Source organism: Melospiza melodia, chromosome Z (assembly GCF_035770615.1).
Source record: "Melospiza melodia melodia isolate bMelMel2 chromosome Z, bMelMel2.pri, whole genome shotgun sequence".
NCBI lineage: Eukaryota > Metazoa > Chordata > Aves > Passeriformes > Passerellidae > Melospiza > Melospiza melodia.
In genome coordinates this window covers 77,811,257-77,955,435 of record NC_086226.1, presented here as the reverse complement: position 1 = coordinate 77,955,435, position 144,179 = coordinate 77,811,257, and the positions used below count along the sequence as shown (strand labels likewise).

At 43.3% G+C, this 144,179-nt stretch overlaps 1 protein-coding gene across 5 annotated transcripts; it reads right to left on the bottom strand.

Annotated features, from left to right (window-relative positions):
- Positions 1 to 31,666: 31,666 nt before the first annotated feature.
- Positions 31,667 to 119,620, bottom strand: ZNF462 (zinc finger protein 462). Of its 5 annotated transcripts, none has more exons than XM_063181127.1 (13): positions 119,294 to 119,619; positions 80,148 to 80,398; positions 73,997 to 79,512; positions 72,961 to 73,125; positions 71,082 to 71,356; positions 67,871 to 67,989; positions 63,569 to 63,760; positions 48,360 to 48,624; positions 45,723 to 45,859; positions 40,172 to 40,395; positions 37,577 to 37,709; positions 33,303 to 33,417; positions 31,667 to 32,362 (listed from the first exon to the last, which is right to left on the bottom strand). In XM_063181127.1, exons 2-13 carry the CDS (start codon positions 80,365 to 80,367, stop codon positions 32,161 to 32,163), a joined length of 7,563 nt encoding a protein of 2,520 aa, XP_063037197.1. In that variant the 5' UTR covers positions 80,368 to 80,398; positions 119,294 to 119,619; the 3' UTR covers positions 31,667 to 32,160. The 5 variants fall into 5 exon arrangements, with proteins under 5 accessions (XP_063037197.1, XP_063037199.1, XP_063037201.1 ...); XM_063181129.1 differs by having other exon boundaries at positions 71,082 to 71,185; positions 119,294 to 119,618; XM_063181131.1 differs by having other exon boundaries at positions 71,082 to 71,185; positions 73,997 to 79,086; positions 119,294 to 119,618.
- Positions 119,621 to 144,179: the final 24,559 nt, after the last annotated feature.

Sequence of the window (144,179 nt, the reverse complement as noted above, 5' to 3'; positions counted from 1 at the left end):
ATCTGAGGCCTGACCCTGTTTCTATCCACTTTCTTCAGGCATGTTATAAGGAAATTATCAAAGAGGTCACCAAAATCCTGACAGAAAAATAGCCTGTTTCATGTCTGTTTGCTGATAGAAGTTTTCTGAACCCTCTGGTGTGTCAATAAGCTATTAAGACCATATTTACACTGTAATAATAATTAAAATATCACCAGTGGGAATCTGACCCTGTGTGTGTACAAATCCTTGTATGACAGTTAATGTAGTAGGGAGATGTGCTCCTAAAAACAATTAAGATATAATTGGATGAGTTGATCCAGAAAACATATGGTTTATTTGTAAGGAGACAGAGGTGGAAGAGGCAGCCACTTTCAAAATGGCACAAATTAGACCACAAGAAGAGACTACACTGTGGCACCCTAATTAACTGAACTATTTAATGTTATATTTAATTTAGTCTTTATCACAGGGAGAAAAACCACCTAATTACACAATTCCACAGCTTCATTTTCACCTTCGCAGCTCCTCATGTGGTCAGATGCTCTCACCCCCAGGTGGGTGGCAAAGCAACCCTTCACTTGCTGTCTTCAAGGATGCCACCACCCTGTCACAGACATCTTTTATGGAAAATCCTTTCCTTAGGAATTTTCCTCCTGAGAAGCTGGGAGGCCTCAGGAACAAAATGCAAACAATGATTATCTGCTGCTGGGGAATGCAACAGGTGCATCTGTGATTGGCTCATGTGGTTGTTTCTAATTAATGGCCAATCACAGTCAGCTGGCTCGGACATAGAGCCGAGCCACAAACCTTTGTTATTAATTCTTTCCTATTCTATTCTTAGCCAGCGTTCTGATGAAATCCTTTCTTCTATTCTTTTAGTATAGTTTTAATGTAATATATATCATAAAATAATAAATCAGCCTTCTGAAATATGGAGTCAGATCCTCGTCTCTTCCCTTATCTAAAAACCTCTGTGAACTCCATCACACCACCCTGTCCTTCCTCTTTGTGTGGCTTTGTTTGTATTTTTTTATTATTATTATTTTTGTGGGATGGTGTTCTCATGAAATAATTTAGCACCAGTGAGAGCTCATCACGTGGTGGCAGGGCATGGTTTGGCAGCACACAAGAGATGCTGGAGATCACACAAAAGATGCCTGGGGCACAGCCAGCTGCTGGATTACACACTGAGCCTTCCTGCCCTCTGCCTTGGCCAAAAGTTGTCTCCAAAAAACAGCTGGCAGGAGGAATAGCCTGAGGATTAACCTGTTCCTCAGGGGAGAACCCATCTCATCTCCTGTGCTCTGCCTAAACAGGCATCCCTCCTGTTTAGGGCTGGATCCCCTGCCTGCCTCTGCACTGCCTGTAGAGTGAGATGGCCATGAAACCCAGAGCTGGGCCAGCATCTGTCTCATCTCCTTATTTGTGAAATGGAAGGCAAAGCGTTTCCCTCTTCCAATCAGTTCCTGAGGTTTTTAAAAGAAATTTTTAAAAAAAGAAGGAAAAATTGAAAGCAAGCTCATAATGTGCACGAACTCCATCGTAAAAATGCAGTAAGAATACAGTAAATAAGGTCTCCAAGAGGCCTGAAATAATTTTTTTGAGGACTGAGTAAATCCTGGAGGAATGGGAAGGAGGTCCAATGGAAACCTCCCGTGGTTCTGCTGTAGCTGGGAGATGGCTGACATGGTGCAGAGGCAGTGCTAAAACAAGGCTGTAGAGTGACAAATACTTATCTTAAAAACCTCCCAGCTGTGTTTGGACCTCTTGGAGTTGAGAGCAGGATTATCCAGGGAGTTTGGGATTCTCCAAAACAGGGCAACACCATCAAGGCTGTAAGAGCCTTTGCAAGAGAACCAACAACAGAACAAAACCCAAATCCCACAGCAAACACTGGGCTGGACAGCGAAACCAGCACACTCTGAGAAGAACAGGATGACCCGACCACACCTGCAGAAACCATTGTGGCCACGATGGGCAGAAAAATTACTTATATTACAGATTAATAAGCCTGGAACTTTGCGAAAAATAGGTCTTTGCATTTAGTTCTACTGGCCATGTGACAATTTTTACAGGTTTTTTTTTTTACAGCTTTTTTTTAATTTTATTTATTTAAATTTTTCCCTTATTAAAAAAAAAAAAAAAAAAAAAAAAAAAAAAGTAGTGGGGGAAAAGTAGCTCCTTTAGAGTCAAGAAAATCTTTAGGCTTAAACACAAACATTTGCCTCCAGATAAGCCTGAGTTTTAAAAGTACTCACTTAAGAAGGAGGAGTTTTGGTAAGAGACATCAGATTGAAATGAGAAATGCGATGTTTAGGCAGTAATGGACCAGGAATAGGCTTCCTGTTGCTTGAGCTCTCTCTCTTCCTCCTAAAAAATTTATTCCCAAAGAAATCCCTCCCTCTTTGACATCCTCTCCCTAGCAGGAGAATGACCTGGATCCACACTGGTGTGGCGGCAGGCTATGTCAGAAATCCCTGGAAAGAGGCAAAGCTTCTCTCAGAACCTGCTGATTTTGGCTGCCTGGTGTCTCCTGACACCTGCCTGGATAACAGGAGAGCAGCCAGAGGTACGGACAGGGCTGGATTTTCCTGCTTCTCCTCGCTGCATCCCAGCCAGCTTTCCCTCTCAGGAGCAGCACATCCCGTCCCAGTCCTTGAGAAAACTTTGGGTTGCTGCAAACAAAACTTTAAACTTTAGATAGGGTCTTATTTGTTCCTTCCTGTGTTTTCCAGCCACTTCTTCCAGCTGCACTGGGTGTGGCATGAGGAAATTGTGCAGATTTAGTGGTGCTGGCAACAAACAAGTTCCCAAGAAACAACACAATGAAGTTTTTCCAGCCTGGGTTGCTATAAAGGACATGCCTTTCCAAAGGGGGGATGAATTTGTCCCAGAGGAGACAAATTCCAGAACACACCAAATCTGGGACTCTTGAAACACACCTGGATGCATGCAAAATTCACTTAATTGAGTCAGTATTCCTTTGGAAATCACTTAATTGCTCCAGGGGCTTAACTGCTGTTGCATGAGGGAGAAAATTCTAAAATGAAATATATATATATATATATAATTTTAATTATATATATATATATATAATTTATATATATAATTTATATATATAATATATATTATATATATTATATATATATTATATATAATTTATATATATATAATATAAATTAATATAATATATTAATTATATATATATAATTTTAATTTTATTTTATATATATTTTATATATATTTCATTTCATTTTAGAAGTTTCTTATATATATATCATATATATTTTCTTATATATATAATATATATGATATATAGTTATATATATATATAGTTATATATAAATATATATTTTATATACATAATATGTTTTTCTTATATATATCTTATATATTTATTCATATATTTCTTTTATATATCTTATATATAATATATATTATATATATTTATATATAAAATACACTTATATATAAATATATTATATTTTATATTTTTATATTTTTATATATTATATATATGATATATTATATATATGTTATATATGATATATATTATATAATATATTATATATGTATTATATTATATATATTATATATACATTGGAGCTGAATCAGCCGCACAATTTCAGATTGGCAGGGCAAGCTGTGCTTGCAGCTTGGTGCATTCCGTTAAAAAGGCGATCTAAAACTTCTTCACCACAGCTGAAGAAGTTCTGAACCTGAGCAAACTCATTTCAAGTCCCGAAAAAGTCGGGGTTTTCTTATATAACAAAGCAGCAGCTGGAAGAATCAGTAATAAATAGGTGTCTCAGCCCATATCTTTGGCTGGTAGAACACGCAGACACATCCATTATCACCTCTTCTCTTTTTATATGAGCCCTTCCACCCCTGGCTGTCGCAACAAGAATGGATTCAGGAATCAGAGGAATTCACAGGAGCTGCCGGGAGCACAGAGCCCTGCATTCTGCATATGAAATACCCGTGGAAAACAGAGAAACAGACAGCTTTGGGCAGCCTGTGTAATTGCTGGTGAGTGTTACAGGAAGTTTTGGACCGCTGTCAGGCAGTAAAAGCAAGTGAAGGAATGATACTTTTAGGAGTTTTGTCCCTTTTTCAGTGCCGAGGAGTGAGTCAGTGCAGTCTGGCAGCCTCTGAAAGTCACATTCCTGCTTATATTGCTTGGTGAGGAAGAGATTCCTGATGTCATTCCCAAGCTTGGTGAGACCCAAAGCCAGCCAGTGAAACCTTGGCCATAAACCAGGTCTGCCTCCAAATTCTGCCCCCAAATTCTGCCCCCAAATTCTGCCTCTTTTCCACGCACATATCTCTGATGTCTCAAATTGCATTTTCCTGCACGAGGCTTCCTCTGTGTGCCTCCTTTCAGGGAGACGCTGCTCAGTGAAGCAGAGATTACCTGGGCATAATAAAAAAGCCAATTTGCAGCAATATTCAGATAAAGGCTACGTTCGACATTTTTTTTATTCAATATTTTTATTGATTTGAGGGACTCGAAAGTCTGTTCATTAGTCTGCAGGTTGTGAGTGAGAGGGCCTGTGAGCTTTGAAAAACAGGGTGAGGAATTCAATCTGATCTTGACAGAGTAGGAAATTAACCTGGGAAAAGGGTGAAGAAAGTAAATTAACTGACTCAAAAAAAAAAAAACCAAAAAAAAAAATCTGGAAGGAATAATCAATTGTGCAAATACAGTATAAAAATAACTGGGGTTTTTAGGTGGTCAAAAATTACATGTGAGCCAAGAGTGATGCAGACAAATTTTGTCTGGATGCAGGAATACAGCAGTTATTGCCAACACATCTGAAGTCATCCCTCTGCTTCTTCAGACAAAGGTTTTGCATGTAATGTAAAACATTCCATTTTGTGGGCATCAGATTCCAAGGAAAATGAGTGCCCATTGCAGCAAATGCAAAGGAGAGCAACGGTGAGATGGACAGCCTGGAAATCCTGACCTGCAAGGACCGAGAAACCCTTTGGTGGTTGTCCAGCTCAGCGGGCAGCAAAGGGAGGTGTGGGAGGCGTCCTCAGCTGCTCTGAGGGAGAATGGAACAACCTGCCTCCCATTTCCATTGCAGATGGGACACAAAATTATGGAAAATGTCATTATCTCCAGCTTCAGGGAACAAAGCGTCCAGCCCCAGGGCACGGTGTCACACTTCCACCTCTGGAGGGGTTGAAGAAGAGATTACTCAAACATCCATAGCTCAAACCAGCCTTGGGGCATGGCCATGGAGCTCTTCCAGGCCTGTTCTCTGCTTTCCTGTTTGACTTTTTAAATAAAGCACTTCCACCAGGGGATTATTTTGCTTGAATGGGTTGCTGATGCTCAAATTCGCTGTCTCAGTTTTCCTCGGGCTCCTTTGTGGATCTGGCATGGCAGAGAGCCCCAGAGCAGGGTTTTCCTGGCTGTCTGAGCACTGTGAGCACCTCCCTTGTTTGTGCCTGAGTTGCCACAGGAGCCAGGTGTCTCCTCCAGCCATCTTCCCCAGCTCTGCTCACTGATAAGGAGCCCAAAAACCTTGGGGAAAATACATTTTTTTGGAAAGATCACACTCCTCTCAACCCCTTGGTGTTGAAGGTCTACATGGAAGCAGAATGCTTAATTACACTTGTATTAATTTCTAATTAATGAAACCTTATTTCCCTCGCTAAATACCCTCACACAATTCAAATTTTACTCCCAGCTTTTGTGAATTTAGTAACTGGGAGCGGCCAAGTTGGAAATCAGGGGTTTGCTGGCCAGCTGCAGGGAAATCAGTGTGAAATCAGGAGTTTGGAGCCCTGTGGTTTGTGCTCCTGCAGTGGATTGTTTCCTCAGATGCAAGACCACAAAAGCCAATTTAGATAAGAAGGAACTTTGCAGCAGTTGTGATAAAAGGATCCAGAAACCAGGGCTGGGGAGGCAGGAGCAGAGTCAGAAGGAGGAGGGGAAAGGGGGAATTTCCTGTTTTACACACACAGAGAACAAAACAACACGAAAACCCTATGTCTTACCCCAAAGCTGATAATCACTTTTCCTGCTCTTTGAGCAGCAGGAGGAGGCACAGACACATCATAGGGAGGGATGGCAAACCATCCCTCTGCCTGCTGTTAACAGAGTGACACCTGTCCACTTCAGCAGCAGCGGCGTTTTTAAGGAATTTATTGGAATTGTTGGGTAGGAAAACTCCTGTTCCATCCATCAGTCTGGGTGGATAAGGGCCCACATCCTCAGCTGCTGCCCAAAACCATGATTGCCCACGCAGATATGCCTCCCCAAAACAAAGCTTAGGTGCCTGCCAGCAAAGTTCCTTCACTCTAATTTGGGACTAGAGATAGGAGAAACATTCCCAGCAACGTTGCTGTGGCACTTGGATCAAAATCACTGTTGTCAGGGGGAGTGGAACAAGAAATCACACAGGGATTTTTTTTATTCCTGGTGTTTCTTCTTTTCCTTATCTCTCTGTGACTCACAGCCTGAAAAAGTTGTAGTTAGAATATCTTTGGGGTTTGGGATTTTTTAATAAAGAGATAGGCGTGGGGGGGGGGGGGGAAACTTTCAAGTGGGGAAAAAAAAAAACCAAAACAAAAAAAAAAAAAAACAAACACCAAAAAAGCCCCAAAAAACAAACAAACAAACAAAAACACACCAAAACCCCCCCAAAACACACACTAAAAACCACCAAAAAAAAGTCAACCAACAAAAAACCAGCCTGGAAAGTGCAGCAAACATTATGCTTTGGTATTTCTTTAGGAAAAAAAAAAAAAAGAAAAAAAAGATTTTTAGGAAGCCACCTTACTCAGTTCAGAAAATCAGGCAGCAGCTCCTGCTTCCCCTTCCACTACAGCATTTCTCATGGCCAAAGCAGCCACCAAGGACGACCCCAAAAGTGTTATTTTTTATTTTTATCCCCCTAAGGATTTCAAGTCTTTGAGTTTCTCCTTGCACCACTTTTGATGCCATCACTGTCACTTCCCTGCTCTGGCAGAAGCGCCCAGCAGCCCCAATCATTTTGGCAGACGTTGTGCAAACACACAGGTCCATTTGCTCCCCCCTGAGCTCTCCTGTTATTGCTGGGATTTATTTGCATTGCTGGTGAGTGTTTCTGTGCTACCTGCCTTTCCAACACCCTTGCCTCAGCCAGATCTCTCAGAGAGCTCCTCCAAGTGCAAGCAAGCCAAGACTTGGTGGAGGAATCTCTCTCTCCAAACTGTCACATTCCCAGAGAGAGTGTTGGGTTGGCTTTGTTTTGTTTTGTTTTGTTTTTTCCCCCTTTTCAAAAGTGGAGGCACCAAGGCAGAGGGATGAGGAGAGCTCAGCTCTTTCTGAGCACTTGCCCATCAGCATGTCTCGTTTATATTCCCCTCACTTTTAGAAACCCTTCTCAGGGCTTTGTTTGCTTTTCAACTGCTGCCAAACATTGTCCAGATGGTCTTAATGTCACATCACTGTGGGCCTTTTATTTTCTAGCCTGTGCCCTGTTTTGTCCTCCCTTCCAAGCCAATGTCTCTAAGACTATTTTGGGCCCCTTACTTCATTTCCCCTCCCTTCTGTCCATCAAGCTGGGTGAGTCACACTCATCTGTCCAGGAAACCTCATCTATTACCCCAATTGTTCTGGGCTGAAAGCAGGAGAGGAACAGTCATCTCCAGATGACATTGTTTATGCCACCCCAAAGCAGCTCACCAAGGGTTTAGGTGCTTAATACCAAGCAGTTGCTCCACACACACACAAAAGGCTGCCCTAGCAGCGCTGAGTGAACCTTCAGGAATGTGCCTTGGAGAGGGAGCATCCTGCCAGGAGCCTGCAGTTATCACATGCCAGTGAGTGTTTCTGAGCAGTACCAGGAGGTCCAGTTCTCACCTACACACAGGAGGATGCCGAAGGAGCCCACCAGTGCCAGCAGAGATGCCCAGGCACAAATTTTGGGCTGAAGTTCAGCTCCAACCCTCAGGGAGGGCTAGAAAGATGCACACAATGCTTGGGTCTTTAATTCAGACAAATGGGTGCATTTCCTCAGTGTTTTCCTCACCAACATGATCATTAGAAATCTTCATTTCTCTCCTGAGCTTTTCTCTTGCACTGTAAGTAACTGTCTGCCCTGAATTTAGCTCCATCACAAGGAACATTTCTGCATTCCTTCAGTCCCATTCTCAGGGAAGAAAGCTTTCCTGATTTCTGCCACTTCCTTCCAAATCCTGAGGACATTTTTCCAAGGCTACTGGTTTCATCATTGCCCTGAGTTTTTGATGCTCTCCTGCCTGCTCAGTCTTAAAATCTAATCCTGGCCAAACATTGTATTCCTCCAGAACAGGCAGCTCCTTCTCTGCAATGTAACCATCAATATCAGCAAACATGAAGGAAAATAAATTATCTAAGCCTCAAGGAACAGCTACTCCTTCCCTTCAGAGGCACAGCAGAGGAGACATTTGGATTTTGGAAACAAGGCTGTTCAGGGCGACACAATGTAAAGCTGTAGAGCCCTTGGCAACCTTTAGTTTAACACCACTCATTCCTGAAAGGAGTGGGAAGTTTTTCTGATTTTAAAAAGAAGGGGTGGGGGGTGGGGGGGGGGGAAGCCTAACCTCACCTGTGTCATAACAAGCTGTAACAATCAAGGGAGCTGAAAATTTTATAAATAAAGGACTTGACTGACAGCATCTTGGGAGCCCCCAGGTTGTGTTCAATCCATCAGACTTTGGGAGACATGCAGCCAAAATCTCACCTTGCTTAACCCCGCAGTGCAGGTAAAATCCCTTCTAGTGCCACAGAAATAACTCTGGAACCACACACTGGCATTTTCTAGCAGGTGAACTTGGTGTTTTCTCTCCCACCCAGTTCCAGGGTGATGAAAGCGCTGCAGAATTTCTCATGGGGGGACTTTGTGTGCTCACCAACCTGTGCAGCAAAAAGTGCTGCAACCAGCAAGTTAACAAGATAGAAAGATGCTGAGGGTCATAAGGTCTGCATGGAAATTAATTTTGGGAAGGAAGGAAGTTTTCTTTTTTTCCATGAGAAAAAAAAAGAAAGAAAAGAGAGGAAAAAAAAAAAAAAAAAAAAAAAAAGGAAGAAATCTAGTTCACAGAAACTTCAGGTTGACCTCATTTTTTTTCCTAAGAGCACACAATTTCAAAAAATCAAAAGCTCCTGCAATCATTCAACACCTCTGCGAAATCAGGGCAAATCTTGGGCTTTTCTTATTTTCCAGAGTAATATAATACAGCAAGTTCAGACCAGAAGATCCTTCCCAGCCTGCCTGGTAATCTCCTGAGAGCCATCCCATACATCCTAACACAATGCTGTCAGTTGGATGATGGGATTAAATAGCATCCAGGTTAAAGCCAATGCAATCCAGAGAACAATGATTTCAAACTCAGCAGTCCCTGGAAGTGGAATGTATGGTGTTCCTCCCTTTTTTTTTTTTTTTTTTTTTTTGTGCCTTCAGGAATATTCTTCCATCCACTGAGAAAATGAGAGTGAAACTCTCAAAAGCCACCCTGGCTGCCCACCAACAAGAAGATCTGGGTGGGATGTAGCAGCAATGGTGTCAGGAGCCATTTAGGACCATATTTAAAGCAGAGGTGTATTTTACAAGATGTTAATTAAAGGGAACATAATTTTTTTTAATAAATCTGTCCAATCTCCATTTCTCAGCAGGTTATAATGATAGAGGCTTGAGACTGCAAAAAGCAAAATACTCAGGCACAAAAATCTGGCTTTGGATTTTTCACTCCCTCAGTCTGTAACTCAGCTTTCATTTTTGGAAGACAGAGTCAATGACCCTGACTATTTTGGTAAAATCCTTAAACTCTGGAAATGGTACTGTGTTCTATTGTTGGGCACCTGCTTCAGGGTCCTGGATCCAACCAGGATCTGAGGCTTTGTGGCAGGGTTGCAGACAGCCTGTCCTGCATCAAGGGTCAATATCAGTGCAACAAAGGAGAGGCATTGTGGACAGGAGAGTGTACAGAAACAACAGAGACATTGGCCAACACAGGCCAGCCAGTGATCCTGGGACAGCAGCAGCAACCTGCAAGGGTTTTATGTGCATGGGTTGGTACAAAAATCTGATTTTTGACGTGTTATGCACGCACTGAATAAGCAAAGCTGAAGCGTGGCCTCAACAGACAAATCTGCTGAGAAACCCAAATCATAAATTCCTACGAGCAGCTTCCCGCCACCTCCACAACCCCATTATTACGGTTGTTACTGTAATTATTGCGGCTGTTGTTATTATTTCACCAGTTCTGATGTTTGCATTTAATCTCCATCTGCCAGGCAGCTGCTGCAGAGCAGGGGATCCTCTGCGAGCGCACGACTGCTTTGGTGACCCCAGTAATTACAGGAGCACTCCACAGCCTCTCCCTTCCCCAGACACCCTGGAGATGACATCCCTGAGGCAGCAGGAGACGGGTTTGCTCTGTGGATCATCACTAAATTGTTTCCTGAGCTCCTGTCACCACCCTGCAAGGATTGATGCGAGCAGAATGAAAAGCAGAGCTTTCCTCTCGGGCCCTTCCACTCCTGCTGCTCACAGAGGAGGGTGAGCACAGCCCCACGGGCTCTCAGCACTTGAGGCAGAGCTCTCAGGAGCCTGGCAGGTGGGGAGGAAGGGGTAGAGTGATGGTTGGGACAGATGGAGATGAGAGATCTCTGAAGCCCGATCGTGGAACTTGAGGTTTATTGCAAAGGGCCTGGGTGCAGGGCCCTGCTGGGAGCTGCCAGCCACAGCAGGCCCGAGAGGAGAAAGGGGTTGAGAGGATGAGAGGGTAAGAGCTTAAGAGAGTAAAAGGGGTAAGAGAGTGTTATAAATGATCAAATTGAGAACCAAACTTATGAGAAAATTTAGCAAAGATTTATTAATTTTTCCGCGAGACGGAAGTTTGGTAGTCAAAAACCACCACAGCCAAGGGCAGCGTCGAGCCCAGGATCAGCACTGGGTGAACACGGATCTGACCCCTGAATGTCAGAGTCTCCCCTGATCACAAATGCTGCTTCACACAGCGAGTGCTAATACAATTTATTCTGCCCAAGGCAGAGATGACCGAATGTTCTTTGTGTCTCTTCACATGCAGAACCGAGGCTTTACATGTGCAGAGGTGGACAAAGATCCAGTCCAGGTGTCCAGATGTTGTCAGAGAACTTCGGGGAAGTCAGCATTCACATGCATCAGGGTGGTAGATATAATCTTCGAGGTGATAATCACTCTTGAGTGGTCCCCTTGTCCGGGGAAACCAGCGATTATCATCCTGGAAGCTTCTATTCTTATATTAAAGAACCCGATTTTATCTCCACCTAGTCTGGGAACTATATGTGTATGAATAAGACACTGCTCCCAGCCAGGCTGGTCAAAAGACATAGTTTGGATCTTACAATATTTTATACATTAACAGCATGAATTATCTCTACCATATACTACAGAGTAAAAGGGGTAAGAGAGTAAAAGACAAGAGCTAAGAGGCAAGAGGGGCAAGAGCTAAGAGAGTATAAGCATAAGAGAGTAGAAGGGATATGAACTAAGATGGCAAAGTTCCCGCTACAATACAATAAATAATCTTCTGTGTTGAATATTCTAATTCTCACTAACCAATGTAGTACAAGATACAAATCCTATAGCATTTCCCTACAGCCCATAAGAATCACTACATTACCATACTGTGCTATATTTAAACAATAAAAACTCCTCTTTGGGCCCTTCTGCCAAGCTGGCAGGGACTGCTCGGACCCTTGGAGCTGTCTGCAAGCAGAGGGTGTTGTTTCATCAAAATGGGATTACCTTCAGCTGGCCACACCATTGCTTTCCAGTTGTTCAGTAACTGAGGAATCTCAAAGTTTGCTTTCATTTCAATCTCACTTATAGTTTCCATAGTCTCAAAATCATATTTATAAGGCTTTCCTGTTTCATCTTCCCCAACAGTAGAGGACGGTACACTGAGGCACGGAGGGTGGGGATGTCACCAGCAAATTGAGCCTGCACCTCTGCAGGCACTTCAAGCCTTGCTTAGAGGCAGCTCTTTGTCAAGAAATACACTTTTATTTTTTCTGAAGGAGGGCACCTTGCTCCTTGTTCCAGGTTGCAATGCAAGATATTTTCTATTACCATCTGTACGGCAGATTACCTTTGTCAAGTGGGCAGTTTGCCTTATCTCTCTCTCTCTGAGTGACCACAATCACTCCTCCCTCGGGAGGGGACATTGCTGATAACAGCTATTGAATGTCACTGCATGGCTGATAAGAACTATAACAGCCCATTGGGAGATGTGAGCCCAGAGGGAGGAGCCAAGCATTCCTACCTGGATATACTCTGGAGATTCTGGAACACCAGTATGGGTTCTCCACTGGATTCCCCAGAGGAACAGCAGCTGTCTCTTCTTCCACTGGATCTTCAGAGGAAGAATGTACCTTTTCTATAGGATCCCTGGTCCAGCAGAACCACCCTTGACGCTGCAGGAGGGCTGAGCCACAATTCCAATGGGACTGCCACCAACACCCTGACCCACAGGATATCAGGTTGGGTTCTGACTCTGTCAGTGTTGTTCTAGTGTACTGCATTGTTTATTTTATCCTTTTATTTTTTTCTTCCTTATAAAGAACTGTTATTTCCTGCTCCCATATTTTTGCCTGAGAGCCCCTTAATTTAAAATTCATAGCAGTTTGGAGGGATGGGGAGGGTTTACATTCTCCATTTCAGGGAAGGATCCTGCCTTCCTTAGCAGACTCCTGTCTTTCCAAACCAAGACACTTGCATTGATCCTGCCTTGTGCTGAGTCCCTTGGGCCAAGCAGGAGGCAGAGCTGGGGCACAGGGGAGCCCATGCTGCTCATCCTGCTCCTCTCATCCCTGCCAGGTGAGGCCACTCAGCTGAACAGCAGCTCCAGTGGTCAGCCATGCTTCTGAAATCATGTATGCACTGAGGTTCCTCAGGTTTTTTTGCTCTCCAGGCAGTAGCAGCAATAACTCCCATAAATCCTCACAAATTTATGAGGCACAGCTCATCGTCACTGCAACCATGGTTAGAAACACTGAGGAGCTGGAACCAGCTACCTATTTATAGAGAGACCTTCCAAATCACTGGAAGTGCTCCAGGCTGGCTTGTTTTTTCACTGGAACCAAAAGATGGGATTTCAAGATGGGATTTCAAAAAACCTAGTTGTGTAAATGTGCACCTCTGAGTACGCGACAGGGCAGCAAAGAGCTGTGGCCAGAGCCTCTGGTCAGATTTTTGGGGGGTACAAAGGGGGGTAAATCCATTAATCAGGGGAGGGGTGGTGATGTGTGCCAGTGGAAGAGCTGCTGCCTTGGGGGAAACCTCACAAACACTTCAGTTCCTGTTCATCAGGAAATTGCTCTTGCAGAGATGCATGTGTGTGCATGTGTGAAGCCAGTGAGATTTCCCTCTTTATTTATTTTTTTTCTCTGCAACTGGGTGGGAACAGCTTCATCCAAGTTCTCTATGGAATTGTGTGGCAACTACCCAAACACTAGATTTTCACACACCTTCTAGTTCCATGGTGTTCCCATCTTTCCACGTTCATGGTCCCCACCAAGTCTGTCCTTGCAGGGCCACCACTTTTCCCACTTCTTTTTGCCCTGTGCATCCCAACAACTTTGTGTCCTGCACCATCTTCCTGCCACAATTCTGTCAGGCAGCACTTGCCCTGGCATTGGAATCAAAATTTAGAGCCACAGCTGCCCCCACAAGGGATCAACACCTTTGCTGTCACTGCCATAGGTTGAGAAATATTCAGGAGCTCATTGTGTTATGTTTTTTTCTTTATGAAAAATATTTTTAATAGTCCTCAGAGTCTTACTGTATTTATTAAATCTTTCTGGGGGTAATGTCACAGAGTTCATAATCTTCTTTTTCTGCAGCAGCATGAAGTGCTGGAGGAAACAAGGGCTGACCAGTGTGGGTGAGGAAGGAGAAACTGACAAAGCTTCTGCGGTTTTGTTTTTGCAGTCCCCTTGACAGAGAGCAACAAGCCACAGATGTGCAGTTGAGCAAAATAGGTGCTTTTGTAAGAAAGGGAGCATTACAGCTCTGGGCATCATGTGAGAATCAACCTTTTCTAAACTGAGGTTCAGGAAAACCTGTAAAAAGACTTTGTGCAACAAGAAAGAATATTGAACCAGTGCAAGTCCACTGACAGTTGAAAACTCTTTTTATTTTTGCTGTGGTAATACCTCTGGAAAGGCTCAGAGAGGGGAAGATACTCCAATTTTCAGGCAGCAGCTGGTGGTAGGATACAACAGAGAAACAAAGCAGCTACTGTGGGATGCTTGCAAGTCTAAAGGCATGATCCAGCTCCCTGGCACAGGGGAATTTTTCACCAGGAGTGTGAGAAGTGCATGCCCTTCTTTAGGATCCTCAGTTAGTGAGTCTCCCTGGGCTTCAGGAGGTGAGAAACCAAGCCTGGTGAGGTCATGGAAAAACACCAGGGCAACGCTGGCTGACATGCTCTGCCTTTCCTCAGCCTGTGCTGTTTCTGTAATCCTGACCTCATCCTTTTCTCTGGTGTCCAGCCTGGATCCAGGGACGGTAACTGGAGCTTCTCCTCTCAGTTCCCTGCCTCTCTACCAAGCTCCAGGGAAGCTGTCACTAAAGGCATTGACTCCCTGGCACTTCTGCTGCCTGGCTGAGATGCTACCACTCTGTAGAGCCCCTTTCCTGTCGGAACTCAGTGCATTCCTCTGGGTGTCAAGAGTTGATGAGGACCCCACCGGGGGGCTCAGAGACCCTGGCACACAGCCCAGAGCACCTGGGGATTTGATTTTTGACCCCTGGAGCAAATTACCAGCTTTGTATGAGGACCTGAAAGTCGCAGAGGTTTGAATGGTGTAATAATAAAATGATCACAGGGTGAAAATGTAGATTTTAGGATTTTTGGTATGGGGACAAGATGGAGGAACTTGGGCGTGTCCAGCCTTTCTTCTTCTTCTTCTTGTTCTCCATTTTCTGCAGTGATGGTGGCACTTCTGGGTTGGTTTAGAGTAGAAGTGCACTGTCTAACATAGGTGATGGGTATTGGGAATTAAGTGTAAATATATTACACATAGTTTGCAGTGTAAAAAGACAACACCGCCTCAGGATTGGTCAGAGTGCCTGTGGCTGCCCTGCTGAGCAGATCTTGGCTGGACAGAGAGAAAATTTCATAGATAAGAATTAATAAACAACCTCAAAACTGAAAAGTGAAGAGTCCAGACTCGTTCTTCACCTGCACGGGCCGAAGCAGAGACATCCTGCACATCTTGGGGCAGCAAATATCAACAGCAACCCGAGACCTTCCCTCTGCATCTGTGCTCCACAGGGATGAGATAACCCAGCTTTAATCCCTCTTTGGTCACCGTGCCCTCATTTGACAGCCCAGCCTACAGCACTAGGTTTAAGAGGAATTGGAGAGCATGGATTCCTGCTTCAGAGTGTGTGTCCAATAAAGTGCCCAGGTGTTGAAGTCCTCTGGGATGGGTTTGTGGGACTTGGGGGAACAGGAATGCTGCAGGTTCCAATCAAAACTAAACCCTTCCCTCTCCTAACAGCACATTGTCCCTAAACAAAGGCAATTGCTTGAGCAAGTGGCACCCACTGGCTTTGATTTTCCAGGAGATTCCAGGCACAGCAAAGCTCCTGCATGGCAGGTTTTGCATCCATGGAATCAGCACCTCCCAGCAGAAAACCTCAGCCTCGCCTGTGGAAAGTTTCCAGCCATCATTGCTTTGGAAACAGCGCTTAGGGCAAATCACACTGCCACATCAACACTGAATCATACCTCAGATGCAGATAGAAGCCTACAGGGTGTCCAGAACAAGCTTTATTTTTTTTTTTTTTTTCACCACACCCTGAATTAAAAAAAAATCCTTTTCCCACTTCCAGTTCTTCCCAGGGCAATGAGCATTGTTAGAAGTGTTTACATTGCTGCTCTCTGCCAAATTAACATTATCACTCTCACCACCACAAGAGCTTCTAGGTGATGCTAGCTACTCACAGGCAGTTTCAGAAGCACCAAGAGCAAACAGGATATGTGACTACTTTAACTATCACTCTGCTTCAACAGGCAAGAATCTTAAATTCTAAGCTCTGTGGAAAAGCCAGAATATCAGATGCCTCCAAGCAACTTGCTTTAAACACATATTTTGTTGGTCTTTGCTCTTTCAGGTGTCTTTCCACAGCCACTGTTGCATCAGAAGGCAGGTAAAAGTGAAATTAAAAATGATCTAAAACACCAGTCCACGTTGTGAACCAGGTACACAGGGAATATTTCACACCCTCTTTGCCCACCTTGAACCTCCTGTGGAATTCACTTTCCCCACATTCCTGCTGCCTGTAGGGGTAGGACAGCACTGCCACAGCTGACTGAGGCAGGAGTCACTCTGTGGAGGAGAAAACTGAGGAGGATTCATCCCAACCTTACCCCCAAGCCTGACCTTTAAGATTGTTTTCCCTTTCCCAGCTGCATGTGCCAAGTCTCAATATATCATCATCAGAGGGGAACACTGCACTGGAGGAGGAAGAAAATAACTGGGAGACATGTGAGCAACTGAGACAACGCAGAGCTGCCGGGTCTCTGACAGCTGCTGAGGCCGGGCATTATGCACATCCAGGTAAATTAACGTTTTGATATGTGTTTTGCTGTGGGCAAGCACAAACACATGAGGGATTTTTCATTATTACCACGTTGTGAAGGGAGTATTGAAAGCTCCATTTTGCCCAGTGGCTGTTTTCTGGAATGGGGGAGAAGGCTGGTGGTGTCTGTCCCAAACACCCTGAAGTGGGTTAAATGAAGGCATTCCTTCAAAAATGCTAAATCTGCAACTCCTTAGCCCACCAGAACATATTTTAAATCAGCTTTTCCAAACTTTTCCGAAAGCTCTCAACAAAAATAACAGCAGCCTAAACACTGTCAGCAAAGTGTCTCTTCCATGCTGAACAATCTTAATAAAGAAGAAAAGTGAGAAAAAAAGACACAAAATCAGATAAGCTGTGGGATATCAAGGCTGTCCCTGTCTCTGTGGGGACAGCTCTGAGTTTCCTTGTAGCTTTTGCAAAACGTCTGGCCCAAGCCTTGAGCTTTGCCAGGCAGGCTCCTGGCTGATCTCAGCCCCTGGTGCTCTGCTGGGTCTCCATCACCCTGCAGGATAAACCACTTTTCCTGCTTTTTGCACTGAGTGAGTCCCTGCAGCTCTCTGTAGCCTCTGGTGAAATGCACAGCGCTGCCTGAGGCACTGAGCTTCCCCAGCCTGCTTGGAAAGCTTTGGCCAAGCTCTGTCAGTGAGATAGGATGAAATATACCATCTTGTGGTGGAAATATTAATTAGTTACTGTTTCTGAAGTGGATTAGATGTTATGGTGCCTCTGTCTCTTCTTATCTGCAATATGGGCTTTCTGGCCCTTCTCTCCACCCCAAACAATATTTTATATAAACCTGGAGTGCAGACTCTGAGCTGACACGTTACAGGATGAGCCAAGTGACTATCATTCAAATATTTATTTCATGAGGAGTAAGAACATTTTGCACTTTTCTCCAGAACTCTTTCAAAATCAGCTCATTTCTTCTTGTTGGAAGAGAGCCCATTGTTCATTTGACACTAAAGATAGAGCTTTGCTGTTTTCTTTTAAGTCAGCATTTGGAGGGTGGACAGCAGAGAGGGAGTTAAGCTTTATTATGCTGCCTTGTCAAAAGGATACAACATTATGCAAAAGGAATGAAGTGGAACAAAAAAAAAAAAAGAATTTTTGCCTTCTTTTCCACACACTCTCTCTCACTGGCATACAGTCTTCAGATTATTTCATTCCTCCTTTGCTTTGTCTGGTAGATTGGATTTCAGATGGCTGTGTCAATTAAGCAGCAACAGCACCTTGCTGCCTCAGGAAGCAGTTTCCTCCTGCCCACAGAATGTCTAAATTAATGGGGCAGAAGGGTGGTGCTGTTTGTCTGGTTTTAAATCTGCCTTAAATAAGCAATTTGAACAGCTCACTGCCAGGAGCCTGAAGCCCGGAATGAGCAATATTCCCAAGGAGTGAAGGCAGGCAGAGGGGCAGGAGGGGCACAGAGGGATCTGCCCGAGGTGACACCAAGCTCAGGAGAAGGGACCAGGGATCACAGCATCCCTGGCTTCATTCTGGAGGCAGACAGAGAAGGGACTGCCTGATCCACCCAGAGAAAAGGGGACAGATGGTTGTTTTCCTCTGTGGCTTTGCAGGATAAACTAGGAAACATGGAGTGATGCCCCTCCTGATTTGTTTTTCTAACAACGCGTCCCTGCATCCCAGCTGCTCTCAGGATGCTGAGCAGTGGAGAGCTGGAGCTCAGAGCTCATCAGGAGCAGCTGAGGGAGCTGGGAAGGGGCTCAGCCTGGAGCAAAGGAGGCTCAGGGGGCCCTTGTGGCTCTGCACAGCTCCTGCCAGGAGGGCACAGCCGGGGGGTGTCACCGTGATATTCCCTGAAAAATCCCCTCACCAGGATTTTTTTTCCTGAGAAGCTGGGAAGCTTCAGCTTCTCCATGTTTTGCTTCTCTGGAATGTGATTTTAAGAATTGTTTACCCAGCATGTGAATTGGTTTTAATTAATGGCCAATCCCAGTCCAACTGTGTCGGACTCTGAATCTGTCACAGGTTTTTATTATTCATTCTTTTCTAGCTTACTGATGTCTCCTTTCTCTTTCTTTAGTATAGTTTTAGTATATAATTTTCTTTTAACATAATATAACATCATTATATAATAAATCAGTCTTCTGAGAACGTGGAGTCAATTCTCATCCCTCACCTCGTCCTGGGGCCCTCACAACAGCACAAAGGGGGGTCGGGCTGTGCTCCAGGGAACAGGGACAGCAGCAGAGTTTGGAACGGCCTCAGGCTGAGGCAGAGGGGGGGTTAATTTGGATATTTGAAAGAATTTTTTCACAGAAATGGTGAAAAGCATTGGAACAGGCTGCCCAGGGAGGTGGTGGAGTCACCATCCTTGGAGGGATTTAAAGGATGTGCAGATGTGGCTCCTGGGGACACGGTTTAGTGCTGGGTGTCATGGTTTGACACTGGCACAATGTCAGTATGTCTGTGAAAATATATTTTTTCTGGTGTCTGCTGTGAGATGTGACCAGGAATAGAGCAAAGCAGGCTCCAACTTAGGAATGAAGAAGAAAAACTTTATTAACTTACAGCTATATATAGAAAGAAACACTCACAGAACTCAGAATGAAAACTTTCTAAAAACATTCCTCCTCCCTCTACTAAATTTCTGATACATCTGCCTCTCAGATCACTAACTCTCAGTCTATCACTACTCTTTAGATAATCAATTTTCAGTTTATCAAGGAGAGAGGAGTCTTTCTTGTACCATAGGCTTCCCTTGGAAACACAGTTGAGACTTGTTGTGTTTCCATGTCACACGTGGCACTGCTCGGAGATCATTTGCTATGGTGACATCTCCTTTCTATGCCCAGTGCTCTCACCACTGCACTACTGCACTTAAAGGTTGGACTCACTGATCTCAAAGGTCTTTTCCAACCTAAATGGGTCTATGATTCCCTGAAATTTCTCATGATTTCACCTAACTCCTGACTCTCGTGACTTTTAGTCACTGAGTCCTTGATACCCCAGTCAAATATAAAGAAGTTAGCAAGACAGGGTTTTCTCCCAGCACTGAAAGATGCAATTTGGAAGATTTGTGTTTCAGTGCACTAACATTATACACCTTGTTTCTCAGTCTGGGCAAGCCTTCAGCATTCCCACCACACCACCACAGAAATTCCATATTCCGAGGAGAAGAAAAGCTTGAGAAAGCTTCTCACCAACAGCCTCAGACTGTGCCAGGGGAGATTTAGTTTGGATATTAGGAAGAATTTCTTCATTTAAAGGGCTATTAGGCATTGGAACAGGCTGTCCAGGGAGGTGATGGAGTCACCATCCTTGGAGGGATTTAAAGGACATGTAGATGTGGCACCTCAGGCTCTGCAGAGCTGGGTTAGTGGTTGGGTTTGATGATATCAAGGGGATTTTTCAGCCCAAACAGCTCTGTGATAGCCAATAAAGTGTTCCCCTGTGTGTTTATCATCCTTGAAAGTGGAATCCCTCATGGCTGGGTGCACAGCAAGGTGCACAGAGAGGAACTTCCCAGTGAAATCCAGAGCTGGGTGTGATTAACTTCCCTGGCCCTCTGAGGAATTGCATCAGGAAATTGCCAGCATTGTAAATTGTCTCCAACATGCACTTACTGAAGCCCTTAAAGAGCAATTACTATATGTTAACTGAACACCCATCAACTGTAAAAACAGCAGTTATGTGGGTTTAATAGGTATATAAAGGAGGAAATCTCACCACCCTGCAATTAGTTCTAAATCACATTTAAAAAAAAATGTAACTTGTACACTTATTGCTTATTAATACATAAAACATGTACAGCATGTTAAAACATTTAATTAGCATGTACATAACAGGCTAAAAGTCAAGTACCAAATTATCACTAAAATATTGTTGAGCTCTTCATTAGCCATGTGAAACCACCCCTCAAGCATGCAGGGCTGGAATTGTCCTGGGAATTGGGTGATTTCAGCTGCTTCTCAGTGATTTTAGACTGGGGACAACAATGCACTGCCCATTTCCCCTGGCTCCAGAATATTCCTGTATATTCCTGAGGAAGCCAGAGGGCACGGGAGGGGCAGTGGGAAGAGATCTTCTGATCAAGTGTCCTGGGTTGACTATATGATGATTTTATCCCCAATAGTCTCGTTCTGTTTATGCTGAATAATAAGTTTTGCACCTTTAAGACTTGTTCCAAGAGTGAAAGGGGGGGGAGAAGAAGTATGGAGTTTCTTTTCAGACACTGCACTCACTCCTCCACATTCCTGCTCCTGGACTGTGATGTCTGCGGATGGACAAATAGCAGGACAGAGTTCTCCTTTGCTTTTAGTTAGTTTTAGCCAACTGAGGCAAAGAAGTTCTCTGGACCGTAGGGTTTTTTTCCCTTTTCTTTGGCCCTGTTCAGACCTGCTCTGGCCTGAACACCAGCAGAGCACCGGCAGCTGCACCTGAGGCCCACCAGGCCGGGCCTGGGCCGCGGCATTTCCAGCACCCCTGGGACTGACAGGAGACTGAGTGAGCTGAGCCACAGCCCACGGAGGGGACTTTGTGAGTTTGTCTCTCTTTTGGAGCAGCAAGGGGTTTTGTTGTTTAATATTGTTTAGGTTTTATTGTTTAAAAAACAGGTTTTTTCCACTTTGCTCCAAGGAGCTGGTTTCTCCCGGCCCAGTTGGGAGGAGGGCCCAATTGAATCTGCTTTCCTACAGGAGCCCCTTTGGGGGGTTCTCTCCCAAATTTGCTCTGAACCAGGACAGCAAGGTCTACAGCCCTCACCTCCATAAGGCTGTACTTTAAAAATATGGCCTTAAAATGAGGTGTGAACAGCAATTTACACTGTGCTGGCCTCCACCAGGACAGGAAAAAGGGTCCTGCACAAGGTCATGGTGGTGGAAGAGGAGATCAGAGGTGGAGAACATCAACAGGAGGGTTTTTGGCAGAGGCCAGGGGAGAGGGCAGCCAAAACTGGCGGGCTGGAGGCCCCCACGTCACCAGGAGGGAAGTGATGTGACTGGATATCACCATGGGAAATAGGAAAAAGCAGGAAAAAAAAGGTGAGGGCTGGCAGAGCAGGGGCCAGGGCCACAACCTGGACCTGCAGCCGGGATGGATTCTTGCTAGGGATGCCAGAGGGAGGAAAATAATACCTGATGTGTATTGCCACTGGGAACGCCACCCAACCACGCAGTGTGTTGACAGAAGGAAACCACAAGGCAGAATTACCCTTTGTTTAGTCTAAGTCAGCTGCCAGCCTGCATACACACACACACCACATGAAAGGCAAAGCCTGAGCATGTTCCCAGAACGTCTTCCTGAAAAAGCCATCTGCTGCTGCCCAAGCTAATGTTGCCCATCCTCCCCATCACAACCAGCTTTGGAAGCATAAAACTCAATTTTCCACGCCAAGTGGGGTTTCTCTGGTTCCACCATGAGGTGGTGAGGATGGGACACCCAAACAGAGCCCTGATTCCATGGGGTAGGTCTGGAAGTGGTTGGTCCAACAGGAGAGGGTCTTCTCCTGTGCCCCAGACACTCAGGTAGGTGGTTGTTTCTCCCCAAAATGGGTAGAAAACCTTTCTTTCCTCAAAAGTGTTTTTTTTTCTTTCCTCAAAAGTGTTTCCACCCCAAGGAGGTGTGGAAATTTGTTCTCTCTCAGAAAAAGGGTGTGCCCTCACTAAATTTGTTTATTTGACAGTATTTGATTTGATAATATTTGACAATATTTTAGTCATTACCCATCTAAATCCTAATATATGGTACCCCAAGAGATTCAAAGAAAAAAAATTAAAATAACCATTAAAAAATAAAAATCGTAATAAAAAATATGTGCCTTTCATGCAGAAAGGTATAACTTGGAGAAAATATTTAATTAAACATTTAAATAAAATATTTAATTATTTAATTTAAATATTTAGTTTAATATAAAATATTAATTATTAATTACATATTTTAATTAAAAATATTTCCTTTCCATTTCTAAATGTCCTCAGGCTTAGGCCATGGACAAGGACCCAACTCACCAGAATTAATTTTTGGGTTATGATAGAATTCCTCAAAACCACATTCTCTCTTCTACCAGTTCTCCATCTGGCAAAAAGGGATGTTAAACCCCTTTACTGCCCCAACAGCAAGACACAACTTGTTTGTCCTCTACATAGTAAGATTTTTTTGTGAAAGGTTTCTGCTCTCTTCCTACTACAGGAAGCACTACAGAAATATTTGTGTGGCATAATTTCTTTATGCCATTGTCATGCAAAATAGATTATTGTCTTATTCCATTTTTTTCATTGCATCCTCTAATTACTCTCTTTGAAAGCGCATCAGTGGCAGAGGATAAATACCAACAGACTTCTGCTCAAACTCTATCTACTGCTGGTGAAAAGAAACATTAGATTTAAAATAAATGAAATACTTCATGAACAACAAAAGCCTCTCTGGTGCAACTGATCCTCCTTGAAAGGGACCTTGAAATAGTGACAGGAGATATTTATACGTAGTTCTAAGCCCTTATCTCTTACTGGACTGTAAACAGGAATTAAAGTTTGGGGATTTTGAATGCAAGTTTGTACAACTCTTCCTGCTTTGAGAGACTCAAAGTTAAATATTATAGGTTTGGTGAGTGTTATTCCTGACACAGTGAAGTTAGTCAAGACTATCACTACCTTCAAAAGAAAAACATCCCAGCCTGAAATTGGAGGCAACCTCAACTAACCAAAGCTGTGCTGGAAACCTGCTACTGAAGAGGAAAACAAGATTTCCCACTGCGCAGAGTCAGCTGGAGGCAATCTGGAAAACTTGGAGCAGAGCAAAGCAGTCCAGCAATGAAACAGCTGCGCAGGCAGGTTGCTCAGGAACCATCAATTTAGATTTTCTAATTCTCTAGACATGGATCTGAACCACAAAGTTTTGATCAGGATTCAGACAGGCTACAGGTGTCTTCAGTCTGACCTACCATGGGACTGGGGCAGTGCTCACATCCTGATGTCTCCAAAGTCCTTGCAAAATTTGGACCTGAGGGGTTCAATTCACACCCAGCTGAAGTTCCCAAATCTCAGACTCATCCTCTGCTTTGAGGTTTGTGTGGAAAACCACTGTGTCAGCATGGGCAGGACGTACAGAAAACCCCAAAGACAGAAAGAAACCAAAGCAAGCTTACATCACCACTCTCTGCTTTTGTTTTTCCTTTTCCATCCTTAGCTTTCAGATTAGGCATAAAAAAAAAAAAAAAAAAAAAAAAAAAAAAAAAAAAAAAAAAAAGGAAAAAAGGGGAAAAAAAATGTATTGGCAAGTTTTGAGATACTTTAGCTTGATAAAAATGCAAACCACATTTGTGTGCATAATAACCACCCAGGGGATGGAGTTCCTGGTATTTGCAGAAAATATGAATGAACTCAGAATTAGTAATCTCCCACAAAGAAGAAACTCACCTGAGTGCTGGAGAACAGCCCAGCTGCACTGCACCCTTGATATTTCATTTACAGCATTTGCTGGTGCTCATTTCAGGATGGGAGCTCCCTGAAACTTCATCTGGACATTTTTAGCTGAGAAATCTTGGAAACTTGTCTTGCTCAAGGTTCCAGTTTTACATGGAAAATGAAGTGATCACCTCTTCCCTGGGCACTTCAACCACCTGTCAGCACAGCACTTTTCCACTGCTGTGGGAGGAGAGGCACCTGATCATGCCTCTATTTGAATTCAGTGTAAAATCACAAAGTTTGCTCTCAAGGATGACACTGAGGGGAAAGTCTGCCTTTTTTTTTTTTCTACAGGCAAAATCCAGGTGAATTCTCTCCTTTTACTGCTCTCCCAGAATGCAGAATGCTCCCAGAATGCAGAATACCACTGACTCAGTATCCCTTTTGATATAAATTAATGGGAGGGAGATAAACATATCCTTGTCAGCTTTCCCAATTAAATTATATGGAAAGAAATCTAGGTTACAGCAAGAGACCCTGCAGAATGAGGTCCTAATTGCTAAACATGAACATTTAAATGGATTAAATAACAACACACATTTAATCTGGTGTTAAGAATATAATTATACTCTTTTTTTCTGCTGTTCATTGACTCATTTACATGGGATAGGATACCAACACCTGACCACCAGTCCTTCCTGCCTTTGGTTAACAGCACAGAAGCACCACCAGCTCCTCAAGGAGGGGTCAGTCATTTTCAAAACTGTTGACCCCCAAAAATCTTTTTTCTGCCACTGGGATGAAGAAACACAAATCCTGTTGGAAGCACCCCAACCAACAACCGTAATAATGTCTCCTTAAACAGACCAACTCCTGCCAGCCCCATCCTCGCCAGCGTTTCCCACTTGGCCTCCAGAGTAATACCATGAGGTAAAAAGGAAAAGAGGAGCTTAAAGGAGCAGCTGAGGAACAGGGGGAGCAAACAGAATTTTCTAACTTGTTTTCCAGGAGGGTATTCCTGTAGTATTAGCAATAAATACTCTGCAGCAACAGCTCAAAGGCCTGGTGCAGTTCTGCAGGCAGCATGTTTTGAGTGCTGGATATTTATTTGGCTATGACAAACCAAACCCTTTCCACTTCTGAATTACCATTTTTACTCAGATCACGTGTCTTCAACAATCACGTGCCTGAAGTCCTGAGGAGTGTAAGCAGAGGAAAAGATGGGGATTTTTCCTAGAGAAAACACATCAAAGGCCTAGTGCTTTACAGAGCTTGCCTGCTAATTTTCTGTTGGTTCTTACAGACAAAAACTACCTGCAACAGCTTAAAATTCCTTTAACTGCAGCATCTCTGCTAGAAGCCTGCAGTGGCTTTGGTCTAAGTGATTCCACAAGGAATACTTGAAGCAATACTTGGCACAGCAGCTAAATACGGTTTTCTTCAGTGGCAGAGAAAACTTTAAATTTCATTCCAACGTTTTCAGCACGAGCTAAATTAATTTGAGGCATTGCTGGTGAATACCCGCCTCTCCCCAAATGCTGCTGAGAGCACAACAGAACAGCTGCAGGGAGACAGATTTCACTTAGATTTGGAAGTCATGCATGTACAGTTGTCTAGACTGAGCTAAGCTCTTCATTAACAGAAGTGTAAACTCCACAGAGAATTCAAGAATCGAGCTGAGGCGTATTTGCTGCTGCTACACCAAATATTCAAAGAGAGAAATTACTTGAGAAGGAAAGCGTGTCTCTTCTCATTCCAGCACCTGACTTCACCTTTTCCCAAAGCATCCTAGCTGAAATTAATCAATTGCAATTCCTGACTGATTATTTTATGAAAAATGCATTTTATGAACAATGTCAGGGTAATGCAGCTCACACAACAAACTTTTAGGAAACATTTCTTTTTGGGATATTGAAATATCAAAAATTTTTAACACATAAGTATTTTACTTCTCAGTTCTCATCTGAAAAACTAAGTGTACAGTCAAATCTAAAATTGAATTGGTAGCAAAAGTACTGTAACTTATATTATCAGAACACAAAATGAATGTGAAAGAGACAGGACTTCTTCTACTTCCATGGATAAAACTTTTGTCAGAGTGAATGAAGGTGAGACTTTCATTAGGGACAAATTATTCTCTTCTTGCTCACCATAGGATTTTCTTTTTTTCTCCTTCAGGAGTCAAGACATTGAGCCAGAGAGGGATCACACCTGATCTGATCAATTCCCACATTCAGCTGGAAGAGAACAGATCTCAAATGCAGCAGAAGGAAAGTCAATTGTGCTACCTGAGTCTTACTTGTCTGTTGTGGACAATACAGTGGATTGCATGAGAATTTATTATATTTTATTTATTTTTTGGGCCTTTTCCCCCATCTTTTTGTGAGCTGACAGAACTTTGCTCCAGCTATAAACAGGGAGAACATCAGCCCAACCACAAGAGCAAAGCAAACCCAGAATATCCCCACACTGGCACCATTTTGGGTGTTTTGCTAGATTTGCAGCATATTGTGTGGGTGGTGGAGAGAAGGGATTGCAGGACCCAAGCTGGAATGAATTAAATCTGAAATAGAGACCAACATCTCCTCCTCTGTGATGAAAATCTTCTACATGTTAAAGGCTCTTGTGTGCTGTCCCTTGGCAGTGATGCCTACACACCTAAAGAGAAAATCTGATAAAAATCCACTTTGATTCTGCTAAGAAATCACTATTTCTGTTACATGTTGTGCCACTGAGCATGCATTTGGATGCCCATTTTTTTGCTCCTACCTTTAGATGTGCCTTTTGGTCAGAAATAATGAGACACAGGAGAGGCAGAAACGCTGTTCAGAGTCAGTGAGCACGTCCTCAAAGCAGACATGGGCTTGCAAAAAGAGACAAAGCTGGAGAAGCCAAGGGTTTAGAGAAGTCAAGGGTTTAGAGAACACCAGATAAATAGGAATTGGGAAACAGGCTCAGGAGAGAGATCTGGAGATCAAGAGTTTCAGCCTCCTGCCAAAAGGAGGATTATTGCTGACACTAGACCAGGCCAGTGGTGTTTGTGATCTCTTTGCTTTGGGGCCAGACTCTCATGGAGGAAAAGTCCTGTGTGTTCTCAGAAAAACACTGAAGGAAGGCTTCAGGGTGAGGAAGAGAGCAGAAACTCGGGCCAGCCTCCACTGAACTGCCCACCAGCAGTTGTGCTGAGATGTTTCCTCATAGCCTGGAGACTTTTGCTGTGCAGGTTCACATGAAGATAAACGATCCAGGAGCACCAAAATTTCACACCCACTTCCCAAAGAGTGGCTTTTTCCTCTGGAAAATCCCACAGATCCAGCCTTGTAAGCGACTCTGCCAAGCTTCAGTGCTGTCCCTGAGCCACAGGGCAGCCTCAAAGGCTGAACTCTCCTCCAGGGAGGCTGGATGTTTGGAAGGGAGGGAGATATCAGCCTGATATTCCTATTCCCTTAGCAACTCCTGCAAAGCCTTTGCTCCGGAGTGGATACAAAGGCAAGAGCTCTGCATGGGGAGCATTCAGCCACTGCAGCTCCAGGCTGGAGGGAAATGCCAGCAGCCAGGGTAGCAATAATGAGGCAAACATTTACCCAGGCTCCATTAGCAAAGGGAGGACAATGAGCCTGGGAGCACAGTGTGTGCAAAATCCCACTTGTCCCACGGCACAAATGTCCCCAGGGCTCTCAGCCCAGAGAAAGGGACTTGCCCATGGAGGCAGAAGGGCAATAATGTGAGTAAAGGATCATTTTTAGTAGTCATTCCCTTTGCTTCTTCCCTCCCACTCCTGTGATTTTGGCTCAGCACAGGACCCTCAACACAGGTGATCATGAAGGGAGCTCAAGGAAAGACAGGGTGAAATTGTCACTGCAGTGATAGGACACGGTGGAGAGAAAAACTCCAAAGAGAATGGGTTTGGAAGAGATTTTAGGAAATGAGATTTTAGGAAAAAGTTCTTGGCTGTGAGGATGGTGAGGCACAGGTTTCCCAGAGAAAGTTGTGGCTGCCCCATCCCTCAAGGCCAGGTTGGACAGGGCTTGGAGCAACCTGGGATAGTGGAATGTGTCCCTGACCATGGCAGGGGATGGAACAAGAAGATCTTTTAGGGTTCCTTCCAACCAAAACCATTCTGTGATTTTATAATCCAGTCACATCCAGCCTGATACCTAAAGATGGGGATATCAAATTCTTTGTTTCAAACTCACACAATCCTGACACTAAGCTGGGTGGGAAAATGCAGCTGCAGGGATCTAGAACTCACCCCAAGGTCTTCCATTGTTACATCAGTGGTGTTATTATTATTAGTGATATATCACTGGGTAGCCCCCTCCTCTTTTAATTTGGTGAAAGTGCAGGTAGGCTCTGGGCTAGAACATATAATGTGCAAATTACTTGTAGTCCTTTCTGAATAAATGTTTCCAGAGATCCTTGAAAAATGTAGTGTCTATATCATCCCTATCTTTTTCCTGTAAACTCAGGTTAAGGAAATAAGCATCTTAACAGGGAAATATAGTATTTCTCTATTTTTTGACTCCAAGGAAAAAAGGCATGAGCAAGTAAAGCTATCAGGTGATCAAAGGCTTCATGCTTTTTCACAGCATACACATTCCTTTGAGATCCAACTCCAGAACAACCAAAAAGCTGCTTAAACTGAGGACAGGATCTGATTAAAACACAAGATGGTGAAAAAATACTCAAAACAAACCAACAACCTTCTGACATCTTATCAACATGCATTTAAAAATGTGCATTTAGCAAAAGAAGATTCTGTGACAATTCTGTGAGCGTCACTTTGGGTTTTTGGAGGAGAATGAGTAAACACACCCAGCTCCAGACCAAGAACAGCCTCAGTGCTGGATCCAGCAGGTCATCAGAAACTGGGGAATGCAACATTGCAGCAGCTCATGACAGGGCTGTGTTGGTAATCCAAACAACAGCCTGTCTCCATCTATTTTGATCTTTCTCATACAGCATGCAAAATTCCCTCATTTCTCTGTTTGGGTTCAGGAGGAGTCAGCAGAGCTTGGCAGGGTGCCCCTGACCTCTAAAGGATGTTGGGCTGGGGCACACTCGAGGCATTTTTGGGGGATGTTGTAGACCCTAGACCTGTGTGAGCTATGGCAAGCCACTCCCCACAACCTGCAAATCAAAAATTCCCAGTGAAGCACTGGGGGAAAGGCTGCGGGAGGGAAAAAAAGAGGATTTTGCTCTCCCCCCAGAGCTGCAGAACCAGTAACTTGTAGGGACCCACCTCCAGAGTAATATCAATATAAAAACCACGCAAGACGAGCAAGCACTCTTAAAAAGTTTTTATTAATTTTCATTGTTTTTTTTTTTTTAAAAAAAACAAACCCGTCAGTGCAACAGTTCAGTATCCCCTTCCTATCCCCCATCAGTAAGCAGTAATTTTAAAATCAGGAAATACCGAGTGCTGAAGCCAATGGGTTAGCATTTTGCTATTATTTCCTTCTGTCAAACTCTGAAAAAGTCCTCTGTATAAATTAAACAATGAAAAAAATGTTATTTTCAATTCTATGTCATTACAGTCAACAGAATCATAATAATGCACCTAAAATGTGTGTCCACAATATATCAGGTATACATTTTTGGGAAAAGAAAAAAAGGAAAAAAATATGACATTCTAAGCTTGTTAAAAGGATAATGGTCCCATATTTTTTTATTACAGGTTAGCAAAACAAAATCCAATGGATTACAATATTTACATGTTATTTGAAAAATTAAGTAGTGATAAAAGCATGTCACAATCATTGTTTCTTTTTTTTTTTTTTTTTTTTTTTTCTTTTTCCTTTTTGGTAACCATTACAAACACCCAATCCAGGTATGGAACTGTTTAAATATATTTGAAATGATGCCAATTAAAAAACAAATACAGACACAAAATGTGTACTTATACTTGTCCCTCCAATGTGTCTTTTTCTATGATGTTCCCTCCCTATTTAAAAAAAAAAAAAAGAAACCAAAACAAAACAAAAAGAAAGAAAAAACCAAAAACAAAACAACAGAAAAATTGAAAGAATCCCCCTAACACACAATTGATGAATCCCCAAAAGCAAAACACCATGCTTCTCAAGTAGCACTTATTCCACAAATGCAACATTTTTGCCATCGCTTTTAAGTGAAGCTCTCCAGGACACAATTTCCTGGAGAGCTTCCTATTTTCCCCCCCTCCCCCTCCCCCAGATCCCCCCCAAAAAACAAAAAAAACAAACGAAGACACATGCATTTCTAAAACTAGGTTTCAGTCAAGTACTTTCTACTTTTTGGAAAGAAACTTTTTTTTCAGTTTTTTTTTTCTTTTCTCGTTTTTCTTTTTTTTTTTTTTTTGTTGTTTTTTTTTGCTTTTTTTTTTTTCTGAAATAATTTTAATTCTTTTTTTTTTTCTTTTTTTTCTCCTCTTTTTTTTTTTTTTTTGTTCACAATCGGAACATACCGTGGGCACCAGATCCTGTGTTGGCCGCTCAGGCAAAATCCCCAAATTTGAGTTTAAATAGGCTTTCTACCCAGGGGGTAGTTGCAGGATCAGCCACTTAAGGTATGAAGGTTCCTATCCATTCTACACTGCTCCCCTCATGCTAAAAAGCTAAGGAGGAGGGGAAAAAAAACTCAGCAACTCCATCCACTGAATCGAGTTAAAAGTAGTTCTCCAGGCTCAATGTCATGTGTAACCAACTCACCTCCGCTTGCAAAAAAGATGTGTTAACAGACACCCCTCCCTCCCACCACACCAAAAAACAGCAAAAAAAAAAACCAAACCAAAACAAAACAGAAATACAAACAAAAAAAAGGAGAAACAACCAAAAACCCACGCACAAACCACAGACGGAATTTAAAAAAAAAAAAAAAAAGAGAAAAAAAAAAGGCAGCCAATCTCAACGAAAATTTACAGTTGTGAGACTGATAGATGTTAATATGACAAGCAACAGAATGGTTATGAGGACCCATGTGTTTGGCCCATGAGCTGCATAGCTGTGCTGTAAGTTTGGTTCTTTAGTTTTTTTTATTTTTAAAGTTAAAACTTCTTTGTTATCTCCATTATGTTTAAAATTAACGAGGACAACAACGACAACGACAGCGACAACAAAAAAAGGTTCTATTCACAAGATCTAGTCTCCTTTCCCTGTCCCCCACTCAAAAAGAAATACTCATTTTTACATGAGAAACTTAATTGTGCTGTATTTGTAACACCTCAGGCTGATAGAAAACAAAACGTGTGGCAAACAAAACCGCACAATCAGTCACATGAAATCTACCAAATACTAAAATTATAACTGAATACTAACAAACAGCTTACCTGGAATAAAGGATGACAATTCACAAACAGTTATCTAGGAATTAAAGTATCTCTCTCTTTTTTTTGTTTTTTTTTTTTACTAAAATAATTAAAAAAATCACAGTATTTTAAGAAATAAAACCCACACTGGGATTTTAAGCACAATTTGTTTTTCCTTTCTTTAAAACTTTTTTTTTTTCTTCCTCCATTCACCACCTTGCCCAGCAGTCTCTCTACATTTAACCACAACAACAACAGGTAGTACTGACAAATGCAGAGATCTCCCTTGGTTAATTCTGAGGTACTAGGAAACAGGTGACTGTTTTAAGCAAAGCAGTTTCTGTTTTGTTTTTTTTTAAATTTTTTTCTGTTTTCCATTTTTTTTTTGTTTTGTTTTCCCTGTGGTGGTTTTACGATTTTCCTTTTTTTTTCCTTTTTTTTTTTTTTTTTTAATTTTCTTTTCTAAAGCAATTGCTTTCAGTCTGGAAAAGCGTTATGTATTAAAACTAGAAAAACGCACACAAACTTGTGCGTCCAAAAGTTGTCCCCCTACCACTTCTTCCACGCTCACGACGCTTCCACTCATAAAACAATCGAAGTCTCCACTGCAAAGCACGATGTGAAATGTAGGAAAAACACGGGGAGTTTTGCTTCATTAGTCCAAAGATGAGCGTAAACTTCCCATCGTCAGATCCGGGAGGAAAACAAAGATGCAGTGATGTAATGGAGCCACTTATTCCATCACTTAAATAACTTTAATATACACACACTCACACAGGTACCAGTGCTTTGAAAATAGATCATTCAGTCCTAAAAGCAGCTTTATTTCTTCCTTCTGCCCGCCCTGCCCCGCCCCGCCCCGCTCATCACTGTTCAAGTACTGTCGATTAGAACCACACCAAACTCGCTGTTTTTCTTATTCGCTTTTGGCCTCCGGGGTGTCGAGGAGAGGTTGGTCAGCAGCCACCATGCTGACGGCTGTTTCCCCAGTGTGGGAGTAGTCCAGCACCATGGCCTCGATGCTTTCCTTCTCCTCTGGCAGCGTGCTGGCCGCGTCCTCCACGTCCTCCTTGGGCTGGCTGTCCTCGCTGCTCCGGAGCTTGCTCTCGTTCAGCGCCCTGCAGGAAACAGAAACAGTCAGGGCACACAGCAAAGCCAGCCCGTGCCTGTCACAGGAGGGACAGCAGCAGATCGCTCTCCAAAGAGGCAGCCACGCCACTGGCTCCAAAGGGAAGGAGGAGGAGGAGGAGGAGTGGAGTTGCTGGTGGGACATTCTAGCCCTGAAACGGAATCTTTGTTTGTTCTGCGCTGGGACAGGTTTGGGGTCAGAAGGAAGAACTCAAAATGTGACACCTGAAGTTTATTCCCATCTCCCAGGTTCCTTGTAAACAAGACTTAGCAGGCACCTAGCAAAGGCACAGAAAAAGAGTGTTTTTCCCAATGAGTTACTGAAATCCAATAAAACTTTTCACAGGTTGCAGGATTTCCAGTACTTATGCTCAGACTTACATTCTCTTAAGGGTAAGAGAAGTTATTGTTTCTCATTCCAACGCAGTTAACCCACAATGTTGTATTCAGATGCTTCCCACATGTCAGCAGGCTTGAATGAAATCTACTGTTTGAACGAACTCTGGCTAGAAAAGAGGTCTCTGCTACCAGTGAGATCTACATCAAAAGAAGGAAACAGATTGCTCCAGAGATTCCTATCTGCTATGTGTATCATCCCATAGTGTGCAAACTGCCTAGAGAGGAACAATTTTTTTAAAAAATCAACAGCACACTTTGGGGAAGTTAATCCTGGCCAAGAGGCATTCACCTGGGGACAATCTTAAGTTCTAGAATCACAGTTAAACCCTACAGTTTACAGCCACCCTGGGCAGCAGAGTTAAAAAGTACGCAGAGACATTCAATGACTATCCAACAACAAATTTTGGTCTTCACAGAAATATGTTGGCATTTATAGCAGTTTTTTGGGAGGGCAGGGATGGGTTTGGGGGGAACACAGAGAGATGTACTGGCACCTTTGGCTGCTTGGCAAGGGAACAGAACGCAACTCACATGCCATGCCTCAGCACGTGCCGCTCCCACTCGGAGCCCTCGGTGAAGGACCGGCCGCAGAACTCGCACGGGAAGCGTTTCTCTGGAGCGCTGCTGTCAGGAAACATCATGGGATCTGGGAAAAAGACAGCACAGCCCGTGAGCTCAGAACAGCCAGGGCAAGAAGGGAATTGCCACCACAGTGATCCTGCTCTGGTCCTCTCTGCTGCACCTCTCGCTCCAGAGAAGCAAAAGGACTTTCTTGTCAAATAACTGGGAAAATGGAGCTGCTGAAAAGAAAAGTGACACTGCAAGTGACAAATCCCACCCTAGGTCTTGAAGCATCTCTGCAAGTAAGGTTAACAAGTTACTAGACCCTGCTCCTCTATTTCAACAAATGAAGAGACTGTGGAATTTATATTCTGTACCAAAAACTGCAAAGCTTAGGAAAGCAAAATCAAAAATCCCCACTCAAGTCCATCTATAATTCTGGAAGCGGTAGTACAAATTTCAGGAAACACATGGATTTGGTACATTTAATATGTGATTCTTGTAATAGATCATAAAGCTTCATGGATTAGGTGCTGCATCTTAACTGCATAGGTGTTTTCATGCTCATCCTAATCTTTCACACAAAATGCTTGGGGCCTCATTTGCAGAAGTGTCAAGCACCTTGTAATATGAGTGAAGTCACTGGCAGCTCAGGGAATGACATTCCAGAAAGCCAAGCTCCATGAGAACACAGCCTGCTCTGACAAAAGATGAAACATTTTCTCACAAATTAAGAAGATCACCGCACAAGCCATTGAAAATAATTGCATGAACTATCTCACTTGATTCTTTTGCTGGAAATGAGACAGCACCATCTGCTCAGAGCATTAATTCCTTAGCAGGGATTATCTTAAGCAAGAAATCAACAGAATGTCTTTCTGTTGATTCTGTTCCTCCTGAACTACATAATAAAAGAAAAGGGATTTTGCTTAATTTTGGTTCTGATCTCTGCTCACTTGATTTCTTCACTCTCAGACTTATTCTGTTCAGGATCAGCCTGTGAACTCAAAATTGCTCACACATCCCCTATTACCCACACCTAAGTCCTGCAAATGCATTTTTGTGACACACTTCTCACTAGTTAACCTTTACTTCAGTTTTATATGGAATGGCTCTTGACACAATTTTTTGACCTCTTCCCATAAAAGGAAAAAAATCGACTTGCATTTCTTATTGTTGGGGGCTCATTTATTATGTGGTTAAACACCATAAAGCTGCTCTATTGGGGAGCACCAGAATGCAAGCAGCAAATGCCATCAGCTCAGTTTACATCTGGATTTTTAACATCTTGAGCATGGCACAAATGTATAAACACACTGCAACACACAGACTAGTCATGACACTGGGATAAATATTTTTGGTGGGTAACAGTTTTGGAAGCAAATGCTGCTGATGAGCATACATTAGAGCATAGCTATGGATGGGGCTTGGAGCAACCTGGGATGGTGGAAGGAGACCCTGAGCATGGCAGGGGTGGGACTGGATGCTCTTTAAAGGGCTCTTCCAGCCCAAGCAAGCCCATAATTTATACCTGCAAAATCCCCATTAAGTTAAGCAAGTGTTACTGTGGTAAATCCACCACCCCTTCAGACAACACCATCTTGTTCATCCTACTCCCCAGTAACTTTTGCCTATAGGGATGTGAATTTGGGCTGCTTCCCTGGAGGATTATCAGAAGCTGCTCTTCCCTGGGTCCTGCAGAGGGGAAGTAACACATTGCACACATGCCTGACCTCTCTGTGGTTTTGCTGTCACTCATGGACACTTAATTTTTGCCCATTATGGAAAAACACCTCTTGATCTGCTGAGACCAAGACATAAAGGTCAGTAACAGCCTCTCTGAGGCACAGTTCTGCCTAGAAAGCTGTTCTTGGCATGGTCTTTTATTCTCCTTTTATTCTATATCCTTTACCACCCCTTCCTTTCCCATCCAAGAGTGCTGCCCAGCTCTGCCTGCCCACATGGACAATGGCCTTTGCTTGGTCCAGCAGCCCATCTGAAGGAGCCACAAATTCTTATTTGCACCCTCAGTAGTGCACAGAGCAGCTCGAGTCAAAGTGGTGAATCCAGGGAAGAAGAAATCTTGATTCTCCCAAGGTCACAGACCTCAGACAGACACTTGGAGCACTCTCAGCAAATCCCACTTCCCTGCTAACACCACAAACCTGGAATTGCCAGATGCACCCCAGCAGCACCCAGGATTGCCCGGTGTGAAGCCGTTTGGAGGCTGTGACAGCATCAGCCACTGTGGCAGGCTCTGTTTGAAACCACAGGTCTGGCTCTCTGCTCCCAGGGTAAACCATTTCTGGGTCAGAAGGATCTTCTGAAAATGCCCAGGGAGATGCCAGCATGCATCCTTCAGTTCCTGTCTCACTGGGACATTTTTCAAAAATCTTGCACCTTATGAGTGGTAATTCACACAACTTACCTAGAAAAATGCAATCAATACAACTGGATCTTTTCTAATATCCTTGTTGTAGTAGGCATAAGTGGTTTTTGCATTTTCTACCTATTTTACTATAATGTATCACAAATGGTTAAGAGGTTGAAAAGGACAAAAAAAAAAAAAAAACCCTGAAAAAAAGAAGGGTGAAACATCAACCCTACAGGCCAGAGAAAAAAGAAATGCTGCAAAGCAAACCTGAAAACACACCTGATTTTTTTTAGGCTGGTCATCCAAACAAGCATGCAGAAATCATTTTAGCCAGCCACAGATTAAAGAAAACAGAGACAGAGGTGAAAATAAAAAAAAAGTACAGCATCATCAAAATGCTGCCTTGTTTAACTCTGAAACATGAGGACAGCACATCTATTAACCCTTGCACATGTAATACTCCAGCATGGAAGGTGATGGTTTTTATACTTCCAGGGTGTAACCTAAAGCCAATTTAAACAATGAACTTCACCTTGGGCTGCCCCCCCTGCACATGTGGCACACGCACAGGGATTTGTGAGGCTTGGCAGAGAGCACTTTCTTCTCCTTGGTGCCTCCAAGGTGACCTCAGCACCTGTGCCTGTGTGTAATGCTCAGGTAATCCTCGCAAGGACAGCTTGACTCCTCACCCCCTGCTACCCGTGGGTCCACACAGGACATTAATCAGCCTGCTGCATCTGCAGCTGAGGTGAGCTGGTGCTTTAGTCAAATCATGGCACAATCACTGCTCCAGACACACGGGAAGCCCAGAGAGTTGGAGCTGTCCCTGAGGAATGCTGAATTCTGAGATGCACAAGTGGAACTGACATCCCTCCTCTGAGTTTTCTACCTTCCAAGACCTTGTGCAGGGTATTTTTTCTCTAAAACATAAATGGTTTCCTATCCAATTGGCGTGCACTCCCATTCAAGTTAAAAGCCATCACTAACTGCTCCTGAAGCGCTGCTGATGAGCACAAACTGAATTTGTGCTGCAGGGACACAAAGTAAAATCCAAGATGCTGGGGTCTTGCTGTTATAAGGCAAGAAGCATGATCTTAACCCCCTAGTTCTGTAAAATACCTGCGAATCCAGAAATGGGAATTTTTCAATGCCTGAAAGCATGAAAACATGTACAGAGATGCCTTTTTTTTGTCAAAAGCTCTTGAGTGAGTTTGAAAGCTAAAAAATCAGGAGAAAAATGTTTACTGAAAATGGTGGTGTACCTTTAGCTGAAGTACACAGACCTTGGCTAAGTGGAGCTGTCAGCATCAAGAATTGGGTGGCCTGTCCTTCAAACCATGAGGGGACTAAAGATTTTAAAAGGTTATTGCATTATATGATGCATTGTTGCACCAGAACAAAACACAGTTCCACCTGATATTGGAATAACTTGCCTTTCATGGGAGAAGGTTGTTGGAAAGGAAACCCTTCATTTAACTATCAAAGAACTTTCATCCCCCACTTGGGCAATGCCAAGTGAAAGCTGGAAACTGGTTACCAAAACGAGAAAATCTGACAGGCCACTAAAATACACTTACATAGTTTTCCAAGCCCTTATAGATGGTATCTGAACAGGCAGATTAGTCACAGATGCTATCTCATAGTATGTATTCTCTCTGAACAGACAAAAAACTTGTAAGGAGGATTAGAAACACAAGATTCCCACCGGAGCTGTGTCTTCAGGAAATTCAGTAAGATTCTGTTAGTATTTCTGCAGAATATGTGCTGTCCACTCAACAGCTGACCTGGCATGGTTAGATTGGTGAGGGAGGTTGCAGTGCCCAAAAAAATCCAACAAAACCCCCCCAACACATCAAAGAGCTGCACTGACCTCTCTCTTGAGGCTTGGGGCTTAACTCTTCTTCTTTTTCCTCTTCATCACTGCTAGAGCTCTCTGTTTTCCCTTTCATTTGCTCCAACTGGTCCAAGTTAACCCGTCCAACCAGCTCAAAATTACGACTCACCTTTGAAAGAAACACTTCTGTTAGCACTCAGCACAATCACCAACCAGCCAGAAAAGTGGCCACAAATGCAGAATAAAACAAGGTACACCCCAAAGCCTGCTCAGCTCGAGGTGACATGCAGCCCCCATAATCAAATTAACACTCTTTTATTTCCAGGGGCAGTGATTCTTCCATTGCTGTTTATTCTGCATTTCTCATTTCTGTTTTTTTGGCAATTAATGAGATTGGGTAAACCCCCTTCATTTCTTCATCCAAGAGATGTAAAACATCCAGTCATATCCTCATTTTTATGGCATTATTCAACTGCTGTGATCAAACACTGCTACCACACATCCACGCTGAAGGGGAACTCTCTGTGACGGGTTCATTCAGCTTTATTCATGAAAGGATGGTTCTTTTTTTTTTCCACTGAGCACATGGCTGCTGTGTGGCACATACACTCTCACTCATTAATAACAGATTAATTTTCATTACGCCCGGGCTGCGAAGTGCTTTGCAAACTGATACAGCAGCCTATAATGGGAACACTTCACCCAGCAGTCAAATTCAGCTAACCCTGGGGTGAAATGCACCCAGCTACTTAACAGCTCACAGCAGCAGTATGACAGGAGCAGCTCAGGGCACGGGAGTCAGGAACTGCTCCACATCCAAGAGGAGCAGCAGCCCAGATTTACAGCGGAGGCGGAGAGCGTGGAGCGTGACCAGGACACCGAGGCTAATACTTGCTGCATGACAAGCGCCCCCTGAGCTCATTGATCACTGCTGGGAAGGGTTTTGGATTCATCCCTCATGCAGAGAGACAGCCCTCCAGCAGCAGCAGCAGCAGCAGCAGCACAGGCACTGAGCCAGGCGGGCAGAGGGGATGGAGAGGGAGCAGCGAGCATCCTGCAAGGGGCTGAATGAAATGGCAACACCCACTGGCTGCTCTTTGCCCCTCTGTGGGAAAGGAAATGAGAATGAGCCCAAGGAGGATGTGGAGCGGGCTGCAGGACACATCCAAACAGCAAAGGATCCTGAACGTGGAGGTGTGAGGATTCCTGGTTCTGGGTTACAGACAGTTGTGATCAGGTTCTCGAACTTAACACATCACCCACAGAGGTTTAAACAAACAAACAATGCAAGGCACTTGATTCGACTCAGCTCATGTAAAGGAAACTCTTTTTAAGGTGCACTGTACAGCCTGGCTAGTATCTGAGCCCCGAACTTAAGACACAAATTGCAGAGGGATAATTTACCCCCCAAAAAAGGGGAAATGATACCTTAAACTACCAGCACCACTACTGCAGATCCAGATCAGAAGGGAGAGCTAAGTTAAGGGAATAGCAATCCCTTGATGAACTGTGTCAAAAAACCCCAAGCAATAGTTCCTCCTGGACACAGCAGGCACCAGGAGGTGTGGAACTCCTTCTGTACCATTTGAATCACAGAAGATTCTCCAGAAGTAATAAAGGTGGCAGAGGAGCCTAGCATGCCAACATAAATTAACAAAGTTTGGTTTTATAAGATGGCCAAATATTTTTTTTGAGCATGAAAATGGTTGTTTTTTGTTTTTTTTTTTTTTTTTTTTTCCTGGGATTCTGCTGCTAATACCTTCCATATATATTTGTCTTTAAGGAAAAGTCATTCAGTCAATGAAGCTTTTAGTGAGGACCTTTAGTGGTCAGCTAAGCTCCAGGAGGGGAAGGCATATAGCTGCCTCCCCTGGCAACCTGCCAAGGAAGCACTCCAGGAAATATTCCAAAACACATCTCAGTTCTAGAACTTAAACATTTCTCAGCTACAGAAATTCAAAGCTAGCAGTCTGTGGAGAGCCTTTAATGACTTCTCAAAGACTGGACCTGATATGTTCTCAGGTAATCCACAAAAACTCCAAAGCAGCCTTAGCTGAGGACCTGGTTAGACTTGCTGTTTATCTTTCCCTTGTTAAAGGTAAAAGGGGATGTATAGACCTCTTTGTCATTAAAATATGCGTGGCATGTCATGCTGCTGAAGTTACCAGAGCAATCCTGTGTTTGGAATCTCCTGCCTTTCACAGGGGCTGAATCACACTGCCCTGGTATTGTTCCACAACTCTTTCCCCACTCCCCTGTAGATAAAACCAGCACACACAAGGGCCTTCTCCAGATAATCACACGCTGCATGCAGCAGCAATTTGCCAATTCTGATCAATCTGAACAGCTTCAGAAACTATTATTGTTCAGTTTCTGAAGAAACAACAACAACAAAAAAGATAAATAAAGAGAAAAATGAGAAAGGGGGGCACAACATGGGATTAGTTCTCAGACATGGGGAGGGAGAAGAAAAATAACCCAAAGGGAAGCATAACATGGGATTTGCTTTCAGATCTGGGGAGGGATAAAAAAATAACCCCAGTGTCAAGCTGGCTAGTCAGACATGCAAATAAACCAATTCACTATTTGCAAAGACTAGATCGCCACAAATTAAAGCCAACGGGGTCCTACCTTGTGCTCATCTCGAAGGTGAGCGTCCAGCTCCTCTGTGTGTTTGGTCTCATAGTAGCAGAGTTGGCATTTGTAGGGTTTCAGTTCATTGTGCTTCTCTATGTGCTGCTGCAAGCTCTCGTCACTGGAGCAGGTGAAGGTACACTTGTCGCAGCGGAAAACGACTCCCTGCAGGTACTTGGACAGCTTGGAACGGCACACCTCGATGGGAACCACCCTCTCCTCTGTGGGGACAGCACAACACTCACTCAGCAACACCAGGAAAATCATCCTCTTAATCCCCAAGAGCCACAAGTGCAGGTGTCCTCTGTGACGGGGCGGGGGGAGTGAAGAGGATGAGTATGAAAGGTTTTGGGCCAAGCGAGACTCCATCTACGAGTCAGAGGAGCAGAGCCCAGGAACACGAAACCCAGCCATAAATCAGCCCAGACCAAAAGTTTGTTTTTGTTCAGTACTTGATAGCAGCTGGGAGCTGCTTCTATAAAAGCAATAAACAGGGGAGCTGCAGGGTGTGCTTCCCAAAGCATCACACCCTGCTGGCTCTGCACAAATTGGAGCTGGTGTCCTCACCACCACACCCAAACCTGCCCTCAGGGGATTGAGAAGGTGAGCAAGGCAGCAGTTCTCCCTGGAAAAAGGCTGCGCAACTTCAGCCAGCAGCAGAACTTCCTGATTTACCCAAAGCCCAGGCTCTGCATGCATGATGTACTGAAAATGCCCTTGCTGAGTTTTTAAACTCTGCACTCCCTCTAACAAAGCAGTGATGTTTAACAGAGCAGCAATTAATTTCGGTCATTTGACACAGCCAGAATCTGATGTGCCTCAACACTCATCCACTGTGGTTCCCTCCACGCTGTGCACACCAGAGAAACCCCAAATCTCACCCTTCAGCTGAAGGTCACCAGCAGATCCTCATTAAGGCCTTTGTTACCCAAACTGGCATTTTGAACTAGAACACTCAAAACTTAGCACTGCTCCTCCTTTGCACTGCATACTAAAGGAGGGTTTTTTGATCCTCCTCATCCAGGCTCATCCCCAAGGACAGGAGAAAAAAAAAAAAAAAAGAGGCCTGAATCTCTTATGGTAGACATGAAGGCTGAAGGAATGTGAGACGTGGCAGTGCACACATGGATCTGAGCCAAAGGGCCCTTTCTTCTAGTGAGGAGGGTAAAATTACATCCAAAGACAACTACAGAAACACACACTCCCTTTACAGCAAGGCCTTTCTTTTTCTGCAGCTCAACAAAATATTCCATCCTGCCTAGCTTCTCCCTGAGCACCAAACTTATCTATCTCCTGACTTCCTCTTTTTGAAGTTTTCCCCAAGGCTATGCCTTAACCCCCCAAAAAACCCGAAAAAACAAACACCCAGAGACTTAGGATTCTTTTCTACACCAACAGCAGCTTCTCTAACTATAAAGAAACCAAACAGTGGCCATTCAGGGTGGAAACAGGGGAGGGGAGAATAGGGTTTAAGACACAGCAGAATTCAAAGCTGTGCTGCTGAGATCACCAGAGAAACTTTTTACAAGGTTGTTGCAGCTGCGTGCTTTCGGGCTCTCAGAAATTAGTGACACAGCTGGTTTCAGAAGTGAAAAAGCCAAGGGAAGTTTTCAAAGACAGAAATATTGATTAAAATATTTTAACGTTCACCTTTCCTCTAACAGCTGGCACGGATTAAAAAGGCTAAAGCATGCCATGGTATAAAACTTTAAATCTATCAGCCTGAAGTAAAGCAGCATTCTCTTATTCATGTGAACAAAAGCTATTACCTCACAACCACACACAGAGAGCCCCCAAATCAAAGGCAACACAGTAAGATAAGGGCAAAACAGACACAAATATCAACTCTAGATTGAAAGATTTCTATTTCAGGGAATGATTTATAATTTTTACATGATGTGTTCATGTCAGTGAGCTTCCTCCAAGGTACCATTTTGGAACTTGCAGGGCTACCTGGACCTGGAATGCTACATTTCTTAAGGTGATGCTCTCACCTCCAGCTTGCCCCTGCAAAGCTCTGTTTATTTAATCACTCATTTAGAATGCACTCTGTTTATTTAATCACTCATTTAGAATGGTTGTCATGTCTGGACAACCAACAAAATTGCAGCAAACCATAAACCCCACACAAAAATTGAAGAGGTAGCTTCTTTACCCCCCATGAGATTTCTTCAAAGTTCCATCTGTGTCTAATCAAAGGCTACTGCAGAAACCTCACAAAAAGATGTCCCAACTTGTGGAACAATTTTGCAAGAGCGGTAATTAAAAAATTAACAACAAAATAAACACCTAACAAAAGCATCATCTTGGTTCAAGAAATCCAATCCTTCCACTAGGCTGGAATATTCAGGCTAATTGTACCAGGGAGTGAACTGAAAGGACATTAATGACTAACTATTCTCAGTACTGTAACTCAAAGCAGACATACATTTTTTGGCTCAAGGCTAAGGATTCTATTAGTCCTTAGTTGTAAGGAGAGATCTTTGTTCAGCAGCACATCAAAGCATATATAACTCAATTCCTTCCCTCAAAGGTAAACAAAAAAAAATAAAAAGGCAGTCCTACTATCCAGACACAGACCAATTACATGGTCATCCTGGGTTTTGAAAATACACATTTTTGCCTGGAAATCCAAACTGCACCCACAGAACAAGTAATATTTGGATTCTAGTAGTCAAAAGCAAGCACTGCATAAGGATTCTGAGTGTATCTGTGAAGTTGCATGTACAATGGAAAATGCCAGAAAAAAAGCATGCATAAGGAACCAGGATCTGTAGCAAGGAAGCCTTTGGGGAGATGGGTAAATCTGAAAATTTACCTTAAAGGTAATTAAAGGTATTTAAACATATGGGTGGTATTCTCTTATATGGAATAAGAAAATCACGAGGTTCTTTAAAGGAAGGATAAGAAACAAAAATGCCCAAGGATTTAAAAGCATAGCCAACAGTGAACTTGGTACGTGGGATTCAGCCCTGAAAAAACACCAATATACTTCAAAATTAACAAGGGGAATGCTGCTGGAAAGGATAACATCAGGAGAAAAGGTGGTCAGGCATGGGCAGGGGCTGCCCAGGGAGGTTTGGGGTCCCCATCCCTGGAGGTGTCCCAGGAGCACCTGGAGGTGGCACCTGGAGCTTTGGGCTGGGCACAAGGTGGGCACTGCCCACAGGTTGGGCTCGATGGTCTCAGAGCTCTTTTCCAACCTGATTCTGTGACACACTAATTGTGTTGTGCAGCATAAATTAAAGGCTAACGGGCTGCTAGGTCAGGAATCCCCTGTCTCCCCTTGCCTGTAATAAAGACCAGGAAGAACTGGAGAGCCAGACTTCTCCTCAGTGACCTGCAGCACCCTCTGTACCCACAGGAGCGAGGATGAACTGCCCTGGCACTGCTCAGGGGCAGGTGGGGCATGAGAGAAGCTCTTGGAACTTCTCCTTCTTCATGGAAAGCAAATTCCTTGCCTTATATATATATTTCTTTTTCTCACTAGGCATTCAAGCTTCTAGCTGATACTGCTTTCACCCTGTGAAATTCAGCCTCTGTAGCCACTCATCAGGAGGCAAATAAATTCTCCATTTCAAGCACATGCTGCTTCACCAAGGATTAGGGGTGCAGCAACTTGGAAGTAATGTAAGAGTCATGCATCTGTAAACATGCCTTTTGCACAAAAGGAACATTAACTGTGAGTGGATCAAATCCTTCACTCCTGATTTTACATACTGCACCACTCCATCTACCTCAAAACTAATTTTCTTGGGCTGCAGCTCAGGGTTATGCCCTTGCTTTGCCAATGCAATGGCCATAAAACAGGATGGCTATCTCAGACTACATTGACTACCCCTCAGTCTCTTTTCCAGTGCACATTAAATCTTGTCAAAACCATCTGCTTCAGCTGCCACACAATTAAGCACAACAGTAGAAGGCTGTTTTTTAGCTGGATGTGTGCACAAGAAATCACTCTAAGTATGAACCCTGGATACGTGATGTCAAAGAAAACCCTTTTGTGGCCTCTTGAGACTCTTCATCAGCTATAATCCCATTTGCATTAAAACTTCCTTTACTCTGATTTTTCCTCCCCCCAGCACTGTGGTGTGTAGACCATTACGTCCTTTTGGCATAAGGTTTCTTTCAGCAGCAAAAACTATTTGAGGTTGGTTTGTGCAACTGAAGGAAGTCCTACAGAAGAAAAGATTCACAGTTTCACTCACCCAGGAGGTGACAACCTCCTTTCAACTGGTCAGAAACAGCTCTGCACAAGCAGTAGAGCTGCTTGATGAAGTGCTCTTCCACTTCTGCAACTGGACATTCCCCACACCCAACCTATGCATGATGGAAAATACCCTAAACCCATCCAGTTCCCTCTGTTTTAAAGGCCTGGCATTGTCTGCTGGAGCCCTGGCATGGCCACAAAATGGAGAAAACCAGGCAAAATCTGACACAGCAACACGTTCAAGGGCAGGAAGTAAAAGCCAAAGCATTGGCCAAACCCTTGCAACCAAATATGTCAGCTTTGTATTGTGCTTTCAGGTCATTTCCCCAGATGTTCCCTCACAGAAGCCCTGCTACACCTGCCAGATTTCTTTCTAGCCCTGCTAGAAAGAAATCTGAATTCTGCCAAGCTCACTGAGCTGGTACAAGAAGGACTTCAAGCTACCAGCACTGAGAAGTGGTATGCTACATGGAATTACGACAGCACTTGTCACACCAGAATCTCCTCCAGGAAAAAGATGGCATGCAAAACCTGTGTTTGCTCACCAGCAGTACCCCACTGTGAATCTCTGCCCAACCTGCACGCAGGCAGAGTGCCATCCCAACACATGGGTTTGGGTTTCAGCAGCCAACAGACCATCCACAAGCATCAAGTGTGATAGCTGTGGGCAGAAATCCCAGCCCAGAGAGCCCCAACTGCTGTCTCTTCTGAGCCACCAAGCCCACAGTTAATAGAATATAGAAATCCCCTACTCCCACTTGTAGCAGGCTGAAAAAAAAAAAAAAAAGTATTTAAAAATGGAGAGGTGTAGACAGAAAAGGAGCCTTACAGTAAAGCGAAAATTGAGATAATTATTTTGTTCCTAGGAACACGGAGGAGAAAATATTCAAGGAATTTATCAAGGGATATTTTGAGGCCTCTAGGGTTAGCTGATAAACCTTTTGGGTGACTTTATGATAGCAAAGCCTTTAAGATAACAAGGACATGGTCAGGGCACAACTCTGGCCTAGATCGAAGTTGCAAATTAGGGCAACTCTTTCTAAACAGCTGTTTGATAGCTTTTCACCTCCCTAGAGGAAAACCTTAAAAACTATCCCAAATCTGCCCTGTTTCAGCATTGGCAAACTTTGGAATTTACAGGAGATAAATCAGTTGCATCTTATAGAAATGAAACAAAAAGACAATCAAGCGCTAGTGACTCCTTCGACGTATTTGTCCTCATGTACAGAGAGAGGAAAAATTTAATGAAACCAGACTGAAATATTGAATGAAACCAGAACCAGGGCCCTGTCCAGCACTCCCCTCACTGGACACAGACACGGACATGGATGTTTTTACCTCTGTGCAGAACTATGTGGTCGATCATGTTGCGTTTGTATTTGGTGTGGTAGAGACAGAGAGGGCAGCGAAGGTCTTTGGGTCCTTCCTCGGGGACTGCCGAATGCCCGGCCTCCACGTGCATAGTAAAAGCAGATCTGTGGGAGAGGAGGGAGACAATGGCAGCAGTCAGGAGGGCAGCAGCGAGGCGCCACAGCTCTCTAAAAGGGACGTGTGGGGCAAAGAGGTGCAGGTGCCGCTCAGCCCTGTCCGCGCGGCCCCGCAGAGGGGCTGCTCACACGGGAGACACGTGAGCGGAGCAATCTGCAGGCTCCTGCCCTCAAAGCAGGTGCTCCTGGTGACAGGACAGATATTCTGCTGCATGGGCCGCTCCACATAGTCACACTGCTATAGCCAAGATAGCAAAAGAATTCCCATCCTTTCATGCTCACTATCTGTCTTTGGGCTGAAACATCCAGCGCGCTTTCTCCGGTGAAGGTTGAATTTTTAGCAAGTTGAACAAAATCTGTCAGCTGTTCCGGGCTTGCAGAGGGGAGGACAAACTTATTTCAGGCAGAAAACATCCTTAACCATCTTGATCTAACCAGCTACACAGTTTAGACTGTGGGTACCAAAGGGATTTGTGCTCACAGCAAGTTTGGCACCGAGTTGTTTAACTTTCAAAGCATCAGCTGTAATGATCTGAAAACCCAAGACTTAGAATATTGTACTTATTAGTGTGGAAGAATGAATGAATACTTCACAGTACTTCTGAACCAAAAATTTCATGCTGGCATTACACTGGCTGCATGCTTAGAAGTTGCAAGAGATACGCACAACAGAAGAAATTAACTGTACATCCATTTAACCACAAGCCCAACTACTGAAATCAAGAGCTGTCTCTAAACTTGGGGCACTTGGTTATTTTTTCCTAAAATAGTGATAAACTTTGCAAAAGCTAAGGGGCTTGACACATTGAACTAGAGTAAAAAGTGGCTTTGGACCCAATATCACTGAATTCTGCAGGTAAATTTCTGCCAACTTTGGTCACTGCTCTCATGCTTTTAAGTTTTTAGGATAGCTTGAAGAGGGGATTGGCATGTTTTTGGGGGGGTTTTTTGCCTCTTCCCTTTCTTAAGACAGAAAATACGCTGCTATGAACGTGTTTAAATGCTGCCTGATTTATTTCATAATATCAAGGTGAAAGAAAATGGCACGTGAAAGACACAGACAGATTGGACCTGTAAATTTCTGATAGTATTTAAAAGAGCAATCAGGATACTAAACATAAGCAGGAAATTTTAACATGGGGAGAGCAAAGATGAAGCAACAAAGGGAAGACCCAGTGGATTCTCTCAGGTTCGTGCTCAACATTTTCTTCAACAGAACTCCTCCCTTGATCCAGTCCTACTGTTTACTGTCACTCTTAACAAGTTTAAGACCTCAAATGTCAGCTCAGGGTGTTATGCTTAAGGGCTCAGCACATCAGGAGGAAATGATGAACTGCACATGTGCCTTTTTCTCTTTTCTTACAGAACAGCAGCTAAAAACCCACACACAAACAAACACACAAGGCACCGAGCCTTTAAATTTAAATAATTGGATTTTCTGAAATGTCTCTGTATGCTACCAGATGTGCAAGACAATAGCATCTTTCTATCATTTAAGCTAGAAAGACTGGGGAGAAAAATAAAATTACATGAGAAGGGTTTCTTCAGGAAGGTGAAATAAATTCTCCTGTCACCGCTGAACACTTGATTGTCCCACGTCTCATGCTGGCTGCATGTGGAAATTACATTATTTCTGCAGAGAAAATTTTCACACTTAAGGACAAAGGGATTATGATATGATAGTTTTTGATTCTCAGAGAATCTCAGAGAAGTAAGGAGGGGTGCAGCAGACTGCCACACTAGATTTCCAGAGGGCCGACTTTGGCATGGTTAAAGGATTTGCTGAGAAAGTCCCCTGGGAGGGCATCCTGGAGGACAAAGGAATCCAGGAACACTGGATGTTCCCCAAGGAGAAAATCCTAAAGGTGCAAGAGCACACTGACTCCATGTGCCAGAAGATGAGACTGGCATGGCTGGACAGAGGGATGTGTCTGAAACTCAGGGAAAAATGAAGAGTTTATGAGTTTTGCAAGAAGGATTGTGCCAAGTGGACAACGGGGATGTTGTGAACCTGTCGGCCTCAAGTTGCACCAGAGGAGATTTGGATTGGATCTAAGGAAAAATTTCTTCTCAGGAAGGGTTGTCAGGCACGGGAACAGGCAGCCCAAAGAAGAGGCTGAGTCACCACCCCTGAAGGGATTTAGAAGATGTGCAGATGTGTCACTGAGATTTAACACTGGGCTCGGCAGTGCTGGGTTAATGGTTAACTCCATGATCTGAAGGGTCTTTCCCATCCTAAACAATTCCATGATTCTGAAACCCTCTGCAACTGTGCTGCTGTCTGCAGCAGATGGTCCCGGCTGTTGCAGGAGAGGAGAAAACGGATTACATGGATGCTGCTGTGATCTGGCATGGCATTTCCTACGCTCCTCTCCTTGGTCAGCAGTGCCCATGTTCCTGTTGGCCATCAAAGACCTCAGAAGTCTTTTAAAGCGCTGAAAAAAAAACCCCTCACCAGTTCAGTTCACCTGTTCAGCAGAGTACTTACTTAAAGCCTGTGTAAAAGGAACAATCTTTGCACTTGAAGAGCTTCTTCCCTCCGTGCTTGTCGCGGTAGTGGCGCCGGATGCTCTGAATGTACCCCGAGGAGAACTCGCAAAATTCACAGTTAAGGATGGCTTCCGCTTTTTCCACTCCTGCAGCACCCCCAGAAAGTGGGATTGGGCTGATGTTGTTGTTGTTCCTGGCCAAAGCTGCGGACTGGTAGTGGTTCAACTGCTGCTGAACATCGGGAGGCTCCGAGTATGAAGAGTCTGCAGGGAAACAGAGCGGAGTTGTTATTCCAGGTGGATCAACAAATCTAAAAAAGGTTTGATGATGCCTGCTCAACAACCCACTGGCTTTTGGAGGGGGTTGACCAAGCTATTGGTTATGAAACTAATCCTGCTTTCTGAAGGGATTAAGAGGTGCAGCACTTCTTAATCTAATTTAATGGGTATTCTACAATTTATAAGGTGAGAAATAGAAATGACGCTTTTTTAGATCTGATTCGGGGAGAAAATGAATGACACATTTAAATTAAAGTAGTCTAAAAAAGAAGCCTGATTTTAAGACACTTAATTTTTGAAGGTAAAGCCCTTTAATCATACTGCCAAATGTTTTATGTGTTTGGCACATAAAATCAGAGCAGATCCTCTCAAATATCTTATGCCGGTTCACACAAGGTGAAGATCTGGAACAGAGTACATGTAAATAATCTATCTATATGGGGAAAAAAAAAGAAGAAAAAATTGTAATCCACTTTCTATCTTATGCCAGTTCACACAAGGTGAAGAGTACATGTAAATAATCTATCTATATGGAAAAATAAAAGAAGAAAAAAAAAGAAGAAAAAGAAATGGATACTTTTCCCTGCTCATGCTGATGATGTTAGAAATTAAATCATCATTGGAAAATAAAGATGCTTAATCATAAATTCCAGTAAAGCAAACTTTCAAACTGCTGCTTTGCCATACTGAGAAAAGAGATCTCCAAAGACACATCCCTTCTACAAGGCAGCAGAACTCTGCCACACCATTTTTAATGGCATGTGGAGGAAACAGAGATGTCTCAGTAGTGAAACTGAAAGCTGTAATATGTAGGCTGGATACCCCCAAAAAGGAGTGTGGGGGGAGGGAGGGTGGTGTTGAACCTTTCCCAACACACTGCTTGAATGTGGAGGTTAGGAATTCATCTGCTTTGTTCTACATAACCCACAGCTGCCCATGAATGGCACAAATCAAAGCAGATGAATAAAGCACAGATGAATTTCAGCGCAATTTTCCTGAATAGAAGACAAAGGGCTCTTTTCCTAAGCTTTCCAGAAGGGGGAAGAAAAGCCAGGGGAGGGGGGAAGTGGGAGGGAAGTCAGGACACAAACTGTACCAGCCACCTCCTGCTTTGATGTGCTCTTCATTTTCCAAAGCTGAATTCCCCAAGGCCAGATATATAAGAATTCCATCACAGACACACATTTGTGGGAACTTAACACCATCCAATCCAACCAATTAGTATGGGGAAACAAAAGGCAAACAGGCCTATACAACACTGAGTGTGGGGACTTCCCCACCTGTCTTCAAAAGAGCAAAATGCTTGCTTTCTTTTCCCACTACCACAGGCAGGGGGTTACACATGCCCAAGAAACGAGTAACAAATAATGACAATTAAAAAAACCAAACCAGACCATGAAACAAAACAGACACAGCAGGTAAATGTCTCCAGGCTCCCCTGGCTTCACCACCAGGCGTACACAGCAAAGAGGAAGGCGGAGACATGAAAGATTCTGGTAAAACAAATGAAAATTGGGTTTGTTTTTCTTATCCAAGCCCCATCAGCTGAGTGAGGCTGGATTACAAGGCTGCATTTATCATCTCTTGCTTCCACCACTTCCACAGCACGTTTGTTCACCCAGAGGGCTCACAGTGAGCTCCACCTGTTTAAATGTCAAGGCTTTCCTTCCCCCTGTGTTTGAAGCAGGCTCCCCACATCCTTTACTTTGGCACAGGACAGCCCTGAGGAGCTGCACAGCCACTGCAGAAGCTCTCTTCCCTCAAAGGCAGCAACAGTGTGCTCACCCCTCCTTTGGAACAGGACCTTGAGGGCTCAGATGGGATTTGCTGACTCACTTCTCTGGGCTACCAGGTTCAGCGATTCTAAAAGCTCAAAACACTGTTAAGACAGATCTCCTGGCAAGGGCAAGGCAGCCTAAAAGGAAAGTTCATACCATTTGAAACAGGGTTTGGTAGTTTTGTTTGTTTCTTTTTTCTCTTTTTTTTCCTTTTTTTTTGTTTTAATGTGTTCTAGTCAAACTAATCTTAGTATATTGAAGTCTACTTTGTCGCTCACTTGTTCCCCTCCTCAGGAAGAAAAAGATCAAAAATTTCCACCACATCACCAATGTTCCTGGCCACAGTCCCAGAGATATCCATGGCTAAGAAAGCTACAGGTCTAAAAAAACCATTCTTTCCAGGAGAAGGAAGTTCTGCTGTTGTCTGCAAGATCTACTGTGCTTCAGATGTTTTTACTCCCCCTATCATCTGGTGTCTATTATTCCAGCTTTCGGACTTTCCATCGGTTATTTACACAGCCTGTGCAATCTGGTATGTGAAAACTGCAGAAGTAGACTGTTCCATGTCAATTCCCCACACACAAAACAAAACAAAAAAAATAAATAAATAAAAGGCACATCAAGTAGCATTTTCCCTGTCATCATCAACAGCCAGAAGAGAATTGTACCTTTCACACAGGCCACTCCACAGTTTTTAGTATGTTGCTTCATTACACTTGAAAGAGTCATGACATTTAAAGGAATTTTAAAAAGCCATCTGAAGAGCTTTTCCAGCGAGTTGCACCCTTGAACAATGGCAGCATGCAGGACCTGGTGTACTCCTTGCCTTTCCCCTCGCCAAATTCCCTCACTACACTTGCTGCAGCGCAGGATTTAGCGCTTCCCGAAGGAAAACACTCGGGATTAGCACACGTGCACAGGGCTCCTGATGGTGTCTGAGGACCAGCTTGCCAGACAGCTCCCCGGGCACGAAGGGGCAGCCCAGCTCCAGCAGGAACACCCTGGGCAGAGCCCAAAGCTGGCTGAAGGCACGGGAAGAAGTTTTCCACTGGGTTTCAGCGAGCCCCACCTTCACTGTGCCCACTCCAAAACCAGCAGCAGCTGCTGACCACAGCCTGCCTCCAAAGATGCATTCTGGCACACAGAATGCAAACTGCCAGCAAATGAGAAACAGTGGATGGAGGGCAGCTTTGGGATTTTTTTTTTTTTTATTTATTTTTTTAAAAGCAGTGTCTTAGAGAAGGGCCAGGGGATGCATATCCACAGTCACAGAGCAAAACTGAATTTTTCTTTGCTCTACTCCTGCTGGAAGAGTGGGCTGATGTTCCAGACACTTTTTGGAGGTGCTGCCCCAACAAAGCAGCTTTTCCTCCAGGAGCAGAGCTTTTCCTCCAGAACTGACCCAAAAACTGAGTCATGGATGTACACAATACAAGTTCCACCTCCTCTTTTTCCTGCATCCCAAGCAAAAAGGGCTGGGTGCACTCTGATAAAGTGTTAACAGCCTTGGCCTAGAACAGGAAGGGGGTTTAGGCATCCCTGTCTGAAAAAAGTAAGAAAAAAAAAAAAGCCCTAAAAGCCTACAAAATCAGAAATCAGAAAACATTTAAAATAAGCAAAAGGAAGATTCAAGAAAATTTGTATTAAGTACATGTAAAACTCAACAGCAGTGAATAAACACGAATGGAAGGGAAATTAAGAAAAATTAAACACCAGGAAATACCATTTACATTTTAAGGAAAACAGGCACTTTTTTTTCCACTCAACAGCCTTGAGGCAGCGCAAGAAAATAAAGCACATTCATATATGCAATGAAAGGGAAGAAAATGGAACACTTAGCCCTGACTCATTTGAAACAATCAAACAAACAAAAAAAGCCCACACCCAAAATGCTGAGGCTCCTTTTTAAAGACCAATTTTATTCCAAACAAATGGAAGGACTTCACTGTGCAACTCCAAAAACAAGATAACAGCATAGGACGATCTGAGATAAAATGAAGGACACCTACAGTCGTGTCAAGAGGCAAAAATTAACAGTGATTGCTGCAGTTAAAAATGAAAAAAACAGTGGCAATGCTGCGAATCTCAATTTTGAGATTTTACATATGGACATACCTACAAATTATCTGCACAGGACAAATAACAAGGCCAACAAATAATGTAACCCCTGCCAGCACCTATGCATCTAAAAGGCATTATCTTTCCTTAGCACAGAAGAGCGTTTTTATACCCAAAGTTCCAGAAGTTGAAAGGAAAGCAGAAGAAATGACTGTCCATGGGGTGATTTATCAACACAGCTGTATCTAAATTACTGCTGCATTCTGGTTAAGAACACATAAGCAAGTCTCATTGTGTCCCTCCAGGGGCATTTCCAGAATGCTTAGAACACTAAAATCCGTTGTCTGGAATGCTATCACTCCAAAAACTTCATCCAGAGTACAGTCCCAAATACTGGGACAAATCTGAGTCCGCCAATAAATCCGGAAGTTACTACCTCAGCCAAAAGAGCAAGTCATGAAAATTCAGCTTGATTCCCTGCATACCCCAGGGTCACACACTGGGGAAAATATGTACAAAGAAAATACACAGTGAAAACCGACCACAGAAGCAAAATGAAAACCCAAAGTTTCCTTGGATCCTGTGTGGCATATAACATGTTTGAGATACCTAAACGAAAACAAAACTTTGGGATCCCTTCAAGGAGGGAAAAAAAAAAAAATGCAGTTTCAGATCTCGAACTGAAAACATAAATTTACACAGAAATTCAGTGATATTTCAGCTGTTTGTAGGTATTTTCAGAGGTATCAATGAACACCATATGTAACAGCAAAACACGTCCACAAGATTCCTAAACCCAACAACAAGAGGCCAGAAATTCACCCAGACACGACAAAGTAAGAGCAACAGCTGAGAAACAAGAGGGAAAAGGACTTTTTGGAGGGAGGAAATAAAAGCTCTGCTCCATCCTTTTAGGATGGACAGAACCAGACATATGTAATATAAACACTTTCATGCCTGCAGAGTGATGGATAGGGGTGGAGGGAGGAACCCTGCTCAGGAAAAGCAGCTGTTGGAGTGCACTGGGAAGTGATGCTGTTGACTTTACAGAATTTTAATAATTTAATAGCTCAACGACCAGGAGGAGCCACTGGGAGATAAAAGTGAAGACACCATGCCCTCCTGGTATATTCACACAGAAACATCAACCAGTCAAAAGAGACCAGTATTTGTAAGAACAGAAATTAGGGACAGAGATGTTTGGCTCATGAGATAAGGAAAAAAACCCAGAGGGAATGTATAAATAAAATAAAGTGCTTAGTAACACTTTGGGAGAGAAAAAAAAGGAAATTAAACATTAATATAGGCCCAGGACATTCTGGATCTGCGAGGAAATGTTCTAGAGAGACTAAGAGGAAAATATTTGGAGTGCTATTTAATTTTATTCGCATTCATTCATAAAAATAAAATTTCTGCGAATAACGACAGAAAAAAAATCCAAGGATTTCAGAAAAGCAGCAGTCTCCTCTGGATAAAAAATTTGTAAAACCAAGTAAAGATGCAATGCTGCACCAAAGAACACCAACAGACAACATAAGGCAAATTGCTATTTTGAAATGCTTAAGGAATAAGCGCAAGGGTGGAATTTAGGAGATTTAGGAACACAATCCCTTCCAAAATTCAACGGGGCTCAAAACCACCAGCTGACTGAGTGGCAGGATTGCACATAGCCATGAATGGCAACAGCTTGAAAAGTGGGAAGGTGGCGAAGCAGGGAGCCACACAAAGACTGTGAAGACGGCACACATTTGTTCACTTTATGCCACGCAGCACTGACCTGGAAGGAAGAGTATGTGGGAGGGTGAAATGTTCTGGCAATAAATTAAGCTGAGGGGAGGGGAAGATAGAAGAGACTCAGGCTCAGAGAGATGCAACTAAACATTCATGAGGAAGCTCAGGGAAACAGACAGTGCAAGTTGTGTTCACTGAATGCTCAAAAACAGAGTGTGAGCCTAGTCCTCCACCTAAATTCTGATTTCTGCTTAAGAACTTTTACATTGCCAGAATGTTACGAGTGGGAGATAACAGACAAAAGTTTTGTGTCCCTGCTTGCACACTCCCAAAGAAAAAAGCAAAGAATAATCACAAAGCAAAGAAAATAAAGCCCTGGAATAAAATCGTCATTTAAGCGATTTATACACCACTACTACCCCCCAAAAAAAACCCACAAAAAAAACCAACAAGCCCAAACCAAAACAACAAAAACAACACCCAACCAAAAAAAAAAAAAACAAAACCCAAACAAAACAAAACAAAACCCAAACAAAACAAAACAAAACAAAACCTTGTTGGTGGAATTTATTTCAGCTTTATCCCTAAAGACCACTTCTTGGATCATGACACACCAGCTTTTGTGAGAAGGATATTTCATGTATTTCCGAAGAGAGCAATGCAAAAGGCATATGAAGAATGCAATCTTGTTTATTCAGAAGAGGTGAGAGAAGCTATATCCATACTTCTCTATGACTTTGAATTTCCTCTGAATTTGTGTGCATACCACAGCTCTGATTGGGACTGAGACAGCACAGAGGCTACGCAGCTTCTTGTGCCAATATCCAAGAAACTTCCAAGGGACACAAATTTCACCTCTTAAGACAAAAATAATAAATAATTTTTATCTTCTGAAGCACTTCCACAGAGGGACTCTCACCCTGCTGCCTGTACAAGAATTTTGGCGTTTCATAGTTGAGATCAAGAGTGCCTACAACAGTCTGTAAAAGATGATGCATTTGAAAGCAGCAGGAACTAATTAAGATCTAAGGAGAAGCAATATAATTGATGAAAAAAGTTATACCACAGTATTTCTGTAAGAAGAAAAAGATCAGTCCAGGAAATCTCCAGGCTCCTCTGTTTAAGAGTATTCAACACCACCAGAAATTCCCATTTGCTTGAGCTTTCAAGGCAGGCACCACCCCGTTCTGCTGATGCTGTGATTTGGGAGGGTCAGTTTAGTGCTCAGGAAATGCTTCACCATAACTTCCAGTTATCCCTTGTTTTCATCTCTTCTCCCCACAATAATATTTATTTCCTGCCCTCAAATCAATCAAACTTTCCTGTTCTTTAGGTGACTTGGCTGCTTACTGGTCACATTTAGGCTGCACACAACCCTCTCACTGTCAACAGAATTAAATTCCATTGCCTAAATACAGGATTGCACTTAAAACCAGGATTTCTGCTACATATCAAACACTGGGACCTGTTTCCATAAAACGCATAAAATAAAAAGTTTTTCCTTATTCCTTATTCTGTTGAACCAAACTCAAACTTCATAAATGGAAGTGCATTTGCAGAAGAGGGGGACACAAACAGAACTGGAGATAGTTTTAGCAAGACACTGATGTAACCAATCTGCTAAAAGGACTTACTGGTAACAGGCTCTTTTTGGAATTTACAAAGTTCTACTTCAACTGATTCTTCACTCAAGACAATAATCTACCAATCAACTTTTTGCTTTTTCCTTAGTAGCCATTTGATCCTCATGCTGTTGTGTTCCACGATTTCCTTCTCATTTTTAAGGACAATTCATCAGGTAATTTTCACATTTCCTTCCCTATGTGATGCTCTACATATTCATATTAATACAAACACAGTGCCACAAACACTCATGTTTCTGTCACCTAAATGCTCACTCTCCTCTAAGGCTTGAAATGAAGAGGGGGAGAAAAAAAATCAATTTATCAAGCAATTCTTATTGGCATTCTGCTTTAAAACTGGCCCTAAAAATTAAAGTGGCAGTATGTGGGCACCTAGGATTCATTCTAACCACAGAGCTCAGGAACCTGAACTTGTGTCATTTGTTCTGGAGACCTCCAGCACACACCTTGACATTATTTTTATTGCCAACAGAAAGTCCTCATCTCTATCACCAGCTCCGAGCCCAGAACACTCCGGGCAGTGTTTCCAAGCACTTGTAGCAACAATGCTCCTTAAAGAAGAAATAAAACCAGCTACTTAAATGTCAAATCTCAAATGTTATCATCTCAAATGTGGTGATAACACACATCCACTTCAACAGAGCTAAAATGAGCAAAGAAGTTTTTACCTCTCTGCCAAGCACCAGACCCCTGCAGCATGTTTTAAATCAATGGGATGAAGTGGAGTCCCAGGTGACAGGGAGGATATCAGTGAGGCTGACAGAGAGGGCTGTGATGTGTGGGCACGATGCTCAGCAGAAATGCCCTCTCGCACACCCTGCACCCCTTCCATGCCAGCAGCATCCTTTTCACTCTGTGTTGAGTGATCACAAACTCCCTGGGCACACAAGAGATCAGCATCTACCACTCTGCCCTTTATCCTGAACATAAAAACCAGAGCCAAAAGAAACCAAAAACCTCAGGAAGAAAAAAAAAAAGCCAACAACAAAATCCCAACCCACAACAGGAGTCAGGATTTGCTTCCTTCTTTCTCTGTGGGTGCTATCAGGTAACTTCTTTCTGCATCAGATGTTTCTTCTTTCATTAATTTCTTGACCTGCCCAAACATTTTGTCTTCTCCCAAGTCTAGGCAAGACTTCCAGGGCCACAGCAACTCCACAACAGCAGGATGGCCAACTCCACACAAGGCTGACACCAACCTTCTCCCGCCTCAGCTCTGCCTTTACCCGTTCAGCTCAAGCACAAAAAACAGCACCAGGAAAAAAAAATTAAAAAAAAAAAAAATAAAAAGCACAAAGAACAGCGAGCTGACACTCCCCTCAGCACAGCCAATGACATCTCCCTCTGTTCCACCAGCCACAAAACAGCTCTCAACATGCTGCAGGAAAAGGCCAGAAGCCAAACAACTATACCCCAGTGGAAGAGAGCTTCAGAGAACAAGGTCATCCCCCCAGCGCCTCAGGACCTTGGAACAGTGAGGAGTTTGTTCAGTAAAAGTGGAGGTGAACAAGCCCTGTGCTTGTTCCACCAGTCCCTGCCAATCTGATGGAGGAGGAAAGTCCTATCTGATCCAGCATCTGATGTTTGGCTTAATGCTGACCACAAGGAGTGAGACAAACCAACAATTACCACAGAGCTTTAAAAGCACTGTCAGGCAGCGTGGCCAATGTGGGAAGAAGAGCAAGGGCTGAGGGGAAAAGCAGGAACTTGCTCTAGGTTAGAGAAAGAAGGAGCACAGCTGGGGAAAACAAAAAAAAAGCAGCCTGCAGGTAACACAGGTTAATCTGATAGCTGGGAGTGAGCAGGAGGCATCACTCCTGTGGGGCACAAAAGCAGGGAAACAAGCAGAACAAGCAACTGCTCCTTGCAGCCCAAGTGTAACTACAAAAGCAAAAACATCATCTGCTCTGCAGTATGCAGATCACCACCCTGCATCCTTAGCGTGGATGCAATCCTTCCATCTCACCTGGCAATTAAAGCAATTAGCTGTGGAAGCTCTGCCTGGATCTGCCCTGCAGTCACTACTGGCTCTCTGCCCTTCCAGCCAAACTGCAGCAAAACAAAAAGGGCCTGAAACTTCAAAAGAGGCTTTGTCCAAGCCCTCCTCCCAAAAAAACCCCAAACCCAGAACTAAACCACACTGGGCTCTAACACCAAGTTCTCTGGCTGTGAGGAATGACCACTGTGATTTTCCCCAGACAGCAGCAGCCATAAAACACAAAGACACACAAGCAACAATAACAGAGAAACAGCACCAAAGGGGAAGGGACCATCTTAGGAATTTTCTGACCTGACTGCAAGGTTAGAAAAATATCCCTTATCAAGAGTAACAGTGCACGTGAATAAAAATAAGCAAGTCAGCCACAATCCATTATATGGATTTAAAAGACACAACAACAACAAAAAACAGGAGAACCCAAAAATCAGGGCAGTATGTCTGGCCACATGGGAAGCCTGCCACTCTCATCTGAAAGGTGGAAGGCAGAATCATGACTCACTGGCACCAGATTTGTGGATTTTTCTTGAAATGGTGCCTTGCTGCCCATAGCTCTCCCCTTGTTCTGGTATTACATGAAATTGCTTCAGCCAAACCTGCCAAAGGCCCTCTGCACCCTTCAGGAGCTCAGCTGTGAGGCAGCACAGAAGAAGACATCCAGTCTGATTGTGCACTATCTGCTTTGGAAAAGTGTGCAGAAATGGGAAGGGATTTAGAGCTCTGGAACACCACTCCAAGAAACAAGACTCAGTCAAGCAGTTCTGCGACCAGCCGAGCCCTGGCAAAGCAAGCAGATGTATTTATATTTCAGCCTCTAGATGAGGCAAAGTTATTTTCCACTGGCAAAGGCTAAAGTTCAGGGAAAAAAACCTGGAACAGGGCACTGGATGTTTCACTTAGCAGTTTTCAATGCATTTGCTGCTACAATTAATTAAATTTAATTAAGATGTTGACATGCCATGTACTGGGAGACTCAAGAAATCTAGTCCTGACCTTACTTACACGTGTTTTGTGATGTGTGCTGGTATTAATTATAAGTCCTGTTTGGTTTGCACAGCAGTGAAAAGCACTATTATTGAACTTCATCTGCACACAAATAGTGTGCTACTTTCTATAGATCAAGAACTGGTGGCCAGTAAAAAGAAATGGACTTATACCACAGCAGCATGACTGAGGAGACATTAGAAATCACATCCAGGTCTGTTTAGCCTGGCACGTTGCTGTTTCATTTTGACAGCTCAATATTCTCAAACACTAAAATTTTAAAAAGCTGTAATCTTGAATTACTGCACACAGCCATGGCACAAGGAAATTTATGAGGCTCCAAATCTGCCAGCCATATGAACAAAGAGCAGGGCTTTGCTCTCTACAACATGCCCAGGCCCAAGGGGTTATTTTCAAAAAAATAAAGGGCTACTCCAAAAATTAGTAATAGCAGCCAGGGCAATTTAGGACAGGTATTTCACATGCTCTCAAGAAGCCTCTGCTGTGTTTGAAGGCACAAGATGAAACTGTTCATCAGCCTGTTACATCACTCTGCTTTAAATTATGGCAAAGAGTTGAGCTTGTGTGTCTCTGCAGTTTGTGAGAGGAGGGCAGATCACCATCCCCTGACCACAAGCACACTGATTTTAAATTTGCAGGCAGTGTCTGTGGCCACGTGCTCTGCCCTCAGCTGAAGATCCCTCTGCACACAGCTCCTGCTGCTGCGCCGCGTTTTCTCACGCTCAGACACACAATTTCTGTGCGTCTGCTCTGTGTCTCTGCAGCTCTTTCTTATGGAAAGAGATGGGAGCATTCCAGCATGGTGCCTTGGAAATGCAGATTTATTTATTTATTTTTAATTTAATTTTTTTTTTTTTTGGATTCCATTGTCTTGCCCTCAACAGGAGCAGAGCTGGCAACACTTACCTGTGACACACAGAGCCCCACACGATGACACCACCATCAAAAAAAAAAAACCCAAAACCCCTTTCTGGGCAGAGATTAACATGAATGCAAGCTCTTGTTCTCACAAAGGATGAAAGAACATGGAAGCAGATCCTGTCAGGAGATCCATCCCATCCTCCTAGCAGTTTGCAGTATTTCCATTTACAACTAACTTTTGCTGCTCATGCTCTCAGAACTATTAATGAACATTTTAGTGTGAATTGAAAATAGGTACATTCAAACAAACAAGACAAAACACTCATGCAACTATATAGCAAACACCCACCATTTCCTTCTTGCAAGACAAAAAATACCTGTGAACTATCAGGAGAGCCAAAGAACATTTTACCACAACGGCAAGTTCGTTGTGTACATGAGCTGGACACTACAAACCACTATGTATAGTGCCCCTATACCATGAAAATCAGAAAAATAGCACTCATGACCAGTATTTTCTGGGAATTTTTTGTGTATGTCTGTAAGAAGAACACCCACAAACCAAAATATCATCACTCCACACGCCCCCAAGAAAACCCAAGAGCGCTTTACTTTTGGTTAGAAAAAAGAGACAGTGAAAACAGGTTTTTTTATGTATTAAAATACTGCCCAGCAGCAAAGACGGGTAGGGTAAAAAAGGCAGGATCTTTGAATGATGCATGTGTAAAAAAGCCTTCTCTGCTGACCCATCAAGAGTGGCACCAGCACCTTCTTACACTACTGCCCTGAGAGGAGCACACACGCTCTGAATGATTGTTATTAATTGCACTGAAGATGTTGTTATGCTTTCTGATGACACCAGAATTACAGCTGGCAAGGATGTGTCTGCCCAAAACATTCAGCACCTACTCCAGTTCCACTCCAGTTCTATGAAAAGCCTACCAGGCACCCCAAAAACACCTCTGGGATGTGCAGCTGAGTACTCCAGGCTAGGTCTGAAAGAGATGAGCCAGAGAAATCTGAATTCATTCACCTCTTTCAAGAATGGATGGATCCAGAAGAACAAAAGGAATGTTCTAAGGAAAGCCCATCAGGGAACAATTTTTTGCAGGGAAAAGAAGCATCACAGAGGTTCCACTGGGTTGCTGTTGCAGAGCAGCTCTGTTCATGCACTTTGCTGTTACAATCCAGCACCCTTCTCCCTCTTCCACATTTTCACAGAGCTCAACAATCCACAAGATGAGTCCTGCCAGCTCCCCAAACCACCCTGCTGTATTCCCTACTCCAACCACAGCATCCATTCACGGGCAGGAGCAGCTCCTTTCTGCAACCACTCCAATTACAAAGCCTGCTGCACACCCATCAGCCTACAAAACAAGCTCCCTAACAATGGGATGCAGCTTTTTGTCTGCCTCTCACCCCAGCCCAGGTTCAGTGCTGCCTCCCTGGAGAACTGGCTTTGATCATGGCTCATGCTGCAGGTTATTCACACACTCCAACAGACAAAATCCAGCTACTCCACACCACGTGAGCCCTTCCTAATACTCCAGTGCCTGCATTTCCTATTATTTCCTATTATTCCTATTATCATTGACCAGTTGTTTCATCTGGTCTTGCACACCACCTGCGACTCACAGGCCTGGGCCACGGAGGCAATGATTTATTGCCTTCTAAAAACCCAAAAAACCATGTGATGCCACAAGAGCAGCCACCATTAACCTGATCTGCAGCCAACTGTAGAATGTGAAAAAACTACTCAAAGCAGGTTATTCCTTCCTCAAGCAATGCTGAAAATGCTAACACTATTATTGTAACACCTGTACTTGTCTGATGAGCTCCCCAGTGGGTGGCTTCTATTATTGTCAAAGTGACTTAACCATTAACCCCATTTAAAGATGATCTAGCTAATTGGGACAAATTCGGCCTTGGTCTCAGGCTGTAATACAGGTCTAGGTAACAAAGTCAACCCAGTGAAATGCTGTTGTTAACAGAGACATCGTTTTAACTATTTCTAGGAAGAGTTCTTAAAGGCTGCAAAATTATCCTCTACAGGATGCAGCAGGTTTTCCTGAATTTTAACTCCACTAAACAAGAGTTTGAGCTCCTGGGATAAGGAAAATAATAAAAAAAAAAAAAAAAAGGTAACTGAACCATCCTTCCCAAAACTGAGTATTGTCCACACACCAACAACAAAAGACGGCCAGCACACAGGAAAGGCTTGGAGAGCCACTGAAAATTATTCTCCACTTTTTAAGTCAGCAGTGGAACATTTTATTTTAAAAGCAGAAAAAAAATAAAGCAGCAGAACACATTTCAAGATGTACTCAGCTTGCTGGATTAGCTTAAGCTAGCATTAGCGAAAAAACTCAGTAGTTGCACTGTTCCAGACAGCCCACTGACAAATAGGTTGTCTGGGAGCAGCTGGTCAAAATCTCGTGTTAAGATTCTGACTCTGACCCAAAAAGTGACTTGCTAAATCACAAAAATATTTTGCCTTTTCTTTTTTTCCTTCAATAAGGTATTTTTATGCTGATTTACTTATTTCAATTATTTTTAGCCGTTTTCTGAACTTCTTTTCTTCCACTCTTTCTGATTTCACTTTCGGTTTTTTTGCTGGGTTTTTTTTGGTAAGAAAGAAAGGAAGATAGGAGACCAAAAATGCTACAAAACGATTACACATAACATCTACCTCCCATCCTTAGTTCACCAGCTTCCCAAGAAAAACAGCAAACAACAAAATTCCTGCTGTTTAGCAGCTAGAACCACTCAAGCTTCTGGAAAATAAAAAAGTGTTTTCCCCTCTTCTAACACACCTTCCATACATTCCAGTTCTTTGAACATCTGCAAACATTCTCCTTCCATGTCAATGAACCTCATCCAGGAATTAAGGTTTGTTTCTTCCAAAGAAGAGCTCTCCTCTTAACTGGTAGGAAGTGACACCAGAAGATGCCTCATAGGTTGCCACTCAAAAAGCCTTAAAGCTTAATGTGATACCTCACACCACCTCTTCTATTTTCTCTGTTTAAGCATTGTCCCTCCCTCTGCTGCTTTCCAAGCATCTTCTACACACCCCTCCAGCACAAGGGGATCAACAGTTTTCAAAAGGAAAAGGAAACAGTGCTCAGGTTCTCCTTCCTGCAGCTGAATATCTGAAGGCACTTTTGGTATCCTCTGTACAACAGACAGCAACAGTAATTACTCTTCCTACTATTACTGGTTCACATTTTAAGCTTTATCATGCGGTTTCAAAAAAGTGCTCTACTCATGAAATTAGGAAAAAATTGTTCCCTGTGAGGATGGTGAGGCCCTGGCAGAGGTTTCCCAGAGAAGCTCAGGCTGCCCCATCCCTGGAAGACTCCAAGGTGAGGTTGGATGGGGCTTGAAGCAACCTGGGATAATGGAAAGTGTCCCTGGTCATGGTACAGGAGTGAAAGGAGATGATCATCAAGGTGCCCCTTCCAACCCAAACCACTCTATGATTCTGTGAACATAAAAGAAAATCAGGAGCATGGATGGGATTTGAACACCCCTTTCCTATGACTACAAATGGAAATTATGAGTCTGAAATATTTTCTACAATGTAAATCTCTGCTAGCAAAGCCAGCAGTGACATGTTCCAAAGTCAGCTGGTGCAGTGAGGGGACAAATAACTGTAGTATGAACTGGTGAGGACCTAAAGCAGATCACCTCCTACAACACCACGTTTAACTCTTGGGTTCTGATGCAACTTCTGGTTTCCTCTTAATGACAAAAGGAAGATGCTTTCGGTGCAAAGCTGCCTGCTGCCATTTGGTTTGCAATAAAAATATTAAGCGGCACCTTAGACAATTAAATTCTCGCTCTGAGGCACCTCTTACCATTAGAGTCCTCCACTTCTTCAGCAGGAGTGTGGTTCTTGGAGGTGTGGTGGGCGTGTGAGGCTGCAAGGTTGACAATGCGGGGTCTTGGTAGTGTCAGTGCTTTCCCATGCACTTTCAAGGAGTGCTCTTTCAGCTGGCTGATTGTCATGGTGGAAAATGAGCAGGAGGAACATTTGTAGGCATGTTCACCTGGGTGAGCGAAATACAGGCAAGTCATCAGCTCACAAAAGAAACAAAATGGGGCCCTCACACTTCTCTTACTGAACTTGGCAGTAAAATTCCCATGGACTCTTCAGAGAAAAGACTGATCCCAAAGGACACAAGCTGTGCATGTCTCCTTGTTGGAGCAGTCTGGAGTCTGTGGGTGTAGACACCTGCTTTGGACCAAAGTATCACTTTCTGGCAACTGCAGATCCTTGCACAGCGGCTGATGTCAAGAAAAACAGAGACCAGACTTTCAGCATGCCTGTGTTGCATGGTATGGGAAGAAAACAGACTCTGGGATGAAAATGGAGCAACTTAACCACAGCACTTCCAAACTGGTTTGGGAGCACAGCAACTAGAGATGGCGAGGTCGTTTGTTTCTGCATGCAGCACATCCAGCGTCATAATTAATGAAGCAAGAAGGACACTACAAAACTCTTAACAGAGGGCCCTCCACAAACAAAAAAGAAAGAAAGGGGGAAAAAATTTAAAAATAAAAGCATGTGGTGTAATTGCATTTGGGAAAGGTTACAGTTTTCCTTAAGAAAAACCTGCCATAAGGCAGCATCAATCTTCAAAGAAGCGGCAACCAAGTCAAGGCTGGTGAACACGGCAATGCCAAGTACAAAAGTGTCATCTACCAGGCTGTGTGGAAGTGTGTTATGAGAAACCACTAAAAGAAGAGAAAGAACAGAAGTAATGCGCAGTAGTGGGTTTAATTTTGAATACATTCCAAGCCACAGAGACAGCAAACAAGGGGAAACAAATCCTGATACAAGATTTGTTTTGCACGGAGGCATGGAGGCAACTGGAACACAAAGTGAAACTGTCCCAACACAAACAATGTGATATTATATACAGGTGCCAAGTTATTATTTTGGAAGTGCCACTTCCAGGTACAAGATTAACACTGGCCACATATGAGTTGTACAAAAGGTGCCAAAACTAATACAGAAGCAAAATATTCATGAACAGCAACAGAAGAACGAGAATTTTGGTAATGGATGAAGCAGAAAATGTTTTCCACCTCTTGACAAATCCAGCAAAGAAGGTTCTCAAGCAGCACCTTTTCCCACACCAGAAATAAGTGAACCAAATTAGAACATAAAAACACAGCAGCCATTCAGAGTAAGCACACCTGAAATGATTAGCAACCATCCTTCACAAAACTTCCACCCCTGTCCTCCAGAAAAACCATGCTAACCATCAGGACAAAATACAAACTCTTAGAACGCCCTATTTTGGTGCATCTGAAAAAGAACAGATCACTCAAAGAGTCTGAAGTGGTGAAACAAAAAACTCCCCTTTGTGTTTTTTCAAGTGACATTCCTGACCCGTGCATTGTACAAGTTACACATTTCCTTTTTGCAAACAGAAATACAACATTTCTTGAGTGGCACACACAACGAGTTGCTCAGTGGAACACAATAATTTAAGGACAAAAGATATTGCAAGGTGACAAGATACCAGTGGGATACAGATTTAGACCTCCATGGCTTTGTCAGTGTAAAGAGATTCCTGGATGACAACGTGCACCAAGCATGAACTTAAAAGCACCACAAGACATTAAAGCAAATAAAAGATGATTACATACCAAGCAGCCTGGACACACTAATAAATATGCCCACTATTCATTTCCAATGGACATCAAAGCATGAAAGGATGAGCCTGATTGCAGAGGAAAAGCTACAGTTTGGCCCAACAGAAGTCTTCTGCACTTTTTTTTGACTGCTAGTTTTGCATCTCACCAAGTGATCATATTAATACACATGCAAATAAATAAATGCAAGCATTTATGTAGTGGGTCTCAACACTTGATATGTACTCAAAGCACTGTGTTCCAGAATACACAGAAACTGAACAGGACCAATGCTCTCATCTTACAATCACCCATTTCTGCATTTCCAGAGTAATTGCTGATTAAGAAACTGGTAACAAGGATTCCTCAAAAACACAAGCAAAAACAAAAAAAAAAGGGAAAAAAAAGATAAAAGAACAGGTGAAAAAGTTCAGATGAAAACAACAGAGAGCCCGTTTAGAGCAACTGTAAACTGTTTTGCTCCATGCCAAAGGAGATGGCACACACACTGGATGAAAAACAAATGCCAGAAACACTGGTACCAGCTGTCACACAAGAACGGATTTTGTAGTTCACTGAATTTTGATCCACACCCAGAAAATGAGGCAGAGAGGCAGACTGAGTAAAACACTTCGGGATTCCGGATTTTATGGACTTTTAAAGATCTCCAGGAGAGTTCAGGGAAAATTCAGGAGGACTGAAGTTTTAAATTCTGAATAAATGCATAATGAGACGATTGACAATTGAAAAAAAAAAAAAAAAAGATAACATAAGAGAGGTTAGAGAGGTTCAGAGAACCACAGTGCCATTGAAAAACTGGGGAGTCTGAGGAAGCCAGACATGCTTGTTCAGTAACACATATTTCTGAATGACTGAGTCAAAACACACCAAAGCAAAGTTCTGACTGAAAAACATACAAGCAACTTTTCTGTGACGTGACCATCCACTTGGTAGAAATGGGACTGAGGCAGAAACATCCATAAGCCTTTGGAAACCCTATTACCCAAGTCACTGTGCAAGCACTATCTAGGCAACCATGAAATTGTGTTCTTGTAGAATGCAAAATATGGCCCTTCAAAGGGTGTCTGTCCACTAAACAAAGCTCAGAAGCATGAATTCCTAATAAATAAATCAATGAATTACATGAAGAGAACTGTGAAGATAATATTAGTTGCATGGTAACTTTGGGTCTGGCAGGTTCAAGCAAGGAGCCCAGCTGTGTAATAGCATAAAGAAAACATTACTTAATGGTTGGTGAAAATAAAGAACCATGGCTCCTCCACACAGGACGTGGGATTCTGTGAGCTGGAACTGCTGCATACAGTTGGATTTCCTAGAAGGGACAGAATGCCACGGTCCTCCCATACAAAAGGAAGGTGGTAAAAGTTAAGCTAATCTGTTTTATCCATCCAAGTACAGAGACTGGCACAAGCTCTCTGAAATCCAAAAAAATATACAGGAAACAAAGTACACAAGACCATCCACCCCTCCTGTATTTCTGTAGATGAAAAATGCCTTTGGATCAATGGCAACAATTTTTTATTGCATCAGCAGACAGCTACAAATTTCTTATGCCTTTTCTCCCCATCTGTCCACCTTCCTCCTCCATCACAGAGTAAGCAAATAATAAAAGGAGCATACTTGTGGGTCCTTTTTATCAGAAACCCCTGTTCAAGGAGTTTCTACTCACAACTTTTAAACAGCTGGGCTAGTTCTCACGTTTTCAGAGTGGTCACTATCCTATTATTTGCACCAGAGTGCATGTTTGGACTGCAAACCAAAAGATAACCTGTCAATGCAGGATGTGTGACGGTGCCAAGAGTCTACAGCCAGTCTAAGGAATAAAGATGAGGAAATCCTGAGTCTCACTTTTTAATAATCAAAGGTGCAACAATTTCAGGTGACCTACTCTGGGTGACACATCACCTTCCCAATTCCCTGTTCCTCAGAAGCATGTCTTGCCTGCTTGCTAGTATGGATTCCATACTAAAATACAGAGATTTGCAAGACAAATTTCCATGTTTTGTAACGCAATTTTGACATTCTCAGTCTGTTGCACGCAGGCTTGACTCCCAGGGTTTGCAGGGTTTGGTTTTAACAGAAAAGCCAACATTAGACTCTACCAAAAACCAAGATGCTGTTCACAGTCCCCAGAGTCACCTAAAGCATAAACAAAAATGCAAAGAGCAGAGCAACGCTCCCTGCCAGTTATGTTATGGCATCTCTGGTATAAGCGATGAAATCCACTTGGAGAGAAGCAGAAATAAGGAAAAAAAATATCATTCATGTAAGAGAAAAGAGAAGAAAAAACTTCTTGAAGTACCCATCAACTTCCCACTACCCAAACTCCCACTTAGCCCCACAGATTCCGTCGGCTGTCCAGCCACACATGCGGCCCTCGGAAAAAACCTTACCCAGCTCTGGTGACAAAACACGTGGTTCAACCCAGCACCTGTGACCAGCCACAAGAGCACAGTGGGCCATTTCAGCTGCAGGACTGAGAGGGCAGGACTTACCAGCGTGAGCCTTGAGGATATGGGTTTTCAGGCGGCTGTTGTAGGAGGACTTGAAGGGGCAGAGCTTGCAGCGGAACGGCTTGTGGTGCCCGTGGTGGGTCTGCATGTGGCGGTCCAGGCTTGAGGGGAGACAGAAAAAGGGAGACAGAAAAGGGTCAATTTTGTTTCAGCTGCGCCTTCAGAGGCAGAGCAAAGCGCTCTGCAGCAACAGCAGTGCAAGTAAAGGTCCTTTCTCACACTCTCTCTTCAGCAAATTCAACAGGTCTGCTCGCACAATGAGTCAAATCGAGTGTCAAGGAAAGGAGGAGAGCTGACACCAATTCTGTGTATGCAGAGAGCAAGCCAGCTAAATAAACTTATAGGGCAAGATTAGTATAAATTGAGTTATGCATGATCCAGACTGAGAGGACCAGCTGAAGAAACATGAAACAGGCAAGAAATTATTTTCTTATTAAATTGTCATTAACACAATTTTTCTCCTGCCAAACATTTTTTTTTTTTTTTGTGAAAATATGTATGTCCCCTCTCGTCCTGGTGATCAAGAGTAAAAAAAAAAAAAAAAAAATTTTTTTTGTTGACCAGCTTTACAGAGGAAGCCTTCTTTTGGTTAGAGCAGCAAAAGCAGATTAGAGATCCTGCTCTGGGGAGGGTGCCAGCAGGCTACAGTTGATGAGTTCCAGGATTAAAAGGCAGCAGAGTTTCAGAAGCAGCAGTGTAGGAGATTCTACATGAAGCTCAGCAGGAGAAGAAGGGGTGGCAAAGACCAGCCTCTACTTTCTTCAGGGAAAATGGAACTACCAACAGCCTGAATACTGTGAAGTGATCAAAAACTGCTCTCGACACAATTTGTCCTAGCAGCTCAGTAAAGTTTGGAGGAGAAAAAAGGATGCTTCCCACATCTTCTAACAGAAGATCAAATTCATTCTAACTGAGTGAATCCTGCAGAGCTCTGCAGTTCCTATGCTGCGGCTGACAGACATGAATTCACTGTCTCTGGGTGGCAGGCAGGTAGTCTGAGCCCAAGCTGTAAATATTTCCAGTACAGCCCTCTACTTTGGACACATTTATGCTTTGTGATCTGGTCTCAGCTTGAGTCATCTCATGCACAGTGATGGAACAACAACGGGGCAGAGACACTGCAGGAGCTGGAATTCGCCAAAACTGCCCTCCACCCCCACCTCAGTCCTAGATGTATTTCAGGCGTAGCTCTTTTCATTTGTCCCAAATTGTCCTGCTCTTTCACAGAGTATCAACATGTAGCTCAAATAGCAGTTGTTCCAGCCCTGTCACACTACACAAGATTTCACGTGATCTTCAGTCCCACACTGACAAGAGCCCGAGCCAGAAAATCCCTGTTTACGAGAGCTAACACTGAAGCCTGTGTATTCAAACATCTGATAACAGCAAAAAAATAGAAAATGAACTTGCATCTCCTCTCAGGGTCACTTCATACAAATGCAACCTAGCAGAAATCCAGGATGGAGTTTGGGACAAGACAACATACACAGCTTTTCCAGAGAAATGGGGGAAAACGTCTCCTAAATGAGTAAGGCTTTGAAGACTCGCAGTGAATACTTCATAAAACAAAACTTGTTTTAAACAGCCTCCAGGGCATGAGATTACTTAACAATTAAAGCAGACTGCCAAAGAGGTATGTAATACATATTAAGCTATTATAAATATACATACCTTAAGGTATTCAACATGGCAGTAATTAAAACTGTATTCACAACCACACAGTTTGCCAGCTGCACTCTGGCAGAAGGAGATTTTATAGTTTTGGTCAGATTTAGGAGAATTGTGGGCTGTTTAAACATTTGGCTTGGATTCCTTCACCGACCTAATCTCCCAGGGGAATAATTGCATCAGAAACAAAAATAAAAAGAAGCAAACAACTTCAACAACAGAGACCACACCTATCATCGCGTTAGGTGGTGAGCTCTTCCCAGCCATCCACCACTTTTTGATTCAACCATCCTGCAGCTTCTGGGACGTGACTTATACTCAGCGGGAAACAGAGTGACCAGGCACCAAACTCAACAAAAGTCTGATTGTTGAAGCAAGTTTACCAGGCAAACAGCAAGCCCTGCAGGGGCTCCCCTCACTTGCCAGCCTTGCCAAGGCAGGGTGGGATACACCCAGCACGCACATCCTTCCCCCAGGTCCCTCTCCTAGCCTTGGCTGCTCAACCCTGTGGACCTTCCCAACTGTGGCATCAATTTGCAATGCTGTGACACCAGCAAAAACTTTGCTTTTTAACACAAGGAACTAAAAAATGTCTTTTCTTCCACCTGCATTTGATTGCAAAACGGTGACATCATCACCAAATTCAAGACTGCTGCATCAAATGAGCACCTGGATCTGCCTCCTTTTGTCAAAACAGTGAACAAGCAGCTCTCTCCCCAGAAATTAAGAGGAAACACAGACCTGTCAATCAGATCCAGGGCGCCACTGGAAAAATGTATCACAAAACTCATTTTTTGGGGGGGACATATATATTTTTATTATTAAAATAATTTTTATAACTATCAAACTTTAAGCTAAGTCAAATCTCAGGGAAACAAATGATAAGAAATGTGACTGTTATTATGACCATATATCAGACAAGGAAGCAGGATGAGGAAGTCACTCATTCCACACACTGTTATGAATTTGAATTATTTGACTGAAATTGCATGCCATAATTTAGAAAAAAAGCCTGATTTAAGGTAAATTTATGACACTGTTTCAACACTAGAAAATGAAAACAGCCCACAAAAAAAGGAGCAATTACAAACAAGGTAGCAGAAGTTTCTTAAATGTGCAAGATTAACTTTTCTCTTTTTGGCTTGTTAATTCTCATGCATTTTGACAAAGGTTGCATAAGTGGTGGGGCTGCACTGTTTGCATACTGAAATAATCCTTATTCTTTGGCTTGCATGCAAAAAGAAGGCTGACACAAATTCAGGAGCATATAAAGCTTCAATCTTTTACAAACAGCCAATCATAACGGCCAAATACTTTGCAGCGTGGAAAATAACGTAAACACCACGAGAAAAGTGTGGCTCAACATCAATTCAAGTGAGCCCTCCTTCAGCGTCAGCCCACAAACCAGCACCGCTAACTGGCGATTCTTTAGGAAACCAAAAAATAATTTAAAAATTTAAAAAAAGAAAAAAAAAAAAAAAAAAGAAAAAGGAAAAAAAAAAAAAGAGCAAAAGCCACAACTTACTTGTGCCTGAAAGCAGAGACAAAGGAGCAATACTGGCAGCTGTACTTGTCTTCCCGGGCAAACATGGCCAGAGCCAAGTGACTCCTCTCGTGGGACCGCAGACCCTGCATAGACATCAAAACCCGGTCACACTGGCTGCAGTAGTAGCCCCCAGGCCTGGCTTCATCTTCCAGGGATGCTCCATATTCAGCTTCTGTAAATTCCACCATGCCAGGGTCTTTGGCTCCCTCAAAACCCTCCATCAAAGTTGTGTTTGAAGGATCTTCAGCTTCCTGCTAAAAAAGACATATCCCCCCAGAGCCATCAATTCTCTCTCTCCCTTCTGCCCCTCAGTCTTTCCCCTGTGTTCACCAGAACGTCCAGGCTTCCCACTGCTTTATTTCTCTAAACATATCCCTACACAAGCTCCACATCAGTGGCTTTCTGGAAAAAAATGACCTATTCTTTGGAGAGAAAAACATAATTACATCTATTATGTACATGCATGCATATGTAAAAAAAAAAAATCTCATTCCTCGAGCAAGTTTGTGTCAGATCATGCAAAAAGCCAAGAAACCTATGTTTCCATAGTCTTGGTGTGAATCTTCTAAACTTGATCAGATAATAATTAGTAAGTTACAGAGAAGTTAATTTTAGTTTATTTTGCTCTAGCTGACTGTAGCTACCCTGCAGACTAACACAGCTGTCTACTCTTTAGCAGACTCTGTTCATCAAACTCTCAAGAAACAAGCTGGTAGACTAAGACTCTAGAACCCTCTAAAAATATAGAGCAAACAGAAAGAGTCCTTTTTTTAATTCTCTTTCATAACCTTCCTTTCCCATTTCTAACCAGAGCATGCATTTGTGCAGCTACTTAAATACCCTGTAAGAGGCATTTCCAGCACATTCTTTAGGCCATGGCTTTCAGCTTTTGTTCCCTGATGCAAGATTTTATTTACTCAAAGGAAAGCAGTGACCCTACACAAGCATCACTTGAGAACTGAGAAGAGGGAAAGGACTCTTAGGAGAGAAGCATCTGAATCTGTCAGGAGCACCAGGTGAGAAGGCAAGGAAAGGTCAGTGGTAGGGCAATGAAAGCTCTCTTAGGTGGGGAGAGTTAGGCTGTGGAGGACAGGGCTTCATCACAAAAAGCAGATTATGTCACCAAAAAAAGGCCTTTCACTCATGCAGCAGGAGCCTCTGACAAGAGCTAATTCCCGCAGCCCTGCTTCACTTTCACTTCCCCTGCCAATAAACATCCTGGAAATCGGACTTTGGAACACCACCTGTCCTTGGAGATGTCGCAGGAGGCACCCCCTTTCCATGGGGAGAAAGGAACAACACGTTTTCACCTAATCACCTGGAGGGGATCACTGGCTCAGCTGGCCATTGAATGCTTTGTCTGGAGCCAGCGTGCAAATTCCATGTGGAAAAGTGCACCACAAGCAGCTTCACACATTTGTATGTGCACACTTCCTCTTCCTAAAATAAAAATCATACACATACAGAAAAAAAAAAAAAAAAAAAGGAAACAAACTACTCTTTTTGAGCTTAACTAAGTAGAAATGTAGCCCATAAAGCAACTGAGAGAAAGATTCCCACTCATAAACCATCTTTAGGTCATCAAGGACACCAACTCCTTTGTGGCTGGGAAGAAATGAGAATTAAAGAGTCTTCGTGCCCCTGGATCGAGAGTGAAAAGAAGTTAAAAAACATCTTGAAACGAACCAAACGCACTTCAGAAACTCAGTGTTAGATTAAACCATCATGCTGAACTGGAATGCCCAGTTCAAAACCCATCCAGCTTCACAAGAGCCCTCCACAGGTTATCAACGAGGCCTTTATTTTAAACAATACAAGTAGTTTCAGTGCCTTTCAGTCACCTTTCAGGAATTCTTACCTTTACAGTGGCCGACACAGAGGAGACATTCCCGTACTGGACGTGCTTGCGGAGGTGATTACAGATGGCTCTGAGTGTTGGATGGACTTCCACGCAAAACTTGCACTTGTAGCCAACCACCTTCCTCTCCTTGAGCTTTGAAACATCCTCCAAGTGTCCAAAAGCCTGTTTGAGCACACAAGCACAAGCCACTGAAGCAGGTTTTGCCACCTCATTTTTCAGGAGCACAGACCAGACTTTGGACCTGATGTTACACTTGATGTCCAGTCTTGCAGAACTGCAATGTTAATTTCTGCTGAGATCATTAATTTCTACAAAGTACGTGGACAAGACATCCATGCAGAAGAAACATTCATTTTATGGCTAACAGTGGTCCTCTAGACCATTCTGGTTTGGCCTGAAACTGTGCCTCCTCCTCCTCCTCCACGACACCAGAACTTCCCCAACTTCTGTGCAAAGCTTTTCCTGCGCAAGTGCATTTTTTCAAACTGAAGCAGAAGGAAGGGGGTAAGTGGGCAAGAAATGGAGAAACAATTTGGTCCTCTCCTTATGAGGCACCTGCCCAAAGCTCCTGTCACCAGACAGATCCGTGTCAGGCTAACCCCGAGTGCTCAATGAGACAAAGGACTGAGAGAGAGAAGGCTGAGAAGAAAACTGGTGCGTTATTCAGAGGGACATGGAAGAAGGGGATGGGACATTTTATAGAGAATCTGAAAGTACATGGCAGCCTTGCCACAAAAGAACAAGCGAGTGTCAGACACAGATGGCCCTCCAGAAGCGTGGGAGGGAGGAAAGAAGATAAAGAAAATACTGAAGGAAGCGGTAGGAAGGAACAAGGTTTCCTACAGAACCTAGGGAGGATGGATGAGGAAATTAAAGCAGGATGTGTAATTGACTTATGGAGCTCACTGGCACTCTGAGTCATTCATTAGCCTGTGGTCATTTGGCTGTCAAAGAGAACATGCAAGTGGGCATTGGTGGGCTCCCTGGTGGGGAGCAGGGGGCAGAGAAAGAGACCAGACACACAAATCCTTACCCTCTCTTGTTTGAAATCTGCAAAAGCACCATCTGCATATTTCTGCTTGCTCAAAAGCTGCTTCCTCCTCTCCTGACGTTTGGCACGCTTCTGGAATTCCTCATTGTGACCATTCAAGTGTGCAGTCAGCTCTGCCGTGCTATGCAATTTTGTATCACAGTGCTTGCACTGGTAGACGGGGCTCTGAGAGCGGGTGCCGCTTCCAAGTATGGAAAAGTCCCTCTTCAAATCCTTGCTGTGGTGGTCAGTGTAATGCATGCACAGCAGCTCCGCCGTGCTGAAGGACAGCTTGAAACATTTAATGCACCTGAAGGGAAGCCACTCGATCTCCTGAGCCTCAGCCTCCACCTCAGGCTTTTCAAAGTCGTTCCTCTCCTCGGCTGGGGCCGGTTTCTCGTGCTCATCAGCGTACACGGCAGTGAAATATCCCCCCAGCTTGCTGGCGTGCTGCTTCTTGGGGAAAACACCGGGGTGACGCTTCATGTAGTGGGACACGATGCCCTTCTTGCTGAAGGACTGGAAGGAACAGAGCGAGCACTTCTTCTTCTCCACAGCCCTCCTCAGCTCCTCGCTGAGCTGAGGAGTGTCGTCCTTGGGAGGAGATGGAATGATCACTTTATTGGGTTTGTCGCTTACTGTCCTGGAGGCTGCCAGGCAGTGGGTGTAGTAAGCATCAATGTCATGTCTTTTCTGGTAGTGTGCCGCGAGCCCTTTGCGGATGGGGTTGGTGTAGGAGCACAGGGCGCACTTGAAGAGGTTGTTCTTGCCCTCCGGCTGCGCCCGGACGTTGTTGTGTTTGATGCGGTAGTGTCTTGCTATCCCCTTCCGGGTGGAGCAGAAATATTTACAGAGCTGACACCGGAAAACTGTGTGAGACACTAGGTGAGAACTGGAGAAATGAGGCGCCGGCATGGAGACCTCCCCAACGTCCTCAGCAGCAATTTCTGGGGAGGCCTTGATTTCGGTCACCATGTCTGGCTCCACTGAGGCAGACACCTTTGGCGGTGACTGGGCAAAAACGTCGAACTCGGGCTGGTTGTGGTACTTCTCATAGTGGATTTTCAGCTTCTCGAGGGTTCCGTGCGTGTAGGGGCAGAGTTTGCAGCGGTAAGCACCATAGCCCTGCTTGAAAATCCTGCTCGTCTCTTCCACGTCGTTCTGAGCTATGTCAGTCGACTGCTCCACGTCGTGCACAAAGTCCTCAGCAGTGACTTTCACTGATGGGTGACGCTTCTGGTAGTGTGTGAGGACACCATGAATGCGTGTGTTAATGTAGGGGCAGTGCCTGCACTTGTACACAGCCCCTGGGTTAATGTCTATATCCTGAGCAAAGTCTGCTGCCTTCACTTTCATGCCAGGATGCTTTTTGCCGTAATGTGTCAGGAGGCCGTGCAGGTTGTTGTACTCAGACTGGCACACTGTACACTGGTATGGAGTGGAGGAGATGGCAGGATTTGCAGAAGCCAGCTGGACAGTTTTCTCATGGGAAAGGCTGGGATCCTCTGCACACTCTGCATCCTGATCCATCTGTGGTGTTGCTAGCTGGTCTTCAGATTCCATCCTGACCCCACCTTCATCGGGCTGTGGCATGGTTTTCTCAACAGTATCTTTCTCCTTGATGATATCTAACAACACAGATTCATCTCCATTCATGGCCCAAGGGTGAAATGCTTGGTAGTGATTGGTAATATCCCAAATAGAAGATGCTTCAAAAATGCAGTCTCTGCATTTGTAGGTCTTCATTTCTGTTGGCATCACTAGGGCAGGAGGGGAAGGATCGGGACCCGCCCAGAGTTTGGTGGCCATGTAGGTATAATCAACATAATGCTCGGGATGCCTCCTTTGGTAATGCACAAGCAAGCCACTCGGCTCTGTGTGTGAATAAATGCACCATTCACAGTGATAACCAGCTTCTATCAAGCCATCCAGAAACGCCCACCTCAGGATGGATGTCACCGTGGCCTTCAGACTTGGGTGGTCCTTCTTGATATGCTTCCTCAATGCATAGAAGTAAGGGGAGGTGTAGCTGCACTGCCTGCACTTGAGGGCTCTCAGCTTGGACTTGTCCCGCTCGGCGCCGGCGGCGTGGGCGGGCAGGCTGCCAGCCGATTTCTTCTGCCCGCGGTCACAGAGGCTCCTGATGGTGGCCGTGTGCTGCCTGATCACGTCGGCGTTGGCCTTGAAGTCGCGGTGCTTCTTCTGGTAGTGGATGAGCACGCCCTTCACCGTCCTGTTCCCGTAGTCGCAGTGCTGGCAGAAGAACATCTCGTTCTCCGGAGGGTTCACGGAGCCCTCGCGGCCCAGCTGCTGCATGGACACCGGCGGCCTCTGCATGCCCGGGGGCAGCTCCCCTGCCCTCATCATGGCTGCGGTCGGCGGCGCCTGCCTGATGTACTTGGCCGTGACCTTGATCTCGGGGTGCCTCTTCTGGTAGTGGACGAGCACCCCCACGACGGAGCGGTTGCTGTAGGAGCAGTGCTTGCAGTAGTAGAGCTCCGTAGAGAGGTCCGGCGGTGGTGGAGGGGGTGGTGGAGGCTGAGAGCCCAAGCTGGAGAGTTTCGGGGAGATGGGAGCCCCCAGCTCAAAGGACATTTGGGCCAGGGCAGAGCCCCTGTCAACAGAGACTACGCGCATGGTCTTCTGGATCCTGAAATACGAGGCCTTTTCTTCGGGGTGCTTTTTCTGGTAGTGCACCAGAACTGAATGCATGTTAGGGCTTGCAAATGAGCACACGTCACAGTCATAAACAACCACAGTGTTGACTGAAGGTTCCTTCTGATTTTCACATTCAGGACTGAAACTCTTGGTGGCACTTTTGTTAAAACCAGCTGGCACACCAGTCCCGCGAGCCACGGGGGTGGAGGTTGCCATAGTTTTTGGAGCAGAATTCAAGATCTCTCTCAGTGTCTGAGACTCTGTGTTCAGCCCTTCTTGCTGCTCGACAACATAGCTCGAAAATATCATTGCATTGTTAATTTTCACTGTGGGATGCATTCTTTGGTAATGTGGCATCAGGCTTCTAACATTTGGGCTTGTGTAAGAGCAGAAGCGGCAGCGGTAAATCAGATCAGAATGATCAAAGTTCAGTACATTCATAGCTTCAGGATGATGCTCCCCATAATGCTGCTGCAGGTCTTCAAAATTTGTGTAGTCGATGTAGCACTCGAGACACCGGTACACTGCGCTGTGATCATTGGGATCCAGGATGTACCTAAAGCTGAATTTGATGTAGGGGTGCATGCGCTGGTAGTGGGTGCTAACACTCCTGGCAGATTTGTTGCTGAAATCACAGTGTTTGCAATAGTAAAGCCTGCCAGAGTCGCTGAACTCAGAGTTCTCGTTGTTCTGGTCGGTACCGTACATGTTGGACTGGCTGCCCAGAACAGAGGCATTAGGGCTCTGATGGTCCTTCATGCTGACAGCAGAGTAGTAGTCCTCCTCATCCTCAGACAAAGTGAGCTCAATCTCCGCCCCATTGGTGGAATTGTAGTCGTGCTGCATGCTCCTGAAGCTCGCCTCCTTCTGGGAATCATTAGCCTCCCTGCCCCACATTTGCTGGGGTGCGTAAGAACTGGAAACCTCCATCATTGGTTCTGTTTGTTCTTCTTCTCTGTCCAACTCCACCTCTATCTCCACCTCATTGTCCTCCTCCTCCTCCTCATCATCCTCCACGTTAATCACAGCATCCTCCTGCTGTTTGTTTTGGCTGATCTTGCTCTGCAGGTTGCTCGCTATTTCGTCAATCCTAGTTCTCTTTTTCACGGGAGAGAGATCCAAAGGGAAGTCATTTGAGACCTTCCTGGGGGCTTTTGCAACAAAGTTATTTTTAGATGAGAGCCCAAGGATGGAGGTCTGGCTCTTCTTCACCGTGCTGGCAGAGGGGTGAGCATCTGCCTCGCTCTCCTGCGGTGCGTTTGACGGCGGCCCATCGTATTTTGGCAAGTTGTCACAGAAGGAATGCTTGTGCTGCTGATGAACTCGGAGGCCCTTCAAAGTGGTGGTGGAATAGTTGCACAACGTGCACTTGTATGGATGCTGTGAATGGGGCTGGGGCGACTGCTGCTGCTGCTGCTGCTGCTGCTGCGGTTGCGGCTGCGGCGGCTGCGGCTGCACGGGTTCCATCATCCCGGCCGACTTCCTGCCGTTGATGTTCCCGCCCTCGTAGGACACCGTGCTGTCGTTCAGGGACGAGGCAATGCTCTCAGCCTGGGAGTTCATGGTGTCCCAGTCGGATGTTGCTCCCGTGTGGCACTGCTTGTGGGCACCGAGCTTCAGGGAGCTCTTGCAGGTGAAGGGGCACTCGTCACACTTGTAGACAGCCGTCTTCCCAGACAGGTGGATGTTCTCGATGTGACGGGAAATACTTCGGCGGTGCATCGTCAGGAAAGGGCAGAAAGGACACTGGAACCTGTTCATGTATCTCCTGAAAGGAATCCCCTTTGTTTCCAAGAGTTTGTTGCCATCAGATCCCATCAGCTGCTCTGCAGACATTCCTGAGGTCTGGTGATCCATGGAGTTTAAGCCATTCTCGCTGTCCATTTCATTTAGCTCTTCATCTGAGCTGGAGTCATTTAGCATACTGCTTGTTTCCAGGTCAGCAGAAGAATTCGTCATATCAGCAATTCCATAGCGGGATCTGTCAGACAAATTAACCATGCCCGAGTTGTGAGGTGACTTAGGCTTCATTTGAGGGTAAGACACAGAAGAAAACTTCGAAGATGTAGAAGAGTTGGGCCTGATGAGTGAATTGCCCATAGATCCCCTGAAGTTTGAGACATTAGCACTCGACATCTCACGTCCTGTAGTGTTCATGGACATGTAATTCGAGTTTGGAGAGGCACTCTGGGCACTCTTACTCTGCACCTCGGGTGCGCTGGTTCCATCCTGCTGCTGCCTCAGGCTCGACAGGATTTTCACCATGCTGCGGTGCTTCTTCATCATGTGGTCACACCAGCGCTCCCTCCGAGGTGTCTGGTAGCTGCACCACTCACAGCAAAAGTTGCCCCTAGACTTGGTCAGGGGCTTGACCATCGACTCCAAAATGCTCCGCTCCACCACCTCTGCCGGCAGCTCCTTGCAGGGTTCCTGCACTGGCACAGAAGCAGACGTTGATTCAGACACAGCAGCAGCAGCAGCAGCAGCAGCAGCAGGAGCTGAACTCTCTTTCAGGTTGTTTTTGTGATACATTTTCTGGTGCTTAATAATCCTCGCACGCCTGGGTGACTTGTAGGTGCAGAACTGGCAACTGAAAACTTTACCAAACCCTTCATGCATCATGATGTTGTAATTTAGGGAACTAGAAGCTGGTGGCCCCACTGAGCTCCCCCCAGCCTGTGCTCCATGAACCTTCCGTGTGTGCTCTATGAGGAGGTTTTTGGAACGGAAGTAACGCACACAGAACTTGCACTGGAAAAACTTGCTGGTTGGTTTAGGGTTTGGAGCCATATGCTGGCCATAGAAAGTCTGGCTCTGGCTATAGTAACTTCCAGTCCCCATCTGACTTGTTGCATTTTGCCCTAAAATGAAAATTAAGGTGTATATGTAAATTTGTAAATAAAATATAATTTAAAAAAGGCTTTTCCTTCACCCACCCTGTATGCTTAAGAATGTAACCACACCCTGAACTGACAACAACCATTACAGTATTCCCTCAGTTGCTTATGGTAATATCTACAGACCTGGCAATGGTCAGAAAAGTGACCATTATGCATAATTTCTACATATACATGACTGTGGTGTATAGTTTTGGGTGGATAGTTTCCAAAATGACCTTCTTGGGGGGGAAAAAATAAAACTAGTTTCAGTTTGAAAACTAACTAAAGTTGTAATTTTGAGGTGGTTCATGGTAGTGAAGAACAACCATGAAAAGCTGAAAATGAAAAATCTGTATGAAGAACCCCATGAAAAGAAGCTGGGAAATAAAACCATCCTCCATGCTTGCATTTGCAGGGAAAAAAAAAAAAAGCCATGGTCAGAGCCAGTATGGCTGATGCCAGATATCTGCTTTGCTGACACAGCCATAAAGATAATGCAGATTTTTAAGCCACAATTAAGGCAGAAATCAAAACACACTGAAATAAGACACATGTAAAATAGGGGGGTAAGAGCTGAGATCTTAAGAGCTGAGATCAGTCTTGGAGTTGAGATTTACCTGCTATGTCATCTGCAATTGCGAATTCATCCTTTACAGAAGAAAATTCAACCTCGGTCTGGTTGCTGGCGTTGATGGAACCAGACCTTGGCTGGGTAGGGCTCTCCTCAGAGACATCAGTTGGCTGCAGGAAAGCAGTATGAACATCCTGAATGTGAGCTTTTAGGTCTTCGTAGGATGGAGCTCGAAAATCGCAGCCATCACACTGCAGGACCTCCATGGTTCAGGATGATCTTTTACATTAGAAAAATCTGCAGGAGAAACACGAGAAGGAGAAGAACGATATGAGTTTACAGCAGCTTTTGGAACAAATCCTGGGAACACCAAGGTAACACCAAGCTTTTGATGACTCAGTCACTTGCAGAGATTCCACAAACACAGCGGCGTGGAACTCAACCTTTCCTTGCCCTATTAAGAAGCGTCTGCTCAGATTCACAAGAAGTCCTATCTAGGTAGCTCACAAGCTGCTGACTCAACTCTCTGACAAGTGACTACTCATCCACTGGACTTTGTCCTCTTGGCTTTTCCATCGGGCTGTTTTTTCAGAATTTGGTCTTGTTCAAAGACCACAGCCCATGTGCAGAGAAATGCACTGGAATTTACAATCAGAAGACACCAGCTTCTGCCTTCAGGAGACACACTCTAAGCTTCCTGGAAGTTGCCAATTCCTGCTGCACTCAGTACCATGCATCAAAAACTTCCATAGGGAGAAATTGGTCTTTCTTCACAGCATACTACTATCTGTCCTGATATTGAAAACCTAGAGCTAACAGCAAGGTTAGATACACTTACACGTACCCAAGGCACAATATTTTGCTCTGCCCTACTTCCACCAAGCTTCTAAGGACACCTCCACTCTTTGTTAAAATGTTTATAGTTCCATCAGTCTATTCTAGGGACAAGACCTTTGTGCCTTAGCAGTCTGGGGGATGGAGACAGCCCGAGGAAGAAAAGGACAGCAACGGGAATAACCACGCTGAAAAAGTACAATGGAAACATGAGTTACAAAGACTCAAGAGCCATTATGACTTCCCTGATTTATCAAAAAACCCTGCATACCTGCAAGTAGAAAGCAACACAAGACACAGTGAAGAACAGTGGTTCAGTTGTGACAATTAATCCTGCGACAGAGGGCTGCACTGCCATGAAGGACAGGAGACACAAAGCACAAGCCAAACAAAAGACTTAGACCCTCCTACCCTGTGCAGTGCTCAGACACAAGATCCACCTTCCTATGCTAATGCAGCAATTCCCTCTTTAAACTTCCTTGCATCTGCTGGAAAAGGATGAGCATTTCAGAGGTCCAAGACACAACAGCAGCCCACAGCAATTTAAATCCCATGTGTTTGTTGTGTGTGGAGTATGAAGGAAGCAACCTAACAAAGTGAGGAGAAAGCTCCAAAACATTAAGGCACAGAAACAAGAGAGGGTACTGCACCAGGATTTTAGATGAAAGAATGCTTCTCCTGATAGCCTGCTAAAATAAACTTCTAGCTGGTCAAATTCCGGACAGTCTGAGCACAGAGGCTCTCCTCACATTCACCTACACTACTCTGCAGGCTGCACGGTGTCCTTTCTCTCCCCCCACTCCCTCTCACCACCAATAAAGAAAATGAACGCTGCACCAGCTTCTTTTCAGCTAACAAAGTTACAATAATCGAGATACTCAAGCTTTTATGTGCAAGCACCAGACCAAATTGTGTGGAAGAGGTTGCTATCTGCTCTGGATCAAATTACAGCAGTGAGTGAAGCCCCACCCCACGTCTCCTTTAGCACAGTCCATTAGACCTGAAAACAAATTTTTCCATGGAGCAGACGACTCCTGCATTTAGAGCACTTCACAGAAAAGCAGATCATCCAGTTTTCACTACCCATCCCCCAAGCTTAGTCCTTTCATCTCAGCCAAACAAGCCACAGCTCCACTGAATGTGTTTATCACACTTTCAAGAGATATGAGCCCCTGCGTCACTGAAGCTTTAAGACTCACTAAGCTGCCCTAGTCCTCTGAGCTTTGGGAGCAGCCATTTTAGCTCAGACAACTCCTGCACTCAGAGCCTCGGAGCTCCTTGCCTGTGCACAACATGGCCTCACTTATCTCAGCTTCAGCTCAAGCACACCAGCCTTTATTTCTTTTCTTTTTTTTTTCCTCTTTTTTTCCCCCTTCCTTCTTTGAACTCCTCCTCCTCAAGGTGATGCTTTAAAAACCACCACCCCTCAGAATCACATCTCCCTCACATTTCTCCTGCATGGCTTGCCCTCCAAAATAGTGTCCCTGCTGTCCTCCCCCTGCGCCTTTCCCTCAGAGCTGCACCTTCTCTCCTTCAGCAGAAGGTTTCCCCAAAACATCTCCTCAGGCAGGGTTGGGTTCCCCTGTCCCATGGATGACAAAACGTGGCTCCACAAAACGCTGCAATCACAGCGTCAACACACTGGTCCAAGCTGTCCTACAGGCAGAGGCGACATGCAGCTGAGCCTCCCAGGAGCAGCAGCAGCAGGAGGAGGAGGAGGAGGAGGCGCGGGGGAGTGAGGGGGGACAGCAGGCGGGAAGGCTCCAGCCGGGCCTGTCCCTGGGGAGCTCTCCTGCTTGGCGCAGAAGACACACCACCCCACTGCCCTGCCAGATTCCAAAGTCTAATGACCTTTGTTAATCACCACCCAGCCTGTCTGCATCAGCAAACCCTGCCAGCAGACACACCCTTCACACAAAGGCTGTAGCTGTGCCTTTTAAGAGAGGTTCTCTGAAAGCTCCATTGTGTGGAAGAGATGAAAAACAACGGCGCGCACACACAAAAATCTCACTCTTCCCCCCGCCCTCCCCTCAGCCTTCGCCCCCCTCAGCCCCCCGAAAACTTCAGACCCTTGAGAAACATCACCACAAAACGCTCTGAGCTCTGTCTCTTTTGGAAAACCTCAGGCCAGCTTATGAAATAGAAAACCAGAAGGGAGACCAACGTTTTTATGGAAAAAAAAAGGACAATCCTGGTAGCTCCAAGAGCTGAAAACCACCACCATTTTCATTCATCTCCAGCAAGCATTGCTGCTTGGAGAATGTATCCTTGAGGATGCTGGTTGCTCTCTACACAAGCTTGAACCAACCATTGTGTTGAGAGATATCATTAATAGCTGCTGATTACACAACTGATGGAGACTCTCCAATGGGTTCCAGCTCCAATCTCAGCAGGGTCTGCACCACAAAGGCAGCACCAAGCCCAAGAAAGGTAAATCTTGCTGTTCTTCCCGTGAGGAACAAACTCTACCTCAGCTCATGTAGAGCTGAGTGGACTTCAGTGTGGTGTTTCCACCACCCATCACCTGCTGAGAGCAGGATGGAGCCTTCCATAAGGGATTCTGCTCCACCATTTCCATGTTCTTTAAAATCCCTCCATTGCACAAGGGCTAAAAACACATACTGCCAGTTTGAGCTCATATATCAGAAGAAAATGTAACACAAGTGCATCTTTCTTCTTTTTTGTCCACATGGGAGATGACACCAGGAGAGACTCACCCAGTGAAAAGAGCAAAGAGCATTTTCAAGGGCAGATGTTAAAATTCTGTCAAACCACATCCTAAGCCATGTAGACAAAGCAAGGTTCACATGTCTCCATCATGGTCAGCTAAGCTAACTCATTCCATAACCCTTTAGATTTTCAGTAAAAAAAACTTAGAGGGGGAATGGAGGTGGAGTGAGACAGGAGTTACCAAATCTAGTAACTCAGCAGCAGAAGTGTGGGAAGAAAAACCTGAAACAACCAAACAAAACCACCATTAAATGAATCCATAAATCCCAGAAGCCCTTGAACATATTCACAGGCAATCTCTTGAGACCAAATTGTGTATAAATAATATGCGACTTCTAAAATATCCTTACTAATGCAATGCTAACCTCACAAAACATTATTAAAATGCCATTGTCTGGCTAATTTGCATTTACAACATCTTCTTAAATATGGAGGTATTCTCCTTTTTCTTATGAGCAAAAAGCTTTCAAAACATTGAGCAGCAGAGATTCTCAAAGCCACAGTTTTAAAGATATGAGGTGGTCTCAAATTGTCTACAGCATCCTCCTCTACACTCAGAAATGCTTGAGAACATCTGAGACACAGTTGCATTAGATTTTGAGGTTTTTAAAAATCCAAAACAAAAGATAATTGTGCTTGTTGAACAACAGTAATTACAGAATTTGGCAGCAGCCAAAGTAGTACAAATCATTATGTTTAAGTTTGGTTTTAAAGCTTCAAAATACAAAATTAATTGTGAAGCCCAAGGCACTGACCTCAAAATTGAGCTTCTGTGGTTTGACTACCCATCCGTTATATTTTGAGATGGAGTCAGCAGAGCTTCTCCAAGTTAAGAATATGCACATGCACAACCACAACTAAAAAGGTCAATCAGACCACACAACACTCCACCAGCTTCCAGCTCAGCATTAGTAACACTGCATGTGAAACAAAGGCATTTCCAGCTCCTCCAGCCGTTCCTCTGGTCAGATAATCAGAGCCCTCTCCATCCCTACAACTGCAGGTTGCACTCAGAGCACTCATTTTACTCAGAAAAAGGTGGAGCTGAAGTGAAAAATCTCTTCCCCCCTGGACCTTGGAGCGGGGAAGTGGTTGAGTCACCCTCCTCGGAGGTATTTAAAGATGCGTGGATGTGTACCTTGGGGGCACGGTTTAGTGGGTGAACATGAGGACTCCATGGTCCTCGAGGTTTTTCCAGTCTTCTCCACCCATCCAGAAATTAACTATCAAACACCACAACAAAATTTGCTGGCGTATAATTACAGATAAGACAAGTTTTCAGAATTCCCATGAGTAGCACCTCAGGCATTTTTCCTTGCTAGAGAAGCCTGGGTTTTATACCAGTGCCTACAGCTGGGCTCCCGGCCAGGTTCAGCCCATGTACAGTGGAGCTGCAGCTCTCATCTTTGGATTTGGGGTTTTGGGCTTTTTTTTTGCCCCCATTTTTTTCTTCTTAAACACTTTTTATAGTGCAACAACAGTGAAAATGAGGACTAAACAAAGAAAATAATAGGAGTAATGCAAAATCTGACACATTTGAGAAGCTGGAAACCTGATGTCTATTCCAACTGGAGGAAGCCAGCCTCTGCTTTCATTTATGAAAGGAAACCCCATAATTAATTAAGAATTCAGAGAATCAATTCAACTATCAACTACAGTCAGGTAAACCTACTCAACTCGTGGGTCTTTTTCAATGACTGAATTCCAGTCAAGCTGTTGGAATTTTTGGTCCTCCGAGGTCTTTGGAGTTACTTCTCTGAGCTGGTAACAATATAAACTAAACTGAAACACCATTTCTTTTTTTCACTATTTTTTTTTCTTTTTTATTTGATACAACCAGATTTTGATAGAACTCCCTGAGTTGGGTTGCAACTCCATAATATACACATACTTTGTGGATCATATTTTCTTGTGAAGGAATTAATAATAAAACTGTATCACTGGTTACAGCTTAAATTCTCTATATATCCAGTTTTGGGTTGTTTATTCCATTCTGAAACTCAACAGTTAAGGACATAAGAGAGCTGATGCTTGTGATTCCAATCTTCCAGTAAAAATTTCCCTTGATTTACATGGAAAGGTATATCAAAATGTAAGGTATTTTCAGGAAGAACTTTACTATTGAAGATTCAGTACAAATCAATAATAAAAACAGTGTAAACTGAGAAGACACAAACTCATTTTCTTCCCAAAATGTCCTTATCCAGCTACCTGAAAGACTGTTTGAACCTGAAGTGGGTTTCAGATCTGACTTCACAAAAGGAAGACTTCTACACATGCTTTGCACATTATTTTTCAAACTTTTCAGAAATCTCCCTGTCTTGGAAAATAGGATGGCTAACCCATACAATAAATATTTATTTATGTCCCTGAATCCAGACACCAATACCACACTAAATCTATCACAGCTTGCAAAATCTTCTGCATTAAAAAAAATTATATAAATCACATTATTCTTAAAGCTCATGGAAGAGATGATTCTCGTTGCTACCAGCAGCACGGTTCGGTTTTCTTTTTCTTTTTTTTTTTTTTTTCAGTTCAAGAAAGCAAGGATTCATAGAACCTTTCACATAAATGAGATTAAAAGGGTCCAAATGATTGATATACTGGTTTCAACTCAACTGGCTCCCCACGACTATGACTTCTCAAAAATGGGGGTGGAAAAAAGGCAAAACAAATAAACAGAAAATCCAAAACCCCAGAAAAATGTAGTTATTGAATATTAATACCTATTAACCATCTCACTGAAAGACCATGGATTTTAGAAGATGAAAGGAGAATCACAGATAGTGGCACCTATCTGTCTGCTTCTGCCAGAGCTTTACTGATTCAAGCTACCTAAGTGCTGATGACTCCTTCTTTTCTCACAAATAATGTTTCTTCTCTTTCTTTCTCACCTGGGGTCTACATATACACCTGATCTGTTAAAAAAAAATACATTAAGAGGCCACCTGAATGCCTGAAGGGTACTTTCAAACTTCAAACTTCTGAAATAAAAGCAGATTGCAAATAAAATGCCACAGTCTTATTAAATGACAAACTTGGACTGTCATACAAATTACAATTCTGGCCTTTTTTGTCCCTTTCCTTTGGGTTAGCTGTGAGGCAGTACATGATACAGAGCACAGGCAACAGAGTCTGAGGATAAAGAACTTCCCTGATGAGAAAGCCTCTCAAACATTAAATGCTCTTGCTCCAAGCAAGGCTAGAGGATGGGTTCTTCTGATCTTCTGAATTACTTTCATGGCAAGTTATTAATCCCTACAGAATTCTGAAAGACACTAAATATATATATGAGAATCTGAACAACTGGGTGGTCAGAGTAGGACCTTTTCCCTTATTAAGCATGACACTTAATTTGCTGCACAAAAGTAGTTTAAAAGGGAGGTGAAGCAGGATGGGGCAAAAATTCAGAGCAGAAGTGTGGTTTTGCCACTTGGTTCCTGTACTAACAGGACACAAGCCAAGTCATTCACCTCCCCAACACAACCCACAGCCCCTCAGTGCCCTTCTCCGCAGACACAAGGGGCAAGAGGGCTGGCCCAGGCGAGGAAAACAGACACCAGAGCCAAGCAGCTTGGCTTTTGTACCCTGCTCATTAGTGCTCCCCATATGGCACAATGGAATTGAATGCACTGGGGTCCGGGGTTTCTAATTTCCAGCCAAGGGTGTATTGTTAATTACCTCGTGTAAGAAAGAGGTGCGAACCCCCGGTGTGTGCGCTGAGTTTGAGAGGGAGAGGAAGAAGATGTCAGTAGGTGGTGCTGAAGAACACGGCAGCACCGGTGCCCGGGTACTCCAGAAAACAACCTAATTCCTTCTCATGCATTTGCAAATACCTTCCAGGAGCTTTCACACAAAGGATGCATTACCAGCCTCACCCTGGAAGGAGCAGGGGAGGAGCAGGCTCCTCAGCTTGGCACAGCCCCAGCAAAGACCTCGTCCTTGCCAGGAAAAGCTGTTTAAAAGGGGGTCCTGCCAGTGGCAAAGCAGGTATGACAAACTCCATGTGGGACCGTGGAGTGAAAGAACAGCCACAAAGTCTGAGGAGAGAAGAGATTATCTCCTGATAGCCATCTGCCCTTAAAACACCCTGCAGTGCCTTCAGAGGTAATCTTGCCATTCACCCTGAACTCCCATGCTCCGTTCCATGGTCACTGGCAGTGCTGCGAGCTTTAAAGGGGACCAAATCTCAGTTTGCAAGAAGCACAGTATTTTTACAGAGGCTAAATACAGCTTTATGAACTGGTGACAGGGCTAAACCATGGGAACACAGAAACTGCTGGATTATTTTAGGGGCCACAGAATTTTAATCTTAAGAGATCTGAGATTAGACCAGCCAACACAGCTGGTTCAAAACACATGCAGGCACTCTGAGTGTAGTCACAGAGGTGAAAACCAAGTCACTAGCACTCAGAAACCACAAATACAAAAGGGCAAAGCTCTGCTTTGGCCCTCCAACTAAAAAAATGTGATGCCAAATAAAGCCAGAATAACACTAACTTGAAAGATGTATGTCAAAAGTTGTTTCTCTGGACTCATGTTCCTCCTTCAGGTGCAGAAACTGAACTGGACCTCTTGTAGCCGTGGTGACAAAGACTGAACTTGGCTGGTGAGAGGAGTAATCTTCCAGCCAGAGATCACTTCCCTAATTTGGCACCCTGTTACCCTGTTTGGTCACTCAAGACTCGCTAAGAGAAGTTCACAGGGCAGCTGGGAACCAAAGGAACATTGCCTGGATCAGATCCAAGTGAGCCATAGCCCTCTGCCTGTCTGTCACACCCATCAGAGCTCAGCTTCCTAAGGACCCTGGGGAGTAAGAAGCCCTCTCCCTCAGTCCATCCAGAGATCTTATGTGCTCCAGAAGTACTTTAAAAGTACAAGAGAGCTTGGGGAGAGGGTGGAAAAGGACTTTCAGTGGAATGTTTTTAACCCCACAAAACCAAAGCACCAGAACTGGTGTTCTGTACCAGCCAGCAAAGCTGAGTGCAGCCGCACAACACCTCATGCAAGCCCACTTCATGCATGACTCCAATTATAAAGCAAAATCCACTGCAGAAACCCTGCTGGAGGGTGAGAAAATGCTGATTAACAAAGTCTAAAGATTGTTCAGCTCTCTCAGCTCACCCTTCAGAAGCACATGTTTGTTTGAGGAGCTCCTCTGACACCCTGGCTATTTTAACACTGCCTTTGTCTCCAGCTATCCCTCCCCTTCCCCCAAGCTTTCTGCTATATTTGACATTTGCAGGGCAGCAAGCAGAAGCTTCTCTGTCCGCCAGTTCATTTCCTCAGGTAATACAAATCCATCACTGACCCATTTATAATACCAGACAGAATACACAGTTTTATTTGCCCACTGACTCGCACGCAGCATGGCAGCCAGCATCTCTGCCCCAGGTAAAAGAACATATACTTTTCCAGCACTTGACAGATCTCAGACCAGTGATTACCATTAGGCTGACACCTTTTCTCCCTGACAACCCCTCCCAAGAGTTCTTTTCCACCTGGGCAAGTGAAGGTCCCCTGTTTGTTTGGTGGTGGTGGCAGCAAGATGCTGGTCCTGCCTGCTGAGGAGGGATGCTGCAGAAAAGGAGGAGCAAGTTGCTGGTAACACATTGCCCAAAATAACCACTTGTTTGTCCCAAACACCCTCAGATATAGATATAATCCTTTGGATTGCATGCTGAGGTGCGATATCCTGGGTCCAAATGAGAACCTTGCTCCTTTTACTCCCCATTTTCACTCCCTTACTCCTTCCAGGAATCAGATTTTTGCAGTTGGCGTAATAATACAAAGCTCAAGTCTTAAAATAGCACTCTGGCTCATAATCATAATCATTAATGTGATACATAGATGGCAGACAGGCTCTAGAAGAAACCAAGTGGAACATCTACAGTGCACTTCAGGGTTGGAGGAAAGGGAATTCCGAGTGATCCTGCAATTATGGATCACAACATTTGCGAATCGACCAGGGTTAATGACAGTTCTCCAGCCAGAAAGTGGTTAAATCAAACAGGGATTTGAAACTATGACATTAAAACAAGGAAAAAGCTGTTAGTCCCTGTCTGTAAAAAACAATATACTTCATTATGCAGGTAATAATTAAGAACAATCTCCCACACAAAAAAAAAAAAAAAAAGAAAAAAAAAAAAAAAGAAACCACAACCAACCTCTTGTTAACCTTATTTCATGTCTTTCCAGTAATAAACATCTTGTGTCCCTGACTACTATGAATGCATTCAAATTAAGGAGAAATCTAGTACTATGGCTCAGTTGTATCAAAAATGGTAAGAAGTTGAAGCTCCTAATGGAGTTCTTCTGTCCTAGTTTAATTTTCTTTGCTTTAAATAAGCTGTTTGAGGGTCAACCACTGACACCTAATTTCTTTTTCTTTCTCCTAAGAAATACTCAAATAGGAAATGGATCATAAAGAGTAAAGAAACCCTGATTTTCTTTGTAATAAGGGCTTAGATTATAAGCAACTGCATCCTTCAAAAGCTACAATCCTTGCAAATAGTGGACATTACAGAACTCTTGAGAGTTTTTTTCTCTTCTGCAAGTCCATTACACAACACCTTATTTTTTTCAGCTGTTGCAAATGCTCTGCACTTAATGATTTAAAACTCAGCAATCTTCGAGCATTTAAATTTATATAGGAAGGTAACAAAATCTAATTTTAGAACAAAATAATCAGTCTCCATTGTCATAAGACAACTCTCATTTCTGAAGAACCATTCTCACGTGGCCTCAAAGATACAGGATGACACCTCATAAAAGAAAAAGTGAAGCAAAAACTTCACTCCAGAATATGTAAACAATTGCCAAACCACATATTTAACCCCCAGTGTCTTATTGCCACAAGGAAAGTTCTGTTCAAGACTAGGTTGTCAAGATAAAAAGTATCTCTTGAGGTAAAAAAAAACCAAACTAAACTAAATCATCATTACAACAACTGAGTAACCTGGAATCTGCACCCAAATCTTTATTTTTGTAACAGAGGAGAGTGGAAGAAATTTTTAGTTTTCCTGGTCTAAAAGAAGAGAATTCTTGAGGAAATTCATTTTAAAAAAAAACAATTATGTGTGCTTATTAAAAATTTGAACAGTCTCCAGTTAGGAGAAGACAAAATGCACTTAAAACCCCACCAAGATTCTTAGACAAATATAAGGAAATGCAGCCCAGTGGCAACTCAGGCTTTGTCAGGATTTTGGTTTTGTGTATAATAAGAAGCAATAAAGACAAGCCTCAGGAGAACTGTTAAATAAATGGCCAATAAATGGTCTTCTAATAAGACCTGGCCTCAGAAAAACCCTTATTTTGTTGCATTATTGAAAATTGGTGAGACAGTGGCTCTTCAGGACAGGTATTCTGCTTTTGGCTACGTGCTTTGGGACCCAAAAAGGCTGTTTGGAACTGCAGAGCCTCTGTCTAAATAACTCCATGTCTAGGCAAACCTTGACATTTACTCTGCATGCAAAAGTGGACAGGAATGGGTAAGATGTTTTTAAGATGAGAAAGATTGAAAAAAAAATTCAAAATATGCAAAAGAAACACAGAAGACTGAAGCCCTGTGGTGGTTTAAAATCCATCTGGAAACCAAAGAGAACCTTCAGCCTGATGAGATACAAACAGAATTATGGATTTTAGCTTGCCTTTTAATCTGGGGAAGTTCAGAAGTAATGTTCTGAAAGCAAAGGAAGGGTTTTCTGGCTCTGGTAAATTCACCTGTGATAATGACAAAGGCACATGTGCTGCATTCCACAGTTCGAAAGCAAATGGGTACATAATTCCTATCATCTTTACTGATTATTGTAGAATCATTAAAAAGGGACTAAATTTGACTTAAAGGGAAGGCACTTAGAACCTTCCCAACTTGCTGCTTTTCCAAATACATCTAAGTACTTTCAGTAGATCAAGTGTCTTTGAATCCTCCAGCTCAAGCAAATTTTAAAATAAAGCAGGATTGAGTTCAAAGCAGAACCACGTAAAGAATTTTATCTTGTTCCTACTAAAGGAATAAAGATGGAAACAAGCAAAAGGAAAAAAAGGAAACAAACAAGCAAAGAAAACCAGAAAGCAACACCTGAAGCGCAAAGGCCTATGTTAGACTCAACTGTTGAAAAAATAAAAAGATGTATGGTGGTTGAAAGGAACAGGGTGCATCTTTTCATTTACAAATGGAAGGGATACAAGGACAATCACATATATAAACAACATATTCTCCTTGCACTAAGAGTCCAGCTAAGTGAACAGCTCTTCAGACACAGCATTCAGCAGCACCACTTGCCAGCCAGGTGGATGTCCTCCCTGTTTCTTTCATCCCAAAAGAGGCATACATGACACCAGAATTCATACAAAGAGTGTTCTGAGACATTTGATTTGTTTTTAGCCAACGTCCTTGAACGGTATGGAAGGGAAAAAAAAAACAAAAAAACCATAATGTGGTTTGCAGTCCACACTAGACTTTTTTCCCTTTTAAAAGTCATTTGAATAAGAGGTATTTGCGCTTTTTTTTAAATTCACTTCAAGCAACAAGCATTCATTCAGGCGTGGGTTCTTGTTTGCAGGAATGCAGGCAGAGTCAAAGTTCCACATTAATTTATGACCTCATTGACAAAGTGTCTATGGGAGAAGTGTACAATCAGTTCTGCGCAAATTTCATTTTCCCTTCTGCTGTTTATGGAACACTGGAGCATGACAAAAGACAGGATCATATGTTTCAGGTTTCCATTCATTTATCACAGACAAGTCATTAAGGCCAGCAGAAGTGACTTGTGCTCTCAAAGACAGCAAAGGCTGAAGTATCTCCCTGGCTTTCAAATGGCTGGCTTTCAAAATTCAAAATGAAATCTGAAGGCTCATGGTTTCAAATTGCAAATAAGAAACAAAAAGTCAGATATCTGTAAACATTTCAGGCAGCAATACCGACAGTCTGCTCCATCCAATCACAACCTGTTTATTTGACTCACTAAGTTCAGGCCACACTTGTTGGTGGGCTCTGTCTGTGTGAAAAGCAAGTTGGGTGAGTCTGCACCACAAAAAAAGCCTTGCTCCCTTCCCTGGCAGTGGAGAGCCACAAAGAAGTGAAGCTCCTGGCTCCAGGTCACACAGCTGCTCTGTGGCACAGCCAGCAGCACAAAGTGCCTTTCCAGACCCCAGCCCTTCCCTCTCGTGCCTTCCTGTGCCCCTGGAATCCCAGCACTAACTCTCCACAAGAAATTAAAAAAGCTCTCCAGCACGGCAGAAGTTGTAATTCCAGCAGGAAGGGTAAATCAAAACACCACACACAAGGATACAAGTGATGCTCTTTATTTATCTCTGTGTTTATTTTCTAGCTGGAGTTGCCATTTCCACCCTTCTGCACAGAATCCAGGCCTTTTGCTGAAGAATTTAGGTCAACTTGGCAAAATGTCTGCACGGCTGCAGAGAAGAATGCCAGTGAGATGGGGTTTGGGGTTGGTGAGCAAGGTCTAACCCTCATATTACTTGACACTGCAGTGGAGGATGCACATGGTAAAAAATCCTGGTTTTTTAGGGAAGCTTTTTATGAGAGTGAGGAAGAATATTTGTTTTGCAGGGCTGGCAGCTAGAAAAACTGAAATTCTTGGATGATCTAAAGAGGTCTTTGCCCAAACTTCTGACTTTTTCTTCTCAAACTCTTCTAAATAATCAGAAACATAATAATAATAATAATTCTGTTCTATCAAAGAATTGACCGAACCCCATCAATACTCACTAGCAGTCATCAAAGAGAGTCTCCTTTAGAGCACCTTCATAAAGATACCTGCAAGAGGAACTCTCTGGGTCTTCCTTAGTGTCTTTTTTTTTAAGCAGGAGATATTCAAGGCCATAGAAGAGGAAGTTTGATTTAATCAGACTTCTCTTTCACACATGCTAGCTGGAGCCACAAAAGCATGTGCACACTTCCACTCCACCCTGGCTGACAAAAATTTATGACAGCAGCAAACCAAGCAATTAATTTTCACATGCTGACAGTTGCACCTATCCTTCATTGTTTGTGTATCACCACAAGCAAGACAAAGGTATTTTATAGATTTTTTTAAAAAATGCTTAGATTGTATGAGAATCACGTCCTGCAGAACCTTTAGGCTACACATCACCTTCAGCCTATGTTCAACCAGTACGTGAAGCTACTATGGTTTTTCTGAAAATAAGGTTTTTCAATAAAATAAGTGTTCCCTACTGAGAGTCTGGATGCCTGAGAAAACACATCTTTCCAAAAGGCTCTGTGCTCAGAGCCATGCACAGCCTACCAAGGACTCCTGATCCCATTTCATGTGAACCCAAACTCTGCAAAAGGAGCTTACAGACACAGAGCAGCCTCTGTAGTAATCCAAGGTACTGCTGGCATTCCTGCTGAAAGGAAGCACACTGAGCATGCTTCATCCTGTGTCTGCAGAGCAGAACCAGCCTGAGCCCTGCTGAAAGCCAACTGTGTCATGGGCAGCTCTGACTGCTACTTTGCCTGGGCAGAGATGAGGAAAAACACCTCTCCTTTGGGTGTTTTGGTTTGTTTGTTTTGGGGTTTTTTTTTTTGTTTTTTTTTTTTTTTCTGCCTGTAGCTGTCAACTGAGATACACAAACATTCTTGGTGCAGTTGGAAGACACCTGGCTGAAAACTCAGCTGGCATTTACCACGAGGTGCATCTGGGCAGTCAAAAGCATGGGCTCCAATCTTTCAGCACACCTGAGGTGGCACACAGGCTACAGGTGAGGCTGCACACGGCTGCCTCCTGCACACAGTTTCTGCCAGGGTCACCTGGGAGAGGAACAATCCCAGCTGCTCCACACCCAGACCCCAGAGGAATCCTGGCTTCCCACCCTGGCCAGGAGTTGGTGTGAGATCACATCAGCACTTTGAAGCAGCCAAAAAGGGTTAAATCTTTCGCCTTCCTCATCCCTCTCCACATTCATAATTAATGAAGAATTGTATCTTCCTAGGTTCCTAGACTTGTTTGCCTGAGTAGAGTCACCTTTTCTTTCAGAAGACTGTTCCTATCTAATGTAACTTGCCTCGCTTTCCAAGCTGTATTCCTGGCACTAAGCCATACCTTTCTGCTTTCCTGCCACAAATTATTCTTCCTGGTCTATTCCCTATCTCCTCTGTATGCCTCCAGATCTTCTAGAAAGATGATCTGGTCATCTGCTATTTCTGCAGTCCAACAGATAAACACGTGAGCAGCACGTCTCTGAAGCCAAAATAGTTGGTCCTTCCTTTCTTCTGAAGGTGTTTGCCATCCTGATCACTCAGCACTCAGCATGACATAAAAGCCACTGCTTTTCTGTCTCAAGAAAGGAGCACAATCTCAAAAAAGAACTGCTCAGCTCAGACCCCCCTACTCAGTAGGGCAGAGAAAATGTGGGAGAGAGAAGGCAGGGAAGGACCTACAGCAAACATCACCAGGAGTGACTTGGCACTTGTCTGTCCCTCCACCTTCTGCTGCTGAGGGGCCCCCTGTGCACACCAGAAACTGGCATCTGAGGCTACAAAAAGCCTTGTATTTCTTCCTCTTTCTTTTTGAGGAACAAGGCTCCCCCTTTTTGGTTCTCATTGTCTGCTGCCCTGGGCTCTGTAACTGATACAACCGTGGCCAGCCGGGGTCCTGCGTATGTGTGTGCGTGTGTGTTTGCTATGTCTGGATCCTCAGGAAGGCAGCCTGGTATTTTATTTTTAAACCCTGGCTCCTGTTGCACAGCCCCACATATAATGGCTCCACTCCTGAAGGTTGGATAATCTTCTGCTATCAGTTTTCAAAGAAAAACAAAGCCACCCAAGCCAGTGCCACCAAGAGAACAGGAGCAAAGTTCTCGCCTTAGGATTTTCGCTCTCACAAAAAAAAAAAAAGAAAAAAGAAAAACACCCCAGGAGATCACAAAAAAATATTAAGCCATCAGTGTCATCCCAGCTTCATGCTGCTGTGTTGTTGCAGGCTGTAGAATATTGTGCAAGCCCCAGCAGCAACTGCTGTGGTTTTAGAGACTTCTCTAGGTTTTTTATTTCTAGAAATTTGCTGGAGCTCTGCCAGTTTTCCCCAGCTTAGGACCAGACCTTTGTGTGGATCAGTGCTCACCTTTATCAACAAGTGGAGGGTTGAAGCAGGAGTGAGTTTCTCCTCACCTGAAAGCAGAACCTGCACTGGATCTCCCAGGTCTCAGAAGCTGAAGGAGGCAGAACCCAGACATGCTAATCAGGGGCTGGTGCTATTGTTCACCCTTCCTGGAGAGCCTTCAGATGTGTTGCAAAAGCTGACAAAATAACTGATATCATGTACCTCTAAGCCACCTGCACTACAAGATCATTTCAGCAGTGAAGGTTCACTGTGAAAAAAGGAAAAAAAATAATTGTTTCCTATTCAGCTGAGCACACAGGGCCCATATCTGTAGGCTTCATTAATAGAAGAAAGGAAATGTTCAAAGCTGAAGACAAAAGGACTTGGAACCCATGCCTGGGAGAAAAGATCTGACACAGAACATGGGAGAGAAATGGAGAAAAAGTGGTTTGTCAAGAGGAAGCAATCTTTTTATATCTTATCTTATCTTATCTTGCATTTCATGATGGGACACCACTAATCAAGAGTGTTATTTACAAGTTAAAAGAGTCACTCATTCCAAAAACAAGGGGAATATACCTTCAACATCTTTCTCCTTCTTCAGTCCTGATCTCCTTCCTTCTCCCATTGGCTTCTAGCTCTTTTAGTCAGACTGCTGCCATACAGAGTTCTGAATTTTGAAAGAACCCTTCCAAAACTGAAACTGTAAATTAAGAATTGAAAGCAACCTGCCAATTAGGGAATCAAAATTCTCCTTCATCCTGCTGTAGTAATTGGTTTAGAAAAAAAAAAAAAGGCATTTACAGTGAGGCCTCTACTGCTGACCTTCAAAACCAAGCTAATGAAGTATTTTTCCCCTGAAACTGACTTGTTTTTGCATCAGTTATCAAAAAAAGAGGATCTAATGACAGTGCTAACTGTTGAAGTGTTTTATAAGCACAGAAGACAAAATGGCCTAATCTCTAGGTTTCCTAGAGTTATCGCCCTTGACAGACCAAAGCCTAAGATTTTGAGAGATGACTAACAAAGAAATGAAACCAAATTACTACTGAAATTGCTGAGACCCTCAAATTTACTGAACAGCATTTACAACAATAATTCTGCTGCTAATAATAATTTCAGGTAGCTTGGTTGGGCTATCTATAGTAGAATGTTAGGTTACCCCAGGAAACTGACATGTTGACAAATTATGATTGGGGTTTTTGTGCAACAACCTCCTCTATGGTAACTACAGGACAAAAGCCTCTGGTTGCCATCTGTACAACCAGGACTGTAGTTTGGGGTGACTGAAGTGCTGCTAAATTCCACAGGAAACCAGAGATGCTCCTTCTGGGGATTTATTTATCCTTTAGAAATTACTGTGTGAAAATCTGCAGTAGCTCTGTCAAATTAAAAAAATTGTATTTCCTTTTTTTTCCTCTGTGGTAGAGAAAACAGAGAAATGCATCAGGCTTTGAAGAGGAAAGCAGCTTCCACCAACTTTCTGCACAGATTCCACTTGGAGAACCCTAATGCATATCACTTGTCCGTAGTTTTAAGCCTAAAATGGAGATATGGAGGAATGCCCAGTACAGATAATCAAGCCTTAACTGATAACTACAAACCCACAGTCAGCCTTATCATCTCACCTAATTTGGTTTGTTTGCTTCCTGTTCCTTTGCCAGGTGAGGGAGAATCTTCTTGTACATTCTGGTAGAACCCAGCCACCTCCCTGGACTCCCTGCAGCTGCAGGATTCTCATCAGAGGGGCTTTAATCCCTAAATTGAGATAGCAGCATTGGGAGTCCTCCTGCTGAAGGTTCAGCTTTTACAGCTACACAGTTTGTCCACAAACAACTCAATCAAGCCTTTTTCCCACCACAGCATCTGAGGAGAAGCTACACTTGACAACTGTTGACAGTCCATCAGAAATTCCAATAGCTCCTATTTTTTTTTCCTGCAATTCAGTCAGAAATTAGGAATTGTTTACATAACGAGCATCTTTCTAGTCTCAGGTTCCAGCCACTGCATCTTTTTACAGCTTTATCCAGATTCCTGTGGTACTGTACACAGACAGGCAAATTGGCTGCTTTTAGTCCTCCAAATGCCACTCCTGAAAACCTCTGAAAGGAAGGAATGGACTGCCTGAGAGCTCTCATTTTCCAGGCTTCAAACCTTTACCAGCACAAGCATTTCCAGCCTAGTCCACTTAGCTATTCTAACAATTTTAAATATCTACTACTTTGCAGGATAACTTTTTTTTTTTTTTCTTAATTAAAAGGAAGACAGGAGTCTTCCTTCAAGTCCACACAGGCTGCAAAGCCAACACAGTGACTTGAGTGAGTCACAGATTATTTTCTGTTCCACATTTTCTGTCTTTTACATATAGAAACTCAATGACGAGCTTTTAGGTCTGACACATAAAAAATTATAAATTATTGGCACAGAAAACAGACAGAATAAAAGGAAAAGTATCTTTAAATCCTGTCAGATACCCTTCTTGTTTGACCTGTGGGATGCTTTTGTTTTGAATGGAATGGGTTCAAGATACAAAGGAAAACTCTTGCTTATCTCTTTGGGATCAGGGCTCTCAAAGGCACAACACTCGTGTTATTTGTTTGATACATCAAAGCAAGGTCATTACTTACTTCAGTCTTGGAAAGATCCAAAAGTCTTCTGATACACCAGAAAAGCCAATGGCCAAGGAGATCTATGGCCCTCCTGCACTTTCTGCATGGTCCCTTTCTCCTAGAGCTGCAAATGACAGGTTCCTCCATCTGGATGATCCCTGAGCCACTGACCCATGCCCAATCCCTTTTAGACCAAAAACCAACCAAAACCAAACGACAAAATGTGGCAGATGTAGATCTGAAGATGGTACAAATACATGTTTTTGTCATTTATCTCCTTCAGCTCAGCTCCACTGAGAACATTCGATGGCAGCCCAAAACTCTGTTGTAGTTTTTTAAATGTAATTGATAAATTCCAAAATTCAAATTTTGTCCACAGGAACTTCAGGCATCCACTTTGCTTGACCTAATAGATGCCAAGCACATTGCTGTCATTCAGAGTTTCATGCAAGACAATCCTCCATGCTTCCCATGCTTCCTCTTTGATTTAGGCCACAATATAGCCTTTTTTCCTTTTTTTTTTTGGGCAAAAAAAACGATCAACTTTATGACTGGCACGGTGCTCTTAATTTTCAGAAAGCAAAGATTGGTCCAGCTGTCTTAATATCTCTAGGAGTCATATTACTAAGAAAATAATAAAAATATCCCACAAAGATAAGATCTGCCCAATATAAATTTGGGAATGTAACAGCTTCAAAGGATACTTTTCTCAAGATCTCCAAACCTAGCCAAGATCCTCTGCTCTCCCTCCTGTTTCCTGAAGAGGTGAGTAAGTAGAAGATTGTAAGAAATCATTTTTCACCCTTCACTGATACACAGTTCACCTTTTAATCTCTGCTTAGTGCCAGGCTGATACTGTTCTTTTGCTTTTAGACCCAAAACTTTATAACTGGAGAGAACACTCTTTTTTTTTTTTTTTTTTTTTTTTTTTTTTTTTGAGAGAGAGAGAGATTTATGTACAACCATGAGAGTTTTCTCCTTGTCCTCACACTCAAGCATGGATTGAGAGCTCAGTGAACTCCTTCCACTGGACATTTTTGCAATATAAACATTTTTGATCACTCTGTCCAAATAACACTGGCTTAGTTTAGACACAGTTTGCAACCACGGTTGAATAAAGGAGCAACACTAGTGGTATTATTTCCCATCCCCAATATTATTCCCCTTAGGTCAAAGAAGCTGGAAGCACATGCTGGTGGTTTTTGGGTCAAATCCAGCATGGCACATCCTCTGGGATGGCTTTTTAGCCTCTGCTGAGAATAAACAGAGGGAGCAGTGAGGTGGGCTGAGAACTGGCTGATGGGCAGGTCTCAGAGGATGTCACCACTGGCACAGAGTCCTCAAATCAGTGGTGTCCCCAAGGTTTGGCACTGGGTCCAGTATTGTTTAATGGCTTGGGAGAGAGTGTCCTCTCAGCAAGCTCACTGATTATACAAAACTGGGAGTGCTCTGCTGCCCTTCTCAAGAGTATGGGAACAGCAGAAACTTTTGAAATGCAAAAATGCAGGGTCCTGCAGCTGGGCAGGAATAACCCCAAGCACCAGCACAAACAGCTCTGCAGAGAAGGACCTGCAGCTCCTGGGGGACAAAGAGCTGTCCCTGAGCCAGCAGAGTGCCCTGGGGACAAGGAGGCCAAGGGGATCCTGGAGTGCCCTTGGGAGGGCATTGCCAGCAGGTCAGGGAGGGATCCTGCCCCTCTGCCCAGCCCTGGAGGCACCTCTGGAGGGCCTTGTCCAGCTCTGGATCCTCAGGGCAGGAGGGACACAGAGCTCCTGGAGAGGGCCAGCCAGGGCTGTGGGGGTGAGGAAGGGCCTGGGGCATCTCCCTCACCAGGAAAGGCTGGGGGAGCTGGGGCTGCCTCTTGAAAAGAGACAAGAGGAGCTCGGACCAAAAAACCTCCAATGGTCACTTCCCAACCTCACCCTTGCTGTGATTCTGTGAATTTTCACAATTGCTTTGGGACACTGAACATGCCAATCGTGGCAGCCCGGCCATCACACATTTAAAATTTTCAACAGAGGCTTCCAATCAGGAGAGTCTGATGGGTTTCTGATGTGCTTTTTTAAAGTGGGATTCTAAAGCAGCAAGCTTTGTTCCCAGTGCATGCTGATGATGGACTGTCAGCATCCTGTGGAATTAATTTATGTCTCTTTTGGATTGACAGCATGGTCTAGGCTGTACGTGGGAAAACAAAGGGCAGAAGGGATCTCATGGACGACCAAGACTGGTTCTGTTATCACAGACACAAATCTAATCTCCATTAACTTAAAGAAAAATAGCGTGTTTGCTAAAAAAAATACAGCTGTTGATCCCTGAGCCAAGGAATGCTCGATTTTAAAGAAAACTGGTTCCATATGAAAGCTTTCTGATCATGGTGCACCTATAACTGCCAGCATTTTCTAGTCCCAGTGACCATGCAAAAAGGTAATATACAGAAATCTAACCAGCCAGATCACTGATATAAATTCTACACCCCACCCTCCAAAGGGTTCATTTCTCAGATTAAATACCCCTTGAGGCTGGAAGTCATATATTGTAGTTCTGAAATGTGAAGAAACCCACAATTCTACCCAGCTTATCAAAAATCCCTGTCCTGCTCTCTCCCTTCTCACATTTCCTTGCCTTCATCATGCTTTTAAAAAGATTGCTACTAAAATCCCAGTTGGGTTAATTTGACAGCTGGAACACGAAAAACCACAAGAATCTCCCAAGTAGAAGGTCCTGGCTGTCCCAGTAATTTGATCAGTCCAGCCCTTCCTATGCAAAAATCCCATCAGGAACACAACTGAGAGGTATCCCAGAACACACAGGCTATTCAGGGGACACGGGAAAAAAAAAAAAAAAGAAAAAAGAAGTATAGAAGAAGTCTCAAGCAGGAGGTCAGAGTTCACTGGATTTAAAGACCCACTGACCTTCCTTCAGGATAGGCTTGGTCCCATACTCCAGGCCTGGAACATTTCACCAGTTTCCTAATTACAGATCAGATTTTCTAGGCAGGCTGCAGAAGGGAAGGTGCTCCTCCAACACCAGTAGTCCACTGCCACATTTTCCCATTGCGAGCTTGTCATGCTGCCAATGCAGAGAACTTCTAGAACTCCTCCTTGCTCTCTTCCCACAGAACACAAAGCAGCATATTCCTTCAGAAGCCCTATTCAAACTCCCTTTCTTCTCCATGAGCCTGCATCTTTGAGACAATGGATAAGAGGAGGCGGACCACTTCCGCCATTCATTTGCCCAGCCTGCTGAAACGTCAGATCTGTCTGATCTTGCAGCAGAAGCATTATCCTTTGTTCTGATCAGGTTGCACAAATAGCTGTGCTTGTGTGCTTGTGTCAGTCGCAGAGATTTTTCTTTTTTTTTTTTTTTCTTTTCTTTTTTTTCATGACCAATATGATTTACGGCTCACACAACGCGCCGTGTCCTGCTAAAAATGTTGCAGTTTTATTTTCCACCAGGCAGCCCTCCTACAAAAAGCTCAGTTCAGCCTTAAATGCTAAGGAAGAAGTGGAAACTGCACAACGCTGCTGCTGCATGTGTCCCACACCAATGAGCCAAAATACTCCCAAGCCTCACACAAAAGATCACAGAGCCACCAGCAGCACCAGAACAGGCTCGAAGGTGTTGGAGAGGCACAAGATTATTGTGACTCCCAGGACTTCCCACCTCTTCTCTGAAGGTTGGGCACTCCTCGTGCTCATCAGCAGCAGCTGCCTCTGCGTGTCCTGACAGCTTTCTGCTTCCCACACAGACAAATGGGGCTGGCCCCAGCCACCCCCACCACTGTGGTGACATACCTCTGCCCAGAATTCACACCTGGGCTGCTTGCGAGCCATCTGCAGCCCCAGAGACAGAGGCTGGCCACTCACTGCCAGCTTGTGTGAACACACAGCCGCGGTGCTGTCTGCTGAGCAGATCCGTTTCCCACACTTGCCAGAAGAAAAATAAATCGCCAGCCTCTACTGATAGGGAGTCCCGAGCTCTCGAGAGGTTACAAAACGTGGCTTTAATTTTCCCCCTCCCGTTGTTCTGCCATAATGCACACTTGCTTATGAAAACAGTTGTTATCATACATCCTTCCTCTTCCTGGGGCACAAAACCAAATCAACCAGAAAGCACAGACGGTCAAGTTCTTCAGAACTTCAGCACATCCAGGCTGGAGGTTGAGCTTTACCCACCACCTCCAAATTTCTTATATTTCTGCCTAAATATGTATATAAATATGCAGTCTCTGTTATCAGGTAAAAAGCTCTAATACCAATTTCTGGCTTCTAGCCAGCATTTAAAAAGGGAAAAAAAAATTGCTAATCCATGGTTGCAATGGAAAAAACACCTACCACAGGGAAAAAATCCTCCTGCCTTTAGCCAAATCTAATCTTTTCTCACAGCTGTAATATCACTCTGAATGCTTCACTACCTAACTTTAGCTTCACACACGGAGCACGGGGGAATTACTGATACAAACCTTTTGTACAAGGCCAGCCTGAAAAAAAAACCCCAACATGGGTGGCTGTGTTTAACATTCCTGAGCTTGCCATCAGAATCAGCACAGTTCCATGAAGATATTGCCATTTTTAGTAACTACGATCACCCTCCAGAACGCAACAGCATTATATGATTTCTGTTCCACAGAGGCTCTGATGTTCCATCTATTATCCCAGTCTTGCTTTAGCACATATTTTATATTAGAATGCGTTCCAGGAGGCATATGGCAGTAGAACTAGGTCAACCATTAACCAAATAACAGGAAGCTGCTCTGCAGAGCACACCCTTCAAAGCTCGCTTAATGAGCTGGCTCTTCAGAGTGTGTCCTTCAGTAAGGTTGGAGCTAGCAGTTCCACAGGATTTTCCTTAAAGACACAAGGTCGTCCAAGGCAGGTGATTTATGGAGGTGACAGACCCTGAAGAGCCATCCCAGAGTGCAAAAGCATCTGGGTCAGTTGTTGAGATGAAGAGCAATCCACAGACGCTGAATACCAGGAACCTGCTCCAAGAATTTCCTCATCTTAGACGTGAGCAGAGCCCATTCCACCGTGAATCTGCTCCCACAACTTCACAGGAAAAGAGCAGGGCCTTTGTGGAATTTCTAGGGAAGGATACCATCACTAGATAAAGATTTGGCATCTCTCTGTCTGGATGAGTCAATTCCATGCTTTTGCAATGTTTGGGGGATAAAAAAGGGCTGTTGTTAAGACTTGCAAGTCAGTGTCTGCCTAAATTCTTCCTGCCTCCTGCTTTCTTATTGATCTCGTTGAGATACATGGATTTAACATCATCTGCCAAAACCAGTAGAAGAAAAAGTCCATCATCATTGCTGGTATCTTCATTTGTTCCACCTCAATCCCACCAATTCCTTCCACGAAATAGCACGCTCCACACTTCAAGGCAACCACAGATGCCCAGGCTTTAAAGAGAAGGTTTTAGGACTGAGAAGCATCAAGCACCACACAACAAAATCCATGAGTAACATGGAAGTTAAGAAAAAGTTCTGATTCATATTATACTGTCAACAAAGCAGTAGAGATGGCCTGATCAAGTTGTTTTCAAACAAATAAAAGGCAAACATTTGCCAGCACTCTAATTGAAAGGAAGTTTGCCACTGATATCCATCACATAACTGTTGCAATAACATGATAACTCAACAGTCATGTACCACAAAGCAGTGTAAACTTTTCAAATTCAAAAAAAGTTACCATCCAGCTATATGACTACAGTCAAATCTTGACACTAGGTGTATACAGATACTAATATTCATTTTATCATACTCTCATAAAAAGAGGATATCGTCTCGTATCTCCTTATCATTATCTTTCTTATGGACAGCATCCCTACAAAACTAAATATTCAGAGATCCTGAAGTCATTATTTACATAAACAAAGCTCACAATAAAAAAAATACCCTCTCTACACCACTGCCAAGAGTAGGCTTGCATTTCTCCATAATTTCTAATAGGAATGACTGCTGTAAACATACATACATACATACATACATATAAATATATCAAGAGTTTCCCCAGTAGTTCACATCCATCCTAGTGACAAAAATAATAGGCAAAAAGCCCATGTCTAACAGACATTCACCTGCTAGAGCCTCCACAACTGAGAGCTTCTCTGCAACCAAAATGTTTGTGAGGTGGGAAAACTCAGGTCCATCTTTCTGGAGGTGGATCCTGCTGGTTCACCAGATAATAATTCCAGTTCCTAATTACAGGCACAGGAAACGATAAGGCATCCATGATAACTGAGAAAACAGTCAGTGTGTGTGATCATATGTCCCTGCAGATTGCTTTGTATCTTAAGCGACAGCTCCTTGCTGAAACAGGCTAACTCAGTGGAAGACTGCCAAGCATGCTGTGGTGAGATTATCATCTTAGTAGTTATTTATAATAAACTATCTTCAGCAAGTAGCACCTTTTTCAGTAGGAAAAAAGTCAAGGACAATGCATTTCCTTCGCAGTGCAGAGATGGTTCTATGAGAAAACGTGCAGACAATCTCTGGTGGCATTGTTCATTTGTTCACTTCTGATGAACATTCCTCCAGCATGCTCCGAAAACTGTTCCAACACCACCAGGAAAAGCACAAAATTACCAGCCACTACCAAGTACAACCTGCAGTGGAAATTACATGGGTAGACACAATGGAGTGCCCATACTTTATCTAAAAAAAAATAAAAAAAATTTTGATTTGCCTGCATCCTTAATACTTTTGATGATGAAATAGCCATATCATGGCCTATCTATGGAACCAAGAAGGAGTTGTGCCCTGAGAGATGATGTTCAAGCCCCATGTAACTCCTCAGTGCCTTTTATTTGCAAGTGCCCTATGCAGAAGTGCCAGAGTGCCACAGCTCCAACCAAAAAATCCGAACGGGGCCAGTGGAGCAGTTTTAGGGATGGAGTTACCGCGGAACAGAACAAACAGCCTTCACACACAAGCCATGTTTTATGTGCACCCCCTCCTCCCATCACCAAACTGCGACTGGGAAAACATACCTGTGGGTTGACTACTCCCACTCCAGCTCTCAGGAACACATGGAGGAGGCCGTGCTTTGGCAGGGCTGCCACAGAACGGCCTCCAAGACAAGGATTCATTCAAGGGGATCTGTGGCACGTTATCTGGAGGTCCTGCTGAACGAGCAGTGGGAACCATGAGAGCTCTGATGATGAAGTTCAGCTCTGCTGTGCCCATCAAGGAGCAAGTTTTGGTATCCCAAAGTTTCCCTGAAGCTACAGGAAGATATCTCCTAATGTTATGAGTGGGGGAAAAAAACCCCAAACCACTTGGCCAAGCGTGTGACTGAGCTGACAGAAGCCATGCCACCAGATTTTTTAAGTCCATTGAATGCTTAGTAGATTTAATAATCTATATATAATAATAATTAATCTATATATGATCTTTCTGCTTCAGATTTAGATAGACTAGCAACAATTTTTTGGCTCTTCAAAAAAAAAAAAAAATAAAAAAAAAAACCAACCAACCCAGAAGGGTGTTATGCATTAGCCAAATAGGACAAAGGCGTTCTAAAAGTGCATTTCTGGTAAAAAGAAAGCAGGAGCAGTTACAGTAGCTTTCTACAGCTTCCTAGTAATTTCAGAGTTTCAAGGTCTACAGAGTATCCCAGCATTTCATACCTTCTGCATTTCCCAGCTGCAGTTGGATGTTCTCAAATGGTTACAGCTTTTGAACAAACTGTGTCTGCAGCAAAGCCAACAGGATCTACAGTGGAGCTTCATCTGAAGCTCAGGACTTGCACATGACTGAGCTCTTCTCTTTCTCCAGATCTGCTCTTCTGCCCTTCAACCTCCCCCCAGGCCCTTTTATAACCCATCAGACATGCTTTTGGAGCACACTTCATTGCTATTTGTTTTTTAAAAAGGAAACATACAAAACAAACAAACAAAATCCCCAAAACAAAACAAAAACAAGAAAAAAAAAATCCCACAGGTTCAGGAAGAGAGGAAGAAATGAAACCCTGTTGGGCTGAAGTTTCCAGATGACAGAGCAGAGAAGGTAAATTGTTTAATACGAAGCATGAAAGCAGCACAAAAGGACAAGATGCAGAGGGGGGGAAGGAAAACAAAAAATCTATCTGGGCTTCCTGCACTGGCATGAAATGGCTGCTTTCCTTCTTGCTGCCAGCTCCCATGCTTCATGTTGACATTACACATCCTGTGCTGTAGATCCACCCCCATGCTGATGCTTGCCCAACAGAATTATCTCCTGCGTCACAGCAGTGGTAACAGAACTGCTGGCTCTGCAGATCCCAGAGCACCATTTCAGCCTCACACACACAGCCACTGGACACGCTACCAGAAATTCTGGGTTGGTTTGTGGCACTCTCAGTGCCTCACTGCTTTGCCTAGCCTTCTGTTAACCAGATGGCCTGTTCTCTCCCCTTGGGACCAAACCATTAAGTTTTATTTTATTAATCTCTACCAAAATGCAGGGACGGTCTGGAGCCCTCGGATCTGGTTTATCTCCAACAGGGTTGATGAAATGAAAATGACCTAAAAATAACTGGAAATGCTGCTTCACACCAACAGAGAACAAGCTCTTTTGGAGTAAATATTTAAATGATCTGCCAGATGAAGCACCACAGCAGCGTGAACCACATGGATAGGAACTTGTATTATGTACACACACACAAAGGTACTCACTTCTGCCATTGTAAAAGGACCTAGGTTGCATTTTTCCTGATCCAAAACATTTGTCTTCAACAAGCCATTACCGTACGAGTATCTATGCAAGCCAATCCCTTAATTAAGAGGAAATTTGAGGGGGAGAAACAGCTTCCAAAACCACCACAGTTAGTGATGGGGCTCCAGAACACGTGAGCATCATCCACAGACAACACAGCAGCAGGGATGTTCTCACCAGAACATCTGCAAAGTCACATGAAACAGTACTTCAGGGACATGCCAGCACTAATTGAAGTCAAAGCTGAGTATTTATAACATACATGCTCCTGCTGTCAAAATACAAAGAGTGAGAACGAAAGAAGGAGCACACGAACGAAAGTGAAAGAATTATCTAATGCATATGCTTCCGCTGAATCCTGCAAATCTGCTACAGCCATGCCCTCACATGCAACCACAAATGAGCATCTCATGTATGTAGGTGGAAGCTGTTGAAAGTTAAGGGCATCCTCAATTCAAGATGTAATTTTCAGAACGCCTCCCTGAGAAGCTCCGCGAGAATTACTCCATGCAGCCAAGGATCTGATCTTCAAATGTTTACTCACACAAGTAGCTGCAGTGAAAATTCGGAATCAGGGCACAGAGACCGTTCACATGAATGAGCTCTCGGAGCATAAAGGGCTTTACCTCCCCACCATCTATTATCAACCAAATGCACTGTGGTAACTATGAAAATGCAACAGTGGTGAGGTCTGACCTATTAAAAAGCCTTTGTTAACATTCCTAGCAGTGGCAGTGAGCAAAGTAAATAAATAAAGTGCACATGCCTGCACACTAAACAAAATCCCAGGAATGTAAGAGGAATCCTGTAAGAAGTTGCAGTTTTGCTGTCTTCCAAAGGAAATAGGAAGCAAATCCACGTAGAATCTAACTACAATAAACCATTAAAATCTGTTCTCCGTGGCTGCCACCACAGTGCAGTGCTTCAAAAGCTCAACTGGGTTCACTGCTCAGATTGCTGCTCACATGCATTTGTCTGAGGCTGGATCCTTTCAACCTAAAGCTCCAAACCTCTGCAGGCTGGGGTGTCAAACACTCTCAAAGAGGATGGCACTATCCATCTACTACTGCTACTATCCAACTTCCTACATGTGACTGACTTCTGATGTGGAAGGAGATCACAGGCCATCTTCTTCACACCACCTGGGCAGCTAAAATGTTCTTGTGGTCATCCATTACTAAAAGTCTTACTGAGACATGAATAACCCTCCAATCTGGATGTCAACAGATCAGCAGGTATTGCCTTCAGCTCATAAGCAGACTGCTTAATTCACCTGTAAAGAGGATTAGATGTCTTCAGCACATCAAGGAAAAAAGCATGAGAACAGGCGGTGTGACATTTTAGCTCCATCTATCTTTAAAATTTCCCCAAAGAGTAGGATTTTTTTTTTTAATGTCCCATTTAAGTTACTAACTCATCATCATATGACTGGCCTCCACTGCCATGACATACAAAACTTCAGTATATGGTGACAGGCCCCCTAGAAAGTCATTCCACAACCTGAAACATCATCTACCCTTCAAACACACTAAAAATAGATTCCTCACCCCCTTGAGGTCTCAGCAGCCCATCTGATATTACAGTACAGTATTAACAAACCTATGTAGACATGAATTCTTAAAATAAATATCTTCAGAGATAAGACCAGAATACCAGCAAGCAAACTATATTCCTGTACACCAGCTGGAGAACCTGTGGAAGCACTGGAGAACCATGGAGGGCAGCGACCATTCCATGTTCACTTTGCAGGAGCACAACCCATGCAACCTCTGGTCAACCTGCCTGACATCTTGCCAAGCAACTTCTGACTGGCTTTAAGACATTTTATGACTACACTACAGCCTCAGCATGGTTTTTTTTTAATGTGGTTCCTTGGGAGAACAGCACACTGAAAATCTGTGTCTTCCCCCCTGACCCACGGTGGAAGGAGAGCCGAACACCGGTAGAGGACATGGAACGGAAAGTTCATTGCAGGTTCTTTATCACCTCTGCAATCTGATCATTTTTAAAATAATTCAGGTTTACTCATTTTTTTTCATGCAGAGACCCAAACACACTGACTCACTCTCTCAGCAGCCCCAGTGAGTAATACAGTGAAGCCCTTGGAGCCAGAGATTTCAGGTCTCACACAAGCACGGGTGCTCTGGCAGGAGAAGCCCGCGCGCGCTTGAGCGACAACATCTCCTTCCCAACCCACCAGAATGGAAACCACTGAAGGGTTAAACACACCCATCCTGCATGGCAGGACATGGCCCTGGGTCACATTTACCTACAGAAGGGCTGCTGGAGTGCTCCTGTGCCCCGGTGCTCTTGCACACTGGGCTGTTTCACACCATATGCTTGATCACAGACAAGAGAACTTGGCCTCTGCATGACCTGACACAGCTGAAAGCCGATATGCTTTCTCCCCACTGCCCGCCCCCAGCAAAGATAAAAGGTCATTTAGACCAAAAGGAACCTGTCCACACTGACTTCGAGTTACATTAATTCAACTTTTGGGATGCACGCTCCTGGCCAGGAAGCCAAACCCTTTCTCGCAGGGCTGCAAGCCACAGCCATATGACAGAGCAGGAACAATTCAGCAGTCAAGGAGCTAATTAACCAGGCTGAGAGCTGTCTGGCTGCTCTCGATTTTCCATCAGCCATTTGTTACATTTTTTTTTACACTTGTCAAGCTATTTAGCCGAGCACGGTGGAAGCAAGGCTTCGGAGGTCCCACATCCTGCAGCCCGAGCCACCCAGCTGCAGACAAAACTGGAATGCAAAATCAGAGCTTCCAATCAAATACAGAGAGAAATAATTCCAAATTCGTTCACATTCACTTTTTATTTGTTTATTTATTTGTCTTCAGGGCTCCACATGTCTCACAAGACAGAGGAAAACAAGAAGATGACTCCGTTGGCCACTGCCTTCCAAACTTTGCTGCATCACCAACTAAGTAGGTTCTGTGTATACATAAATATATTCATCCATACTCACCACAAGCAACAACACACTTGAGGAGACAGGCTCAGTCAGAACGACAGCAGGGACACAAAAACAAGCTGGCAGGTAACCACAGCTCATCTCTCAAGCGCTCCCCAAAGGAAAAGCAGCTCTGCTCCAGTCTCACACACCAGAACTACTCACAAAAGGAGGCTCTTTCTTTCCTTATCTTGGCTTGTTTTAACACACACAGCAGCAGAATCCAGCACCAGGGTGGTGATTTCCAACATCCACTTTAAATCCTAATTATGCCTGTTTTACTGAGTAGAGGGATAGATGAACAAATAAAAGAAGGAGCAAGACTTCAAGGGATGTACAGCGATTATTTGGTCTCCTTTCTTTTTGGTCAGAGAAACCCAAATACCCTCAACAAAGAGCTCACAAATCTAGCAGAGTCTGACTATGACTGAAGAATCCAAGCCTGAGTTAAAATAAATAAATATCCATGGGCCTCTTAAGTTCTCTTCAGAAGCAGTTTGCTCAACTAGAGATGAGTACTCATCCTTGACTCACTGCATCCCCCTCAAGACCAGCACTCCTCAAGCTATTCCAAGTTTAGCCCAGACTGCAGTTTTCACTTTGTTTAATAAAACCGTGAAAATTAAAAATTAAAACAGGAAAAAAAGGAAATTACAAAGAAGTTGTTAAACAATCACCACTGACACAAAGCACCTTCACCAATCATTCTGAATTTCTGACCTAGGATCTATTTCAGCTGTCCATTTAATAGCAGCGAGAGGGGCAGAAATGAAAGAAACAAAACCAAACCCCCAAGCAAAAAAAAAAAAAAAAAACCACCAAACAAAAACAACCCTACCAAAAAAACCCCAAAAACCAAAAATCACAAAAAAATAAAAAGCCCCACCAAGAAATAAACAAGAAAAAACCCCAAAAACACCAAAAAAACAAAAAAAAAACAAAAAAAAAACAAAAAAAAAAACCAAAAAAAAAAAAAAAAAACCAAAAACCAAAAAAAGACCCAAAAAACAAAAAAAAAAAAAAAAGCCCCAACCATTTTCAGCATCATCATCCAGCTGAATAGCTGAATTCTGACTTTTGGATCACAGCAAGGCCTTTATTAATGATCCCTCTCCCAGCTACACACTCAATCAAATTCTCCAGCAACTCAGTCATTGGAAGGTAAATGAACCACCCTCCACATCAGCATCACGCTGGACCAAAATCTTCCAACACAAGTAGTCTCTCCCTTAACTTTGCTGTTTATTTGACAAAGTGGGGGAGAAAATTTAGGAAATTTAGGAGAAATTCAAGGAAGTGTTGTTGAAGCACAGGTTCCAAGCGTTACATCCCCCCCATCCTGCCCTTTTCTTTGGAGAGCTCTGGGAGGAATGTGCCTGCCTGGCCCCTGTGATAAGTGGCCATTGTGCTGTGAAGCATTTGCATGACAACGGTGCAGCCCAGGATGACCCATCTTCTCCCCAAAAGGAGCATCCTGTGATGCCTTCTTTCCACAGCCACCATCCCAGGCCTCTGCTGGAACCCAGGGGCTGCAGGCGGGAAGGGAAGGAAGGGCTTGCTCATCCCAGCCATGCAAAGAGAAGCCCCCATTGTCCTGCCAGGCCACGGAAACACTGACCACATGTGCATCAGAAGATTCCATTTTTAGCATCTCTCAAAACAAAGTCTTCTCTTTCACATTATCACGAGCACACTGAATCCTCAGTCTTCCTACATCGTTCTCTGCAATGTCTGCATTGTTTTGTCCTGAAAAATCGTTCTCCTGCCTCTCTACCCCATGCCACTGCTCCATTACCAGCAAGTTTCCACTGCACATAATTATGGCATGCCTTAGCCTACTTTTTTTTCTGTTTGCTGAGCAGCTCTGCCTATTTTCTACTTGTGCTGATGCTACCGTTTACTTTTCCTGCCGCTCTAATCCTTGCATCCTTTGAAGGCCTGACTTCCTCCACACCATGACAGCAGCTGGGGTTCTCAGGCCCCTTTCCAGGCCTTTTTTAATAGCAACTGTAATGCCACTCTGATGAACATCCCACTTCCTAATCTTCAGGTCAGCACAAAGCCTGCATCTGTAACAAGTGCTGCAAATACAACATCCAGGGCTGCTGAGCACCCATTATCTAAATGACTTCAAGTTATTAATTGCATATTCCTGGAACTGGAAGGAGAAGGAAAAACACTGTCACATAATGCAAGCACTTAGCTTCTTCACACATAATCCCAATTAGAAGGTCTTATTTTCCACCAGGAAGTAACAAGTGACACACGTCAAGAACTGAATTCTTAATTTAACAGGTTCAAAACTAACAGAAGTAACCCAGTGATACAAGTGCTTTCCCAGAATTATTTGTCCTCAACACACACTGGCCTTGCAATGATTGCTGCCCTAATAAGCTCTAAATAAGTCCTTCCTAATCACTCCTGACATTGATGCTGCGCCTACAGCTCTCTATGCTGACACTATTAAACAAGTATTCTTTAAGAGACTGCCTTTGACTCCACTCAAGAACAACTCCTGAACATCCTGAGGTCTCCTATTTCCATCTTCTTTCAATTACCAGCTAAACTCAACTTAATTAATTGCCTCTCCTGATGGATCTTAACATCTTCTACCTAAGAAGCTGCTTTCAGCCCAAGCCAAAACCCCACTGCATTCCCCCTGGACAGCAGCTGTGGAGGTCCATAATTATAATTATGGACCACAAAAACCAGCCGAAAACGATGAGACTTGATCAAGGTAAAATACAATGTATAGCACTGCTGCTAGGTCTGGGAGGTATCTTCTGACAGCAAGTGTATCTCAAAAATTACTACAAAGTAGTCAGAACCAATGATGAGGGAAAGCCCTTTGCCAAACATTGCTTAAAGTTCCTTCAAGGAGTGATTAGGCCAGGAGATTTTGAGTTACTGCAGTAACATTTGTTGCCTCAAGCTGGCCAAAGGAACTGCACCAAGATCTTCAACTCCCAGACAGGTGAAAAGAGCCCAGAGAAAAACAAATTACACTGTATTTAAGATTGTGTTCAACCGTAAGACACCAAACACAATGTTTTCCCCCTTTCCCTATCTCAAACTCTCTCCTCTTCCTCAAATCCCTTCAGAGATGTATTTGTGCTGCAACCTCTGGCACAGCTTAATAAAGCTCAAGAGATGAGGAGCAGACTTTTTAGATCTTTGGCATTGTTTTTAATGTTGAAAGAACAAAACTGAACAGAACCCAAAAACCCAAAAGAGAACTCACACAACTTTGTGTTTACCTATGTGCTGAACTTCCGAAACACAAGCTGAAAGCAGAAGAACACTTCCAAAACTCAGGATATGCCAATAAAGACCACTTCTATTAAACCTGGTCCCTTAAGTTTGGAAACTCCTAGTAAAGACTTTTTTTTTTTTCTTTTTCCTTTCATTTTTGCTACAACCAACAAGATAATTATCATAAGTCTTTCTATCTCCCTTCCTCCCCCCTTTTCTTCTTTCAGCACTGGCATACAAACCATGCTATTTTAACTTCTTTCCTGTTCTCCCAGTTCTTCTGGAACATTTTATTTTCAACAGTCAACTCGTTTGGAGAAGTGCCATGCTGAAGTTCAACCGTGTACAATGTTAACTGTGTCTCTGCCAGCAGCTGAGGACTTGCACCACACCACCTTCTCCAGCACCTCTTGATCAAGCAATTTTGGAGTTCCTCTCTCTGAGAACTCAGCAGATGTTTAAGCAACCTTCACTCTCACCACGCTCCTTTTATTAATCATTTTTGCCCCCTCTCAAAAATTATTCTCACTCTCTGAAGAGTGAGATGGAATTTCTCATTCTCTCCTCAGTCAGCACTCAGCAGATCTCCTGCTCACCTCCTGCGAGATTTCCTGATTGTTTAGAACCCAACTGCTGCAAAAGCAAGCAGGCGTTTGGGCTGATGAAGTTCAACATCTCTGCTGAAGCCAGCAATTGGAAGCTCATACTTGAACACATCTTGGATGAAGCATGCAAGTCAAGCCAGTCATACAGTTCTGGCACTGGTTAATCCATGTTCATCCAGAACAAGTTCATAAAATATATAATCTTCTACTTCAAGGTAGAAAAGTATCTGTTAAAGAGTCAAAATAAGATAAATACACGATGCTAAAGGAGTATTTCCATTATTTTTCTTCCACAGTAGGTTGGAAGTGTAGCGAAATATAAGGAAACAAAATAACACAGACATCTTGCCCTTTGTAGACCTTTCCTGATCAGTGGAAAACAGGAACCTCATTCCTCCATCAGCAGCTTCTTCCAATCCCTATTTCACTGAGGGCTTTTGCATTTGTTTTTAAGTTTTCCTGGTGAAGCTTCAACACTGGACAATATTAGTTAATGAGTAGCACACAGCTATTCACCAGTTTCACACTTTCAAGTCCTTTTTATGGAGTTTCTTACTTCAAAGCGGTGTTGTTCTGCCCATTTAAGGAAATTATCCACAACACCACACAGAGAAAGAGTTTCAGTAAACTGAGGTAATCTCAATTTATATCGTAACTCCACACATGTTGTTTGGAATAATGGGAAAAACCAATAGGAAATGCTAATTCACACTGGGTTTCTGGGAGTTCCAGATTTCAAGAGACATCTTTTGAGCTCTTCTGAAGTAATCTTCCTCAAACTGCAAGTTGTACTATTATAAGACTTAAGTTCTTCCCATTTCCTTTTTAAGGCTAAAATTAAACTTGCCCATTCCTTGGGGCCCAGAGGAACATCTGCCAGATGTCCAGACATCTATGTTGAACAATAGTCATCTACTTGTCAACTCTCTTTTTAATCATCCTTTTTATCGGTCTTCATAAAAGTCAATTCCCCTTTTAAGTCAAAGTGCACAATGCTAATGAATTTTCTTATAAAGGTCACTGGATGATCACATTTTTTTCCATTTCCACTTGCAGTTGCCCTGCTTTCCCTTTCCAGCACCCCATTGCGTACTCATATTCTTCACACTCCAAGCATACATATTATTGTATTTTTTAGTTTTCTTGCAAAAAAATAATATTTTTAATTATGGAAGGAAATTGTAAACATGACATCCTAAGTTTCTCAACAACATAACCTGGTGTGAAGCTAGTGAAAATGTAAAAGGAAATCAAATAATCCTTTAAATATTTTTAAAGCAGTGGTTCACAGGCTATGTCTAGTAGGTGTGAGAAAAGTGATGAAGAAAAGCATATTTAAATAGTGGAGAATAAGCTACCAATGCTTACTCTTTCTATTAGAGATTGGACCAATAAAAGATTCTGTGTGCCCCAAACCAAAAGCAATTGAAAGCCATTGTCTGAATGAAGAAATTTATGCCTGATTAGGAGAAACATTCATGTCACCACCATGGCATGAATTAAGATCATCTTTCTGGAGCTTCTTTAAAAACCAATGGGTTTTGGGGATTTTGTTTGTTTGGTTTGTTTTTTTTTTTTTTTTTTTTTTTCTGTGGGTAGAACTGTTTTGGGATTTATTTTTTTTTTAATCAAAGTTCTTCAGCTAGAATTTTAACAGCAAAGAGAACTTCACTCTGCCTGGGCAGAACCACAGCAAGAAGCACCATTGGCAAGAGCACAACTCTCTGAAGAGGTTTCAGTCTCATAGTGAGGAAACCCAGGAAAAAACCCAAAAAAAACCAACCAAAAAAAAATTAAAATTAAATATACTGCAACGCTGTTTGGTTTTCTAGGGCGTTAAGAGGCCCTCCCAAAAAGATCCCGATCTTAAATCTCAGAGCTGTCCTTGGATTGCACATGCCACGCTCAAGGGCAGTGTGTCTGCAGGGCACTGCCAGCACTGGGCTGGCCTCCCCAGGAGTCGGAGGAGAATTCACAGCTCTGAACCACAAGCACTCTGCATACGGCCCGTGTAGGGGATGGATATTTGGGATCTGACCCAAATAAGCAAAGGTCAGTGGGCAATTTTTCAGGTTTTCTTCAATGGCTGACTTAGACCTGTGCGGAGGTCTGAAAAATCCATCCAAAAAAATACCACCTCGGGGAAAGGGGAAAAAAACCAACCAAAACACCACAACAGCAGCAAAGACAAACAAACAAACAAACAAAACCCCAAAACCAAAAGCAGTTAGCCTCTATTTTTTGTCAAAACACAAGATTAAACATACCTGAAATGGTATGTTCCATGGCCTTCTTCTGAAAGATGGAGGCTACCAGAGAACCTCAACAATTTGGGTGACACATCAGCAACAAGGACTTAAGAAATGCACAGTTGATAAAGCAATATCCTCCCGAGGTGTATTAGATTACACATTAAAACATTTCTTCCACAGCAAAAAATAAAACAAGGGCATTGATTTTTAACCTCTAAGACGGATCTGGAGTTCATCACCCCGTCACTGCAATCCCCAAATCCCTTCTGGTTTTTTTGCACATCTGGGAGGGTGTTCTGATTCAGATTCACCGGTCCCCCATCCTGCCACTTAACATCTTCCCACATTTGTCCTTAAACACCTCAGAATAATCAATGTGTGGACATCACCGACACCTTCCCATGGAGCTGTGCCTTCAAGCTCAGCAGCACCGCACCCCGGTGTCCCCCTCCTGCATTTCAGGGTGCATTTTGAACTTTTTGAGGAATTGCATCTACTGTGCATATTTCAGTGGGTGGGAAAAGATCCGAGGCCTGCTCTGGATCTACTCAAAATTGCTTCAGATTAAAGGGTGGGTTAAAAACAAAGCACACGGATTCCTGCTCAACTGCTATCTCGCTTTAAAGATCTCAGGTTTCCATAATGACATTAAAATCACAGTAAGAATGCTGCTGTAAGTTTTCAGGAAAAAGCAGTATTTTATGACACCAAAAAGACAGCTGTGAAAACTGTTTTGCTTTTTCCAAGAGAAATTATGTATGTTATGATGCTCTGAGGAACCTACTAAAAGCTTGCCAGTATCACTTTAATGAAGCCTAGTGAGTGGGGAGAAATATTCCATCTTAATTTAAAACGCATCCAAAAGAAGGAATGCTCTTGAAAATGAGATGTTAAAAATCCCAAAAATTAGGCATCATCACCTAGGAAAAAAAGAGACATTTCATGATACACTCTGGAAGAACCTGAGCAGCCTCAAGCTGCATGCACTTACCTCCAAATGCTTTCAGAAATCTAAAAATATATGCTTATATACACTATTTGCTTGGCCAACTGATCAACCTCCAAAATCCTGTGGTCTTTAACCAAGGAAAAATATCTAGAAAGGTGACCTCCGCATGAAAGCATCAGAGAAAAAAAGCCTGAGGATGTGTTTCTCTGTGTGAAGGAGAATCTGAGCAATTTCCTCCAATCCTCATTTCCTGATAGCATGAAGACAGCGAGAGAAGACCCATCACAATGTTGTGCATTGAAAAAAAAATCTGAAGGGGGGAAACCTTTAGAGGGGTAAAAAAATCATGATTAAGCCATCTCCTCTGCCCAGCAAAGCCTCGAAACATGGAGAGACATCCACAATGTCAGGAGCACTTCCCATCTCAGCTTTGTCTACTCTCTCTCTCTCCCTCTCTCTCTCTCTCTCTCTCTCTCTCCTCCATTTTCTGGTGGAGCTAGAGAACATGACATGGCTTACCTGACTCAGATCACAGCTCTCTGCCAAACTAGTCACTTCCTCTTAGACATGCGAGCAGCCTTCATGAGACAAACAGACCCCCACAGACGCACACACAAAAGCAGGAGCAAGGAGGCACTCAAAAAAACTTGGGAGGTCTCTCCCCTTCCAAACACCAGAGAAACAAATGAAACTTTTTTTGCCTTTTTCTCTCTCCCCCCACCAAAAAAAAAAAAAAAAAAAAAAAAAAAAAAAAAAATTAAAAAAAAAAAAAAAAAAAAAGAGAGGGAGGTGAAGGGGAAAGGGAAGGGAGGAATCCTATCAGATCACAACCACATGAAGCTCCAGGAGGATTCTCTGTGTGAGGAGAATAGAAGCCACAGTGCTGAGGGGAGCCGGGGGGCACGGAGAGGGGGGAGAAGGAAGGAGAAGGTTACTCCAGAAGACATAAAGAAGCCTGTGGACTGTGTGTGTGCATGTGTGCGAGAGCGAGGAGAAGCTTTGTGTGGTGGAGCCTGGACTGGAACCAAAGCAGACAGCTTGCAAATGGAGGACAAGGGAGATAAAGAAAGGGAAAGAGGGGGAGAGATAGGGAGAAACCTGCTCCGGGTGGGCTGGGAGAGGGGCAAAGGGGAGAAAGCGCCTTCTCCCTTGCCTGGTTTAAAGGTAGGGACATCGGGGAACTGAGCGAGTAGAAGTGGGCTCCTTCCCCTTCCTTTCTTCCCTTCTCGCTCTCCTTTCTCTCAAAGGAGAGCCACAAGCGTGTGTAATGGCTCCTGCTCTCCAGCCGAACGCTGTCCTCTCCTCCAAGGCACCTCCTGCGGGCACCAGCAGCCCCCCAGCCCCGGCTCCAGGCGCCGGGGACCCCCGCATCCCAACTCCAGAGAGCCGCCGAGGGGGCACCACAGCCGGGGCGAGCAGGGCAGCGACCAGAGGGGACCAGGAGCAGAGAGGAGGAGGAGGAGGAGGGGGAAAGAGTGGCTGGGAGAAAGGAAGAAAGAAAGAAAGAAAGAAAGAAAGAAAGCAAGAAGGAAAGAGAGAGAGAGAGAGAGAGGAAGGAAGGAAGGAAGGAAGGAAGGAAAGAAGGAAGGAAGAAAGAGGTCACCCGATTGCCTGGGTCGTGCCAGCACGGAGCTTTTCTCTCCTCCGTGTGTCTCCCGTCTCTGATCCAAGTCCACACGCACAGCACCATCCAGACCTCGCACACACACACATATCCTCTCGGGCACCCCCCACCCCGAAAGCTCGGCTGGTATCTCACTTATCTCCCCATATTTCCCCCCACCTCTCCCCCACCACCACCACCACCGCCCCCCCCGTAATGCAACAACAAAAAATTAATTAACCGCCTTCCTCCTCCTCCCACCACCACCACCACCACCAGCAGCACCTCCTCCTCTTCTCCTCCTCCATGCAAGAGACTTCTCTCTCAAACAAAACACCCCGCTCTCGCTCCCCTCTCTTCTCTCTCTCTCTCTCTCTCTCTCTTTTTTTTTTTTTTTTTTCTCCTTTCCTTTCTTTCTTCCTCCTTCCTCCGTTGACCGAATGAATGGATTTCAGAGGAAGGTGGTGGAAAGAAAGACAGACATAAAAGACCAAACAAAATAACACACGCACACACAACAGAAAGAGACACACACACCACACGCACCACACACACACACACACAACACAAACGAGAGATGATCTCTCCAATGCCAAACCAGAGATGGGTTTTAATTGCGAGAACTTACAGGAGCGTCCCGGCACTGCTGCTCTTGCTGCTGCCTCCTCTCCTCTCCTCTTCCTCTCTGCCTAGCTCTTCTTGTTATTGTTGTGGAAGTTGTTTTGTGAGTCTCATGTGCTCCTTGCCAGGTCTCAGCAATGGAGGATCGCCATCTTTCCCTGCTTTTCCCCCCCTCTCTCCCTCTCCCTCTCCCTCTCTCTCTCTCTCCTTCACTGGTTTGCTGCAGCTGCAGATGACCTGAGATATCCGTCTCTCTCTCTCTCTCTCTCTCTCTCACCCTCTGTGTCTCTCTCTGAATAATGAGCAACCAGAGGGAGAGAGAGAAAGAAGACAATCTCCTCTCCTACCACACAAAACGCAAGAGCACCAGGGGGTGCAAGAATCCTTTCTAACAACAACAACAACGTGTAGGGGAAGAGGAGGAAAAAGAGAAAGAAAAGAGAAGAAAAGAGAGGAGGAAAAGGCAAGAAGAAAGAGGAGGGACGTGGAAGAGGAGGGGGGAAAGCAAGCAAGCGAGAGAGATCCAGCAGGCAGACAGATGGAGGAGAAGATGGTAGTGATAGAGGAGGAGGTGTTGAAGATGAAGGAGATTAAGAGGAGGAAGGTGGTAACAAAAAGTTAAGGTTTGGGACACTGAATCACTCACAGGCCAGGGAGGAGGAGAAGAAGGGGGAAAGATCTGAAGATCTTCCCCTTGCCAAGCTGTTGCCTTCACCAAGCTCTCGGTGCAGGAGCGCTCAGCAGCCCCTGCGATGCTGGGGGAGCCGCTGGCATGGAGCGCTCTGCTGGGTCATAGCTCTCCTCCAGCCATGACAAAAACCGGTTTCTGCATGCAGATCTGCCCCCGAGGTGATCCCTCAGACACATCCATCTAGAGGCTAATCTTCCCTGAGCAGGGTAAAGAACATAAATGGAGCTGGAGGTTGCAAAGTATAAAACCAGATCTACCACGTGGTTGGTTTTTAATCCCCCTTCCAGCTCGCATTTGATGTGGAGAAAGGACACTCGAATTGTCCATTTCTGGCACGTATTTTGAAGTCTACTCCTGGAAATAAAAGGCAGTCATCTCCAGGTTTTTTGTTTCTCACAAGCGTTTGGGAGAAAAGAGAGCTTGCACCACTATCACCAAAATCACTTCTACGTTGGTGAAACGTTGTTTTTTTTTGGTTGCTTTTTTTTTTGGCCGCAAAATAAAATAAATAATTCCACTTAAAACAACTTTTACGCCTCCCAACACCTAGTTGTCTGCCTCTTTTGTGACTGATTATTTAAAAACCGTGGAAACTAACGATCAAGGCTCACAAAGAAAGGTATCTGGGTGATGAAGGCAAGCAGACAAAGACAAAGCGGCTGTAGCCTGCATTTTTATTTAGTCTCGTTTCTATTAAGCATTGTCCTGAGCTACTTCTTTTTTCTTTTTTTTTTCTTTTTTTTTTTTTTTTTTTTTTTTGCCCGACGCCCCCACCTCAGCCCAAATCCAACCCCCCTTCCCCTTCCCACAGCACCAGGTCAGATTCTTTCTGGGGTTACGTCCAGCCAGGGAAAGGGGGATGGGGGTGGCAGGGGCGGGAGGAATTAGGGTTTTACGTGCAGACTCGGTGAATCAATACGCGGGGAGTGAGGCAAAATCAATTTGAGCGCAAGGGCATGGCTGGGTGTTGGAACATCAGCGGGGCTTCTCCAGCTCCGCATGGCTGGGAGAGGGACTAGAACCACGGAGCTGCGGTTCGGATGGAGCGGGGAGGATGCTCCCCGTGCTCCCGAGGAAAGTTGGCGTGTTGGGAGTGAGTGGTGAACCTGAGGTGATCTCCTGGAATAATTTTTTTTCTTTTTTTTGGGGGGGTTTTTGCTGGCTCTGGGAGAAGTCAGGCGTGTTAGAACTTCATTGTGTGTGTGTCTCTCTCTCTGAGCTCAGCTGAAGACCAAGCGCAGGAGCGCTGAGCGCAGCGGTGAAATGAAATGAAAATGAACGGAAAATCGGTCGCCCAGGTGGTGGTCAAATATTAAACCCATGCATGCTCCGATCTTCCCATCCGCAAGAATGCCGTGAGGACAAAGCAGGATCTCTCCCATTAAATCTTCCTTTTCTTTGAGCCGTGCAAGTTAATGACTAAACAGGAGAAAGATCTTCTCCCTCCTCCTCCTCCTCCTCCTGCTCTCCCCTCTTTCCGCTCCCCCCCCTCCACCCCAAACAAGTGCTGTGAGGAATGGGAGGAAGGATAATTCCTGGGCAGAAGGAGCACTGTTGGATTTGGAGAATTCTTCTTAAGGAAAAGGGGAATAAAGCACCACCAAAACTGAGGATTCCTGCTAGGACTCCTGGTTTCATGCAGACAAACGGAGCGGACACCTCCTAAGAAGCTGATAAAAGAACATTAAGGAAAAGGGAGGGACTGTCTTTACGGCTGCCAGAATGTGCATGTGTTCTGCCTGCAATTTTCTATAAATCATCCCCATCGCAGGAGCAGAGCGCCTGGGCTTTGCAATCCTTGACGTGTACCATCAACGCCGAGACAGATAATTCACCTCTTTGTCTCCCGGCGCTTTAAATTCAAAACCCGGGCAAACAAACAAACAAAAACAAACGGGAAAAAGAGAAAAAAAAAAAAAAAAAAAAAAGAAAAAAAATTAAAATTAAAATAAAATAAATTAAAAGCGAGCGACAAAGACCAACCCACAACCACAAAACACGTTGCTTCTGAGCAGAAAGAAAGAAACTGGATCTTCATGGAGACACTCTGGAAGTGTTTTCCCGCCCTGTCCCCCCGGCCTTTGGGAGGGGGAGGAGGGGGAATCCTCGCTCGCCGGTCCCGGAGGAGCCCCCGAGCCCCGCGGGGACCCCCGCAGGATGCGCGGGGGGCTCGGGATGCTCCGCAGGGCTCCCGTGGTCCATGCTGTCCATAACTTCCTCCCGCGGGCTTGCTGCCATCCCAGGGGGGAAAAGCAAGAGGGAGCCACCCCGGAGACCCCCACCCCACCCCCCCGAGCTTTCGGAGCGCTCAGGAATGGGCATTTGTGGCTAAGGAGAGGAGAGGGGAGAGCCCGGGGGGTGCAGGACCCTGTGAGGGTGGTGGAGAGCAGGGGGGACCCTCCTGGAGAGCCCCGGCAATGAAGGGGTTAAACTGGCTGGCAGCCGCCTGGTGTTGAGGAGCCGGGCGGGTTCAGTGTCCTGTTGAGGGAGGTGGGCATGGTTGGCTCCTCTCGGGGTGCCGGGGGTGTCCGGGGGCTCCGGAGCCTCGGGAGCCCCGCTCCGGGATTTCAGGGCGATTTCAGGGCGATTTCAGGGCGATTTCATGTTCTTTCTGTCTTCCCAGCAAAGGTGGTGTCCCACTGCCGTGGTGGTTGGAAGCCACAGTAGAAGGGATGCTTTTTGGGTTTATAAAACAAATTAAGCCTTCGCTCATTTATCTGGTTGATGTTCCATCATTTATCTGGTTGATGTTCCACCATGTAGCCACGGGAAGAAAAAGCCAAGAGTGAGGGTAAAAAAAACACCAAAAAAAAAAACCCCAAACCAACCTAACAACTGTTGGTTTTTCAACAAGGAACCCAACACAAACATCTTTCCAGCTGCTGGGATTGACTGCATCTTTCCTCACCCAGAGAATCCAACCAGCCTGAGCTTGATCCCAAGCATTTCATCCCTCGATTTGCAAATGGAAAATCCCTCAAAATCCCTCAATTTGGGCTTGGCTGTTGTGCAGTGAGTGGGGTTTGCATGGCCATGGCTGTGTCCTCTTCCTGTGAGCCCCAGGGTATCATGACCACAGGCAGAGGGGAGAGAAGATGCTGTGGAAAGATCAAGATGATGCTGCCCTGAATTTATTTTCCTCCTAGCTCATTCCCCTCACCCAAACCTGTTTTTCCATGGGGTTTAATTATCTTTTCAGGATGGCAAACTGGTACATTTGGCATGGACAGTAAAGGTGGTGTCTCACCACCATGTTGGTTGGAAGCCACAGTAGAAGGGATGATCTTTGGTTTTAAGTAAAAGAAATTAAGCCTTTGCTCATTTATCTGGTTGATGTTCCACCATGTATCCACGGGAAGGAAAAGCCATGGGTGAAGGGGAAAAAAAACACAAAAAAAAACCCCCAAACCAACCAAGCAACTGTTGGGTTTTCAACCAACAAGAACCAAACACAAACATCTTTCCAGCCTCCGGGATGGACTGCATCTCTCCTCACCCAGAGAATCCAACCAGCCTGAGCTTGATCCCAAGCATTTCATCCCTCGATTTGCAAATGGAAAACCCCTCAAAATCCCTCAATTTGGGCTTGGCTGTTGTGCAGTGAGTGGGGTTTGCATGGCCATGGCTGTGTCCTGTTCCTGTGAGCCCCAGGGCAGGAAGACCACAGGCAGAGGGGAGAGAAGATGGTGTGGAAAGATCAAGATGATGCTGTCCTGTATTTCCGTTCTTCCTAGCTCATTCCCCTCACCCAAACCTGTTTTTTCCATGGGTTATAATTATCTTCTCTGGATGGCAAACTGGTACATTTGGCATGGACAGTAAAGGTGGTGGGTTTGTTGGAAGCCACGGTAGAAGGGATGATCTTTGGGTTTAAGTAAAAAAAATTAAGCCTTTGCTCATTTATCTGGTTGATGTTCCATCATGTATCCACGGGAAGAAAAAGCCAAGAGTGAGGCAAAAAAAAACACCAAAAAAACCCCAAACCAACCAAGCAACTGTTGGTTTTTCAACAAGGAACCAAACACAAACATTTTTCCAGCCGCTGGGATTGACTGCATCTTTCCTCACCCGGCGAATCCAACCAGCCTGAGCTTGATCCCAAGCATTTCATCCCTCGATTTGCAAATGGAAAATCCCTCAAAATCCCTCAATTTGGGCTTGGCTGTTGTGCAGTGAGTCAGGTTTGCATGGCCATGGCTGTGTCCTGTTCCTGTGAGCCCCAGGGCAGCATGACCACAGGCAGAGGGGAGAGAGGATGATGTGGAAACATCAAGATGCTGCTGTCCTGAATTTCCTTTCCTCCTAGCTCATTCCCGCACCCAAATCTGTTTTTCCATGGGATCTAATTATCTTCTCAGGGTGGCAAATTTGTGCATTTAGCATGGACAGTAAAGGAGGTGTCCCACCACTGTGTTGTTTGGAAGCCACAGTAGAAGGGATGATCTTTGGGTTTAAGTAAAAGAAATTAAGCCTTTGCTCATTTATCTGGTTGATATTCCACCATGTATGCACAGGAAGAAAAAGCCAGGAGTGAGGTGGAAAAAACCACAAAAAACCCCCAAACCAACCAAGCAACTGTTGGTTTTTCAACAAGGAACCCAACACAAACATCTTTCCAGCCTCTGGGATTGACTGCATCTTTCCTCACCCGGCGAATCCAACCAGCCTGAGCTTGATCCCAAGCATTTCATTCCTCGATTTGCAATTGGAAAATCCCTCAAAATCCCTCAATTTGGGCTTGGCTGTTGTGCAGTGAGTCGGGTTTGCATGGCCATGGCTGTGTCCTGTTCCTGTGAGCCCCAGGGTATCAGGACCAAAGGCAGAGAGGAGAGCAGATGGTGTGGAAAGACCACAATGATGCTATTCCAAATTTCCTTTCCTGGGCAGCAATTCCCACATTCCCATTCCCCCCAGCCAAACCTCTTTTTCCACAGGGTCTAATTATCTTCTCAGGGTGGCAAACTGGTGCATTTAGCATGGACAGTGAACACAGCCACAGTGAGCAAGAGACATCAGGAAAGCAATGTGGAAAATAAAGACACTGAAAGCAAAATCTATGTACATTGTCAGCAGTGAAGTACTGTTGTTAATGTCCTCTCACAGAACTGGAAGTGGCTTCTCTTTTTTCCCCTCCAGATTTGGAAGAAATTCCTCATTTTCCTACAACAACTTTGCATGAACTTGTGTTTATTCTCCTCTTCTTCACAGACGTTTTATCCTACCAGAACTAGGCTTCAGAATCCTTATGCAAGGGGCAAGTATTTTGTCAGCTCCCTGAACAACAAAATACCACTCTGTCTGTAGAATATTATGTTCTCCAGCTCTTGAGAGAATTTCACTTTCCTTTCTAAAAAAGATTAGTAATGTGCTGATCTGACTTTTACCCTGGTAACTCTCATATTTTCCTAACCTCTAATAGTTTCCCTATTGAGAGAGGACTTTGAGGAGAAACTGATTGTCTGGAAGTGCTGAAGTCTTGCTCTGATCTATGAAAGACTAGAGACAGAGATGAGGCATCATCTCATCAAGAAAATTTTCTTTAAGCAAGTACTCTTATAGACGGCCATGTATTCAAAAAGGTTTACCTGTAAATAGTGCAAATCCAGGCTCTTAAGAACTCTTCAGAAAATTCTCCTATTAAAAACACAAAACTTTTAGCCTGCTAACAAAATTGGCAGTGCTTTTCTTTCAGCCTGGCAGAGCTCAGGCTGGGATCTCCAAGAGCAAGCTCTTCACAAGTGAGATCACTTTGTCTGCAAGCACGCCCTAGAATGTTGAAATCCCACGGAAATATGTATTTTCATGTTGCTGAGAATGCTTAAGAGAACTGCACTGGTGAGGACCATGCTGGGTGTTGGAAGTCACTTCCTTCTCTGATAGATGCACAAGAGGCAATTATTAGAAATAGAGGTTTTGCTACCTTGAGGAAGCTGAATCTTCAGCTTGAGTAAACTCCCACTTGGGTTTTTACACCTGCCCCCAGCGCTCCTCAGAAACTCTTCACCAGGATCAGGACTCGGTAAGAAATCACTTTGCAAAGGGAACCAGAGAACCATTCCTCCTCCAAAACCTTTCCATCGAGGCGTGGGACAGGAATAATGGATGTGTGTGGTGCTGGCAGGCTGTGGTAGACCGCAAGGTGGGTTTGGTGGCCACCACAGGTCACCCTTCCCCAGCCTCAGAACACGCCTGGAAGTGCAGGCAGCAGGAAAAAAAAAATAAATAAAAATTGTGTTTGGAGGCCAGTGAAACTTGCAGTGGAGTTAATGAAAAAGAATTCCTCCAGTGTTAAAATTAACTGGGTTGGAACCAAACTAAACACTTCCGTTGGTCACTAGAACGTGAACCACAAATGGCCCTAGATCTTCATTAAGTAATTTGTCGGCGTGCATCCACTCTGCAGTGATAAGTTTGATTTAATAAAATAACAGAATGCAGCCTAGTCAAAGGGAAGTTTTATCCACCACTAGAACACAAGCAACAAACTGACTTTGCAAAAAAATCTGCAATTACCATAAGAAGGATTTCTAAGCAGCTAAAGGCACAACCTGACTTCACTTACTGCTAAAAAGCAGTGACCATGAAGCTTAATCAAATTCACTTTTTTTTTTTCACTTCTGAAATCTTTAGAAGCAAAATATTCTTTGCTGTAGGTGCAAATTAAGTTTTATGAAATTCAGTCCCTCAAAAGACACAGCTGGATTTCATTTACCTTCAGCATGGCTTTAGATGGAGTCAGTGAGATTGAAACTGCAGTCATTTTACATCACCTGACCTCTGGACAATGACAACAGTTTGCTGGTTGGGATAAGGTATCCCAATATTGCATTATGCTCACTGCTAAGAAGACTTCAGGAGAGAAACGTTTTGATTTTGTCTTCAGAGGCGAGAGGTACTGAGTGATTTGTGAAATGATTTTGAATTTATGGGTTAGATACAAACGGTTTCTGGCTATATTTACTGGTCATTTTTCAGAGTGTGCCCCCCTCCTCGTGTATTTTACTAGATGTATGCAACTCAATACAAATCTATTTTTGCTTGCACACCTTTGAGAAAAGCATTTCCTTTTTTTTTTTTTCCCCAAGACCTAAATAAAACCCTTGCATCTCTTGATTTGTCTCTCTAACACCTCAGTATTTTTAAAACTTAAGCCCTCAAATACCAGCCAATAATTTTTATTCTGTGTGTCCTAACCAACCTGTATAATATACAGCCTCCAAAAAAGCTTGAGCTCCCCTTTCTAGCTGGTTTTTCTGATACCTAATTTTTCTAGACACACCATAAAATTGATCAAGGCCATCTCTGGCTTTGAAGGGAAGTACCTGCTACCAGAGAATAATCTGCCTGGTAGATGCAGTTTGATGACATTTTTATTGATACATTACAAAGTTAGCCCAAGTTTCTCCTTTTGAAGCAACTCCAGCAGGTATTTTCCTTGCCTGTGGAAGGATTTCAGGCGCAGTTGATTTCCCATCTTGCGTGCCTTTGAAGATGTAAAAAGGAAACAATGCATTTTATCTTCTCCTTTTTTGAAATGCTCCAGTTTATGGTTTATTTCCTAATGAAGCCGTTTCTTCGTCAGCTTTTGCTGATAGTCCCCGTGGTGCCCGTGGGTCAATTCCAGTTCATTTTCCCTGGGAGCAGAGGGATGCGCGCTGCAGAAAGTGGAGCACTGCTCAAGTGCCTGCCAAAGCTCTGTTCTTCTAATAATGTCATTTGTTTTGGGCACACCTTTCCTCTCCCTGGGCTTGTCACTGCTGCTGCTGCTCTGGAGAGGTTTTCACAAAATCCCTCTGCGGGTTTTGCTCAGGGTTTTAAATCCATGGCCAGCAGAAAACCAAGTTCTTCCTCATCCATTTGCTGGCCATTCATCTCTGTTAAAACATTGAATTTTCTCTAATCCCATGTATTTATGGCACTTTTAATTTTTTTTTTCCCCTTATTCCACATCTCCAAATGATCAGCCAAATCCTCAGCTGATGCAATTTGGCTGGCTTCATTGACTCCAATGGATAAACTGCTAATTTAAAACTTCTGCTTGGCTCATTCTTGCATCTAATCGGGTTAATAATCTTTACCAATTCCTTTCAGTAATTTAGAGATTTCTCTTTTTTCTTGTAGATGTTACGTGTTGAAATTATGTGCTTCTCTCCATTGGTGCTTTATCTATGATTCAGTGATACCTCCTAAAGTCTTAGTCTGTTTTAAGAATTACATTTCTTTTCTGCTCCCCTTTCTGATCTCTGCAGAGTTATTGTCTCCTAATGCCCACCCTGACCTCCTTTATTTTAAACCACACTTTTTGCTGAGTTTCCCTCTGCATTAATTCAATTTAATATGCTGTATTTCAAAGGAGCCCTTCTTCTGCAACATCTCACCTATACTTGTGCTGTGACAATTATGTAGAAGGAATTTTTTTCCCCAGTTTTTATCTTCACAGCTGTTGTGTTCTCTAGAATAATTGAAGATGCACCATTTGTGATGTGAGTTCATATTTCCAGTGATTGCGTTGCAGACTGATCTAGTCAGGGATAGCCAATCCTGTTGCCATGAAATGTAACTTCATCTTTAAGGAGATTGGTGCTACATTGCATATTAAAAAAACGCCAAAAAACAAAACAAAACAAAAAAAAAACCACCCAAAACAAAAAAACCCAAAACAAGTAAAAAAACCCAAAAATTCAAGTATATTTTATAATTTATGGACATCCTTACCTGTCTTGTGACTGCACATAGTAATGTTTTTTACACTAACATGTGGAAACAGCTGGGCACATTTTGTTTCCTTTTTTCCAGCACAAAAGAGATGAGGATTTTCCAGCTCTTTTATGGAAAACCAGGCTTTTGAGGTGACTGGGTGGATCCCATTAACAGGGAGGAGGTAGGACAAAAGAAAGATGCAGAAAAGAACACAAAAGAAAGTCCATAAATAGTACCAGCACACTTGGAAAAAAATCCTCACCTACAACTGCGAAAATATTTCAGCATCCCATTCTGTCATCAGAAAGGTAACAATTATTTATACATATCAGTCTCTATGTAAATGCCACCTGTCCAATCAATATATTAATATTTGAATTAATTTCAAAAGAAGATGGCAGAAAAAAAAAAGCCATCATTTCCTCAGTAATGAACTAATTTATCTGAAAATCTGACAACTGCAAGTGGGTGGTACTCCTTTTGGTGTAGTCTTTCAAAAGATATAGCTGCAATCAAGCTGGTACTTATTATTCTAATAGTAAAACACGCCGAGCATCAAAACTTGACATGGAATGTAATGAGAAGTGATATAATTGAGCAGAGATTTAGCAGATATGTTATTAGTTATGTTATTGTGAGAGTGATTTCTGCTCTGGGGAAGGGAAGGGAAGGGAAGGGAAGGGAAGGGAAGGGAAGGGAAGGGAAGGGAAGGGAAGGGAAGGGAAGGGAAGGGAAGGGAAGGGAAGGGAAGGGAAGGGAAGGGAAGGGAAGGGAAGGGAAGGGAAGGGAAGGGAAGGGAAGGGAAGGGAAGGGAAGAATGGGGAAGAGAAGAACAGGGAATGGTCAAAAAAGGGAAAAGAAAAAGAAAGGTTCAAATGTGACTTGATTGCAGTAGTAACCAGAGAAGGGGATTCAGGTGAAGGCTGAGGTGTAGAATCATGTGAATAAATATCATCACATGGAATATTGGTGGTATCTGGGAGAGATTGGAAGGGTCATAGTGGGTATTTGAAAATGCACCAGCAAAGGCAAAGTTTTTTCAGAACAGCCACAAAGAAATTAGTAGTTTCATGGAAAACACTAAGGGTTCATGTTTTGGATAGAAAAGGTGAGAGCAATATCAAGTTTGCAACTCTTCAGAAGGAAAACTAGGTCAATTACATGTGCTGGGGATATATTCTGCAGCCAGTTAGCTTCAGTTCCATTGAGTCTGCACTGAAAATTGCTCCCTGTCTCTAGACTGGATTATCAGACCTGTTGCTGCTTGCCTGTTCTGTTCTCAGTGTTTTTTGGTTTGTTTTCCTTTTTTTTTTTGCTACAGGTGCTGTTGCCTGTGGAAGCTTCTCCCTGGTGCCTGGTCATTCTCCAAGGTCCGAGTGTGCATAACGTGTTCCTGGTCATTGTGAGTGCAAATTAAATTCTGGTAAATGTGCCTCAGACACAGCTGATGCAGGTACTTCTGAGTCTGCAGAGAGCCTGGAGTAACAGCTCCAAGAGGTTTGGACCTTCTCATTCATCTCAGTATGTTCTTAAATTGTCATTCTTCACATTCTTCTAACTTAAACATCAGCTTTAGAGCCGGGCTCACATGTTTAACTGTTTCCCTTTTGATCATTTCATAGAAGCCCTCTGAGGTTTTTTTATTCCCTAATTTCAAAGTGTTTCTTGTGCCTTCCAGGTGAGAAAGTCCAGAGCTACGGTGATATCTGTTTTCCCTCTTGACAACTTTCAAGCTGCAAATGGGAATTTCCAGTGCAAGAACCCATGGCACACTAAGAAAAAAAAAACATAGGGACTGCAACAAATTAATTGGTTTGCCTACCTACTTAATTGTCCCTGGGATTAATGTGCTGAGTGATTAATTGCCTTCATTGCCAGTTACTCGCGGGTTTCAATGTCCTCAGTGTAAAATCAAGCTGCCCATGTGATTTCACAGCAACAAGAACCCTTTGGCACACCAGCTCAGGTGGGGTTTGCTGGTGAGGAGCTCAAAATGTCTATCCACTCTTCATCTGGCACTGCTGGGGTTGGAGGGCTGGTGTTCACCAGTTTTGTTCCACCAAACCTGATGGTGCTGATCAATTCACAGCAGTTTGGTGCTCCACGAGTTTATTCAAACATCCATTCTCCTCTACTGCTAAGTTAAACAATTGCTCTTTGTTCCTTGGGATGGGGACACAGCAGAGGAGGTGTGAATCACAGGAGGTGAACACTTGGCATTCCTGGCCATTCCTGGGCATTCCAGGTAAGTGTGCAGCTCCTTTCCCAGTGTTCAGGTCCAGAAGGAGCCCAGTTTCCCATCTGACCTCTTCATCTGCCATGAGCTGTTTCACCTTGGTCTTCCCCAGCAATCAGGACTGAAACCCATGCTCAGACTAAGCTCTGAGATAGATAGCCCAGTTTTTAGGCTGATGGGTGAGCCCAGCCAGATTTGTGCTTTCCTTCTCTCCCAAGGTTTTCTTCGCCTTGCCTTGCCTTGCTTCTGTCGCACACATCTTTTAATGAAAAATCCTTTCCTTGGGATTTTTCCTCCTGAGAATCTGAGAGGCCTCAGGAACAAAATGTAAACAATGGTTGTCTGCTGCTGTGGAATGCAACAGGTGCATCTGTGCTTGGGCTCATGTGGTTGTTTCTAATTAATGGCCAGTCACAGTCAGCTGGCTCGGACACAGAGCCAGAGCCACAAACCTTTGTTATCATTTTTTTCTATTCTATTCTTAGCCAGCCTTCTGATGAAACCTTTTCTTATTTTATTTAAGTATAGTTTTAATGTAATATATATAATAAAATAATAAATCAAGCCTTCTGAAACACGGAGCCAGATCCTCATCTCTTCCCTGGTCTAAGAACCCCTATGAACACCGTCACACTCATCTGCCTCAGGAAATGGACCAGCCAAGCTCTTGCAGTACCATAATTTCAGTGTAACCAGCCCATTTCCCGTGTACACAAGCCCTTAGGACTAATCTCCTTGCCTGACACACAACCCCAGTTGCAGAAGCCTTGGAACACGTTCTGGGAGCTCTCATTTCACTCCTGGATCGTGAAGCCTGCCAAACCTTTCCATTTTGTTCGAGGATTCCTGCCATTTCAGCTCTGGAGCCCATCTGACTCCAGATCTTTTGCCCACCAGCCAAGGGGTTCCAGCCAAGGCACACTCATCCTGCCGCCGGGACGCTCCCACCGTGCCAAGCTCAGAATCCTCCTCAGTTCTCCTGTCCGTGGGTGTCCAACCCTGTTCAGACACTAGCGGCTTGAGGAGTGGGCGTTTTGAGGCCAGAATGAAGGTTTGGAGGTCTGTGATTTTTGCTCATTGTTAATTTTCACAAATGGACAGAGAGGCACCTGCTCCCGGAGAGTTCTGTGATCTAAAGGCACCAATACCCTCCACTGTCTCTAATGTTGCCTTGCAAAATCAAGAAATTCAATTTTTCCTATTCAATCCTTTTAGTAGTTTAACCACCAAACGATGATTTTTTTTTTTCATCAGCTTACCTCTGTGAAAATAGCAGGCAAAGATGACATTTTTCTTCCTTGTTTCATGGTTTTCTACATCCCATTATTCTTGCTTTAAGTTATTTTAACATATTATTAGATTATATGAAAAATCCCCAAAACACCTAAGAGATTTTGCATTGATGCAGATGGATGTATCTTATGAAGACACTTAAGTGTAAGTACACACCACAGGCTGAATAGGTTTATTTGCATTTTGTAGTTTTCAGTTTTAATAAGTTTCACACACTATTCCTAATTTTCTTTTTTTTTTTCTTTTTAGTTAGATTCCAAGCCAGACCAGCAAAAACAAGTTTATATGGAGTTTCTAGCATTGGGGGAAAGCACCATAAAAAGAAGATTGCAGCAGACACAAAAGTTTCACTTTATAGCAGGAATTTTTCTTCTCGCTGTGTAAAATTCAGCAGTACAAAAGAATCTCACTGCTTGAATGCTCTCAGCTAGGAAGTGCAGTAACTCCTGCTCATCCCTTTACTGGAGGGCAAAAAAAAAAAAAATAAAGATCACAGTCCTGGCTGTTTTCCTCACAATTTCGACCTCGCTTCTGGCAAGTTTTGTCGGGGCCTTCTGCTCACCTAAAATCCTCTAAAATCTGAAATATCTCCAGTAGCTGTCAGCCAGGTGTGTCCTCCCTCATTTTCCCCATCCCTTGGGGACCAGGCTGAGGAGCAGCATTCCCGTGTCCTTCCCAAGGATCTCCAGCCAGGCTGGCTGTCCCAGGGCACCGGAGAGTCACCACATTTCTCTTCACAGGGAAAAGCAAAGCACAAATTCCTGAGAAATCTCTAAAATTCATATTCTCTAAACCTCAAAAGGAACCAAAAACTCTCAAATTCTCATGTACTACACTTATATTTATTCACAAATAAAATTTGTGGATATTTAATTACATTCATATATTATATATTAATTATATATAATATGCATTATAATATAATATATATAATATAATATAATATATATAATATAATATAATATAATATAATATAATATAATATAATATAATATAATATAATATAATATAATATAATATAATATAATATATATAAAATATATAATATAATATAATATAATATAATATAATATAATATAATATAATATAATATAATATAATATAATATAATATAATATAATATAATATAATATAATATAATATAATATAATATAATATAATATAATATAATATAATATAATATAATATAATATAATATAATATAATATAATATAATATAATATAATATAATATATAATGTAATATAATGTATATAATATATAGTATATATTATAATATTATATAATAATTTACCTTCTAATAAAATAAAATAAAATCCTCCTCATCATTCCTCTGCATAATAAAAAAAAAAATCTACAATATTTGAAATAAATTATATTCAAAACTAAAAATATGTACAATGCCAGAGGGACACATTTATCTCCCCTGGGATGGCTCCCTACATCCAGCCATGCCTCTCATCCTGCTCCACCAGCTCATTTCTCTCCACTGGGCACTTGAGGTTGAAATCAGGGCTGGGAAGGGCCTTGGAGACCAAAGATGTGACCTGGAACAAAGTGTGGACCCAAATGCTGTACAGGTGAGGAAATGTGTGTCTGGAGGGCCATCCAACTTTTTCCTGTCTCAAAAAAATAAGTTGTTTGTGAAAGATAAAAAAAAGCACTTGTATTTTGAAATGTGAAGTCTGTTGATCTTGTTCTTTGGTTTATTAAGAAGTGCTCTTGCAAGTGAGGACAAAAATCAAATTAATCCCATACCTTGCCACTAGTGACTGTTTTCCCTGAGGTCTTGGGAGCATAAATCATTTCCTGCTCTCTCATTTTCTCTGGAACACAAGAGAAGAAGATGCAATGGCTTTCCATTGATCTTCCTGAGGATCATGGGTGTATTGGGTCACCTCAGCCATGCAATGGAACACAATTAAACTTACTCTAAAGTATTAAAAACACACTGCAAAAGGCCACCAATTAATCTAGGTGCTTCTTGTTTCAGGTTTCTTTTCATTAATCAGTGTGTTATTTTTAATGGCCACTAAGTAGAGTTGTCAAGAAAACAAACTTTTAAATTCAAGAGAGGTTCGATATTTTGAATTTTCTTTTTGTTCTGTTCAGAAGAGGAAGAAAAAAACTCTCATGACTATTTCACTGTGTTTTAATTTAATGACTCATTTTCTGATTAAAAATTACCAAAGACATAAGAGTAGCATTTTGGTAAAACTGTATAACTCCAGTTGTAAAAGTATAACTTTCTATATAACTGTGTACAGAAAATTAGTATCTCAAGAGTAATTTTTATAATTATTTTGTCCTTCCATGCATTTTTCTAGCAGTATTTGCTAAACAAATTGTGCCAATTTTAAAAATAATTAGTTGGTAATATATAAATGGTATCCCAATAACTTATTGATAGCTGGAGAGGTTTAAAAATGGCTTGAATGAAAGAGTAGTTGTACTGAAATATATTAATGTTTTATAATTTTTTTTTGTGAATACAGTGAAAGTAATTTGAAGACTTTTAAAACAGGAATTTAATATTTTCATGACACTTTTATCACCAAACTTTAGAAGTTATTGGCATCCTAGATTGAGCAGATCAATTCTGTAGTCTAGGAATTTGGGAAAATTATAACCACAGTCATTGAGATTTGCAGAAAAATTTAAGTGGAAGTTGTAACCCATTTATCTTGGCAAATTTTGTAAAATTTATATTTGCATTCCAATCATATAAACAATGTTCAACATAAAGGTGAAGCAAGCATCTTTAAAAATGTTGGGTAGGAATGGCAGACACTAAAGAATAATACTGAACTAAAGTTTTTCAGGCAAGTGTTATCAAAACAGCACCAATATATTTACCAGAGCATTCAAAACATTGAGAAGAGGGTGAACAAACCAATTTTTGAAAGATTTGGTAGATCTGTAGCAAAGATGGAGCAACACAAAGGCTTTCAACGCCAGTGTTGCCTGCAGAAAATATCCAGTTTACAGGGAAAAAAAACAGTGCCCATGCTCAGTTTAAGGCACAGGTGAGTTTGGCTGGGCAAAGAAAGGAAGGAAATAACCAGGAATTATTCCAACTCTGGCGTGCACAGGCACCTCCTGTGGCAAAGAGGGGCACAAACCACACTGCGCTGATTTCTGCACAAACGCCTCACACCCAGCCCCTGCCCTTCAGCAACTGCTGGGGCTGGGCTGGAAATTGGATTGCCAAATACCAGGAAACAATTTGTGGGAAAATTTGTGCCAGTCAGGTCTGATCAGCCTGGAAACCACGTTTCATGAATGGCCAAGTGTCCTGAGCTGCGGCCTGGTCCTGTTTCCACTCAGAGTTTATTCAGCCCTGTCACTTTCTCACCCCTGTTGGATTGGAGAGGTGAAACAACAGCAAATATTGCTCGAGGAGGTCATTTCTGCCTCCCTGTGTGTGTATTCCTCCTTGCTGAAGGCAAAGTGAGGTTTTCCTTGAAGATCAAAGACTTCCTGTAGCGTGATCGGTATCTAAAGGTGATTTGATATGCATGATGAGCCTGCACCTTTCTGATTCACTCCTGCAGCTGGGGAGCTGCACTGCTCACTGCCATAATTAATGCCACCTCTCATTAGTGTGCTACACTCAAATTAGTCCAAACCTCCCCACCAACCACAACAGGGCTTGACTCAAACCTTGAGGGCATCTCATCTTCCTTGCTCCGAGTCGTGCTTCCCTCTGGATGTATTCCCACCATCCTCATCCTCCTGCCACCTCTTCCTCAGCCCAGGCACTGTTTTTTCTTCTCTCTGCAAGCACAGGAGCAGAGTGGAGAAGGAGGAGCACCTGCTCATCCTTGGTTTTCAGTCTGGCTTCACTTTACAGGCAGGGGAAGGATGCTTCCCTTGCTCCTTCTCCAAAATTCTGCTTCTGGTCTCACCCAGCAAGGCCATGCTGTAGCACAGAAATCAGCCTGTTGCACTCATTTGTTAGGCTTGTTTTTTTTTTCCTCATTTTCAGATGGTCCTTTCCAAGAGATTAGCCCCTCCCTGCCACACATCTAAAGAAATAGAGAAAAAATAAAGTTTTTCCGTCTAGGTGTGCTTGCGCTTTGCTCTTTTATGGAAGGATCGGTCAATCCTTCAGCTCAGAAAGGATTTTAAGGAGGGGAACAATATCCCATGGGGCCTCAATCAGCTTTGCCTTTGTTTCCCAAGGTAACAAGTGCCCTTCATGGGCGCTGCAGAGCCCAGTGGATCTCCCAACCCTGCACACTGTGTGAAGAGAACAGAGCATCTTGTCAGGGCTTGGGGCCACGCTAAAAAATGGCAAAGAATTGCAAATACAGGCAATTGCAAATACAGACAATTGCAAACACAGACAATTGCGGACTGCACCACTGTTTGAAAAGGAAAATGGACTCCTTTGAAATTGCCCTGGCTCATGCAAACACACAAGCAATATGTGTATGTGAAGGCTGAATGCATGGAACACACAGAACTGCGTGAGGAGGATACCTGTGAGCCCAAAACTGCTGGAAAAGGGGCAAAGAGAGCCACAGGAGCACCACAGAGCTCAGCTGGCTTGCTCAGCCCCTCTGGAAACGCTCAGAGGCCCAGGTGATGCTCGCAGCACCAACCCCAAGCAGAAAGGACCAGAAAGCTTCTTCAGCCACTGCAGAGCGAGTTGATTTTGGCTGAGCTGCTGCAGAACATTTGATAAAGCCAAAGTTTTGGCAAAAGCTTCAGGCCTCTCAATCCAAGTGAGGATTGTCCCACAGAAATGAAGGGATTGCCTGTTCTATTTTGGCCAAGTAGTTTGCAGGGTTGAGCATTAGTAATAGTTTGCATTAGTGACTGTCATCCCCATGGTGTTAACTCAGATTCCTCTGTGTTTTTAGAGCTTCCACTGCTCGGGCAGCAGCCTGGTGGATTTCCCTCCCGTTATTTAGGTGTGCGCTCCGTTTCATTCCCAATTAAACCCGTTTGGGAGGAGCGTTTGTGCAGGTGGTGCCGTCCACACCTGGCCAGAGCTGAAAATCTGAGCTGAAGTAAAGATGGAAGGCTTGGCCAAGACACCACTTTCAAAATTTGAAAAAAAAAAACTTGAAGATTTTGAAAATTCAAAAAAATTATCTCTCTTCAAAAGACACCACTTTCAAAATTTGAAAAAAAAAATTGAAAATGTAGAAAACTCAAAAAATTTTCTCTCTTTGAAAGACACCACTTTCAAAATTTGAAAAGCAAATTGAAAGTTTTGAAAAGTCAAAAAAATTTTCTCTGTTTGAAAGACACAGCTTTCAAAATTTGCCATTTCAAAGCTCTGTTGTGGAGTGCAGCTCATTGGCGTTTTTTTGATGGAGGTGCTGGCCCTGTGAGCCAGCCGCTGTTCAAGGTATGAGATTGGATTGGAATCCACTTCTGGACATGCACGATACAAAGCACAGGGGCAATTACACAACCAAATTCTCACAGCATGCAGTAATACATTCAGTTTTGTAGAGGCTTACCTTAATTTATTTTAGTTTTTCCTTTTCTTCAGAATGTGGAGGGGTATTACCAGGAAAGGATCTCTCTTGTGGCTGTTCTGACCTTGTATTCCTTCCTCAAGCATCTGCTCTTGGCCATTGTCAGAGATGGGATCAATCTGACCTAACATGACAAACTCTGCATACCTCAGGTAATTGCATATTTTCTTTTTTCTTCTGCTTGACAATGCTGGTGAATTGTCGAGTAGGATGAAGCCTTGATTTTGTCTGATGCTGTTAAATAAATAATATTAGTGAAGGAGAAGGGAATGGATTAAATTCAAGAGTCTTGGCACTACAACACCTCTACAGCATCATTTTCTGCATTAGGAGCACAACAGACATGCAAAAAATGATGTTGATGTTAAGGTAAGCCAGAATAGGCCTCAATTTTCTACAGAAGTTATACAGGCTCTCTGTTGCCTTGCTTTTTATTTAATCAGGAGTGCTTATTTTATTTTATTTTTATTTTATTTTATTTTATTTTATTTTATTTTATTTTATTTTATTTTATTTTATTTTATTTTATTTTATTTTATTTTATTTTATTTTATTTTTTTATTTTATTTTTTTTTATTTTTTTTATTTTTTTATTATTTTAATATATACATTATTTTATTTTTAAATTGTATTTTATTATTTTATTTTATTCTATTTTATGCTATTTTATTATCTTAATATATATTATTTTATTTTATTTTATTCTATTTTATTTTATTATATTCTATTCTATTTCATTTTATTCTATTTTATTTTATTATTTTTAAAATTTTATTTTATTTTATTTTATTCTATTTCATTTTATTCTATTTTATTTTATTTTAATTTTAATCTTACCAGCTCAGCTAACAAGCCTTTCAGAGGAGGAAGCTGAAGGAAACAAAGACCACCTGAGCTGGCTGTGGGCACACTGGCAGTGCTGTGAGGAGCACAAATCTCCATTTTTGTCCCCAAAATTCTTGCAGGAGGTAACAGAGGTTTCAGTGGAGCTGGGTTGACTTTCCCCTGCAAGATTCCAGATGTGTGCAGGCACTTATGCCAGAAATACACAATAATTTGTAATTCCAGGAAATTCCATATGATGAAGGCTGTATTTGCATGTCTTCCCTATAGATCAGGTGTGGAACTCTGCATGTAAAGGCTTAGCTGCTTTGCTTTTCACACCAAAGTCTTGTAATGGAAATTTTTTAGGTCCTTCTTCAGTTTTTGACGAATTTATAGCATCAGATATTAACTACTAGACTGTAATTTTCATTAATGACTTTTTAATAAAAAATGGAAAATCTGCAACATAAAGTTATTCACATGAAGTGACCACTGAAGTCTAAACTTTTTTGTTTGCTATATTACAAATTTTCTCTATTTATCATTAAAAAGTTACCCTTTACTGAAAGAAAAGTGGAATATATTGTCTATATGAAATATATCTTAATATTGAAAATATATGAAATATCTTTTCATATTGAAAATATATGAAATATTGAAAATATATGAAATATATTTTCAATATATTGAAAAATATATTTTTTCAATATATTGAAAACAACAATATATTTCTTCATTAGTTAAAATAAAAATATATTAATATTATAAACACATTTAATATTAATACCATAAACACATTTAAGACTTGAAATGTAAATATTCAGGAAAAAAAAAGGAGGTTTCAGCTTTTCATTCATGAATACCAGAGAGCTAAACAAGACTATCCACACGCTGTATTTAATCTCATATTACCCAATTTGACAGCGGGGCATGAAAATATGAAGCATATATTCTGCAAATCTCATGTTAACAGAGGCATCTCATGTATCATGGAGAAGTTCTGTATGTCTTTAAAGGAACAAATCCTGGGTGAGAGGTGTAGTAGAAAAACAAAACAAAAAAAAAAAAAAATTGAAGTGCCAAGGCTGTAAGTGGAGAAATGCTTGGATGGAGTGGTAAAAGTGTGTGAGAACAGAAGCCTGAACCAGAGAAAAAGGATTTAAAGCTCCCTTATGCCCTCAAGATAACTCTCTTAATGAAGAAAAAGTCCTCCATGAGTGGCAGAAATAATGAATTTTGGTTTTCAGCATCTCTTTCTCATGTGCTTTTTCCCATCTCTAATAAAGGGTGAGGTTATTAGCCACTCTCAGGGAAAGAAAAAGGAAACATCATAAGCTCAATTATTCGAGTGGTTTCTCACTGGGAAAAAGCAAAAATAAATGGCTGAAGCTGCTGCCCAAGGAAAGCAGAGCCAAAGCTAAGGGCACCCAGGAACCAAATAAAACATCCCAGGTAAAATTCTGCCCTTAGCTTCACATTTCTGGCCTTTCACCCCCTGTTTTTGCCTGCTCAAACAGGTATTTTTCTCCTCTCTCGGGGTAAGATGTGAAATTTTTACTAACTCTTTGTTTCTCCATTAGCCAAGGTTTCCTGGCTTGCTGGGGATGATAAAATAAACCTAAATTTACAAAGTGCCCCAGCTATGAGGACACCAGCTGTATCTGAGGGTGAAATATCAGAAGACTGCAGTGCTGGAGGAGAGGCTTAGCACATCGACTTTTCTGTTAAAAAAAAATAAAAAAAGAAAAAAAATAGCACTTCTGATGATGCAGTGATAAAGCTAACATGGTTATGAAGGCAAGTGACTGCAGACTTTCCAAGCTTAAGGATTAAGGTTTTAGGTTAAGCAGCCCTTCTGGACAGAAAAGGGGAAGGATTAAAAATCAGAAGGAAGATCAGCTGTCCCTGCTCATAATATGGGCGATAGGTAAATTGGAAAAAAGCTACGTTGGAATGTTTTGCCTTTGGAAATTGAGGGTGAAATGGACATGCCAGGCCACAGAGCAATGGAGTGAGCCCTCACAGGTTAAACCCCAGCTGTGTGATAAGGAGTTTCCACATGGCATGGGGCTAATCTGTTCACTGCAGTGATGCAGATGAGCCCGTGGCCTGTTTGTTTTCTCTTCTGTTTTATTTTTTTTTTTTAATTTTTTTTCCACCTTTGGGATAGTAGACTAGCATAATCCACAGATACGAATCTGCAGAACAAAAATTAAATATTTGCTTCTCAACCAGTCAGGCGCATTCAGGGTTCCTCTCTGAGCTTCCAGCAAGGAGGGAAAGTTCCTTCAGGAGAGAAAGTGGAGGAAATCTGCCTGATGATTTGTGCCACCACCTTGTTCAGCGGCCAGAAGAGGACAAGTCAGGAATCTCTGTGGTGTGGGATGATTAACCATTCTTCTTTCTTCTGCTGCTCACACAAATATAACACCCCCCCGTTTTCTCCTAAACTTGGTTTGCAGAAACTTGAAATTTTTACAGAAACTGATTTTATTTCCTTCCTAGAACTTTAAAAGGTATATTTATGTTTCACATGCCTTGTTGGTGTACAGGTGTTATAGAAAGGGTTGTGGGGAAGCTGGGGAGTGTGGGACATCTTTCCTATCATCTCAAATATTTGCAGGAATAGAAAAATCGATGTCATTTGCACAGTGTTATAGAGAAAAAGAAAAAACAAAGAACAAAAAACCTAAAACCAGGACCATTTAAATTTCTGTTATAAGATACAGTGAGCAAACTATGACTTTTGGGGAAAAAATATAGAATGCTACAAAAGGCTGAGTTATAATCAGCTCAGCAGAGGTCACAGCAGGCTGATCCAAGAGCCGTCCTCACTGAGGTCCCAGCTCCACACAGCATTTAAATGCATGCCTAATTTTAATCACAATGAAGTCCTGCACGACCTTAATGCTGAGCAGTGCTGGAGGGAATTGCTGAAGCTCAGGTGGAGACGTGGTTTGGTGAGGGCTGGGAGCAGGAAGAAGAGAGAGCCCCTTGCTGTAGGTTCTCATTTGTGGGACTCAGGCAGGACCAAAGGCTGCAGTGTCAGTTCTGGAGCAGGAAATGTCCCCACAGAGCTGTGAGGCAGGAAACAGGGATAAGCAATTTGTAAGGAAGGTGTGGTGGGAGCTGGACAACGTGTCCCACAGGTCAACTGTGCACCCTCCTTCTCTCCGGGCTGGAGCCCTTTGTGTTCCACAAGGACTTTAGGAATTTATTGTGGTCAATGTCTGATGGCTTCAGTGGGGGAAATTCAATTCCTGCTCTGCTTGTTTTGCAGAATGTGAGTCCAGACACACACTGCTATTTGATACAAGGTTGAATTTTACAGCCTGGTCCCTTTGCTGTCGTTCTTTTGATTTTAAGAATGTTGTTCTCCTGATGCAAATAGAAAAGTCCACCTTCCAATTAACGATAAAAGGGGGAGAGGATTTTTCTTTTGAGAACATCAGACCAGTGTCACAGACATTTTTTATAGAAATCTTTTTTTTGAGATTTGTTCATCTTCTGAGAAGCTGAGGGCTCAGAAGAAGAATGTAAACAATTGTTATCGGTTGTTGTGAAATGTAGCAAGTGCCTTGTGATTAGCTCATGTTCTGTGTTTACAATTAAGGGCTAATCACAAGAGCAAGCTCAGAGACAGATTCTCTAGACACAGAACGTTGTTATTCATTCTTTTCTATGCTATTCTTAGCTTAGCATCTTCTACAACTTTTCTCTTTATTTTTTTAGTATAGTTATAATGTATTATATATCATATATCAATAAATCCAGTCTTCTGATCATGAAACAAAATTCTCGTCCTTCTCTCACCCTAGAGACCTTCATCAAATCACTGTAATAGATCAGTACCCTAACAGTTTGGTTCCTCAGTCATATTCACTTTGATAGTACTAAACTATCAAAAGTGTCCTGATATCTATGTCTGGATTTTGCAGCTCTGCTGCTGCAAGAAAAACATTGGAATGATCAGTTTTTTACTTTTGTAGTTATGTCAAATAAACTGAACTCAGGACAGATGAGGAAGCATCTTAGATGGGCTCCTAACATCAGTATTGTACTCACTGAGCCAAATTGTTTTAAACTTTTTCATTGCTTTGTCAGGAGCACTCTGGTAGATGCAGTGATTTAAATGAGCCAACAAATACATCCAAAAGCCCAAGAAATCAGTGTATGAGAGCAACCATAATCAGAAATGTGCATTCTCCTAGTGCAGTGCCCAGACTGGCAAGTTTGGCCTCTCTGGACTCCTGGATGACTCTCCTGGCCAAACAACTCTGCTCCTCCACCCACGCCTGGGGGGAAAAAAGGCTCTCTGTGCCTCATTTGTGAAAGCCAGCACGGTAAGGGCTATGGTGAGCCCCATAAAACAAATATTTTAGCTTGAGGATGAAGGAGGATCAGCATGGCTCACAGTTCACCACTGTTTTTGCTGTGATTCTGGCCGATGTGGCTGGCAGCACAGGGACTCCTTTATCAGTCCTGCTGCTTGGCCTCAGACAGAAAGTGTGTTCATGGCTCGAGCAGATGTTTCTGCTTTTAGGAATCAGCCGTTTCCTCTTTTCCAGAAGCACATGCCAGCACAGTCAATATCTGGAAACCTGCTGCTTCACAGTAGGTCCAGAGTCTAAACTGGTACTTTACTAGAAAATGGTAATAAAGCAGTTTGAATTGCTTTTCATCCTTCATGCTCTTAATGGCTTTCAGGTTCATATGAGACCAATCAATTAATCCTGGTTCAGGCCTAGAGGAATGGGATGTTTCCTACGCTCTGAACAGGAAAGAAACCCATAACAGAGATTACCAATCCACTTATTAAGACTTATGTTAGCAGTGTAGTCTAACAGAGCCTCCAGCTGGGGTTGGGACTACAGATTTGCAATCTTGTAAATGCCTAATGTTCACTAGTCATATGCTAATTAATTGCTAAATCACAAAAGGCAAATCATAATTATTGTTTCAGGTTAGCAATTCTCCCTGACCTGATTGCATGCTTGCTGTTTGGAAGAATTAATGAACGAGGCTCATTTAGGAACACTCACCTGTATAATCCACAGTTTTGGCTCTGTTAGTTTTTGTTTCCAGGTGACGAAAAACACTTTTTGACCTGAATCTTGATCTGAACTGCTCTTGGATGGACTCTGCTACACTTCATCATTCTGCAAGGCCAGTCAAGTAGTGAGAGCTCACAGAGCTGAAGTGATAATTGCTCTGGTCTTGCAAACATTTTCAGGGGACTGAATGTGTCACACTGTGGCCAACAACACTTGGCTAGGTTTGTGCAGTCTGGGGCACTTGAAGTTTCCCATTTCAGGACTTCTTTCTGGAGGCAACTGGGCCACTTGTATATCAAGCCCAAGGTTTTCTAGCTTCTTTCCTTATTTGTCCCATGTAGTGCCAGCACTTGGTAAAAACTTTCTTGCTGAAGTTGCTGGTGAACAGAGGCACAGGAATTGCTAAGTGCCCTTCCAAAAATCCCATGAAGATGAGAAGCAAAACTCCTGTTGATCTCAGGCACACAGAGTCAAACTTGTATTTACAAAAAAAGAAAAATAATGTTAATGGCATATTTGAAGACTGATCAAAGAAAGCTTCTCCTGTTCTTTTGTCACGTGGTCCCAAAAACTGCCCGTGAAGGGAGTCAAGGGGTTATC

What these genes read in the sequence shown, in the direction of transcription:
- ZNF462 (XM_063181127.1), bottom strand. Translation starts at nt 80,367, where the DNA reads ATGGAGGTCCTGCAGTGTGATGGCTGCGATTTTCGAGCTCCATCCTAC. An exon ending in AATTGCAGATGACATAGCAG is followed by an intron (nt 79,513 to 80,147) that starts GTAAATCTCAAC and finishes TTTTCATTTTAG; the next exon opens with GGCAAAATGCAACAAGTCAG. An exon ending in TATCCTCAAGGCTCACGCTG is followed by an intron (nt 63,761 to 67,870) that starts GTAAGTCCTGCC and finishes TCGCTCACCCAG; the next exon opens with GTGAACATGCCTACAAATGT.